The 144,179-nt window shown below is 41.8% G+C and overlaps 1 protein-coding gene and 2 non-coding genes across 3 annotated transcripts; 1 reads left to right on the plus strand and 2 right to left on the minus strand.

The window, feature by feature from the left end:
* Window positions 1-6,990: 6,990 nt before the first annotated feature.
* On the minus strand, window positions 6,991-107,833 carry FAM20C (FAM20C golgi associated secretory pathway kinase). Its single transcript, XM_038763946.1, has 10 exons — window positions 107,019-107,833; window positions 104,114-104,292; window positions 89,892-89,970; window positions 25,143-25,235; window positions 23,885-24,000; window positions 12,089-12,269; window positions 11,207-11,316; window positions 10,151-10,232; window positions 9,492-9,551; window positions 6,991-8,108 (listed from the first exon to the last, which is right to left on the minus strand). The coding sequence occupies exons 1-10, from the start codon at window positions 107,540-107,542 to the stop codon at window positions 7,856-7,858; spliced, it is 1,677 nt and encodes a 558-aa protein (XP_038619874.1). The 5' UTR covers window positions 107,543-107,833; the 3' UTR covers window positions 6,991-7,855.
* Window positions 58,995-59,133, minus strand: LOC119943182. The gene has a single exon (XR_005455651.1). It is a non-coding gene; the product is annotated as a small nucleolar RNA SNORA7 (small nucleolar RNA).
* Window positions 85,383-85,520, plus strand: LOC119943119. The gene has a single exon (XR_005455598.1). It is a non-coding gene; the product is annotated as a small nucleolar RNA SNORA7 (small nucleolar RNA).
* Window positions 107,834-144,179: the final 36,346 nt, after the last annotated feature.

Here is a 144,179-nt window from a genome sequence, read left to right on the forward strand (position 1 = left end):
CTCTGTTCCTCATTTACTTCATCTGTAAAACGGGGATTAAGACTGTGAGCCCATCTGGCCAGGGATAAAAGCTGCTCCAGCACATTCTCAGACTCCCCCATCCCCACCAAGTTTTGAGCATATTTTATGTATTTGTTTGTGTTGTATTCTAAAGTTTCATCACTCCTGATGTGCCCATCTCCAATCCCTTCTTACCATATAAACTCTTAGCTTTTGAGTCCCCCAAAGGCCAAGGACCGTGTCTAATTCCCACCTGAACGTTCTCTCCCAGCGCTCAGTATAATGGTCTGTACGCAGTAAATGTTAATAAATACTATTACTACTACTACTACTATTACTACAGTTCATGTTTATGCAGGGTGCTTTATCATCATTACAGCGTGGCCTAGTTGATAGAACATGGGTCTGGGAAATAATAAATAATAATAATAATGGCATTTATTAAGTGCTTACTATGTGCAAAGCACTGTTCTAAGCGCTGGGGAGGTTACAAGTTGATCAGGTTGTCCCACATGGGGCTCACAGCCTTAATCCCCATTTTACAGATGAGGTAACTGAGGCTCAGAGAAGTGAAGTGACTTGCCCAAAGTCACACAGCTGATAACTGGCAGAGCCGGGATTTGAACCCCTGACCTCTGACTCCAAAGCCCGGGCTCTTTCCACTGAGCCACGCTGCTTCTCCTTCTGGGAGTCAGAAGGACTTGAGTTTTAATCCCGGCTCCGTCACTTGTCTGCTGAGTGACCTTCGGCAAATCACTTCACTTCTCTGTGCCTCAGTTACCCCATCTGCAAAATGGGGATTAAGACTGTGAGCCCCATGTGGGACTGGGCCTGTGTCCAACCTGATTTGCTTGTTTCCACTCTAGCACTTAGTACAGTGCCTGGCACATAGTTAACAAATACCACAATTAGTATTATTATTATTGTGCTTGCTACAGAGGTTTTGAGCTTTAGGTCAGTCTTGCTGATGATGACCTTGTTGCACAGAGAGGTCAAGTGGCTTGCTCAAGGTTACCCAGCACCTAAGGAGCAATGGTGGTTCAGAACTATTTTTTTTCAGAATTGTTAAGCACTTACAATGTTCCAGGCACTGTAGTAAGTGCTGCGGTAGATACAAGCGAATCAGGTTGGATACAGTCCCTGTCCCACTGGAGGCGCACAGTCTTAATCCCCATTTTACAGATGAGATAACTAAGGAATAGAGAAGTTAAATGACTTACCCAAGGTCTCACAGCAGATGAGTGGTGGAGCCAGTTTGAGAACTCAGGTCCTTCTGATTCTCAGGCCCACGTTGTATCCACTGGCTCCCACTGCTTCTCATTTTAGGATTTCAATGACACAACTAGTTAGGCAATGTGCCCACAAAGAAGGCATTAACCTGAATTTGGATGAAGTGTATTCAAGCCTGGCCCAGGACCCTGTACATGTGAGCGCTTAGTAAATATTATTTGGCTGAAAGAAAACACGAGGCAAATGGGTCAAAGGAACTTGACCATGAGGCGGGGAGCCTCAAACCCTGGTACAATCCTGTGCTCTGGCAAGGAGTGTGAACTAATGGAAAGAGCACAGGCCTGTGCATCAGAGGACCTGGATTCTAATACCGGCTCTGCCTCGGGTCTGCTGTGTGACCTTGGGCAAGTCACATAACTTCTCTGTGCATCAGTTAGCTCATCTGTAAAATGAGGGTTCAGTACCTACTCTCCCTCCTACTTAGACTGTGAGCTCTATGGGGGATAAGAACTGTGTCTGACCCGATTGTCTTGCATCTTTCCTAGAGCTTTAGAACAGTCCTTGACACAGAGTAAGCACTTAACAAATACCATGAGTATTATTAACCCTAACCCTTGTCTCTCCTCACCCCAACTTGTTTGAGCTGCTTTCAACATTTTTTTTTTTTTGGTCTCTGGATTTCCTAGGTGAAACTAAGGGGAAAAAAAAAAAACTCCACAGAGAGCAGCTTCCCACAGGAGACTGGAACAGCTCAATCGGAACCTTTCTCTTCTCGTGTGTTAATAAGTAATTAGGCATTTTCAAAGTCAAATTGCTCATCCTATTAAGAGCTGTGCTTTCTTTGCTTACTATATGCAATAAATATCCAGTGAAGCCTAGCAGAGGCTCAGTTATATACAGATTTTAATTCTGATACTAATTTTACAGTCTGTTGGCTAAAAAGGTGTATGTAGGCAGTGTTTAAAAAGTGGAAAGTTGATCCAATCAAACCTCTAGTGCTTCTAAGCAGATGTTACAATCTATCACATTAATCTTCCTTTCTGTGGAGATTGTTTCTTAGGTCAGTGTCAGCAACACCAATGTCACTGACTCTGATTATCAGCCTACACACAAATACACACACTTACGTACTTCATTTTCTAGCAGATTAACTCTTCATTTTGAGAGGTACTTTTTTGCTTCTAATGACCTCCTGCAAAAGTCACCAAACCTCATTACATTTGAGGTCAATAAAGAAAATAGGAAACTCAGCAGAGCAAATTATTCCCAAAGAGGAATTTTGTTTTTCCCCACCTCAATCTTAAGGGATTTTCTCTCATGCACTTTCGTGTATATGCATTTTTGACTGGCCAATTTCTTTTTAAGTCCAATTCTGCCAGGGTCCAATCTAATGTTGGCTTCCCAGCTAACATTAGCAAGAAGAGAAACATTTCCCTAGGCTTTCTGATCAGCTGGGGCGGGGTCTATAGATTCTTCCTGGATTTTGCTAAATAGTGGACATATTCGTTAGCAATTACACGGTCTAGTGGTGTGGGAGTTTGATTCTAGCACTCACCTACTGTAGCATCTTGAATAAGTCACAATCTCCTGGCCTCAGTTTCCTTATTTGTAAAATCAATCAGTCAGTGATATTTACTACATGCAGAACACTGTACTAAGGCCTTGGGAGAGTACAATACAGTAGAGTTGATAGATACGATCCTTGCACACAAAGAACTTGCAGTCTAGAGGGGAAGACAGATAAATTGTACTGAGGGGAAATTATAGCTAAACATTATATAAGGATAAGTACATAAATGCTGTGGGAAGGGGAGTGGGTAACTATTAAGGTGCTTAAAGATGAGGGAGGTAAGTGACTTGACACAGCATACAAGTAGCAGAGCCAAGACTAGAACCCAGGTCCTCTGAATCCCAGACATGAGCTCTATCCAGTAGGCCTGAGGGCTAATGAGGAGGTAAATAAGTTTACAAGTGATCTAGTTGGCTGAGGGGATTATGTAACTCTGAGTTTTGGGTGACTCATTGATTTCAGTACTGCCATAATATGGATTTTCATGCCACATTTTGGCTAGAATGTTGTTAGAGCATTAGAAAATGTTCATTTGGCAATGTGAACTTGTAGGATGTGGCATGCCACTCAGTCGAAAGGAACGGTTTGAGAGCAAACATTGGGGTGGGCAAATACCACAGCACATGGAGTTGTACAGGAATTGTACAGGAACACAATCCTGGTATTATGGGAGAAGTGAGTGTGCCTTATTGGGGTGAATTGTAAAACTGAAATGTAGTCCAAACACTCAATCTTCACAGTAGAAGGTATAGCTATAAATCCACTGACTGCTTGCAACTTTTAAAATGCTTTAAGAGTTTTACTCCCATATGTCTCAAAGTTAGTTTTTCTTTTACAGACTATTTGGGAATGAAGTGAATGTGAGATCTGAGCTCCAATCATAATGGATGAAAACATGCCTGACTTTTCCAATGCCTGAAAAGTTTGTGAAACCCACTCGTTTTCCCTAATGACTTGTATTCTCTGAAAATTTAGAATTTCAATACAACCATATCTGGTCCTGGACGGCCCTCACTACTGATCTGTTTGTATATTTCCAACATGGCTGTTTGTTCAATGAATTTACACATTCAAGGTAATTTCCCCAGGATTTAAATTATACTAGTTTCTACATGAGGCCAACTCAGTTTCAGATGATTTCTGGTAACATCTCTTTGTTATCGGGGCTGTCTGAGCAAATGCAGTAGATTGGTTACACAGACTGACCTCGTTGAGCAGATGACCTTTTCTGCATTGGAACCTGAGCAATTTTCTAAAAAGTGAATTGAATAAACTCCAAAGAACTCATTATATTGGGCTCTCCACTATACACACTTAGCTTAAAACCTACAATAATAAAGACTTTAGCATATATGTTTTATGGCCTACTGGCATCTTTTGTGTCGATCTTCCTCTGTGGAAACAATATAGGCTTTCAAAAAGCACCAGATCTGTATACTTAAAGTGCCAGTGCTGGAAGAATATGAAAATGGAGTTATTTTAACAATCTACACAGCCATTAGCTTTATATGACAATCATGCATTTCATCATCATCTCCCTTTTATTCACCCAATGTATGGGCCTCATTCTATGGAAGGAGCTCTGTTAGAAATTCCTGAGAGACTCAGTGCGTGTACACAGTCCTAGATTACCCAAGGAATGATTAATAATAATAACTGTGGTACTTGTTAAGTACTTACTATGTGTCAAGCACTGTTCTAAGCACTGGAGTAGATACAAGTTAATCTGGTAGGACACACAATCCCTGTCCCAAATGGAGCTCACGCTCTAAATCCCCATTTTACAGATGAGGTAACTCAGTCCCAGAGAAGTTAAGTGACTTGCCCAAGGTCACACAGCAGATACATGGCAGAGTCTGGATAAGAACCCAGGTCCTTCTGACTCTGAGGCCCATGCTCTATCAACTAAGCCACATTATTTCCCACTGCTTCTAAGTCACACTGCTTCTAAGATTAGCTTTCTTAGAGATGGCCCGTCTGCTTGTATTAATTCTGTCTTCATTTTCCTGCCTGTTACATATCTCACTGATGGTTAGTATTTCCATTAGAGGAAGGAGGAATGAGGAATAAGTGGGGTAGGATAAATTGGAGAACTCCTATAATGCCCCATCAGCTCTGGACTTGGTTTGGCCTAGAAAGGTCATCAATTCTCATGGCCAAAACGAGGGCTTCAGAAGATGTGTAGACTGCATTCATTCATCTTGGCATGAATGAGAGGTGGTGGTATTTGGAAAGGAACTCACCATTGTACTTCACTTAAGTTTCAGAACATCTTGGAAAGTGTTCAAGTCATTTAGAATTGAACTTTAGGGGACAACTCGGTGAAGGATATGAAGATCACCTCTGATGGATTTCCAGCAGGGGTGGTGGTGGGGGTGAAGCAGAATTGCCTAGTGGATAGAGGACAAGTCTGGGAATCTGAAGTGCTTAGTACAGTGCCTGGCACATAGTAAGTGCTTAACAAATACCATTTTAAAATAAAAACAAAAAAAACCAGGGGCTGGATTCTAATCCTGGCTCCTCCACCTATGTGACCTTGGGCAAGTCACTTTATTACTCTGTACCTCAGTTCCCTCATCTGTAAATGGGCATTGACTGCAAGCCCCATGTGGAACATGGATTGTGTCCAACCTAATTAATTTGCATCTACCCCAGCAATTAGAACAGTGGCTGGCATATAGTATGTGTTTAACAAATACTATTAAGCCACTGTCTTCACCCCCACACCTCTAGGGCAGAATACCTACCTTCGCACATCCCAGGCTTCCAAAAAGAACTGAAGCTTCCATGAAGGCCTGCAAAGACATCCAATCAGGTATTACTCACCCATTTAACTCTTTTAAACCTGCTTGCCACTCCCAGAACCCATCCCACACTCTCCCCCTGTAGAAACCCCATACCCCCTTTAATGATAATAATAATCATATTTGTTAAGCACTTACTACGTGCCAAGTGCTGTTCTAAGTGCTGGGGAAGTTACAAGGTTATCAGATTGGAAAAAATCCCTGCCCCACATGGGTCTCACAGTCTTAATCCCCATTTTACAGATGAGGTAACTGAGGCCCATAAAGTGACATATACAAGGTCACACAGCAGACAAGTGGTGGAGCCAGTATTAGAACCCAGGTCGTTCTGCCTCCCATGCTTTATCCTCTAGGCCACATATCACTTCAAATGAACAGTTGGCCTCCGTGATCCAAACTCATCCATGATGGAATCACTCATTCAATCATACTTACTGAGCACTTACCATGTACAGGACACTGTACTAAGCACTTGGGAGAGTGCAGTATAACAATAAACAGTCACATTCCCTGCTCACAACCAATCTTGGCAGCCCAATCATGAGGAGATGCCAGTGGTAGGGCAAGGTCTGTGAGGTGAGAAGAAAAGTATTTAGTTCTTGCCTTGTGGGTTTCTCCACTGTTCTCTTAATAGTCTGTCCAGCTTCTTCCATTCAGGATTTTTGAGATTCCCCCAAAAGATTTGTTCAGTTCAAAAGTTAAAGATCCATTTCTGTAGCAAGTCAGGAGACACTGAGCCTGTTGGAAAGCTTGGTAGAGCTACTGCTCTATCGGCAGGGCAAAACATGAACCACATTTGAACAATATCTGTTCACTTAGCTGCACCTGGACTTTACCTCTCCCCACTTAAAGGCAAGATAATCTGTACATCTTCCAATTTCTGACAGCCAAGCTTCATTTGTAAGAGATTGGTACAGTATTAAAAGCATAGTTCAGATGTGAGGAAAAGGGTTATGCCCAGAGTACAATAGCTCCAGTACAGAAAAGGGGCAGCCTCCTATGTAGATTTCCCTAAATTTATAATGCCTTGTCTTCTGCCTAAGGTAACATGGAGAGCTAGGTGTAAAGCAGGAAGTCTTCAGATATTTGGTTTCTTCTGGATCTCTAGTATTGAGAATCCCAAGCTGATCTTTTCCTATATGTTCTGACTTGGTTCCCTGAATTTTCCCTGTCCTACTTAGCCAAAAGATTTGTTACTGGTTCTGGGGTCCTTTGGGTGAAAAGGGGGATTGTGTGCTAGAAAAGTTATCATCTTATCTCTAGTTCTGTAATAAGATGCTTGTGACATTATAGCAGCATAAAAAACTCCTTCCTCTAGTCTATGCTATGGTTTTCCTTTGGCTATGTGGTGTCTGATCGAAATTAAGCCCACAAATGCAGCCAGGGTACACATTTGCTATATCTTTATTGCACTTTTACCACGTTGCAAACAATTCCACAAAAATGCTGCAAAATTAAGTCTATCACTGCTGAGTGCAGCTTTACCCAGATATGTATATATTTACACAAAACTATCAAAAGCAAATTCAGAAAAGTAGCAGTTCTACTATGCCAGTCTAGAAAGATAAGAACTGCTACTTCATGATAGATAAATAGTACAACTCGTCATTTTACATCACTTTGTAAAACCAACATTCAAGTATTCTCTGTCAATGAACAATTACTGAAATTCCATTTGGATGAACCACTGCATTTCTAAGTTTGCATCTTAACCCTTCAAATGCTGACATTCAAAAAGAGATACCATTTCTTTAAATTGGGCCTCACAAATGAAAGCACTTCAAGGGTTAACATGAAAGACCAAGTGACCTGTCACCTAGAATGAATGGTAAGACATCAAAATTCTGCTGCCCCTCCCTTACTGAATTTGGTAGGTAGGTCTGTGGTTTATATATATATATATATATATACATATATATGTCTATATATATACACACCATATATAAATACAAAATATTAAATAAAGGCCTCCTTTCTGTACAAAAAGGACAGAATGCAATTAATTGCCACCAATTCATTTCATCTGTTAATGCCAAACCTTTCGTATTCTGTTTCAGGAACTAATTAAAAACATCACATTAGACTTATTTTCTTAATTATTCAATCCTTCTCTGAGTCTACACTTTACCTACTTTGGGAACAATTATATCCTCATTTCTGAATTCACTGAATTCACAAAGTGGCATACATAGTCTCTTGCAAGACTTTTTTCTTCTTCGAACTTAGCTAGTAAAAACAGAGCAATCTAATGTCACGACCTTTTGGTTGTAAAAGTGTTGTCAGTGTCAAAGTCATTTTCAACCACACTGCTAAAGCCATCTTTTTCTATGCAGTCCCTAACCGCTTGGAGAACAATCCGCAACCGTCTGTCCATTGCTTCTAAGTGTAACTGATAGAGGATGGGAGCAACTTTGTCTTTCATTAAAGATTCTTCCATTAAGTGACTCAGTTTATACTCTTCCTTGGCTAGCAATTGTAATCGCAGATAGGTTGATTTCCGTATCCTGTGAAAAGGAGATGGAGAATGAGTTGGTCCTATGCATCTAGACATTCCCCTCATTCTAGAATGGCAGGGGGAGGTCTCCCACTTTTATATAATAATAACTGTGGTATCTGTTTAGCATTTTCTACATTCCAAGCACTCTACTAAGCGCTGGGATAGATACCAGGCAATCAGATCAGACATGGTCTTTGCCCATCATGGAGCTCAGAATCTAAGGGGAAGGGAGGACAGTTATTTCATCCCCATTTTACAGATGACGGAACCGAGGAAAAGAGAGGGTAGTGACTTCCCTAAAAGTCACACACCAAAGAACCCAGGGTTAGAAGCCAAGTCTTCTGATTCCCAGTCCTATGGTCTTTAAAAAAAAATATGCTACTTGTGAAGTGCTTGTGCCAGGCATTGTACTAAGCCTAAGGTAGATTCAAGATAATCAGGTTGGACACATCCCTGTCCCATTTGGGGCTCACAGTCTAAGAAGGAGGCAGTAGGATTAAAACCCTACTGTACAGATGAGGAAACTGAGGAACAGAGAACTTAATTGACCTGCCCAAGGTCACAGAGTACACCAGTAGCAGGGCTGGGTAAGTGCTTGCACAGTGCTCTGCACACAGTAAGTGCTCAATAAATATGATTGAATGAATGAATGAACTCAGATCCTTTGACTTATAGGCCTGCACTCTTCCCACTAGGCTATGCTGCTTCTCCAAAGATATGATATTTTTTATACATTTTTATGCCACTTGGGATCTTAATTTTTTATTTATACAAATTTTCAGGCTAAATGAGAGTTCTTCAACCAGGTTCTGCTCACTAGAATTTCAGCAGGAGTAGGGGAATGAGAATTAATGACTCTTATGGGCACACATGCTTCACCTTCCCCACTGAATGCTGCCGGTGTCGGCTTTCTCCTATTATCTCTTCTGACACCCTTGACCATTTTTCTCTAGGGACCCTCAAAAGGCCCAGACCACAGGATTAGATCTTTTGGTTTTTGACCTCCAAACCAGAGAGCACAACAATCTCCACTGCCCTTCATATAGCAAGGAATCGACTCCTCACATCAGGAAACAAAAGAAAACCTGGACCAACACATTGCCCACTTTTCTTCCCTCAAGAAATCTTGCTTTGCATTGAAGCTATCAATCCCAAGGGCCATATGTACCACGAGGGGGACTCCCCTTCCTCTTTATTCACATTCCTACTCTCTGGCTTTGCCTTTCTGTCTTTCTCTTTCTTCCTTTTCCCATCCTTGTTCTGAGAATGAAGGGTGTAATCTCATTTTCTCTTTTTCCCTAGCAGAGTGTTGTTTTTTTAAGCCATTCCTTTTGATTTCCAATGTATTAGGCTTCCACATTTAAGTGATAAAAATGGACAGAGGATGTACCTGCAGCATTGATTTAAAGGCACCAAAATGGAAAGCTCGTCATGCGAATATTTTCCAAACCTAATGAAGAAAAGAAAAATACAATCACATGGAGAACTCATTGTCAAAAGCACCATGTATTCCTTAAAGTCGAGACAAAAAAATAGACCATTGTCTGGGCTCAGTAGGCTTTCAATTCTGGGCAAATAGCACCATCTTGGCATAACTGAATGAATGTTGAGCTGTTGGTATTCTTAAAGATTAGGAAATTCAGGGATTGAATTGTCAAGTTTCATAATCAACCACCCCAGCTTCTGCATCTGCCATTGCTTCCCCCTCCTTTGTCTCTGCCCAGGGTGGGAGGTCTTCCCAAAATCGGGGGGTTGGGTCCCCAGTACTTTACCCCAAGAGAGTGGGCTAAACTGCCCCTCAACAAATGCCACACTGACTCTGGCTCATCTATCAATGGTATTTATTGAGAGCTTTCTATGTGCCAAGCACTGTTCACCAGACTGTAAGCTCCTTGTGGGCAGGGAACATGTCTAACAACTCTGTTGTATGGCTTGTATAAATCTCAGAGCTTAGTGTTGTGCCCAGCACGTAGTAAGTGCTTAACAAATACCACCATTATAATTCATGTAACTCCTTTAGGCAGGGACGGAAGATCAAAGCATGCTTACCCTCTTCCATTATCTAAGTGAATGATAAAAGTTTCATTTCCAAACTTTTCAAAGGTTTCATAATGATGTCGATCCATATTTCCTGTAAAATAAACCAAAAGTATTCCTTTATTTTGGTTTTTAAAAATAAAAATAGGTAAGACAGAAGGTGCAGATCTTTTGAAGTAAAAATTAGGATATTTCTAACTCCAGCCCATAGCAAAGGAATTGGTTCTCAGCTCGCACCAACCTAGCGTGACTTGGGGAGCTTCCAGGTGTGCTAGAAAAAGACTCACACAGCCATCTTAAACATATCGCCCATATGCATGTCCATGCTCTGGAATAGCATTATTATTATGATGATGAAGGTATGTTAAGTGCTTAATATGTGCCAGGCACTGTACTAAGCACTGGGTGGGTACAACCAAATCAAGTTGGACACAGTTCTAGTCCCATGTAGGGCTCACAATCTCAATCCCCATTTTACAGATGGGTAATTGAGGCACAGAGAAGTGAAGTGACTTTCCCAGGGTCACAGAGCAGGCACGTGGCAGGGCCGGGATTGGAACACATGACCTTCTGACTCCCATGTCTGTGCTCTATCCACTATGCCATGCTGCTTCTCTGTGAGTATGCCTGCTCCCATTTGGTTAAAAACCAAGATTGGGGTGAAAAGCAAAATGGAGCTCTGAGCCAGAACCTTACCAACAGAATTCTGTGAGCACTGTTCCCTCCCAAGGCTTCCACAGCCATCTGGTGGGGGAAGGGAGATGCGTGGCCATACATGGCTTGCTCAGGCTTGAGTTCCCCCCATTCAAGGGTTTAGGAAACTCTGCCCTAGCCCACCCTTGGGCCACATTTTACAGAAATAACAAGCAGAAGCATTAGACCATGAGCTTTTTAACAATGTGTCTGTGTAAATATTTGATGGTTTCAATCTATTCTGCTACCCCAGAAGATCTGAAGTGATTACTATTTATTGCAAATAGGTTCCTGCTGGGTATCAGAAATTGCTGTACTACCTATGGTCCTACGTATAATTCTAGTTCTTATAATTGAACAGGCTCTGAAACTTACCCATTAGAAAATCAAAAATAGTCATATCCATTATATCCAAAATCCTGTTGCTGCTGTCATACGGTGGTGTCTGTTTCACCTCTTCACAGTAATCTGGGTCCACTTCCCATCTGATGTTAACAACCAGGGTGAAGGAAAGAAAAGAGCTGACACACAAATCAATTAACCAGCTTCGCTATCTACAGATTTCAATGGATTTTCTAAGGTGAACCTAGTGTGAGAGGAAGTGGGTATGAATTACAGCCAAAGGGACTAAGGATCTGAAGATAAGAGCCATGAGGCATTAAAATGGTTTGTGAAAGAACATGATGGAATTGCCTTTCCTTTAGATCTTTTACAATTGGACAGAAATCCAACTCTCAAGGGTTTCTGGGAGTTCTAATAGGAGGCAGGAACACAATGACCTCTGTATTTCCTGTCTAAGTCTGAGGACTCACGATATGATTCAATTATAATTTAATTATAATTTATAATACAATTTAAATCACAATTCTATGATTTGGTAAAGCAAAATGCCAAAAGCACTGCTAATTCTACAAGTTTCAGGGAACATGGGCTATTGGAATCTCAAGCAGTAAACTCTTTAAGCATCTACATTACCGTAATAAGTGCTAGATGGGGGAGGACAATAGATGTCTTTAATTGTAGTGAAATAGCTAAAAAAATATGCTAAATGCAATTTGGAAGTCGAAGGAAAGCTGAACATCCAGTTCTGAAATGGTGGAGGTCAGATGATTATGGAAATAGTAATTTCCCATGATTATAACATAGGGCAAAAGACAAAACTAGATAGAGATTTAAAGATGAACATTTACTTTGGCAGCAGTTGTAATGGTGGGCAAACTGGGCATGGGGTTCTAGAACCAAGACCTCAAAACTCACTCTGCTTTCTTGCGTTTGTGGTAAGAGCGCCTCCAGGGATTTCGCCAGGTTTTCCTTTTTGCAAGTGACAGGTCTGGTAGAAAAGCAGCTAGGGAACCTTCAATCTGGTCCGGCTTCCCACACAGAGCGTGCTCTGTGGAGCAGTAGTAGGAACACTCTCCATAGAAACAGATGTTGTTTGCTGATGGGAAAGAAAGAATGAGCTGATTTTCTAAATTTCCTTATCACTCATTCAAACACCGTGTAGGATAGTTAAATTTAATGTGCTAACCAAGGAAGAGGAGTATTTTTCATCCTTTGCTGTCCTTATCTAGTTTGCTAGTCGTCACTGGGGCTTTAGCCTTCTGGGATGGACAAATCCTTTCGTGGGACTTTGAGAATAAATTTGCTGAACCCATGACTTCCTAAGAAATCACTACTTGGGAACTGTATTCAGTGCTCAGTGATTAGCAATAGACTCCTTAGATGAGAAGGCCTTTTTGATTGCAGTCATCCTGATCCAGGACAAGTTCGAAGCAAGGTGGCCTTGTGGAAAGAGCACGGGCCTGGGAATCAGAAGCCCAAGGTTCTAATTTCAGCTCTGCTCTTTTTCTGCTGTGTGACTTTGGGTGAGTAATTTAACTTCTCTGTGCTTCAATTATCTCATCCATAAAATGGGAATTAAGACTGTGAGCCTTATGTGGGACAGGAACTGTGTCGAACCTGATTATCTTGTATCTCCTCCAACCCTTAGCACAGTGGCTGGCATGGAGTAAGCACTGACCAATACCACATTGAAAAAAAAGTCATGGGCAGGAAATGTGCCCACTAATTTCTTTTGTATTGTATTCTCCAAAGCACTTAGAACACTGCTCCACACATAGTAAGCACTCATATACCATTGATTGATTGACTGATTGAAAGAAAATCCAGAAAGAAAGTCCAGATTTAATTGCTGCATATTATAACTAAATTAGTAAAATAGAATAGAGAAGCAGCATGGCTCAGTGGAAAGAGCATGGGCTTTGGAGTCAGAAGTCATGGGTTCAAATACCGGCTCTGCCAATTGTCAGCTGTGTGACTTTGGGCAAGTCACTTAACTTCTCTGTGCTTCAGTTACCTCATCTGTAAAATGGGGATTAAGACTGTGAGCCCCACATGGGACAACCTGCTCACCTTGTAACCTCCCCAGAACTTAGAACAGGGGTTTGCACATAGTAAGCGCTTAATAAATTCCATCATTATTATTAAAATAAGCTTTCACAGAGCACTAAGTGGTCCTCTGGTGGCTTAAGAGGGCAACTGTACCTAAGTGATCAAACTCAAAGCACTCAATCACCTTGCCTCCACCTAACTCACCTTGATATTCTCCTGCTTCAACCCAGCATTCATATTTTGCTCCTCTAAGGCCAACCTTGTCACTTTACCTCAATCTCGTCTATCTCCCCACCGACCTCTCACTCACATCTTTCCCCTGGCCTGGCATGTCCATCCTCTTCATATCCAACAAATACTCTCTTCACCTTCGAAACATTATTGAAGGCACATCTCCTCCAAGAGGCCCTCCCTGAATGAGCCCGCCTTTCTTCTTCTCTCAGTCCCTTCTACATCCTGACTTGCTCCCTTTATCCATCTCCCGACTCAGCCCCACAGCATCTATGTATACATCTGTAATTTTATTTATATCAATGTCCGTCTTCCCATTTAGAGTGTATGCTCATTGTGGGCAGGGAATGTGTCTGTTATATTGTACTCTCCCAAGTGCTTAGTTCACTGCTCTGTACACAGTAAGTGCTCAATAAATACGATAGAGAGACTAACTTATACTGAGGGGCCAGTATAGGCCATTGACTGGGTCAGTCCAATATAAACTGAGTCCTGAACATTACAATTGAATGAGTGTTTGTTTGCTGTATTGCAACAGCATATCTAAGTAGTTCAAAAAAGAGACCACATTGGAATTACCAGAATATATATGCTTGGATTCACTTGCTTTGTGTAGATTCAAGCTTTGATAAAAAAAAATGAATGAGTTTGATTTGTTTTTTGGTTTCATAATTCAAAAAAAATTTGGTGATGTATGACTGTCCACCCTGATGATTTATTCAACCACCAGTATGAGTTTAACAGAAAAAAGAGCAGTAATTTAGTAGGTAAATTCAGTTTAGTTTAATGCTGCCCAAGAATGTAGATAAAACATTTTATTAGACTGTAAACAAATAGTCTTAAAGCATAAATGCTGTTGAATGAAAACAGATTGCCAGTGTCTGATATTTTACTATCAGAACAATCAAAGGAAAATGAGTCAATACCACCCATTTATGGATTCAGTTAATTTATGTCTTGACAAATTGCAATAACATATCTTCCACATTTTAAACAAATGTATTTGTTCCCAACAGCAGTTATCTGATCTTCAATAATCACAGACTGTAAAGTCTGTCTGCTAGAATACTTCTTGTTGTACCTAAATTAGGTGACTTTTGGGGCCTAATTTAAAAAAAAAAACCTCAACAAAACCCAATCAATGCAGATATCCAAATCAATGCAAATAGGTTTTGAGTATTTGCATGCGAATTAAACTCCTGGAAGAGCGCATCTCATCACCTATTCATTTGACAAAAGAAAGCAATTGGGATTAATCACATAGTGGTAACTGCTGAGTGTAGCTAAACCAGAAACAAAATCAGACTTCCCTCCACCTGTAAATGATCCACTGTCTGCTTTTCGCTATCCCAACCTGGTCTAAGTCAGCACTGGGTGAATTTTTGTCTGGGATTTTAATTTTCCGTGCCAAAGTCTACTCCTCAACAACAGCTGCCAGGCCATATGGCTCAGAGGTGATACTTGTAGGTAAAGGAATCTGGGAAGACACAGAGGCTCTAGAGCAAGTGGGGAGGTTGGAGGGGTATTCAGGGGATCCCCATGGAGAAACACTGTAGGTTTGGGTAGACTCAGATATGCTTCCCAAAATGGGGCATATAACATGATTATGTTGTGCTACATTCCTGACAGCATAGCGTGGTGGCTAGAGCACAGTTCTGGAAGTCAGAAGTTCATGGGTTCTAATCCTGACTCTGCCACTTGTCTGCTGTGTGACCTTGGGCAAGTCACTTTACTTTTTTGTGTCTCAGTTCCCTCATCTGTATAACGGGGGTAGAGACTGTGAGCCCCATGTGGGATAGGAACTGTATCCAACTCAATCTGATTGTAGCCATCCCAGCACATACTACAGTGCCTGGCACATAGTAAGTACTTAAATACCACAGTTACTATTATTATTATACATGACAACATGGGCACCTGGGTGTACAGTAACTGCTAAGGCCAACAGTGACCACACTGCATGATCGCAGAGTAGTTCGGGGAAAACTCTGGAAAATGAGTTGCTTTAGCTGAATGAAGAAAGTCTTCATTCTCTCAAATGAAGACACCAAAAGCCAGAGTAAGTCCAAGATTGTATAAAGTGGCCCCCCACGGGCATGAAGTGCAGCACTTGATGACTGTGTTTCATGTAAATGAATAAACCTGATCCCTGTCCTCAAGGATCTTGCCATCCATCAGCTGTGGGGCAAGCAGCAGCATGGGCTAGTGGATGGAGCACAGGCCTGAGAATCAGAAGGATCTGGGTTCTAATCCCTGCTGCACCACCTCATTCATTCATTCATATTTATTGAGTGCTTGCAATATTCCATTCCATTCAATCATATTTATTGAGCGCTTACTGTGTGCAGAGCACTGTACTAAGCACTTGGGAAGTAGAAGTTGTTGACATATAGAGACGGTCCCTACCCAACAGCAGGCTCACAGTCTAGAAGGGGGAGACAGACAACAGAACAAAACATGTGGATGGGTGTCAAGGCATCAGAATTAATAAAAGTAAAGCTAGATGCACAACATTAACAAAATAAATAGAATGGTAAATATGTACAAGTAAAACAAATAGAGTAATAAATCTATACAAAGATATATACAGGTGCTGTGGGGAGGGGAGGGGTAGGGCAGGGGGGATGGGGAGGGGGAGAGGAAAGAGGGAGCTCAGTCTTACCTCTCCCTCCTATTTCCCTCCCTATTGTGAGTTCAGCATTTCCATGTCAACTAATCCATTGGATTCTTACCCGCTCCCCTATGGCACTTATGGATATATCTTCACACTCCTGTTTTTCTCCACCTGCCTGCAGTATACATTTAGTGTGCCTCCCTTAGCACTGTACTAAGTGCTTGGGAAGTAAAAATGGGCAACAGAGACAATCCCTACCCAACAATAGGCTCATAGTCTAGAAGGCAGAGACAGACAAAAAAACTCTCCAAATAAGTAGACAGGTGTCACTTCTGGTTGACCTTGGCCAAGTCACTTAACTTCTTTTGCCTCAGTTACCTCATCTGTAAAATGGGGATTAAGACTGTGAGCCCCAGGTGGGAAATGGGCTCTGTCCAACCGGGTTAGCTTGTAGCTATCCCCAGCGTTTAGTACAGTACCTAGCACAGAGTAAGTGCTTAACAAATAGCATTTAAAAATGGCAATTTACATAAAAATGCTTCCTCTGCTCAGATTAGAGAAACTTCCAGTGACCAGGACCCAGGACCCTCTTCCTCATTTTTCAATAACTTTTTTGGATAGAGAATAATAATAATTATGGTATTTGGAAAATGGAATAGAGAATGGAAGAAGGATATATGCCCATGACTGACCAGGAGGAAGAGGGCATCAAATGCTTAGTTTAATGCTTTGCACTCAATAAGTGCTCAATAATTACTATTGACTGATTGATTGATTCCATTTTTCTAATCACCCAAACCCTATCTGTTCTTATGAGGTTCTAATAATAATAATCATAATTCTGGCATTCATTAAGTGCTTACCATGTGCCAGACACTACTAAGTGCAGGGGTAGATACAAGCAAATTATTTGGGAAACAGTCCCTGTCACACATGGGGGTTATACTCCTAATCTTCATTTTAAAGATGAGGTAACTGAGGCACAGAGAAGTTAAGTGACTTGCTTGAGATCACACAAATGACAAATGAGGGAGTCAAGATTAGGACCCAGGTCCTTCTGACTTCCAAGCCTGTGCTGTATCCACTAGGTTACGTTGCTTCTAAAGCTGCATCATTATCCAATTGTTTATTTTTTTTTTTAATTTCTGAAGCCTTTCTGCAGGCAAAGCCTTGTTAAGACCCTGGAAGAGGCCCCATGTGAGGGATGGGGAACACTTGTTCTCTGTTCCCATTGAAGATAAAGCAAGAATAATTGTGCTTAAACTCCAATAGGAGTGATAAGGTTGGGCAGCATTTAGAACTTCCTATTTCTAAGAGTCGAGTCACCCCAATGTTCAAGCAAGGGAGGTTGTGATGACTCCTTCCTTTTCCCCTCTGTAATGCAATCACCTTATGGGTAAGGAACATGCCTGTATTATCCTCTCCCAAGCACTTTGACCAGTATTCTCCAGGCAGTAAGCACTCAATAAATACAGTTGATTGACTGTGATTTTAGAGCAAAGGGACAATGATTCACTTTCTAGATTGGTTGAATGAATCTGGCCTGAAGAGGGGGATAATGATGGTATTTGTAAAGTGTATGTGTCAAGCACTTTATTAAGTGCTAGGATAGATAGAAGATAATCAGGGCAGACACAATCCTTAACCCTTGTGGGCTCACAGAGTAAATAGGAGGGAGAAGAGTTATTGAGTCCTCATAAAACAGGTAAGAAAACTGGTACACAGAAAAGTTGAGTGATTTGTCCACAGTAACACAGCAGACAAGAGTCAGATTTGGGATTAGAACTCAGGTACTCTAACTCCCAGGCCTGGGTCATTTAGCCTCTGGGGGCCCCTTTCTGGCTCATTCCATATATAGTTGCCTTTCATAGTGGAAGATGACAACTGTGATGTTGAGGGTTACCTTGGGTTAGGTGTGGTGAAAGTCGTACCTAACGTCACACAATCTAGTAAAGCTTCAAAACATTTGCCAGGTTAAAATCTTGTAGAACTAAAGAAAACCCAAAAGCTAATTTATGCTCAAAATATTACCAAAGGAGAACTAAACCCATTAACAGAGTACAGAGCTCCCAAGTTTCCTAGCAATTATTCCCAGCTTTGCCATATATCCTCTTTACTCTGGCAGGGGTGCAATACCACTAGCATGGCCGTGTCTAATAAATCACCCTGATTGCATTCCATTCCATTCCTTGTTTCTCTGCTGTAATCCATTATTTTAATTGGTTCAGCTAAATGATATGACTCCTTTTCTAATAGTGGTGTAATGGTCTCCAACACCAAAACATAGGTGGGGACAATCTTGTCTAAGAAATGATTGGGGGAATGCTTGGGACATCAATATCACCAGTAGGTAACTATAAAAGAGAAAGTAGCCAAGGTCCACTGGATTACTTACAGGTCTGCAAATTTCCAGATAGCCGATTAGCCTCATCTACTCTGGCGAGGGAACAGAAGGTGAAAAGAGATTTGCCCAGAGAGTCATAATGAGAAGGAATATTTTCCAGGGGAACATTTGGGAAACATCAGCAACGTGCTCTCTGCAGAAATTCTTGGAATGGTATTTCCATCAAATGGCATTTTTGACCCAGAAGCAATGGGTGGAAACACTAGCAAAATGTCCTGAGATCCCAAGAACATCAAAACAATTCTGGCCTCAACTCTCCCATTAGATCCCACTTCTGCTTTTATTTGGGAACCATGTAATAATAAATTTTACTTTTCCAACTAAAGGAAATATTTGTGCTATTTGGTTTCTCTCAAATAAAACCAGTTCCTGTAGCAAATATTTTACAAAGCCCTCAGTTGCCTGTATACATGTGGCTTAACTAACAGTGATGTAAGGACCCACTGGGCTTCTATGTTGGAAATGGAGTAGCAGGCTGACTCGGTTCCCTGTTCTCCTTGCCTCTCATTTATCCTTGCCCCTTTAACCCCTTTTTGACTCATCTTATAGGCCAATGCCTAACATGCCCGAGCATAAGAGACAATAGAAATTGGATGAAATGCTCTTTAATTCTTTAGGAATGGCTCTGGTTTTGTGCCAGTGTAATTCTGGATGAGACTGGCTAAGATATTTTTTTTTCTCTATAGTCATGAATTACCTGTAGTTTATTCATTGAAAAAATGACCTGGGTTTATGCTCTGCTCTTATCCTTCTGCTTGTGGATGAAAATCCAACATTTTTCCAAAAGCTTTCATCGGAAAACTACACCTTGAAATTTTGCTGACAGAAGTACTCTAGAACTGTGAATTTTCTGAATGGAGCTAATTTGTATTAGACGTGGCCTTCCAGGATGTCAGAAATGACAGGCTAAAATGTTCCACGTTAGCTCTGCTTGTTTACAAGACAGGATTTAAGGAAGCTTCATTTCCAGAGTCATTGAAAATGGGCCATTTAGATACTTGGTGGGAAGATATACACATTTCTTAACAGTAGGGATAGCTCTATAGTTATCTTTGCAAACATAATCAGGTGATAGATGCTAAGGATTATAAAGCCAGTCTGACAAAAGAAATTGCAATTAAGCTGACACAGCTTCAGCTCTGGTGAAAAAAGAAAGCATTTCAACAACAACACAAAGCATACAGTGATTAGTAGTATTGGTAATTCTTAGAAACTTGTGATAAGCCATCTGGACTACTTGACAGTCTTTTCCCAAACAAAGTCCAGGGCATGGGGGTCAGGCTGAACACTTTCTGAATGGGAAGTGAAATGGTTTCAATCTACATGCCCAGAATAATAATGCAGCCAGGTTGCCTTTTGTTTGTAGAGAAAAATCCATAATCCTTTGGGATTGGTAAATGCGGCAAAAAGCTCCAGTGCTTATTCACTGTAACATTGATTTCTTTAAACTGCTACCTCAATTTCTCCTCAAACTATGGCTGACACCTTTAATACATCTCTTTTTGCTGGTAAATTACTCTGTATTTGTAATGGTGCCATTGCAAGTTCACTCTGTGACAAAGATAAAAATTAATTTAAATAATCACTGATTGAGTCCCACTTCCTTTGTTTCACCTAAAAGACTATCAACACAATTTTAAGACATATGCTTTTCTTTCATTGGAGTTTATTAACCGACACAATTTCAATCTGAGTTTTAGGTGCTTCTGCTATTCCTGAATAAGAATGAATGCATCTGTGAAGGTAATTGGTAGGCAGAAACTTTCCATATTTACACACAAGCTCCCTGCCTGTTATTGATATTTAAATGACAAGGAATAGATGATATTTTGCCTCTGAGCATTAAACGGTTACTCGTTTGGCCAAAAGAATTAGAGTTTATGGGGTTTAACTGTTTTTGACATCAAATGTTGAACCGGGTAATGGCCGTCTGATGGTTACTTTAGGGTCTATTTTTTATTCTGCCTCTCCTTAATGCATTTTGAAATAAATAAAACATGGAAAGCTCACCATGCTTTCTGTGATGAGAAAATGGATAATTCAATTATGGATTTATGGGGATTGAGTCTGACAAATTGCTGACCATAACTGAAGAAAAGTGCAAATTAAATTGATCTGGAAAATATATAGAAAACGCCTCAGATTTGGCAAACTGAATCTAGACACACTTGCATTACTGGAAGACATACTTTCCAAAATCTGTACTGAAAACATGTGCTGTCAGGACTGAGTGAACACTACTATATAAGCACTTCATTATCAAACTATCCATCTTGTTTCCATGTTCTTCCTCCTCTCTGTATATTATCCTGTGCCTATCATTCTCAGGGAGGCAGGGATCATTTCCTTTAGTTCTATTTCATTCTCCCTAATGATCAATACTGTACTCTGCCCACAGATGATCTATAAATATTATTGTTTGCTTAATTAATTTCCATGCTTATTGGTTTATGGTTCCTTTAATTTTCATTTTATTTTTCTAAACTACAATCACTGAAGCCCTGTCAAAGTTCAAGAAGAAAATGAATAGTTTTCTAATTACTCTATCAGATATCAGAAATCAATATCAAATATCAATCAAAAATCAGATATCAGAAAATAAGAGAAAGTTTTGGGATAACAGGCCTGTTGAAACACATTAAAATCCCATATATTCAGAATATCTTTCCTTCAGAAACTATTATACTGCAGAAAGCAGACTTTGTGTTTACCACCTTGCTTTTCTCTGCTTCTGTTTCTGGTGATGTCGTTATCTGTCTACTTGCAAAGTGGAAGAAGACCTGTCCTCAGCAACTAGGACACACGGATAAGCACAGCCAGAGTTGTGACACTACTGGTACCTCGGAAAAGAGACACCCCCCACCCCCAACCCCGCCCCTAGAAGTGAGTTATATAGAGTAACCTTTGGGAAACTTCTATCAACCCAGCAAATGTTCAACACCTTTATTGGATCAATAGGAGTTACTGATATTTCAGTTTGACACCTTAGCAGTTATTGGATTTAACCCTGCATCTTCTTAGTGATAAGAGACATAGGTGAGTACACACCGGCAAGAGGAGGAGGAAGAGCAGAATCTAGATTTAGATCCATTTGAGTGGGATTTCTAAAACGTCAGTACCATTTTATCCTGGTTACAAAGACCTGAATCTTCAGGGTATACTGACCGAGTGAGTGGATTTGACCCTAGAACCACTAAACAACACTAAAAAGTTAATTTTCAGAGAAAATACAAGTCCACTAGACATAGCACAGATTAAAAAAAAAATCCATTGACACTGGGTGGGTTAACTGTAAACCAATTTGGAGGCAGGGAGGTGGATGAGATGTCCTCTTTCCTTCCCTTTCAGCTCTAGGATTCCATGAATCCTGAGATTTTTTTGACTATGGCATGTTTTTTGGCTCTGGTTTAAAAGCTAAATGATCCATCTGCTATAATTACCATGAGAGCCACACAATAATCGTGAACATTTACCCTGCCCAAGATTCTGAGACCTAATTATGAAAAATATTCTCCTGAATCTTGCCTTTCCACAGAACCTTTATCCAGAAGCTCAAAGAACATCATAGGCATTACTGAGCCTTAACATAGAGGGATGGAATGAGGATTAGGTAAAGATAATAAAACCTCTTTTAGAGGGAAGTATCTGAACTTGTGCTTGAAGCCAGTGATACGGTTGGGTTCAGTTTATTTAGGAAGAATATGAATGACTTTAAATGAGTTCAATGTATAATGAATGAAGCGTGGTGGATTCCCATTTGGTCAACAAAACTTTGGTCTAGGGGGGCACATTCTAGGGTAGTTGTTCATTCATTCAATCGCATTTGAGTGCTTATTGTGTGCAAAGCACCATACTAAGCACTTGGGAGAGTACAATACAACAACAGACACATTCCCTGTCCACAACAAGCTCACAGTGTAGAGGTATTGGATTTGTAATTCTATGCCATGAGATTAGAGCTCTAATCACAATGGTGTTGTGTGAAAGTAGATCAATCAGAATTAATGACTGAAGAACCAGGGAAAAAATCATGTTTGCTAAGGACATCATCAAATTGCTGAAGACTCACACAAAGGTTTTAGATTTATTAAAAAAACTAAAAGGGAGAAACATTTAAATCCAGATTTTTATATTCCAGTATTTACACAGGTTTCTTTGTGTCTCAGGAAGTATTTTTGTATCTAAATATGTACACTTTAGTCATATGGAGGAGGCAAAGCAACACCTCAGACCAACTACTGAGAGATCTAAGCTTCCTCCTCTCTTGGATTTAAAAGTTCTCCCTGACTTGCTGATTGACTACATGCTTTTCTGGGTTCCGAATGGTCATCTTCACCTCTTCTTAGGTGAAGCACTGAGACCTAATGGAAAAATTAAAGGCCTGGGAGTCAAAGGACCTGGGTTCTAATCCTAGATCTCCCACTTCGTTTGTGTGTAACCTTGGACAAGTCACTTTTACCTCTGTGCCTAGGTTTTCTCACCAGTAAAATGGGAATTAAATATCTGCTTTCCTTCCTAATCAGACTGTGAGTGCTGTTTGGATCAGACTGTGTCCAATGTACATATACTGTATCTGCCCAAATGTTTAGTACCATGCTTGACCCACATTAGTGATTAACAAATACTACAATTATTATTATTAGTCCCAGCAGATTTCAATCTCCCTAAGGATTCTAGAGAGATTCAGGACTTTAGGAAATGTAGTTCCCAGAAAGGAAAGGGCTTCAGGAATCAGCTTCTACTACTCTAGGGAAGCAGCATGGCATAGTGGATAGAGCACGGGCCTGGGATTCAGAAGGTCATGGGTTCTAATCCCGGGTCCACCACTAGTCTGCTGTGTGACCTTAGGCAAGTCACTTCACTTTTCTGGGCCTCAGTTACCTCATCTGTAAAATGGGGATTAAGACTGTGAGCCCTGTGGGACAAACTAACTACCTTGTATCTACCCCAGTGCATAAAGCACTGCCTGGCACATAGTATGTGCTTAACAAATACTATTATTATTATTATTAGTCCCTCCATTAGTGACTTAAGTGTTGACACAACCAGGATATGTCAAAGGGGGAAAATTCTGTGGCCAAATCTTTTCTTCTCCTCAACCCAATCTTTCAAAATGTTCCAAGGCAAAACATTGTAATCTGACACCACAAGTATAAGATTTTCTGCCTGTAATATTTCCTCCATGGCTTATATTTGCTGCCAGAAGAGTGATATGTAGTTAGATCATGATCTTATCAAATTTTATGAAGAAACTAAGATACGGTTCCCCCATTGAAAAGAATCCCCAAATCACACAGCCATTGTATCCAGGAATTAGAAAAAAAAAAATCACTCTGTAGTCCCTTTTCCTTTCCAGTTTCCCAGAGGCACCACCATGAGATCCACTGGAAAGGATGCATGCGTGCAGGACTACCTGGTGAGATGAAGAAGGTTCTCCAGAGCTTCTTGTCTCGGGTTACATCTCTTATTTCCTTCGTCATATTGACCAATCTGCCTGCAACTGGAGGGACGCGGCGAAAATCTAGGATTCTGTAAATAAAGGAGAAAATAAACACTATTCCTTGAAAAAACCCTCATCCTACTGGGTCATGGAGACACGGTGCTTTCTCTTGGATCTCACTACTTTGTTCTTTATTTCTTTCTGGGTTGTTAAAAGGGAGCTGAGTGAAGGACAGGGAACGGTCAAAGCCACTGCAAAGCTCCTGCTCTCCCCCTTCAAAACACTTTTAAAAAAATCCACCTTCTCCAGGAAAACTTTTTAAGTGAATTTAGATGAATGCTGTCTGTTCCTTCAGGCCCATTGCTCCAGCTCAATCTGGACCTACGAACATCTACTCTTAGTCCCTTCATACTAAGGCCTTGCCTATAAAACACTAGTCTTTATCCACACGTGCCCCTATAGGTGAATTCCACCATCAGTGCCGTCTACTTCAAATGTGAAGGACAACTCTATATATGCAGCAGCCAACAAGGCCAGTGTGTGACAATGCCATGTTCGGCCTTTACCCAAGCGACTCTTTGTGTAGAGGTTCCCAGCCTACTAGGAATCAGTCAGGAGCTGGGTGAGCCTTCTGGTATTCCAGAGACTTCATTCATTCATTCATTCATTCATTCAATCGTATTGAGCACTTACTGTGTGCAAAGCACTGTACTAAGCGCTTGGGAAGTACATGTCGGCAATATATAGAGACAGTCCCTACCCAACAACGGGCTCACAGTCTAGAAGGGGGAGATAGACAAGAAAACAAAACATGTAGACAGGTGTCAAGACTACTCCAAGACCATTACGGATGATTGGAGTGGCCTCCTGGAATCTGGTCCAGGCTTTGGGGCCCTAGGAAGTAAACACCCAGGTTGGAACAGTACTGGTTTGGTGTCCTCTATGGAGTCTGAGGAGGTTTCAGGGGCTCCGAGCTTCCTTAGGACTTGGGGTAATTTGATACTCTAAGGGGTTTAAAGTCCCTGGGTAGACCCAGACAGCTTTGGGTTATGGGCCTCCTTAGTTTCTGCACACACACTTTCAGTGAAATGGCATAAAATATTGCATTGTTGTACTTCTCCATTTGGCATTTTTGCTCCCATTCATGCTCACATACCCACATAAGACCTAATTTGTGTGGAGAGATGACAAGACTTACACTTTAGGCTGAAGAACAAAAATGAGTCTTTACCTGTCCAGGTGAAATGCAGCTATTTCAGCATTATGTCTTTCATAGTCTGAGAAATAAAAAAAATCCGGTGGGGTTTCCTGCTCCCTGGTTTGCCTGCAGAGAAAGAAAATGGAAAGTAATGAATCTGAAGAGAGCTTTCACCCCAGAGGCATTCAACCAGCAACCCTTCCCCTGAAGGGGTCCATTTTTTTTTATTTTTTTGCATAATGAAGAATTTGGGGAAAAGAGGTGGCCCCATTCTCTTCATCTGTAAACTCAATCTACATCCACATTTTTGATGGAGGTCATGCTGGGCTTGCCTGTCATGAAATCACTTGTTTGGCCCTTTTTCTTCTTTGCATTAGTGATCACAGGGAAAAAAACCATTATTCATTGAAACTGTGAATGAAATATATATGCTTGTACTCAAATTTCTCTTTCATCTCTGGCAGGTGGGCTCTACACTGTGCTCTTTTGTTCCCGAAATCCAAGCTGAGCCTGTTTGCTTCACTTTGGAACCTGTCTGCTCTTCTTTCTGCGACACTTGTCATATGCTTTCAGAGAGCATTAGAGGATCTGCTTCAGAGGCACTGAAAATTGTTGCTTGCTACTTCACATTCTGAACTGGTAAAAGAGCCACAGATTTCATAACCCCCAACAAAAGGTTTTAATGTAAAGCTTGATCTCAAACAAAATCCTCCTAATAAGAAAAAACACCCACATTTGATGCCCCCAAACATATGCAAATATTTTCCCTGTAATATTTCCTGATGCAAGAAAATATTTTCCTGTTCATTCATCAGCAGGATAGGTAACCTAAGGCAATATACCTACAAAGACACTCCATTCTTGGGAGGTAGCTGTAGGCTTCTGCCACAGGCAGCAGGTTATAGCACCCTACCTCTTTGGTTTCAATGTGTGGAGCACTGAGGAGATGCCTCAAGACTTCAAAGATGCCCCTTCTTCCATCAATCTTCAGGAAGAGGAGAAACCTGAGGTGAAGCACCTCATTGCTCCCCTCAGCTGGCCTGAGACCTGCAGTGGCTTCCTGGACCTTCCATATTGCCAGGAGAACCTGATTTATTACAGATGTCAAACTGAACTACCCCATCACTTCCTTCCATGTAACCTAATGCATCATTCTGAAAAGTCACCTGGCATAACAGTATCCCAACCAGTGCGAACAGTCAATCGAGCCTCTCCTGAACATAGCATTTGAGGGGAATGGACAATAATGGGATATCCCATACTATTGTGATATGGTGACCTGAAGTGGGGAGGAACTATTCAAGGAGAGTAGAAGAAATCTCATTCATTCATCCATTCATTCAAATAATAGTGTTTGTTAAGCAGTTACCGGGGGCAGATCCCTGTACTAGGCATTTGAGAGAGTACAAGAAAAATAAAAGATACAGTTCCTATCCTCAAGGAGCTTACAATTAAATGGTGGAGGCAGGCAGATATAGTTGTTTACACAGAGCGGAAGTAGGGGAAAAACATAGATGCAACAAAGTTGATGACACAAGGAAGCAAAACTCCAGAGAATTTAACTTAACTGTGAACAGCTGGGAGGCAGCAGCAGCTGCAGACAGATGATCCTTGGCAGGCAGCAATGAGAACTGAGACGACTGTCTTTCAGCAGAGAAGGTCACAACACAAAAGGGCAGAACTAGAAATGGCATCAGGCCCTACAGGTGGCAAAGGCTACATGCCCATAACATCGATCGGATTGTTGGCCATGCTTGGATCTTATCTGCATACTCACACACCTGGGTGACATTCCATTACTAAATGAATAATGTCCCCCTTGTCTGCTCACTACCCCGGAAAGCTTTCTATAGATAAGTACTCAGTTGTCCGCTCCTAATTGCTCTTGATGCCTCTGGTTGGCAGAGATCAACCTCAGGTAACTCCTGCCCTATAAGACGGCAATTAGTTATCTCCCTACCCAAAGGAAGGATATTTCATGTCCCCCCCTTGGAAATCTTTACCAAGAGGCCAGGGTATTAACAGAAAGCACTACAAACATAGATGTGGGTTTTGGGGAAAGTGGAGCTAGACAATGAGCTAATAGGAAATTAATGAGCAACCAGAGGCTAAAGAGTCTGGAACTACAGCCATGCCTACTTGGACCAAAATAGCAAAGCACTAAGATAGCATAAAATGTCAGATAAGGAATTAATTAACTTCTCTGTGCCTCAGTTACCTCATCTGTAAAATGGGGATTAATACTGTAAGCCCCATGTGGGACAACCTGATCACCTTGTATCCTCCCCAGCACTTAGAACAGTGCTTTGAACATAGTAAGCGCTTAACAAATGCCATTATTATTATTATTATTGAAATCCCATACAATGGTCAGAACAGGTGAACAGTATGTGGCTTGGACACAGCTCAGAGATGATTTACATTCTCTGTATCTTGTCTACTTCTTGTACTTATGCTCTGCTTATGCTCTTGCTAATAGGGATGCTGCAGTTTTATGGTAAAAATTCTAGGTAAATCTCACCAATGATTGGTGAGCATACATTAAAAAAGGAATTAAGCCTGGCAAGAAAAAAAAAGCCCTACTTCAGGAGAGTAGAAAATACCAATCATTTTTTGGCTCTTCATTTCTCTGCTGGCTTTTGCTTCAATAAAATAAGTTTCTACCATCCAGTCACAGGAAGAGGAGATGCTGCTGAGCTTTAACAAATTGAACAAATTTACTCCAGTCAGTTGATATGTGTCAGAAGATCGTCTCATGTAAACAAATCACTGTCATCTGTTTTTTTATTCCCCCTAGCCTAGAAATACAACACAACCTTCCTTAACAAGGACCACAGCCCAGAAAATATATTTCAAATAAAGGACAGATCTTTATCTGGAGTATATAATGAATAGCAAAGAATAGTAATTATAACTTTCAGCTCCATCTTTGGCATATGGAACATTCGCTAAATCACTACCAGCTGAAACCTTATTTAGGGCAACAAAGAGCTTCTCCATGCATGGCAAACAAAGTGGGGGATTCAACCTTGGTTTCATTTAGGGCAAAAGTGGGCACTACCTATCAGAAACCCTTTTGCTGTGCATCCACAACTAGGATACTTTAAATATGTTTAAATAATCTGCTCTACATGCAGTGAAATCAAACACACTGTCCCAGTAGATGAGATAAAAGTGGTGGTGGCGGTGTGGGGGGAGCAGGAGGGGAGAATTGTCACACGTTTTAATATCCTTCTGACCAAAGTCTCCAGTGGTCAGGGCAGATTGAGCACGTGGCAAAGCAGGAGGCCATATGGTGCTCAGAAGTTACCATCTGACCATAAAGCAGATGGCGTCCAAAGTGGATACATGTCCGCTGTCTCCCTGAAGTATCAGTTTGGAAGAGCTAATGATAGTCTGGTGGCCCAGAAAAATTCATTCACCTCGTGTGTCCATCTACCTCATACAGAGAGGAATTGACACTGGAGAAATTGGTTAATTGGCTTCCTGTCTCCCATAGGATTAGATTTTCATGAGAGGAGCAGTATATCTTTTAAAAATTTCATGTTTCTACTGTTTCTTCGCAGCACTAAGGCATGCAAACTGGCTGTTCTAATCTCATTTATTCATTGTCTTTTACTTCTGTTACCCATGAACCAGCCTACATTTAAATCCCCCAGCTTTTACTGATGAACATAGCATTCATTGTTACTGTTTTGCTGCCTGATTTCCAAGTGCATTGTAATTTCATTCCAACATGTTAGTTGTTTCTTGAAAAAAGAGAACAAAGTAGTCTTTATTGATGGAAGCTGGGACTTTTGAAAGCTTACCCATGAGCCTCAGTGAAGAATGAACTCCAGTTTGGGAAGTTTGAACTCATTTTACCACCTGGCAGATAAAATTAGGTCATCATCATCATCATCAATAGTATTTATTGAGCGCTTACTGTGTGCAGAGCACTGTACTAAGCGCTTGGGAAGTACAAGTTAGCAACATATACAGACAGTCCCTACCCAACAGAGAGCTCACAGTCTAAAAGGGGGAGACAGAGAACAAAACCAAACATACTAACAAAATAAAATAAATAGAATAGATATGTACAAGTAAAATAAATAAATAGAGTAACAAATATGTACAAACATACATACATATATACAGGTGCTGTGGGGAAGGGAAGGAGGTAAGATGGGGGGATGGAGAGGGGGATGAGGGGGAGAGGAAGGAAGGGGCTCAGTCTGGGAAGGCCTCCTGGAGGAGGTGAGCTCTCAGTAGGCCCTTGAAGGGAGGAAGAGAGCTAGCTTGGCGGATGGGCAGAGGGAGGGCATTCCAGGCCAGGGGGATGACGCGGGACGGGGGTCGATGGCGGGACAGGCGAGAACGAGGTACGGTGAGGAGATTAGCGGCGGAGGAGCGGAGGGTGCGGGCTGGGCAGTAGAAGGAGAGAAGGGAGGCGAGGTAGGAGGGGGCGAGGTGATGGAGAGCCTTGAAGCCCAGGGTGAGGAGTTTCTGCCTGATGCGCAGATTGGTAGCCACTGGAGATTTTTGAGGAGGGGAGTAACATGCCCAGAGCGTTTCTGGACAAAGACAATCCGGGCAGCAGCATGAAGTATGGATTGAAGTGGGGAGAGACACGAGGATGGGAGATCAGAGAGAAGGCTGATGCCTTCCTTTTATTCCTTCAGGGGATCCTCTATCATAGTGATACATTTGATTTTTGAAGGCAGGACCTAAATCAATACTGGACTTTAGGGCAGTGCTGTTCCAACCTCACCTCTCCAAGGCTCTGGTTCCAGCAAAGTTACAGGGATTGTGAAGTCTTTCTCTTTGACTTTGTGTGGATGGACAGAAATCTTCACCTTCTTTTCCTTTCAATGTAAGGCAAGATACCCCATAAAGTGGTACCCTTACCACTCTCCAGACCAGGAAAAGCAGGGAAATACAGGGAAAGATGAGTGAGAAACCAGTTGGGAGGTTTAAGAGATTTTCTCTGAGACCAAGTGAGAAGATGGATTCTAAGGCTCCTCCTTGAGACTTTTTATCTGTGGTCCAGCCTAAATAGCAAGCCACCTGCTCTCCTGGCACTCTTTGACTGGACAGTGGTGAACCCCAAGTTGGAGAGAAGGGTGTTGATATGAGGGGCACTTATACCTCAACCTTGACTCAATCAATTCATGGTATTTACTGAGCACTTACTGTGAGCAGAGCACTGTACTAAGCTGGGAGAGTACAATGCAAATTAGTAGGTAGACATGATCTCTGCCCACAAGGGGCTTCCAGTCTAGAGGGGGAGGCAGACATTAAATTGCAGCTGGATACATACATAAGTGCTGCAGGGCTAGGGAAGGGGTGAATATCAAAGTGTTTAAGGGGAACAGACCCAACTGCATAGTCATCTATGCAGAAGGGAGGGCTAAAACTGTGACATGAAATCCTAGGTAGGGAAGGCCTCTTGGAGGAGATGTGATTCCAGTGGACTGTGGGCCTCTTATGAGAAGCAGTGTAGCATAATGGATAGAGCACAGGTGTGGGAGTGAGAAGATCATGGGTTCTAATGCTGGAGCCACCACTTGGGTATAATAATAATGGTGGTATTTGTTAAGCACTGACTATGTGCGAAGCACTGTTCCAAGCGCTGGGGGGGAATACAAGGTGATCAGGTTGTCCCACCTGGGGCTCATAGTATTAATCCCCATTTTACAGATGAGAGAACTGAGGCACAGAGAACTTAAGTGGCTTGCCTAAGGTCACACAGCAGACACGTTGGGGAGGTGGGATTTGAACGCATGACCTCTGACTTTGCCACTTCACTTCTCTGGGCCTGTTACCTCATTTGAAAAATGGGGATTGAGACTGTGAGCCCCACGTGGGACAAGGACTGTGTCCAATCCGATTTGTTTGTACCCACCCCAGCACTTAGTACAGTGCCTGGCACAAAGTAAGCACTTATTATATACCATAGTTATTATTATTCCCTTAGTCCAGAGGTTGTTCAAGTGTTACAGCTGGGTGGGCACATATTTAGCAGGGGAGAGGTCCTGTACCTTCTGCTGCCTTGTGTAGTTACCCCTTCCCCTCATTACCCCCTTCCCCTCCCCACCTCCAGGTGGGAGAGCCACTGATATCACTCATTTTCTTGAGTTGTGTCAACCTAACAGTCTCCCTAGGAACATATGTATTTATTTTTATCTATTCTCTGCACTTGAGGATGACTAAAACATTTTGAGAATAAAACGTTTGGTTTTTAAAAGAACTACTTATCCTCGAACCAAGAAGAAGAGGATTAAGGTTCTCAAAATAAAAAAAAAAACAAAATTAGCTGTTAATTTTAAAGCAACATTTTGCCTCAGGACTCAATATTTCATCTGGTCCTCCCAAGCAGGACTTCATTTCTTTTATATTCTCTCCAGATGATTCAAGGACCCTTTCCCCATTCCTTTCTCCCTGGAAACACCAAGTAAAAATTTAGGAACAAAAACACTGTCAGGGGATGATGTCCCTTTTGAGGTTGGTTTATATCTGGAAATGGGGCTGGGACACTGCCTTATGGGGATCATCTGGAACTGACCCTAATAGTAAGAGGGCTGGAAACCAGAAAGAAACTTCAAGAAGTTACCCATTAAATTGACTCATTGCTCTCCAGACCAACTCAGAGCCTGCAGTTATGAGTACATCCCTAAAAACTTGCAATGACTGCAGAAGAGAAAAGTGAAGTTTACAAACATCAGTCCTCCCATCCAGCTAAATGCTTATACACAGACGGATTATCCAGTGAATGGACAAATTAGGCCTCTCAGTTCTCCTCTTCTTCTCTCCCACTGCCCAATTTTGGTATTTCACTGTTCACACACCTTCAGTTGATGTGGGGGAAGGGTAAGGACAAAGAATGAAGCCCAAATCATTTCAACTGACTGCTTCTCAGCAGTTTTCATAAATTGGTTTGTGTGGGAAAGAGGATGACACAATAGGTTTCTAGATTACAAGTATATTTCGTTTATTCATGCTATTCCTGTCCTCCGCTACTGTGGATAATTGAAAGTTGATTGTATAGCCCCTGTCTCTTAGAATAAACATACCCATTATGAACACAAGGATCATAAACACATCATTTACAGGGAACTGGAGAAGGCCAGTCCTGGGTTAATAAAAGACCTAATCAAGTTGACAGTCACCAGAAGATATGGTGCCCCTAGGAATTAGAAGGCATGTGCTGGGGAAACTCATGATATGGGTTTTGCCTACACCCATGAAACTAATTAATGAAAACAGAATGAGTAAAAACATGTCTTTATCCTAAGGACACAAGGAAGAAAATGGATTTTAAACAGAAAGAGACTGGAATTTTTAAAACAGATGGAACTGCAGATGAAGCATGATCTAAATTTGAAAAAAAATTGCAATTTTGAATAATAATAATTGTAATAAACTAGCAACATTGGTGCAACTGTTAAAACGATAATGCTTTCAGGGTAGTGTAATGACACTGGTCACAGACCCACAGCTCTTATGTACATACCTACAGTTATTTATGTATGTTAATGTCTGTTTCCCCCTCTAGACTGTAAACTCATTGTGGGCAAGGAATACGTCTGTCAAATCTCTTGTATTATACTCTCCCAAATACTTACTACAGTGCTCTGAATATAGTGAGCATTCAATGAATTCCATTGATTTACTGATGAAAAGTGCAGCGTGGCTTAGTGGAAAGAGCACAGGGTTGAGAGTCAGAGGTCATGGGTTCTAATCCCAGCTTCACCACTTGTCTGCTGGGTGATCTTGGGCAAGCCACTTAACTTCTCTGTGCCTCAGTTACCTCACCTGTAAAATGGGGATTAAGACTGTGAGCCCCAAGTGGGACAACCTGATTATCCTAGCACTTAGAATAGTGCTTGGCATATAGTAAGCACTTAACAAATGCCATCATTATTATTATTAATGCAGAAATACTCCTGATTTTAACTGATTAACATAAGTGAATAAGTAAGAAAAATGCACATCAACTTCTCTAGCCCGTGTAAACTTGGAATTTGATCTGGGAAGCTTTGACCTTAGTTGCCAAAAATCACAATTGGGAGAAAACATGCTTTTTAAAAGTAGATCATGGTTCATTTCATGCTTCTATTCTCCGTTTATCGGGGAAAAACCCCTTTTTGGGATTCACATACACAACCTGTTAGCCTTAATCCCAGGCTGGGAACATATACACGACTTTTTACTGTAATCCCAGACTGGGTTCTGCATCATTATTTTTTTTAATGGTATTTGTTAAGCACTTACTATGTGCCAGGCACTGTACTAAATCCTGCAGTAGATACAACCTAATCCGGTTGGACACAGTCCCTGTCCCACATGGGGTTCACGGGTTTTAATCCCCATTTTATATAAGAGGTAACTGAGGCACAGGGAAATTAAGTGACTTGCTCAAAGTCACAGAACAGACAAGTGGTGGAGATGGGATTAGAACCAAGGTCCTTCTGACTCTCACCCAGTTCCTTCTGGTTCTTTTCTATAGGCGACCCTACTCCAATCTTGGGAGAAGCCAACTTCTCTTCTGTGAAACGTGGCCTCAGCTGGAGTGATTTGCAGATATGGTAGATATGGTGGGTAGGTTGATGTCTACAGTGCCTGCTGCTGCCTCCTGCTAGCTGGGGTTTCAGTGTCTCCTGCACGTTTCTCTTGGCCTTAGAGCAGAATTTTTGCATGCTTCTGCAGAAAGACTGCTGATGATGGGGCTGAGCTGGAGTAGCACCTGAGAATCACTTGAAAAACAGTGTGACAGTGTATAGAGCACTGGCCTGGGAGTCAGAAGGACCTGGGTTCTAATCCTGATTCTGCCACATGTCTGATGTATAACCTTAGGCAAATCATTTAACTTCTCTGGTCAGTTACAATGACCTCACCTGTAAAAATGGGGATTAAGATTGTGAGCCCCATATGGGTCGGGACCTGGGTACAACCTAGTTGATTTGTATCTACTCCAGGGCTTGGAACAGTGCTTGACACATAGTAAGTGCTTAACAAGTACCATAATAATAATGATCATTTTTATTATCAGGTGCTGTGAGGCATGGTATGTAGGAGAGAATATAATACATTACAGCTGAGAATCCACTAGCTTGTCACCCTGCTTAGACGTGACTCATCCACTGTTGTCTGAAGGGGCTTAACAACATTTGTTAAGGAGTTACAATGTGCCAGGCACTGTACTAAGTACTGGAGTCGATACAATTAATAATTGTGGTATTTGTTAAGCACTTGCTATATGACAAGCACTGGGGTAGAGGCAATACAACAGATCCATCACAGTCCCTGTCCACATGGGGTTCACAGCCTACAGGGGAGGAGAATAGGGACTGAATCCAGATCTCCCTTCCCCACAGCACCTGTATATACGTCTATATGTTTGTACATATTTATTACTTTATTTATTTATTCATTTATTTATTTCTTGTACATATCTATTCTATTTTTTTTTATTTTGTTAGTATGTTTGGTTTTGTTATCTGTCTTCCCCTTCTAGACTGTGAGCCCACTGTTGGGTAGGGACTGTCTCTATGTGTTGCCGACTTGTACTTCCCAAGCACTTAGTCCAGTGCTCTGCACACAGTAAGCGCTCAATAAATACGATTGATTGATTGATTGATATTTATTACTTTATTTATCTTACTTGTACCTATCTATTCTATTTATTTTATTTTGTTAGTATGCTTGGCTTTGTTCTCTGTCTCCCCCTTCTAGACTGTGAGCCCGCTGTTGGGTAGGGACTGTCTCTATATGTTGCCGACTTGTACTTCCCAAGCGCTTAGTACAGTGCTCTGAACACAGTAAGTGCTCAATAAATATGATTGATTGATTGATATTTATTACTTTATTTATTTATCTTACTTGTACATATCTATTCTATTTATTTTATTTTGTTAGTATGTTTGGATTGGTTCTCTGTCTCCCCCTTCTAGACTGTGAGCCTGCTGTTGGGTAGGGACTGTCTCTATATGTTGCCAACTTGTACTTCCCAAGCGCTTAGTACAGTGCTCTGCACACAGTAAGTGCTCAATAAATACGAATGATTGATTGATTGATTGACTGAATCCCCATTTACAGAGAAGGAAAGTAAGGCACAAAGAAGTTGTGACTTGATCAAGGTTACATAGCAGCCAAGTGGAGAGGCTGGGTTTAGAATCCAGATTCCTTGACTCACAGGTCCACTGCTCTTGGGAGATGTAAGCTCCCCACCCCGCAACACACACACTACACACATACAAAAAGCACACACCCAAATAAACCTAGAAAATGTTCCAGCTCCCCTTAGTCCTTGTGACTCTCCCCTGCTTCCTCCATTTCCTTCTGTCTTTGCTATCACAACTATAATATTCCAAGCATATCCAAGCCAGAATGGTTCTATCACAGGCTGATGTATTTTGGGCCACTACATGATTGTCAGACAAAAATCCTTTAAGATAACCCAATAAACGAGTACTTTATACGGGCTATTGATTGATCACTACCATAGTTTAAATGAGTAGGCCAGTTGGTTTGCTGACCAAAGGGCAGAGCTTGGAAAGGAGAAGACAGGACTAGTGGCAGAGCCAAGATTAGAATCCAGGTCCCCTGGCTTCCAGGCCTGGACTCTTTCCACTAGGCCACACTGCTTCTCTGCATGGCCTCTGACAAAAAGCTTACATTTACACCATGCCTTGCCCTGATTTCTTGTTTTTCTCTCCCCAGCCCACAGCTGTAGCCACAGAGTTACTCTCTAGGTTTTCCTGGGCCTTACCCTCTTTGATATGTTAAAGATCTGTTCTCTGTACCTACCCAGGCCTCTATTTCCAACAATCTTGGAGCACACACCCAGGAGTATCTTCTCAACTCTCCTCTCTGATGCCTATAGGCTGTTCAGCAAAAGGGACAGTTGTGTTCCCAGTTTCACCACTAATTTGTGGTGTGCCCTTGGGGTAAGGCACTGTGGCTCCTTCCTGGGCAGCTGGACTGTGAAACTCTTTGACAAGACTCAGTTGGGTTTAAATTGGATTATTGTTGCTGACTGTCCCAATCCTTAGCTCGGTAACAAGCTCCCTGGACCCCTCCTTCCTGGAACAGTCCAGGAAGTTTAGAGTACAATATTTTTGGCAAAGGACATGGTTGTGAAAGTCGACGAAAATGTTTTTCATAAATGGACCGCCGAGGTTTACATATCAGCTAGAGAAATTCTGTCAAATGGCAGCCTGCTGACTGCTTTTCAGGCTTTTTGTTTATTTGCCTTTGATATCAGGAAGCCAGCAGATAGATGAAACCTGATTACTTTAAGAGGAGAGAAGGTAGACTCTGAGGCGGCTCCTCATCTTTGATGTGGAACCATAACATCAGGCAGAGTTTTCTTTCCACCCCACCCTGGCAATAGTGGGTAAGAACTAGCAGCATGGCCTAGTAGCAGGAGCGTGGGCCTGAGAGTCAGGTGACCTGGGTTCTTATCCAAGCTCCACCAATTGCCTCCTCTGAGGCCTAGGGAAAGTCATTTAACTTATTAAATCAATTATTAAATGACTTATTAAATGACATTTAACTTATCAACGAGAAGCAGCGTGGCTTAGTGGAAAGAGCATGGGCTTTGGAGTCAGAGGTCATGGGTTCAAATCCCAGCTCTGCCAATTGTCAGCTGTGTGACTTTGGGCAAGTCACAACTTCTCTGGGCCTCAGTTACCTCATCTGTAAAATGGGGATGAAAACTGTGAGCCCCCCGGGGGACAACCTGATCACCTTGTAATGTCCCTAGCACTTAGAGCAGTGCTTTGCACATAGTAAGTGCTTAATAAATGCTATCATTATTATTTAACTTCTCTGTGCCTCAGCTGCCTCATCTGTAAAATGGGGATTCTATACCATTTCTCCCTTCTGCTTAGATGGTGAGACACATGTGGGACAGGGATTGGGAGCAGACCATCTAGTAATAATAATGATGGTATTTGTTTAGCACTTACTATGTGCCAAGCACTGTTCTAAGTGCTGCTACCCCAGTGCTTAGTATGGTGTTCAGCACATAGTGGGTGTCTAATAAATACCACTGAAAAAGAAAATTGATGGTTAGGAATAATAACAATACTTGTTCATTACTTACTAATTACTGTTCAAGTATAGTTCTAAGCACTAGGATAGATACAGTATAATACTGTTCAAGCACAGTTCTAAGCACTAGGATAGATACAATATAATCAGGTTGGACACAGTCTCTGTCCCACTTGCGACTCACAGTCTAAATTGGAGGGAGTAGGATTTAATTCCCATTTTATAGATGAGGTAACTTTTGCACAGAGAAGTTAAGATACTTGCCAAAGGTAACACAGCAGACAAGTTGCAGAATCAGGATTAGAACCCAGGCTCTCCTACTTTCCACAAGTTACACAGTTTCTGAAGAATCTAAAAAAATCCTTCAGAAGATAAAATCAACTTTCATTATACTCTTCCAAGTGCTTAGTACAGTGCTGAACCCACAGTGAGTGCTTAATCAGTAACATTGATTTACTGATAGAGAAGTGAGGCTACTAATATGTCCCAAGCCAAGGGAGTAGAGTTATCAGGTCCCTGCTACTAATGGAAACTTAGCAAAGCTGAGCTGAGCTGAAACAACACAGGGGAACAATAACAGGGAATGTTTATGAGAGTTTATTGTATTTAGGGCAAAATATGATCCAGAAACATGTAGCCCACTCAGGAACAAATATTGAGGCCATTTAATTGGACTAGAAAGGATATCTGGCCCCCAGAGTAACTAAAATCTAAATTGCAGAATTTGCTTAGGACAAGGCACACTGATTTCCTTGGTAGCTGGTCTGAATCATGAAAGTGGGACTTTATGAATCATGGTATGAGGTGCTTGCGGGTATTTATAAAAATAACATTCCCTGATGATATTAAGAGTTAGGTTGGAAGCTAGACCAACTGGACATAGAAATTAATTCCTGGGAAAGACATTAATTGATGCCTTCAGAAAAAAAACACTCATCACTTTTGGGGATGTGGCGGGCTTATTTATTAAGGATTAGATACATCCTCAAAAACCAGGTGTGACCTTGCAGACTTCACAAACAAAAGGCAAATGAAGGACCCCAAATGTCTATACATGGAATAATATGTGTACCTATGGACATATAATTACACATATGCATTGATATATATATATATATATATATATAGATAGATAGATAGATACAGATGAGTTTTATATATATAAACTAGATATAGATAACTATATCAGACTTGTTCTACTCTTAATTCAGGTTAAAATTAAAGTTTATCACAGCAATAAACAAGCCTAAGGAAAAGCTTTTGATGTATGTACTTAATTATTACACTGAAGACACAGAAAACAAGAGTGGGAGCGACACCGATATTTCTCGGGTGAATAAATCTGCAGAATGTATGTGTGTTGGGGGAAAATAACAACCTTCACATAAATGAAGGTTGTTAATCTTTGAGGAACACCTTTATCTATATATATATAAATCACTGGGAGGGTTCCCATCGGTGCCTTTATCAAGACGGCCAGTGTCCTGGCTGTGGATTGACTGCCAAGGTGGAAATGGACGCCCCGTGTTCTTTTGCAGCAGCCCTCAGCCCAACATAAAGCTAGTTTTTGAGGATCTAGGCCACTAATCGGCTGGGAATTGGAGGCAGCAGGAGTTTGGGAAGCTTCTCATCCTTCCCCAAATCACTGGGTTGACTCACAGGTACCAAATGCCCTCCCGAAAACTGCTTCTCTCTCCAGAGGCTCCCTAAACACTCCTCTCCCTTATGGGCATTAGGAAGGGATTCTTGTAAGACTGGTTAGATTCCATGCATCCCTTTCCCACTACTTGCACAGTCCTACATGCCCGCTGTGTGACTTTGGGGAAGTCACTTGACTTCTATGAGATTCAGTTTCCTCGTCTGTAAAATGGGGATTCAGTATCTCTTCTCTCACCCTTTCAGGCTGTGACCCTAATGTGGGACAAGAACTGTCTCTGATCTGATTTTATTTTATCTACTTCAGGGCTTAGCAATGCTTGACACATAGTAAGCACTTAAAAGTACCACTATTACTAGGATGATGATGATGAAGCAGCGTGGCTCAGTGGAAAGAGCCCGGGCTTTGGAGCCAGAGGTCATGGGTTCAAATCCCAGCTCTGCCACTTGTCAGCTGTGTGACTTTGGGCAAGTCACTTCACTTCTCTGGGCCTCAGTTCCCTCATCTGTAAAATGGGGATGAAGACTGTGAGCCCCTCTGTGGGACAACCTGATCACCATGTAACCTCCCCAGTGCTTAGAACAGTGCTTTGCACATGGTAAGTGCTTAATAAATACCACTATTATTATTATTATTATTATGAAAATGACAAAAATGATGATCATGATGAGAAACGGCTCAAGGAATTATCCATTAGAGGGAAATAGTATGGTTTAGTAGAAAGAGCATGGGCTGGGAGTCAGAGGGCCTGGATTCTAAACCCAGACCTGTTACTCATCTACTGTGTGACCTTGGGCAAGTCACTTAATTTCTCTTTGCCTGACTTACCTCATCTGTAAAATGGGGATTGAATTCTCCTCCTTCCAGTTTACATTGTGATCCCCATGTGGGATAGGGACTGTGTCTAACCTATCTTGTATCTATCTCAGCACTGCTTAGTATAGTACAACATACAGTGAACAATTTATAGAATAACATGATCCGCTGGATGCCTACAGGGAAGTACAAAGCATCCTGGGTGCGTGGAGTAGTACATTCAGGGAATGGCAGTTTGTACTGGATTTATTTTCAGTTGCTACCTTGTTAAGAGCTCTAATTAGCCCCACACTCAGGAAGGGGAAGAGGACCCCAGAAAAGAACTCTAATAATAATAATAATGTTAATAATAATGATATTTGTTAAGCACTTACTATATGACAAGTGCTCTACTAAGGAATGGGGTAGAGACTAGATAATCACATCCCACGTGTAGCTCACAGTCTAAATCAGAGGGATAACAGGTATTTAATCCCCATTTTGTAGATGAGGTAACTGCAGCACAGTCAAGTTAAGTGACTTGCCCAAGGTCACACAGTAGTAGGTAGAGGAGCCGAGATTAGGATCCAGATCCTCTGACTCCTAGTCCTGTGCTCTTTCTGTAAATTCCCCTCTCTGAGGGAAAATCAATTAAGCAGCTTCTAATGCCTTACTGGTATTAGCTTGTAACTATGCCAAACAGAGGGAAGGACTGGGAAGGATGAAGAGGGAGGTCAGGTATTTGCAAAGTATGAAATCCTTTCCTGGTGAGCATACTGCAAGCAGGCTCAGGATAGGAATAGTAGGCTACTCCCTGAATAGTCTCCTTGCCTTTCGGGAGATGCCCGAACTTGAAGAAATGGTCAGTGACAGACATATGAGTGCAGAAACCTGGGGTTCACTAGGCAGTGATTCCCAAACCTTTCAGTCACAGGAAGAGAAGAAGTGTAGGGCTACAGGACCCAGTGGAGGCTAACAGGGGTCAGGTGCTCCTAAAGTGACTCCAGGAGCTATTTTGAATTTAGGGCTGAGAACACCAGAAATGCCACACTAAGTACTTAGGTATTCACCCCATCCACTCCCACCCCACTATACTTATGTACATATCTTAAAACTCTGTTGCTTCTCTCTATCACTCACTTATTTTAGTGTCTATCTCCCCTGCTAGATTGTAAACTACTTCAGGGCAGGGATTGAGTCTCTTAACTCAATTTTACCCCGTCAAGGGTTTAGTACAGTGCCCTGCACAGAAGAAACACTAAGTAGATTTGATTTCTTGATTAACTGGTATGGGCAAATGTAGCTTCTTCAGCCATTTAAGAAAAAGGCTTTGAAGTTAAACTTCATCATCATCATCAATTGTATTTATTGAGCGCTTACTGTGTGCAGAGCACTGTACTAAGAGCTTGGGAAGTACAAGTTGGCAACATATAGAGACAGTCCCTACCCAACAACGGGCTCACAGTCTAGAAGGGGGAAGGAATTGGAACTTTTATTAGTGTCTCAGCTGGAAGTAACCCCATTCCCATTACAAGTCTGGAATTCATCATAAAAGCATGGCATTGGCACTGCAAAAATGGTAGTCAGTGCCATTAAAAAATGGATGCTGGGGAGATTTCATAATCGGTTTTCTGAAGGTTTGCAATGGATCCCCTGTTTCTAAGATTTGCTGCATCACTGCCGTGCTTCATCTAAAGAGGGCTTAACTGAACAAAGAAGAAGTGAAAGGATAGAAACTTCACTTTGACACGGTTCGGTGAGAAGGTTTTCTAATATTCAGTCCTAAAGAATGTGTTCTTTAGGAAAATAAAGGGGCCACCTTCAAAGGAAAAAAAAGTTATAAGCAGCACCTAGCAATATCTTATTTCTCAGATTGGAATAGTTTATCTCCAAAACACATCAATGGGGGCAAAAATCATACTTGACAATCAGGAGTAAAAGGATAAAAAGATTCTTGATACCCTACAGTAGGTTTTTTTTCCCAACTGATTAGTGAATAATCAATGTTATTGTCATAGCAAAGGGAAGTAAAACAAATTAACAAGAAAGAGTGAAGCCCAAATTTTGGGCGGAATTTTTTTCCACATTTACATTAGAAAGTACATTATAACCTAATTTTTTTGTTTCATTAAGTTTTTGTTTGTTTTTTGGTTTCTTTTAATGGTACTTGTTAAGCACTTACTATGTTCCAGGCACTGTACTAAGCATGGGAATAGATACAAGATAATCAGGTTGGACACAGTCGCTGTCTCACATGAAACTCATAGTAAGTCAGAGAGAGGAGGACTTACTGTAAGCTTATTGTGGGCACAGAGCGTGTCTATCAACTCTGCTATATTAATATCATACTACTGATTGACTGAATCCCCATTTTTCTAAAGATGAGGTAACTGAGGAACAGAGAAGTTAAAGGACTTGCCCAAGGTCACCTAGGAAACAATCAATTAATCAATGGTATTTACTGAGTACTTATGGTATACAGAGGACTGAACTAAATGCTTGGGAGAGTCCAGTATATCAGAGTTGGTAGATATGTTTCCTGTCCACAATGAGTTTACATTCTGGGGGGGCAGGGACAGACATTAAAATAAACAAATACATAAATTACAGATACATGGCAGAGCCAGAATTAGCACCCAGGTCTTCCGACTCTCAGGCCTGTGCTCTTCCACTAGGCCACGCTGCTTCCCTCCTCTAACTCACTTGATCTTGTAGAAGTTTTCTTTGAAGAAGATAGAGTGGGTGCCCTTTTGCAATGACCAGCTTAACAAATCCATCATCTTTCTCCCTGATCCCTTCCAAGTCCCAGATATTCAATGTCTCTGAACCATAAACCACTAACATGACAGATGATACTTGGGAAGAGAAAAAAGATCTTCTGAAGACATGACCAGCATGAACACCTAGTAATGAGATGCTTTTAAAGCAGGAGAGACTTGAATACTTAAAGATATTTACCTTTCTGGATAATTGAATTAAATCAGAGGGTTTAAGATGATCCAATTTTCTTTAATGTGTTTACGAATACCTGTGAAAAAGTTGAACTCCCATTCTCTTTTACCATATTACTGGGACATCGAAGTATGGGTTTTTACAGATTGTTGAAATGAAATCCTGGCTCCTCCACATGTTGGCTTTGTCAGCTTGGGCAAGTCACTTAACTTCTCTGTGCCTCAGTTACCTCAGCTGCAAAATGGAGATTAAATCTTCCTTCCACCGATTTAGACTGTGAGCCCTTTCTGGGACATGGACTTTGCCAACCTGATTATGTTGTCTCCACCTCAGCACTTAGAATAGTACTAGACATGTAGTAAGCATTTAACAAATACCATTTAAAAAGTTATGTGTTCAGAGGTTTCACTCAAGAGTGTATGTTCTCAGAAACCCTACCCCACCTTTCTACCACTGTTTAGGTGCAGATCTGTCTTAAAGGTCATCGTCAGTGGTATTTGATTTACTGAGCACTTACTATGTGCAGAATACCATACTGAGTGTTTGGGAGTATACAACAGAATCCGGAGACATGTTCCCTGGCCACAGTGAGAGGTCAGTTCCACTCCAGTTATTATTGCTTCTGGCATTTATTCCCTTGGACAACAGGGTGTCTGGTAAGTGCGGAAGAGGATGCTCATTTGCACCATGTTCCAAACTGTTTCTTAACTGTCTTAGGGAACTTTTATCCAAACACAATGAGTGTAAGGTTCTGAGGCTCTGTAGAAAAGACAGCAGAGTCACCTTTAGCCAACAGAGAATATTGCCCAGGTGCCAGGCTGCTCTTCCTTTCAGCAGACAGTGTGCTCTGGGAAGGTGAAAACATCAGGGCAACCTGATTCTCCTGGACACTGGGGCTAAGAGGACTAAATCAATCAATCATTCAGTAAATGATATTTATTATCATTAACAATAATAATAATAATAATTTTGGTATTTGTTAAGTGCTTACTATGTGCCAGGCACTGACCTAAGCTCTAGGGTGGATGCAAGAAAATCGAGTTGGACACAGGCCCTGTCCCATTTGGGGCTCACAGTTCTCAATCCCTGTTTTACGGATTAGGTAACTGAGGCTCAGAGAAGTGAAGTGACTTGCCCAAGGTCACACAGCAGAGAAGTGGTGGAGTCAGGATTAGAACCCAGACCGTCTGAGTCCTAGGCCTGCGCTCCATCCACTACAACATGCGGTTACTGAGCGTTCTCTGGGTGAAAAATTATTCTGCCTAATTATCAATGTCATTGGCTCAGGGAAGACACTTGCTCTCATCATCCATGCAGCAATGCAATCTGGGCTAGTCTAGTAGTTTCGGTGGCTGTCAGGCAATAGTACATATTGAGCACCCACTCACTGTGTGCAAAGCACTGCCCTAAGCACTTGGGAGAATACAGTAGATTTAGCAGACATGGTCCCTGTCCCTTGGCCGACTCACAATGGTGCCTCTCTCTCCCGTCCAACCCAGCCCTCAATCAATCCCATTTATTGAGAGTTCACCGTGTGCAGAGCACTGTACTAAGCCTTTGATAGAGCGGGTGCACTAAGACAGAGTCGGCAGGTATGTTCTCTGTCCTCAAGGAGCTTACATTCTAGAGGGGGAGACAGATATTAAAAGAAATTATGGATATGTACATAAATGCTATGGGGCTGAGGGTAGGATGAATATCAAGTGCTTAAGGGGTATAAATCCATGTGCATAGGTGATGCAAAAGGGGGAGGGAGTAGGGGAAATGATGGCTTAGTCCGGGAAGGCCTCTTGAAGGAGATGAAATTTTAATAAGGCTTTGGATGTGGGGTGAGTGGTGGCTGCGAGAGTGGTGGCTTGTCAAATATGAAGGGGGTTAAAGTTCCAGGCCAGAGTTTGGAAATGGGAAAGGGGCCGGAACCAAGATAGATGAGATCAGAGTACAGTGAGTAGCCTTTTTTCATGGTATTTTGTAAGTGTTTACTATGTGTCAAACATTATTCTAAGCACTGGGGTACATACAGGTCAGTTAGGTTAGACACAGTCCCTGTCCTGCATGGGGCTCACACACTAAGTAGGAGGGAGAACAGGTATCAAATCCCCATTTTACAGTTGAGGAAACTGCAACATAGAGAAGTAAAGTGACTTGCATGCGGTCACGCAGCAGACAAGTGGCAGAGTCAGGATTAGAAGCCAGCTTCTCTGACTCAAAGGCCCATGCTCTTCCCATTAGGCCATGCTGCTTTTCCTGGAAGGAATAAAGTGAGCTTGGTAGATTGTATATCAAATAAAAACCCAGGGGCTAGGCTTGGATGCCTTTGTGGCATTACCATTTCTCCCTATTTATGTTTGGGGGCATTAGGCTGATCTGGTGCTGAGTGGACCTACCCTCTGTAACCCTGGGGTTCAGTTCAGCAGGACCTAGTGAGGGTTTTTTTTTTCCTGTCACATGCAGTGCTTTTTGGCCAGGACTGTCCTTCACCCACCCCTGTTTCTGGACAGAATTCCCTCTGCAGCCTTCTGAGACTCCGTGATCTGTCTACCTCCTCTCTGTTCTTCGGCAACCCATCCCCCTCACTCAGAGGTTTGTTCAACCATAAGTTTATTGGATTGTTTTGTGCTTTTCTAGTCCATCCAATGACTTCCCTTCTTCTCTCTCTCTCCTTCCTCCTGCTTTACATTACATTTTAATCTGCGTTTTAAATTTTAATCTAATAAAAGTAGGCACAGAAGGTCAAAGCACAGACTCTGGGGGTGGAGGAGATGGGGATCAAGCTGGGAACCCTGGCATCATGCCACATGTGGCCTGGACTTGCCAGTGAGACCTCAGGGATGAGAGGCTTGTGCAGCCTTAGAGCACACCACTGCTGGCTGCACTTTGCTCTCTACTCAGGAGAATCCTTGGGCTCAATGTGGCTTAGTAGAAAGAACGTGAGCCTGGGAGTCCGAAGATCTGGATTCTAACCCCAGCTCCACCACTTGTGTGCTGTGTAATAGTGGGGAAGTCACTTCATTACTCTGTGCCTCAGTTACTTCATCTGTAAAACAGGGATTAAGACTGTGAGCTACATGTGGGACAAGGACTATATCCAATTTAACTACCCTGTACCTACCTCAGTGCTTAGTATTGTGCCTGCCTCAGTCTGTATTTAACAACAACCATTAAAAACAAAAATAAACTCATGCAGGAGTTCCTTGTAGAAGACGGTAGGAGTAGAAGCCTTATTTTCTAGATCTAGAGTGGTCTGTCGAGGCAGCAGAGATATAGAACATCATTTGGTTCCAGCGAAGTTCTCTATTAAAGCCAGCAGATTCATACAAGATCATCAGGGTGGACATATTCACTGTCTCACATGGGGCTCACAGTCTAAGTAGGATAAATTATTTATTTATATGAATGTCTGTCTCCCCCGCTAGACTGTAAGCTCGTTGTGGGCAGGGAATGTATCTGCCAACTCTAGTGTATTGCATTCACTCAACCACTTAGTGCAGAGCTCTACATGTAGTAAGCACTCAATCTATACCATTGTTGTTGAGGAGGAGGAGGAGGAGAAGGAGGAGGAGGAGGGAGAGCAACTTTTGAAGTCCCATTTTATAGATGAGGAAATTGAGGCACCCAGAAGTTGTCTCATGCCCAACGTTACATAGTAGACAAGTGGGAGAGCCAGGATTAGAACCCAGTTCTTCTGACTCCTAGGTCAGTGCTATTTCCACTAGACCAAACTGTATCATCTCCAAGCCCTCCTATTTAGACAGAATCTATCTTGCAAAACCGCTTTCTTTCTCTTCTAGAAGGTATCACTTTCTTCACTGCGGTCTGCCTGACTCAGAATTCAGACAACTGGCAGTAAACCTGCTCACTGCTCTGCCTCAGTGGGCTCAGGGCTGCCTGCCATAGAAAGGAGATCTTATCTCCAACAAGCCACAGCCATCAAGCAGCTTATCAGATCCTTTCTCTCTGGACAGACAATGACACTAGTAAAGGAATTCTCTTTCTCTCTCTCTCTGCCGAAAACTGGCAAAATCACTTTCACACACCACCTTGTCAGCCAGGAAGAAATCTGACAAGGGACAAATGCTCAAGAACATTTTGTAGTCGTGGGTAAGAAAATGGAAGGGATTGTGGTAAATGAAGGGTTAAATGTGTTCTTGGTAATTCTTCCTTTAGGTAGCACCCTTACACAACCAAATATTACATTTTTATATTGTTATTTTTCAATAAATGTTCAACGTTTTCCATTTGAGAAGTTACAAAAAATACATTTTAGCTCATGGTATAAAAATTAATTTGGTTTTCGATATACCTCCACAGGCTCTCCCCATCTTTTGATAATTGCCTTTGTAGTTTAATTAGAATTTGGCAATAGAAGAAGTGAAATTAAGCTTGCTCTTAATGTTTCAAATAGTAGATAGTGATTGGTATGAATTTAATCTTGCCCTGTTATTCACTCAGAGTATATACATAGTCCTATCCCTATTCATTAAACTAATTATAATGATAATTATGGTATATGTTAAGTGCTTACTATATGCCATATATATATACTATATGCCATATATATGGGGATATACTATATCCCCACAGCACCTGTATATATGTATATATGGTTGTACATATTTATTACTCTGTTTATTTATTTATTTATTTATTTAACTTGTACATTTCTATCCTATTTATTTTATTTTGTTGGTATGTTTGGTTCTGTTCTCTGTCTCCCCCTTTTAGACTGTGAGCCCACTGTTGGGTAGGGACTGTCTCTATGTGTTGCCAATTTGTACTTCCCAAGCGCTTAGTACAGTGCTCTGCACATAGTAAGCTCTCAATAAATACGATTGATTGATTGATTGATTGCCAAGCACTCTATAAAGCCCTGTGATAGATACTAGATAATCCCGACTCTGCCACTTATCAGCTGTGTGACTTTGGGCAAGTCACTTAACTTCTCTGTGCCTCAGTTACCTCATCTGTAAAATGGGGATTGAGACTGTGAGCCCCACATGGGACAACTTGATCACCTTGTATTTCCCCCAAGCGCTTAGAACAGTGCTTTGCACTTAGTAAGCTCTTAACAAATACCATTATTATTATCTATTCAGACACGGTCCCTGTTCACCATGAAGCTCACAGCCTAAGTACGCATAGGTATTGAATCACCACCCTACAGATGAAGAAACTAAGGCATACAGAAGTAAAGTGACTTACTAACTGTGCACAGCAGGCAAGTTAGAATGGTTCCTTGCTAGGCTAATGCATCTGCCCCATGTGGGGCCTGTCTGTTTTTGAGCCTGCTTCTTGGTATCCCACCTTTGTTCCATATCCTGTGTCAAGGAGAACAACCATTTTCCCAAATGCTAGTCCAGGCTCCTGCTGCAGTTGCTGCTGCAACCTAGCACGTGCCTGGAAGGTCAGAAAGACCTGTGTTCTAATCCCGGCTCTGCCACTTGTCTGCTGTGTGACCTTGGGCAGTCACTACACCTCTCTGTGCCTCAGTTCCATCTGTAAAATGGGGATTAAGTCTTTGAGCCCAATGTGGGACATGGACTGTGTCCAACACAACTAGCTTGTATCTAACACAGAGCTTAGAACAGTGCCTTGCACATAGTAAGTGCTTAACATATACCACTATTACTATTATCATTATTATTACCACCAACAGTCCATGTCTTTCTCACATTTGTTTGGAACTGAACTATGCAGCGACTCATCTCCTTCAGAAGGTCTTCCTTGATTAATTTCTCACCTCCACACTTTATTTGATGATGATGGTATTTGTTAAGCACTTACTATGTGCCAAGCACTGTTCTAAGTTCTGGTAGAAATACAAGGTTATCAGGTGGTCCCACATGGGGCTCACAGCCTTAATCCCCATTTTACAGATGAAGTAACTGAGGCACAGAGAAGTGAAGTGACTTCCCCAAGTCACACAGCTAAGTGGTGAAGTACGGATTAGAACCCATGACCTCTAACTCCCCAGCCTGTGCTTTTTCCACTAAGCCATGCTGCTTCTCATTTTTCCCCACTTTTTTCCCTAACTGCTACTTCCGCATTTCCACACCACCTAAGCGTGTTGATATAACATCCTTTTGAATTTAGGTACATATCTTTAGCTCATGTCTCTATAATGCTAGCTCCTTGTAGGCAGGGAATGTGTCTAACAACTCTGTTGTATTGTACTCTCCCACATGCTTAGTACAGTGCTGTAAACAGCATGGGCTTGGGAGTCAGAGGTCGTGGGTTCAAATCCAGACTCCAGCACTTATCAGCTGTGTGACTTGGGGAAGTCACTTCACTTCACTGTGCCTCAGTTACCATATCTGTAAAATGGGGATTAAGACTGTGAGCCCCACGTGGGGAAATCTGATACTTTGCTTCTACTGCTTAGAACAGTGCTTGACACATAGTAAGTGCTTAATAAATACCATCATCATCATCATCAATAAATACCACTGATTGACTATCTTTCCATTCTATTGTTTCCTCCTATCCACAAGCTATTCTTCCTGCAATTAGATTTTACCTAATATACCTGCAATTTTTCTCCCCCACTGAATTATAAGCTATTTTGAGGGCAGGGATCACGTCTAGTAACTCTATTGCATTTACCCAAGTACTTAGTATAGTGCTCTTCCCAGAGGACATGCTCAATTAATACTGTCGATTGATTTACTGATTATTTTACTCTCCTTGCTTGGTGTGCCCCCTTTCTGTTCCTCACATAACAGCTACTAGGGTATTCTACTGTCATCCATTCCACATAACAAATATCAATTATTATTATTATGACGTAAGCTCGATGTGGGCAGGGAATGTGTCAGTTATATTGTCATACTGCACTTTCTTAAGCACTTAATTCTGTACACAATAAGCACTCAATATATTATTGATTAATTAATTAAGCTACTTGTGGGCAAGGAACATGTCTACCAATTCTGTTGTTCTCTCTCAAAGGCTTGGTATAGTGCTCTGCACACAGTAAGCTCAATAAACACCACTGACTGATCTATCATAGGTCTCCCCCAGTGAAGCTGTAATACTTTAAATATTTTCTCAATCCTGGTGAGATGATTATATTCTGAGACCTTGTTGCTAATCTGACATACCATGTGACATTGAGCATGATTAGTAGTCAATCATATTTAATGAGCGCTTACTGTGTGCAGAGAACTGTACTAAATGCTTGGAAGAGTACAATATAACAATAAACAGACACATTCCCTGCCCACAATGAGCTTACAGTTTAGAGAATGAGTTTACAGTCTAGAAGATGCTACTGGGGCTGCTCAAGAAGCTGGCTATAGCTCACTTGTGGGCAGGGAATGTGTCTGTTTATTGTTACGTTGTAAAAGCCCAAGCACTTTGTACAGTTCTCTGCACACAGAAAACCCTCAATAAATACAAGTGATCGATTAATTGTCTTCCCTAGAAGGTCCAGGTCTCACAACAATGAAGAAGGTTGAACAATACAGAAGATTTATAAATCAGCCACTTTACAGACCTTTGACTTATAGACCTTCAACTAACACCGAATAGACCTACTTTGTAAGGATCTTGCCTTAGACTGTAAGCCCCATGTGGGACAGGGGTTTGTCTACCCCAGTGCTTAGTTGTGCTTGGAACAAAATAAGCACTCAACAAGGACTGTTATTATTAGTATCATCATTATGATCAAAAAAGGTAGATGTGAAAGGAATGTTAGTACCTAAAAATGGAGAGGGAGGTTAGGAAAAGCCAGGCTGGAGAATTTTGCTGCATGTTGGTCTACCATCCATTAATCTAAGCTTCACTGACTTTAAACCAGGTTCATTTCCTCTCTCAGATGCCCTTTGGGTTTGTTCTAACTTACAAAATTGCTTTATTTTTATCCAAAGCCCCTAAATCACCAGAAGAACAAACAATTAAAGCACTTTATAGTCTGGATTTCACAATGTAATTGCCTGGGCTGCACTAGCTGTTCCCATATAATCCAATTTAAGCATTGGTCACTCAGCGGTAAGGATTTTCCTCATTTGTAAATCTGAGGGTATTTAAAGGTAGAAAAGACAAAAATAGGAATTAAAATAAAAAAAAAACAGAAGACAATGTGGAGTTTGCCCGCTAGAATCTGCTCCTACCCTTCATGTAAAATTCAGAAGTGCCTCATGTCCTTTCTTTTCTCTCTTAGGTTTGGGGTCACTATGTTCCCATCTGGATTGGTCTAAAAGCTGAAGATGAATTTCTATCTGGAGGAGCTAGAGACTATTTGAAGGAATTTTAGGCTCCATGTAAAACTGCATACTATCCAAAGATGTTTTAAATATGGAAGCCCAGTTGGTTTTGGTGCATTTAGCTGTCATAATTTACATTCCAGGTAAAAATAATTCATCCAATCAATTGTATTTACTGAGTACTTACTGTGTATCTGTGGGCTTCTCAATCCCTTAAATCGTGCTTACACTGTTTGAGTTCAATTTATTTGTGTCTTTAAGCAATAACAATGGCCTATTGAAATGTGAAGAGGAAATCATACACCCTTGAGCCTCCCCTTCAGGAGAGACTGAAGTTGGGCAAATCCTTGAATTGGCAGGTCATAACAGGGCAGGTGGAAATGCAGTTTGTAAGATTACCCAGGGAACTGTGTCTCTGATGAGTGATGACAGTGGGTATTTACCCAGTGCCTTGGCCAAAGGCGTCCCTAGACGTCAAGGTCTATGGTTGGAATTCCAGGTATTTTGGAGTAACCAAATCTGGACTTTCAGTTTTGGGGCTTGTAGCACCTGCATTAAGAGCATGGGTGGTGTCCAGTGCTCCCTGATCCCAACTCCCAAGTCCTGATGTGATCCTGTGATGGGAGGTGGAGAGGATACCAAGTTAAAATTTTGCTTATCGACCCCCTAGACTCTAAGCTCATTGTGGGCTGAGAACATGTCTACCAACTCTGTTATATTGTACTTTCCCAAGCATGTAGTACAGTGCTCTGCACACAGTAAGTGCTCAATAAATATGATTGAATGAATGAATCAATGAATGCTCTGCACAGAGTAAGCACTTAATAAATACTACTGAGTACTTACTATGTGCACAGCACTGTTCTAAGTACTGGGGAGGTTACAGGTGATGAGGTTGTCCCACGGGGGGGCTCACAGTCTTAATCCTCAATTTACAGATGAGGTAACTGAGGCACAGAGAAGTTAAGTGACTTGCCCAAAGTCACACAGCTGACAGTTGGCGGAGCCAGGATTTGAAAACATGATCTCTGAGTCCAAAGCCCGGCTCTTTCCACTGAGCCATGCTGCTTCCCAAGTGACTTGCCCAAGGTCACACAGAAGACAAGTTGCAGAGCTGGGATTAGAACCCAGGTCCTTCTGACTCCTAGACCTGTACTCTATCCACTAGGTCACACTTCTTATCACCGTCCAGGTCTCATGAGAGGTCGACGGCCAATTGGACTGTTGCATCAGAGTAGCCAAATGTCTGAAGTTGGCTTTGGTCACACCCGGGAGAGAGGTTACCTTAAGGTAATCATTCCCAGGGGTAAAATTTCTGTAATTTCTCAGAATCTATTGATCAGTAAAATTTCCACATCTTTTAAATAGTTTTACTGCCTCCATGAAAATGCTTTTAGATGTGGGAAACAGTGAGATGACCTTAGATGTATGAAAAGATTTAATCAATTGTGTCTCAGTGGAAATCTTTTAAATGCTGTGCTCTGCCTTGCTCTAACCATTTCAGATATATTACAAATTTATCTCAACTAATTCAAACCATTTGAGAGGTGGCAAGTATTGAGAAGCAGCATGACCTAGCGGCTAGAACACGGGCCTGGGAGTTAGAAGGACCTGGGTTCTAATCCTGACTCTGCCACTTGTCTGCTGGGTGACCTTGGGCAAGTCACGAACAGTGCTTTGCACATAGTAAGCGTTTAACAAATGCCATCATCATCATCATCACTTAACATCTCTTTGCCTTCATTTCCTCATCTTTAAAATGAGGTTTAAACTGTGAACCCTATGTGGGACAGGGACTGTTTCCAACCCAATTATCTTGGATCTACCCCAACCCCTGGCCTGGAATGCCCTCCCTCCACACATCCGCCAAACTAGCTCTCTTCCTCCCTTCAAAGCCTTACTGAGAGCTCACCTCCTCTTGGAGGCCATCCCAGACTGAGCCCCCCTTTTCCCCTCCTCATCCCCATCACCCCCCGTCCTTCCTCCTTTCCCTTCCCACAGCACTTGTATATATTTATACAGATATATTGCTCTGTTTACTTTACTTGCACATATTTACTACTCTATTTTGTTAATGATGTGCATATAGCTATAATTCTGTTTATTTTGATGGTTTTGACAGCTGTCTACATGTTTTGTTTTGCTGTCTGTCTCCCCCTTCTAGACAGTGAGCCCGTTGTTGGGTAGGGATCATCTCTATATGTTTCCAACTTGCACTTCCCAAGTGGTTAGTACAGTGCTCTGCACACAGTAAGCGCTCAATAAATACAATTGAATAAATGAACACTTAGTACAGTACCTGGAACTTAAGAAGTGCTTAACAAATACCATTATTATTATCACTCCATTTCATGAATGAAAAGCCTATGCTCCAGAGAAAGGACTTTCAGCAGGAATAGGTGATAGATGGGACATGGGGGATTGGGTAGCCCTTGAGGGGAATCAGGGTGACCCTTGGGAATGAGGAAAGGTATTGGCAGGAGAAAAAAGCTTGAGAACCACTCGTCTTCTTTATTTTGATTTTGTAAAACCAGGAAGACCCGCTGGAACCAACTTATAAAAAGAGAAAGTCAAACTGTAGGCAAAAACCAACAAACAAAAAACTGGGTCATCAACTTTCTCAGTGAAATACTGTTGCACAACTTTTTAATAGAGCAGCTTTATGTTCTGCAGCTGCCTTTTAGTGCTCAGTATATGTCAGTGTGGCCAGGTGGAAAGAACATGGGACTGGGAGTCAGGAGAATGAGATTCTCATCCCAGCTAGGCCACAGATCGGTGTGAACTTAGGTAAATTACTTAACCCCTCTGACTCTCAGTTTCCTCATCTGTAAAATGGAGACAATCATACTGACAGTCCCACACTCACTGCCTCTTGGAATGTGAGTCCTAAATGGGATAGGGCCTGTGCCTATTCTGATTACCTAATACCTACCCCAGTGAGTAGCATGGTGCTATACAATGTTTTCCCACACCTCATTATAATAACTGTGGCATTTATTAAGTGCTTACTCTGATCTAAAAGATGGGGTTATTATTATTATTATCAAGTGCCATCTAATTTTTTCCAATTTATAGTGACTCTATGGATGTATTTTCTCCAGAACGTCCTGTCTTCTGCCATAATCTGTAACCTTTCTAACAATTCTTCTGTTATCATTGTTATAGTCTCCAGCTATCCAGCTGCTAGTCGATGCCAGATAATATGGTTGGACATAATCCCTGTCCCAGAGAAGGCTCACAGGCTTAATGCCTGTTTAACAGATGAGGGAACTGAGGCACAGTGAAGTGAGGTGACTTGCCCAAGGTCACACAGCAGTTGAGTAGTGGAGCTGGGTTTGGAACCCAGGTCCTTCTCACTCCCAGGCCCGTGCTCTGTACATTACAAACACATTTCATCCAGCATACCAGCATATGTTATCTAGGCATTCACAACTACACAGTATACACACACACGCTTTTGGGGGAAAAAAAACCCATCTTTGCCATTCATTGTCTTGCCAGATAGTTTTGAGCAAGTTGCTTGACCTCTCTGTTTCTCAACTTTTCATGGGGACAGTCCCCCCTCTAGCTTTCCTCTGAGAGCACAGTTGAAAGACTTTTAATGTGTTCATTTGTATTATAATCATGAAAACTAAAGCTTATCAGAAATGATTGGGAAGCATCACATGCGACAATCCTGCCCTTCCATGCCAGCACTTTATTTCTGTTTCTAGACTGTATCAACTGTGCTGAACTTCATTTAAATGTTCACTAAAAATTTGATCACTGCTTCAATGAACAAATAGCTATTCTCCATTCCCTGGCACATATTTGATTTCCATTTACAACATGAACTTAAACTTATCTCATGCGTAAAGAAATGCTTGAACAAGACTGATACTTAAATTTCCTTCATAAGCTACAGGATATCCCCGGCTCAGAAGTGAAAGATTAGAGGCAAAATTATGCCATCATATCTTGGATAATCTTTCTGTTGCTCAACAAATAGAATCCATCTACACTGTCATTAAAAAGATATATTAAGCTATTTAATTTCAGGTTTTCAATTGCTTAAAGGACTACATAAGGAAAATCAGTTCTTTACCCTGGTAATGAATTAAACCTAACCTTTAAATTCTTAAAGTATACAATTCACTCTTCTTGTGTATCTTTCTGGAATTTAAGGCAACTATGTTTGTTTTAGGTGTTTTTTTTATGTGCGTGTCTTATTACAAACCTCAATGCCTGCATCTTGTTTGTAATTCAAAGCCCTCCATGATGGAACCCAATTTAGATTTGAACCATCAGGTATTAACTTGAATTCCAGTTTCTTCCTGTGCTATAATTACTGCAAACAAAAAAAATGTTTGAGAGCTTCTCCTGCTTTTTAGATTAGTTGATGCTGTCTCTGAAACTGTTCATCACATGAATATTCTTTGAACCTGCTGTGTGTGAGCTGCTTAAAAAACCCTGAAAATTTTAATGGCATAATATCCCAGGAAGAATTGTAAAGGCAACACAACATGTCTTGCATTATTAATTCTTAGAGTCCTGCAATTCTGCTGGCTAGAAAATATTGCTGATTTCCTGGAAGATATATCTATTCATTACAATGGATACTTTGTTCACAATAAGCTATTGCAATCATTTCATAACCATACAGCTCTCCTTGGAAGATATCTATATTTTATACGAAGTTGCATACGATGATGGTTACGACAAGCCCTTTAAATCCAAATCCATAATAGGGAGAGGATCCCTGTATATCTAGAAATGAAACCAATTCTCTATTGATTGACCTAACATTAAAGTCTTTGATAACGCTAACCAGAGGAAAATCCATAGCACTTTCACCACATGAGGCAAACTGTGGGCTTATTCATTTGGGGATGTGGGATCCATTAAGCTCATTTAATGACACTGATTATCTAAATGTTTGTAATGCCAATTAACACCACAGGATAAAGGTCACTTTTGCTGAGCATTGATGTGACGCGTTGAAATCATGTTTAACATGAAATGGAGCTGACCTGCCCCAGAGATGGTTGGAGCTTCAACAGGGCAGCTACTTTTAGTGGTTCTACTGAGCTAATGGCAAGCTTTTAAACACCATGGGTAGGTGGGGTAGGGAGAGTTCTGATTGGGCCCGCCTATGTCAGTTATTGATTGAAGGAAGAAGACTGAAGCAAACTGGGTAATTTGGCTCTTAGGCAATCAATGAGCTAGGTCTTGAGCAAAGGGTCTATTTTTTATTTATCACTCTTGCACTTTTAAAGTGTGCTTTTAAAGCACACTTATGGAACAGCCATCTGGGGAACACACCACATAGGCTAGATGTATTAAGCAATTACCTAAAATTTCCACTGCTATGGAAACCTACTCATTCTTTAGGGCAAGATCTCCATTCCTTCAGTAAAATGTGCCAAATGATTCTGAGGCTTGATTAAAGTATTGCATTTCCCAGAGAATTCATAGTAGCCTTAAGAATACATGTCCTTCAGACACTATATCTAGGAAACATTGGGAGGACAAGAATGCTGAAATCAGGCCCCATTTACTGAACAACCACGTTGGATTTAGCATGTTTTCTGTTATCATGAAAGCAACTTCAATCAGCTTACTATAGCCATTCTGGCTATAACTCAGGAAAAAGCAACACATCAATATTTAAAATTCTAATGTTTGTGCCAAATACCACCTGGCTAATCACATTGGTTTTCAAATGGCAAATTGGATATTAAAATTGCTATTACATTTATCCTTTCAAGCAGGTATCCAGGTAACCACTTTAATACTGCTTCAAAGTGGGAAAGAGAAGGAGAAGGAAAGAGCTAATTTCTTCATCTAGATGGAAAATTAATTCAGAGGAGACTCTCAGCTTGTTATGGCCAATTTGATGGAAATCAATTTTTAAAAAAATAATTATTCAAAAAGGGACTGGGTTAGAAAAGACTGATTTCCATGTTCAAAGTATTACAGTGATTAGAGCTTGTTTTCAAAGATGAAAAGGAGTCTTTGTTGAAATGTTAAGCCTGCTGTAACTTTAAAGGTATTTGAATATTATCCCACCCACTATTCAGGGATATGAATAAGAAAGTAAAATGCAGTGAAATATGGATACACTTCCCCTAGAAATTTCTGGATTTTTGATGTAACCAAGGAAGGATGGGCTCTGTTGGCACTTGCAGATAGATACAAGTCAGCCAGTGCTAGGGAAGACAGGGTGTCTGGATGTTGTCCACTGGATGAGTGGAATGACCTATCCTAGCCCACCTAAAACAGGATTCCATATAGCCACTGGCACACTCTGTAGCAGTGACAGGGACTATGGGAGACTCGAGAAAGAAGCTATACAGGCAGTGATCATGTGGGATGACAGCTAGGTGAAGGCAATTCCCTTGCCTCAAGTGTTTTTGGGGTATACACCTCAACAAATAGAGTCTGTTTCCTGGATGGTACTGGTGGGACTTCATTTCCCAGAAATGCACAGCAATTTAATAGTGATAAGTATTTATTATGGTATTTGTTAAAAAAAAGTACTATGTGCTGAGCACTAACTGTACTAAGTGCTTGGATAGATGCAAGATAATCAGATAAGACACAGTCGCCATCTACATGGGGCTGACAGTCAATCAATCAATCAATCGTATTTATTGAGCGCTTACAGTGTGCAAAGCACTGTACTAAGCGCTTGGGAAGTACAAGTTGGCAACATATAGAGACAGTCCCTACCCAACAGTGGGCTCACAGTCTAGGTAGTAGGCTTCAATCCTCATTTTACAGGTGAGGAAATTGAAGCACAGAGAAATGGAATGACTTGTCCAAGTTCACAAAGCAGGACAAGTGGCGGAGTCAGATTTAGAACTCAGATCCTCTGACTCCCAGGCCGGTGGTCTTTCCACTGGGCCACTCTGCCAGTCACCCCCTTCCCTCTTATGCCCCAGTCCCACTCTGACTAGCCTCAATCTCCTGGTCTCCTGGCCTGGGCTCCACATCCCTTCTGTAAAATGGTTCTGGATTTATATTTTGTGTTCATCTAAATATTTAATCAGTTGTATACTATTATTGAATCTAAAACATGGCTTAAAAGATTAAATCAGTTGCTATTGCTTGTAATTATTTTCCCCCCAAAAGCTCAAGGTACCTTACCATTATCAGAAGGAAAATACCTGATTGATTTAAAATTCATTTCTATATGCTAAGGGTGCCCACAATGAGAATTCAAAGTTCTCTCTCCTTGAACTTTGTCCATTTTAGTCGTGAACAGCCTTGATGTGATCAAATTGCTTTCACATTTCAATCCCTTCATTTTTATTCCACCGCCCCCCCCCACCAAAGATCAACTGCAAAGAAATGTCTTCATTTTATTTCTTCCATTTACATTTACTTCCAAGATATGACTGGAATAGAGGAAAAAAAATCAAATAAATACCACATGTATTGAACTATTCACATAAAAATATAAATTAGGTTTGACATAGCTGTCATTGAGAATACTTTTGGTAAATGTTACTCTTTGATTTCAATTCTTAATGAAGAAAGTGATATTTTCCAAGAGTCTCTGAGGAAATATTTTTATCCACAGCTCAGTCAAAGGTAGAAAAATTGGCTAACTTGTGGGGTTTCCATACATAAAAGCAACAAAGCCATGAGATAAAATAATAATAATAATAATAATAATAATAATTATGGTATTTGTTAAGCATTTACTATGTGCCAGGAACTGTACTAAGTGCTGGGGTGGATACAAGCAAGTCAGGTTGGACACAGTCCCTGTCCCATGTGGTGCTCACAGTCTCAATCCTCATTTTACAGATGAGGTAACTGAGTCCCAGAGAAGTGAAGTGACTTGCCCAAGGCCACACAGCAGACAAGTGGCAGAGCTGGGATTAGAACCCATGACATTCTGACTCCCAAGCCTGTGCTCTATCCACTATACCATGCTGCTTCTCTAAGTGAGCTACTAAGTGATAGTACTTTAAAAAAAATGGTTTTGTTAAATGCTTAGCTGGAGTCAGTACTGTACTATGTGCTGTGGTCTTGTCTTATGCCATCGAGTCATTTTGACCCATAGCAACACCATGGACATATCTCTCCCAGAACACCCTGCTTCCATCTGAAATCTTTCTGGTAGTGTATCCATAGAGTTTTCTTGGTAAAAATACGCAAGTTGTCTACCATTGCCACCTTCTATGCAGTAAACTCAAGTCTCCATTCTCGACTCTCTCCCATGCCGCTGCTGCCCAACACGGGTGACTTTTGACTTGTAGCAGATTGCCTTCCACTCGCTAGCCACTGCCCATGCTAGGAATGGAATGGGTAGGGCCTCTGCTTGACTCTCCCTCCCATAGCCGAGACTGGTAGAGTACTGGAAACTCTCCAGGTGCCATCCTGAGAGGGATGTGTTGTGGTAGATACAAGATTATCAGGATTGACACAGTCCCTGTCCCACATAGGGCTCACTCGCTTAATCCCCATTTTACAGATGAGATAATTGAGGCACAGAGAAGGTAGGTGCCTTACCCAAGGTCACACAACAGACAAGTGGCAGAGCTGGGATTAGAACTCAGGTCTTTTGACTCTTGCTCTGTCCACTAGGCAACACTGCTTCTCAGTGTTCCAAGTCACTCAACTGGCTTTTCAGACAGCATCACATATGTTCAGATGTTACTAAAAATGTATTGCCCACCCAGAGAGAGGCACTTTGTAAAGGAATTCAGGTTCTCTATTTCTTAATAGCTAAAAAGAACCAAAACACAAATCCTGCAAACATCAGAGAACCTCCTGTGATCTAAGTATTGTGATTTATCATGTAAAACCGAGTGCTCTGCACATAGTAAGCACTCAGTAAATACCATTGATTTATTGATGTTTGATATTTTGAAATATCTCACAGCTCCCCCAGTTATCAGTGGTTAATGTCTAGATAAACAGTAACATGGCTATGAAAACGGTTCACTGATCTTCTGCTCGGTCATCTAAGTCTCTTTAAAGATAAAATTAAATCTCCCCTTCTATCCTCTAACAATGTCAAGTTTCTTCTACCATCTTTTCAAATGGAGCCAATTCCAATCTAATATCTTCTAGGTAATAATGAGAAGTATTAAACCCTAGTGAAAAGAGCCCAGGCCTGGGAGTTAGAGGACCTGGGTTCTAATCCTGGCTCCATGACTTGTTTGCTGTGTGGCCTTGGGTGAGTCACTTTAACTTCTCTGTGCCTCAGTTCCCTCATCTGCAAAATCAGGATTTAGAGTGTGAGCCTCTTGTGGGACATGCACTGTGTCCAACCTGATTAAATTGCATCTACCCCAGCACTTAATACAGTGCTTGTCCAATAGTAAGTGCTTAAAAATAACATTAAATAATAATAATAATAATAATAATAATAATAATAATAATAATAATAATGAAAATTCACAGTGTCCAGGGATATCAGACTCATGGCATCCTGGTGTTGTTAGGATTAAGGCCTTGACTCCATGAGTGGAGCTATGTGGACCACATCATTGTTCCCACCATAATTTATGACAGGAATGTTGGGTTCTGGAGGTTTTCACTGTTCAGTTCAGTCACGAGCAACCAAGTTCATGAAGACATGACGACTGTTTCAGTGTGAAACAGTCTATGTGAAAAAGAGGTCGAGGCCCTTTGTTTGGAAATCAGAGTATCTGAAGCAACAAGAAAGCTCTTGAGGAACTTGGATAGCCTCCCACTTAGCCTCTGACAGGATCACAGCTAGACCAGCAACAAGAAATGCTCTGCAAAATGGCTGTCAAAATGTATCCTGAAATTCCACAACTTCTCTCAGTGGACTTGGCTTATATTTAGTCACTCTCACAGTTAGGAAGTGTCTTATTACCAGCAGTTCCTCAGACTTGTGACCTGTCCCTGAAAACTGTGTTTTAAATCAAAATATTTTAAGAAGGAAACCATTGATAACCACCCAAGGAGGTTATGATGTTATAAATGAGGGACTAGTTTCCAAACCGAGGTTGGATACCCTATTTTAGTGTCACTGGTAGCAACAGTAGTGGTAGCAGTAGTAGTAGAAGAAAATGCAATAGTAGCAGGAGTAAAGGTTTTAATTGAGTACCTGTTAAGCTGGTAGGAAACTATAACCTAGCATAAGTGATATTTCCTGTCCATAAGGACCTTACACTCTAAACCATCATCATCATCATTATCATCAACAATCGTATTTATTGAGCGCTTACTGTGTGCAGAGCACTGTACTAAGCGCTTGGGAAGTACAAGTTGGCAACATATAGAGACAGTCCCTACCCAACAGTGGGCTCACAGTCTAAAAGGGGGAAACCAGAGAGACAGACATACAAAATTTATAGATATTTTGCCAAAATGACCTAGTATTGTGTACTCAATCAATTACAGGTGACTAATAGAGCTAGATCTATATTTTTAGAGACGGGGAAGCAGGCCTTTTTTTAATCATTGGAAGTGAAATGGATATGTCACCCCTCCCTGATGATGCTTTTCCTGGTCTTTTCTTCTCCCCTCCTTGTCCTTTTTAAACTTTTCCCTTCATTCCCCTCAGTCATGGATTTTAAAACTGTTTCCCCTTTTCTCCATGACTTCTGTGGGCCCCCTCCTCACCCCTGCCCCCACCCCCACCCCAGTCCAACTGCACGTGCTGGACCTAGTACCATTAAAGAGGTGTTATAACATCAAAATCTATGTGCTGTGAACTGAAACAAGGTGTATATTTAGAAATGTGAGAAGCAGCCTAAATTTTAACTGCTGCAGGGGGAATTGTAGAAGGGATCTCAGAAGTGATGGAGGCCAACTGGTTGCTAACCTTTTTGTGATATAGAAAAACACCTTGCTTTTATTCTCTGCTAGAAACTGGGAGAGAGGCAGTGTGACCAAGTGGAAAGAAGACGGGCCTGGAAGTCAGAGGACATGGGTTCTAATCCTGGCTCTGCCACTTGTCTATATGACCTTGGGCAAATCACATAATGATTCTGTGCCTCAGTTACCTCATCTGTAAAATGGGATGAATACCTATTCTCCCTCCTTCCCTCTTAGACTGAGAGCCCCATGTGGGACAGGGACTGTGTCCGATCTGATTATATTGTATCTACCCCAGTGCAGTGTTCAGTACAGTGCTTGGTATATAGGAAGTGTTTATCGAATACGACACTCAGAGTCTGCTGGGCTTACATGCCTGCCAAGTCATCTACTGCAACATGCACTTATAGAGAAGCAGCATGGCTCAGTGGAAAGTGTACGGGCTTTGGAGTCGGAGGTCATGGGTTCAAATCCTGACTCCGCCACTTGTCAGCTGTGTGACTTTGGGCAAGTCACTTAACTTTTCTGGGCCTCAGTTACCTCATCTGTAAAATGGGGATTGAGACTGTGAGACCCTGTGGGACAACCTGATCACCTTGTAGCCTCCCAAGTGCTTAGAACAGTGCTTTACACATAGTAAGCGCTTAATAAATGCCATTATTATTATTATTATCATTTTGAGACTCCTTGGCTATTGTGTGGAACTGATTGGAGAAGATGCAGGATTTGGGCTGGCTGCCATGCACAGAAGTGGTAGAGGTGGCATAAAGGAAGGAAGCAAAATGTGGGAGATAGAGGGCTGGAGTTAATCTACTCATTCATGGATCCTTCTCCTCTCCTTCCTATACATGGTGAGAAACATAAGGTTGATACTTTTTGAACGGAGTCTTGGCCAACAATTTAAAGCCCCCTAAAGCCCAGCCTTGAGGCAAGGGGGTGGCACTAACTTACCTGATGCTAAGTAGGCTGTTCATGCTGCTCCCTGGATATAGAACAGTGGGCAGCAGACTTCATTGTGCCCTATGATTTATTAATATTGATTTACTTTAGGAGCATTCAAGATGCTGAGCCAAATTCATAAATCCCTTATGTTAAAGGTTGACAGCAATTCCTGAGATTCTTATATTTGAATACCCAAATTGATACAGAAATAGATAAGTGGGTAATGGCAGGGTTGTTATACTTCCTTTCTGTAAAAGATTTTTTTTGTCATGCAGACATTCAAACACAGATGCATGTGGGCGCTGAGCCACCTCAAGGAGAGAATTTTGGTAAATGATTATTATTTATCATTTATGAAATAACAGATGGATCTGTGTGAGGTGAGCTTTCTTTTTAAGATCATTCTGTAGTTAAAAAAACACTACTTTTGCCCCAGAACTGCATCAGAAAGCATAACGCTTAGAACAGAAGAACAGAAGATATGCAATGTTCAATTCAAGCAAACCAGTGATCCATCTCGCCTAGTGTTCTTTCTTGGACCTTGCAACAAAGGTCACCTGCAGGAATGTTGTTCTCCTTGACACCCATCTTACTAAGTCACTTGTGTTCTCTGTGCCTCAGTTTCCTCATCTGTAAAATGGGGCTTTAATACCTATTTTTCCTTCTTTTTCAACTGTGAGCCTATGTGGAACACAAATTGTGTCTGATCAGATGGCACTGTATTTACCCCAGTGCTTGGAACACAGTAAATGCTTAACATACAACACAACTATTATTATTATTATCACCAAAGTCTTAACGTTGGTCTCTAATTACCCATTCTGGACTCACCATCCAAGAATCGGTTTCAGCCCTTCTAACGCCTTCTAACCTCTTCAAGCTTTTCCTCTAAAAACCCATTATGGGTCTCTTGCTGAAAACTACCAATCAATCCATCAATGGCATTTATTTAGCCCCTACTGTATGCAGAATTCTGTACCAAGAACTTCAGAGAGTAGAGTACAACAGAGTTGGTAGACAAGATCCCTGCCCACAGGGAGCTTACAGTTTACCAGTGTTGGAGCTCTGAATGGAGCAGGCAACATTACGGAAGCAGAACCCATCGATCCCCATTTTTCAGCCATCAACAGAAACCTGGATATTTCCCCCATCTCCTTGGCAACAGACAGCACCTCAACATTGCCAAATAAGAAGCAGCATGACTTAGTGGAAAGAGCCTGGGCTTGGGAGTCAGGGGGCGTGGGTTCTAATCCTGACTCCGCCACTTGTCCACTGTGTGACCCTGGGCAAGCCAATTAACTTCTTTGTGCCTCAGTTACCTCATCTAGAAAATGGGGATTAAGACTGTGAGCCCCACGTGGGACAACCTGATTACCTCGTTTCTTGTATCCAGTGCTTAGACCAGTGCTCGGCACATAGTAAACACTTAACAAATACCATAATTATTATTAAGAGCAGCTACCAGTTGTATGGCTCCAGGCCAATAAGGAGAAAACACACACAAAAAATCATATGGCATTCCGGCTTTTTCTGCTCAAGCCCAAGTGTTTTTTCAGCCCAATAGGCCTCCTTTGAAACAAAGTTCTAGTTGCCCAGTCTCCTATCATTAACTCACTAAATTTAGGTAACTTGAGTAGCGTGGCCTAGTGGATAAAGTACAGGCTTGGGGTCAGAAGGACCAGGATTCTAATCCCAGTTCTACCACTTGTTTGCTGGGTGACCTTGGGCAAGTCACTTAACTTCTCTATGCCTCTGTTACCTCCTCAGTAAAACAGTGATTAATATTGTTAGCCCTGTGTGGGACAGGGACTGTGCCCAATCTGATTAACTTTTATCTACCCCAGCAGTTAGTACAGTGCCTGACACATAGTAAAAAATTAAAAAATTGAGAAAGGGCATGATTTGTGAATGTCTTTAACTTGGAATTTGGTTCACCTGGAGAACAATGCTGGGAAATAACTTTAAGCCTAAAGGCTACCCAGAGATACTCCTTCCAAGGGCAAGAAGATCTTGGATTCTTACGGTTCGCCGCAATGGGGGACTAACTGGTACAGTGCATTTCCACTCTCCCCTTTGCTGAATAGCTCCTTTGTGGGGCAACAAGGCTGCCTTTGCTACCTCAGCCTTCAGCATACACACTAAAGGCATTCAGACCAATTGCCCTGTACCCTTTCACTACCCAGAACATCTGCCCCTCTAGCCAAGCAAGGCTGGAAAGCAGCCACCATTTTTGACTGCTTCCAAAAGCGTGAGGAGATGGCATTTTAGTCCTTTAAAATAAAATACCCAAAAAGGACGAAGGAGCTACAAGCAGAGCTTGGCATGTGCCTGGGGACATTCTCCACTGAGGTTAGGGTCAAGCTATTTAATTCCAGATGGCCAGAGAAAATGCAGAAGCGACGTGGCAAGCAAACTCTGTGCAGAGGGAGAGCAGCAGTACAGGCCAGGTGACAGGAATAAAAAATGAAATACTTGGATTTCTTCACACTCCAGTATCATTTGATCTTCCTGGCATGGCCCTCTGCTGGCTCACACCCTCCGCAAGATGCAAAAATAACAGGACTGTGGCAGTAGGAATGCTTATACCAAAACCAACAAAGTCCAATCCAGTAATTTGGTAATTTCTCCAGCTTCCAGTGAGCCTAAGGTTAACAGCTCAAAGGCTGGATCTGAAGTGCATGAAGCAGTGGCAAGATGAAGGTGAAAAGTACTTAGGAAGTCATCAAGGACACCTGGAGGGTCAGTGGAAACTCTGTCTGAGCCAGGCATGATTACAACCTTCTCAGCGGCTCCAAAGCTGAGAGAGCTCAGATCCCTGAAAACACTTAGAAAGCAATTCCTTTACTGTGGAGTAAACATCAGGCTGCTGTGTGTTAAAGCAAGGTCATGAGCTTACATGTACAGCCTATGGAAGGGTCCCAGACTAGAGACCCAGGGTAGAGTACTTGGATATTATTGCTTATATTTATTGAGCACTTACTGTGTGCAGAGCAATGTACTATGAGTTTGGGAGAGCACAATATGACAGAGTTGGTTGACACATTCCCTGTCCACAAGGAGCTTAAAACACTGACAGTGAGTCATTTGTGACCTTTGGATATTTGATATTCACTCACTCCCAGCCCCACAACACCTTTATACACATCTTTAAATTATGTATTATAAATTATTTGTTTATTCATATTAATGCATGTCACCCTCCACGAGACTGTAAGATCATTATGGGCAGAGAATGTGTCTGCTAATTCTGTTGTATTATACTTTCTCAAGCATTTAGTAGTGCTCTGCACTTAGTAAGAGCTCGATAAATATGATTGATTGATTGATTTTAGATACTAAGGTAGGTTTCTGAGGTCACCTGGAGCCTTCTTCCTTGGGAAGAGGCTCAATTATTTTTGATGTTTTAGATGAAAGATTTAGGGGTTCCTGAAAACTGGAACCCTAGACAAGACAACATATAGGCCAGACAAGTGGCTAAAAAACAAAGTTTGTGGGTGAACAGGGTCACCTGGTCCCATTTAGCTGGTCCCTTTTAGACTGTGAGCCCACTGTTGGGTAGGGACTGTCTCTATGTGATGCCAATTTGTACTTCCCAAGTGCTTAGTACAGTGCTCTGCACATAGTAAGCGCTCAATAAATACGATTGATTGACTGATTTAGCTGTATTCTTTTTCTCTTCATCTGTATTCCCAAACCCTTAGCCCCTCTTTTTTATGGTATTTGTTTAGCCCTCACTATGTGCCAGACACTGTATTAAGAGCTGGGGTAGATGCAAACGAATCAGGTTGGACACAGTCCATGTCCCACATGAGGCTCATACTCTTACTCCACATTTTACAGATGCGGTAACTGAGGTATAGTTACAACTGATTCCGACAAATGCCACAAACTATACAAGTATTGACCATTGGTATACATGTATTTAGGCCTTTACATGACATAAGGCATTAACACACATTTCTGAGTAGTGCCACTTTTACACCCCCTCCTGACATACTAAAATTAAAGTCCTGTATTTTGTTTAGACAGCTCAATTATTCTGCAGTGTTCTTGGGGCATCCATTGAGATGATTACTGCAATGTCTCTCTGGGCCTGCACTGAGGCAGAAATGATTGACTGGACATCTGACAAATTTAGCTGCCAAATGATCTAACAAGTCAACATCTATATTTTGAAATGGCTTGCAGTTCGGCCCCAGATTCTAAACCCAAGGCTCTTTCCACTGCCCACCACGATCAGAAGCTGGTAGCTTCTGGATTGTCAGTCAGCTGCATGTCCCTGGTGAGGCCTTCTGCCCTTTTCACCACCCCTCATTAGATGTACACACATGGTTTCTTAGCTGCCAGCACAGTCTGCTCCATCTGTCGCTGGCATGGTGCCCACTCATACGCTGCTAGCTGGTCACATCGTGGCAAAGGTGCCAAAAGAGCAATGGGGCAGGAGAGGCTGCTGACCCAGTCATGGCATGTAAATAATAATAACTGTAGCATTTGTTGGGCCCTTATTATGTGTCAGGCACTGGACTAAGCACTGGAGTCAATATAAGTTAAGCGAGTTGGACACAGTTCCTGTTCCACGGGTGGCTCAGTCTAAATGGGAGGGAGAATATTTAATCCTTATGTTATAGCTGAGGAAACTGAGGTACAGAGCAGTTAAGTGACTTGCCCAAGGTCATACAGTAAACAAGCGGTGGAGCTGCAATCAGAATCCACATTCCCTGATTCCCAGGCCTGTACTCTTTCCTTTAGCCCATACTGTTTCTCTAAGAGATGCAGGTGACCTCTCTTGGAGAAATTGGATTTTTTTTCTGTAAGAGGCCAGAGATATCAACCCAGGAATGGCCCTTTTCCCTTATCATGATGGTGACGATTAAGCACAAAAGTGTCCGATGAGCTCAAATCTTCCAGACCTGAAGGATGTATAAAGTGAGCCCAGTGTGCCTATTTGGTGCACAGCTATATTTAAGCTTGCAAGGCCTTTTACTCCACACAGGGCCACAGAGCTGGATTTAGTCACTTGTCAAAATCTGGGGGAAATGGCATCAGTATCTCGGGAGGGAAGACAATGCAGGCCTTGCCCCCCTTCATGGGGTAGATGCCAGATAAGTGGGTCGGACCAAGTCAAGAGAATACAGGTCCAAACAGAATTAATAGAACCACGTGGGACCACTTGCATACAAACCCCAGACACTAGATGAACCCCTTCTTCCTTACTGGCATGGAAAAGATTTTCAGGAAGTAATAATAATGATGGTATTTGTTAAGTGCTTACTATGTGCCAAGCACTGTTCTAAGCACTGGGGGAGATACATGGTTACCAAGTTGTCCCAGATGGGGCTCACAGTCTTAATCCCCATTATGCAGATGAGGTAACTGAGGCACAGAGAAGTTAAGTGACTTGCCCAAAGTCACTCAGTTGACAAGTGGGGTTTAGAACCCATGACATCTGAATCCCTAGCCTGTGCTCTTTCCACTAAGCCATGCTGCTCTTGTGGGAATCCCTATTTGGTTGCTAAGAAGCAGCTCAGATTAAGAAGCAGTTCAAAGAAACAGGGGCAGGAATGATCCCTTCCTGCCTTTGTTTCCTGATGCTGCCAAATATGTACTGAGCTGTGGACTCTGAAAACCCTCTGCCTCAGTGGGCAGGCATCCTTGCCCCAACTTTCCTCCGGGTATCTCTGCCACCTTATCTCAATGCCATTAGACTATAGACCTCTTGAGGGCAGAAATCAAGTCTATCAACTCCAATGCATTGTACTCCACTGAGTGCTTAGTGCAGGAATCTGCACACACCTAGTGCTCAATAAATACCAGGCAGGACCTGAATGACCACCATTGCTGTTTTTCTGGAATCTCCCTAAGCCTCTGGTAAATCAGTATTTCTAAATTGCCCAAGTCAATATAAAACAGCCCTAGTTTGAGGATGGTACATCCTTTGGGAGCATTAATTCTTTCCAGTTAGTGGTAGGACAATCTATAAGTAGCTATTTCATCTCTGCATTAGGAGTCCCGTGGACCGCATTTATCAATCCTCCCACTGGATAGCCATGTCAGACTGCCATTGATTATCTACCTTTTCACAGTCCCCTCAAAGAGAACACTTCAAGACCTGCCAGCATCCCACCCTAACAACCTGCTCTGCAGCTAGATTTAGCAGCAGTGCCCTTAGGCAGACCATGGCATATTCTGTTTGGAGGGTTGTGATGGTTCGGGCACTTACAGCGGCAACCTATCAATCAGTCCATGTATTTACAGTGAGCCTAATTCATTCATTCATTCAATCGTATTTATTGAGCACTTACTGTGTGCAGAGCACTGTACTAAGCGCTTGGGAAGTACAAGTTGGCAACATATAGAGACAGTCCCTACCCAACAGCGGGTTCACAGTCTAGAAGGGGGAGACAGATAACAAAACATAACATATTAACAAAATAAAATCAATAGAATAAATATGTACAAATAAAATAGAGTAATAAATATGTACAAACATATATACATATATACAGGTGCTGTGGGGAGGGGAAAGAGGTAAGGCGGGGGAGATGGGGAGGGGGAGGAGGGGAAGAGGAAGGAGGGGGCTCAGTCTGGGAAGGCCTCCTGGAGGAGGTGAGCTCTCAGTAGGGCTTTGAAGAGAGGAAGAGAGCTAGCTTGGCGGATGTGCGGAGGGAGGGCGTTCCAGGGCAGGGGGATGACGTGGGCCGGGGGTCGATGGTGGGACAGGTGAGAACAAGGCACAATGAGGAGATTAGCGGCAGAGGAGTGGAGGGTGAGGGCTGGGCTGTAGAAGGAGAGAAGGGAGGTGAGGTAGGACGGGGCAAGGTGATGGAGAGCCTTGAAGCCGAGGGTGAGGAGTTTTTGCCTGATAATAAGTGCTGAGCATGATACGAAGCACTTGGAAAAGTGCAATAGAGTCAGTAGGTATGATCTCTGACCTTGGGGAGCCAGCAATCTAGCGGGGGAGGTGGACACAAAAATAAATCACAGGTAGGGGAAGCATCTGTGTATAAAGTTATGTACTCAAGTGCTGCGGAGGAGGGGATGGGGTGACTGCCTAAGTGCTTTTCAGGTCAGTCAACAGTATTTATTGAGCACTTACTGTGTGCAGAGCACTGTACTAAGCACCTGAAATCAGGTGTGGACATTAGCGCTTAGATGATGCAGTGGTGGGGGAAATAGGGTGGGGAGATGAGAGCTTAGTCAGGGAAGGCTCCCTGGAGGAGATGTGATTTTAGCAGGGCTTTGAGAGTGATGGACTGCTAGATATGAAAGGGACGGGAATTCTGAGCAGGAGGGAGGGTGCAGGTAAGAGGTCATTGACGAGAAAAACGAGAGTGAGGCACCCACTCAGGCACACAGCACTTGGTCTCCCTCTCAGCTTCAAGGTGGCATGGCGAATGAAGTCATTTGCCACTCCTGGTATACGGCTGTTTTCATTTTGCCATCCTTCATCTGATTTCCATTGCACCAGCCCTTGTATTCATTCATTCATTCAATCGTATTTACTGAGAGCTTACTGTGTGCAGAGCACTGTACTAAGCGCTTGGGAAGTACAAGTCGGCAACATATGGAGACAGTCCCTACCTAGCAATGGGCTCACAATCTCGAAGGGGGAGACAGACAACAAAACAAAACATGTAGACAGGTGTCAAAATCGTCAGAGCGAATAGAATTAAAGCTATATGCATATCATTAACAAAATAAATAGAATAGTAAATATGTACAAATAAAATAGAATAATAAATCTGTACAAATATATATGCAAGTGCTGTGGGGAGGGAAAGGAGGAAGGGCCGGGGGGAACAGGGAGGAGGAGAGGAAAAAGTAGCACCATGAACCAGGTGTTAGGGTTCTGAGCTTATCCCTAGGTCCCGATTGTGATTCTGAGCAAAACACACATATGAAGGGGGCAGTCACTACAGCTCTGAGTTGGGTGGAACCACCAACCCCTGTGTGGAATACCACCAAAGCAGAAACATCTGGCTCGTGATTCAGACCTGCCGTTCACCACAACTGTGACATGGAAAGCAAATGGAAACTTTGCTGCCCAAACCTCAGAATGCTGGCTGAAAGCTAACCAGAACCTTCCAGTGTTGGATACAAAGTGGTACTGACCTAGCAAAGCCCTGGCTAGATCATGGACTGTTCAGTAAACAAGTGATTGCTCTCATACAAACTCTTGGGGAGCTTGTTTTCTTTTGGAGATGAGGAGGGGCGGGGAACCTCTGCCAGAACTTGAAAATAAAAATATGAGAAACTGAGTGGTGGACATCACCTCCTGGGACATGAGCAAAAAGGAAAATGAAATCTCCTGTACCTTCAATGATTACATGAGATTGTTCCCTTAAATCAGTCCATCTACTACGACTTCCATCACCTTTCTCTTCATTATTTCTCTTCCTGACCCCTATCCTGAACTCTGACCCCTATCACCATGCCCACCAGTTAATGGTCACACATATTTGTACTCACAAACTCACACACATGTGCACATTTTTTTGTATCAGCCAATCATTCAGTAATATTTGAGCATGTACTGGTTGCAAAGCACTGTATTAAGCAACTGGGAGAGTAATAACAATAATTGTGATATTTGTTAAGTGTCTACTCATGAGCCAAGCACTATAGCAGGAACAAGACAATTAAGTTGGATTCATTCTCTGTTCCTCATGGGGCACACAATTTAAGTGGGAAGGACATGCACTGAATTCCTATTTTATAGATGAGGATTCAGAAACGTAGTGAAAAGAGCATGGGCCTGAAAATCAGAGGATCTGGGTTGTAATCCCAGCTCTACTTGCTATGGGACCCTGGGCAAGTCATTTAACTTCTCTGGGCAAGTTACTTAATCTCTGTGTGCCTTAGTATCCGCAACTGTAAAATGGTTGTTTAATACCTGTTCTCCCTCCTAAATAGACTGTGAACCCCATGCAGGATAGGGACTCTAACTGCATCTACTCCAGGGCTTAGAACAGTGTTTGACACATGGTGCTTAACAAATACCATTTTTTAAAAAATGAGGAAATTCAGGAACAGAGGTTAAGTGACTTGCCCAAGGTCACACAGCAAGTAGGAGGGAGAATTGGGATTGCAACCAGGTCCTTTGACTCCCAGGAGCATGGCTTTCTACTTAATCACAATGCTTCTCTGAGTACAATATAAGTAGTAGACACAAACTCAGGCCTCAAAGATCTTCTAACATATGGGAAAAACAGATACTAAAGCAAATTTTCAGATAGGTGAAAGAAGGAAAAGAGGGATATGTACATGATTTAGTGCATAAGTTAGTGCTTAAATATAAATACATTCGTGTTATATATACACATCATTTCACACTCTTCTATCTAGCTTGTATAAACCATAAATATTGTTCTGACTTTTCTCTCACATTGCATATAGCTCATAGCAAAATGGATCTGTAGAGCTATGCTAAATGCAGACCTTAACTCGCTGAGGGGCTATTACAGTAAGGAGTTAGTCCACAGGTAAAGGAGGTTTACAGAATAAGTTTATGGTACAAAAAGGATCAATCTGCTCTCTCCTGAGAACACTATCGGGCTTAAAGGTGAGTTAGGTATATTTTTTACTTTACTGGATGTGATGCAGTCTTGAAGTCACATTTATTTATGGCACTTTCCCTCTCTCTCACACACACACATACACACACACTCTCTCACTCACTCATATCCCGTGGAAGGAAAAAAAACTGTCTGGCACTTTCCCTCAGGACAACTCAGTATAATTACTTTACCCACCCAACAATAAAGCAGGATGAAATATGGGCAGTTGGACTATAATTATAGAAGATTAGGAAGGCAGAAGGATGTCATCAAAGTCAGCTGCTTCTAAACATACATCCCCTTATATATCTGGAACTGCGTCTTTCAAACAAAGCATATAACCTCCCAGGCTACTTTATTGGATTGTTTATGTGGCCCAGGGCCATTAATGTCAGCAACAATTCTTGTTGCACGGAGTTGGCATTCTCTCAAACAGTATTTCCAAACATGATCTCCAAAAACCTGCTGTTTCCATTCTTATTCTCTCCTGGGTATGATTTCCCTGCTGAGTATAAACCACAGGTAGGAATGAGGATATTAAGATAAAAAAAATCCATGACTTTTGGCCTACAATAAATTCCCAGCTTTTTTGGTTCTTGGTAACTGGTTTGGATGTGTGACTGCATGTATGTGAGTGTTTAGGTGTATTTTGTGTTTCCCACTCTCTTTTATACCTCCCCACATACAGGATATCAAATGACAATAAAGAAATATGCCAAAATATGGAACAAGTTATGGAGTTTAGAAAAGAAAAGTGAGCCTAATAGAATATCTCCTCTACCACACATAATCCTCATCCTCTACAAATTGCTGCTTTCTGATTTACTGTCACCATGGGAGAGAAAGATGCTAAATGAAAGAGCAGTCAAAGGATTCAAAGCTGGGTATCAATTTTGAAAGTCCAACCTAGAGGAGGATCCTGATAGAGTAAGGAAAATGAGCTGGACTAAAAATAGAAATCTGATTCTCCAGGTTAAGGGAAGGTGTGCATGTGTTTGGTGGGATTTTGGCTTCTTCTGGGGCAGCCCAACTGCATCTCCTCCCTCTCTGATCCAGCCCCCCAGGAAGGCCGTGGTCTAGTCCACACTTATACACTTGCCTCTATAGCAGGGTCACCATTCAGAGCTCTGACTGTGCTTCCCAGAAATAGCAAGGCACCCCCTGCTCCCTTCTGGAGTGCCCCCCATAATTCTCTGGGAGACCCAAAGTACTGGTCAAGATTCAATGGATTCTGGCTTTGCTTTGTGCCCCTCTCCCCTTCCCTGCCCCCAACACTGTATCTTAAAGGTCCCACAAGATGCCCCCAATGGATTACAGGGGTGATGACAAGGAATGGACAACAATCTAGACTTGAAGCCAGGACTTCAGGGTCCCAATTCCGATAATAATGATGGTATTTGTTAAGTGCTTACTATGTGCCAAGCACTGTTCTAAGCACTGGGGTAGATAAAGGTAACTGGGTTGCTCCATTTGGGCTCACAGTCTGAGGGATGAGGGAACTGAGGCACAGAGAAGTGAAGTGACTTGCCCATGGTCACACAGCAGACAAGTGGAGGAGGTGGGAATAGAATCCACATCCTCTGGCTCCCAAGTCCGTGCTCTTTCCACTAAGTAATGCTGCTTCTCTATGTTGACTAGTTCCTTGAGTCAACTCAGACCCTAATAACGAAATAATTGTAGTATTAGCAAAGCCCTTACTATGTGCTAAGTGACATGGGTAGATTTATGTCTAAAGGTGCTATGAGAGGGTGTACTTCTCAGGGCAGAATGACTTCCCAGTCTGTTCCCTGGCCTAATGTCATCTGGAATGCCACTGAGCGTAAGAAGGGTGGGTACCACGTGTATAAATAATGATGGGCACAATTAATTGCCAAGGTTTTTCTCCCATTATTTTTGCAGAAAAGTGCTCATATCATTAGATGACAGACAGCCTTGACAGGCTGAAGCGCTTTTAGTTAGCCCTGTTTTTACCAGGGAACCCAGGAGCCCACTCTTTTTTAACAAGACATCTGTCAAAATGGTCGGTGGTGGGATCCACCCAGGTGTCAAGGAACCTGCTGGAGGGTGGCATTCCAAAATCAATTTCTGACCCTGACAACATGCCTTGGCTCTGAAATGAATTTCATAACAAAACTAGATCTCCTGGAAGACAACAGCAGCAGGAAAAGCTCATGGCTAATGAAGAAATCTGCCTTGTCTATGCACCTGAATCTATATCTTTAAGCACTTGGGATTCACCCCACAGCACCTATGGACAAATCCATAATTTGTTTTAATGTCTGTCACCCCTCTAGACTGTAAAATGCTTGAGGGCAGGTATTTTGTCTACCAACTTGGCTGAACTGCACTCTCCCAAGCGATCAGTACAACTGACCTGCGCACAGTAGGTGCTCAATAAATACCATTGATTGATGAGTTGAGGAAAAGATATAGGTGAAGTGGCTGTAACTCTGTCACATCTCAGGGAAGTGCAGGCAGGCCATTTTGGGTGCTCAGACATTAACTCTTCTCATTCCTCTCAAGGGGTTCAGGTGTGAGAGGGACTGAGGGGTAAGTAAAGGCAAAGAATTTGAGTAGGCCCCTCTCTCCTCCCTGGGTTGACAGAGAGTGCTCACCCTCAGGACAGGCAATGCTCATGGGGGTTTGCAAACTTCCAAGTTGAGAAGGAAACCAAGCTGAGAAGTAGTGTGGTCTTGTGGACAGAGCATGGGCCTGAGTCAGAAAGACCTGGGTTCTAATCCTAGCTCTGCCTCTTGTCTGCTGGGTGACCCTGGACAAGTCACTTCACTTCTCAGTGCCTCAGTTACCTCATCTGTAAAATGGAGATTAAGACTGTGAGACTTTGTGGGACAGAGACTGTGTCCAACCTGATTTGCTTTTATTGACACCAGTGCTTAGTACAGTGCCTGGCACATAGTAAGAGCTTAATAAATACCTCTGTCATCATCATCATCCAAGACTGTGAGACAGTACTGCATTTTGATTTCCCGCACTCTTGGCTCTTTTCCAAGAAAAGACCTTCAGGCAGGTATTCCTGAGAGCGAAGCCTACCTCCTTCTTGCCTTCTGAGCCCTTCCCCTACAACTACCCCCCCCACCCCCAACACAAATGTTATAAAGAGTTGCCTACCCAGCATAAGGATAGGGCTGTCCTTCAGTCAGAAAGGATGGTCATGAGAATTAAGGAGGAAAGAATACTCTGGTAGGGGCACTGTCTTCCATTTCATTGACGAAAACATAAGTGAAGTCCCTCAGAGAAATGGCTTGCTGCAGATATTGCAAGCTAATTTGGATTGGTGTCAACACACAGCAGGACACAGGCCTGGGCTGCCTCCACAGCGTGGCTCAGTGGAAAGAGCATGGGCTTTGGAGTCAGAGTTCATGGGTTCAAATCCCAGTTCTGCCACTTGTCAGCTGTGTGACTTTCGGCAAGTCACTTGACTTCTCTGTGCCTCAGTTCCCTCATCTGTAAAATGGGGATTAAGACTGTGAGCCCCCAGTAGGACAACCTCATCACCTTGTAACCTCCCCAGCACTTAGAACAGTGCTTTGCTCATAGCAAGCACTTAATAAATGCTACCATTATTATTATTATAGATTATGAGGGACAGGATCCAAATGAAATTCCCACCTGTGTATGTTTTTCTTGTGCTTAGTACAGTGCTCTGCAAACAGTAAGTGCTGAATAAATACTATTACTATTGTTAACATTACTTCTACAAGCCTCTCCTCATCTTCAAACCTTACTAAAATCATAACTCCTGCAAGAGGACTTCCCTGACAAACCTTTCATTTCCCCACCCTATTTGCCCACCCCTCTGCATAACCTATACACTCAGGTCTGTACCCTTTAAGCAGTTTGATACTTAGGGAAGCGCCATGGCCAAGTGGAAAAAACAGCTTGGCCTAGTGGATAAAGCATGGGCCTGTAAATTAGAAGGACCTGGGTTCTAATCTTGGTTCCGCCATTGTCTTCTGGGTGACCTTGGGCAAGTCATTTAACTTCTCTGTGCCTCAGTTACCTCATCTGTAAAGTGGAGATTCAGACTCTGAGCCCCATGTGGTACAGGGACTGTGATCAACATGATTTGCTTGTATTTACCCCAGTACTTAGTACAGTGCCTGGCACATAGTATGTGCTTAACAACTACCATAAAAAAACGCAGATTACAGGTCTGAGAGTCAGAGGTCTTGGGTTCTAATCCCAGCTTTGCCCCTTGTCTGCTGTGTGATCTTGGCCAAGTCTTTTAACTTCTCTGTACCTCAGTTTCCTCATTATTAAAATAGGAATTCAATCCTACTCCATCTGACTTAGGTTTTGAACCCCATATGGTCCAACCTGATTATCTTGTATCTTCCCCAGTGCTTAGCACCATGCCTGGCACATATTAACTGCTTAATGAGTACCATTAAAAACAAACAATAAAATCTTACCCCGTCCTTAGCCCCACTGCACATATATACATATTTTTATATGCTGCCACTTCCTCTATCTGCTTTAAAGTCCAGTAGGCATTAGACACCTTTATGTCCCAGATTTTTATTTTCAGCACTGACTCTACCTCCTTTAATGGCTCAGACACAGCACCATATTCACATGTTCCTAGAGGGGAGCACAAAATCTCCAAAGCAACTGCGGGGTGGAGAGGGGGATCAGGGTACCTCAAAGAAATGTTCTAGGTTCAAGGTCTATTCAGGATAAATGGGGTGAACTTCTCAAAACACTACCCATATGACACTGTCACATCACATTGTATGAAAGCAAATTGTGTATAATGCCACATGCTTCTCGGGGAATGTCTGGAATGCTGTTACAAGTCATACTACTTCTGAAACTATTCAGAAAGTTTATTTTAATTTTTGTGTTGTCTTAAATACTTGTATGACATGATTGCCAGCTGAAACTTAAATCTCTTTTTCTGGTTTTTTATCCCCAAAATATTAACATATGAAATGTAAAAAGCCAAATCAATTTGCAGAGTGGGTGTATTCCCTGACTTCATTTCTTGGGGACAAATTTCCCATATAATCTCAGAGAAGAGAAATAATTGGAGAATCGTAAAACTTACCAGCAGATTTTGAAAATGAGACTTTTAGGCACAGTATAATGCCACTATCACAAAGGACAATATTTATTTAGCACTCCCGAAAGAGTAAATCAAAGAGAAATTTAAAGAACTCTGCTAAGTCTTTCTTTCTGAAAGTATTTGGAAGCTAGTAATCCTTTCTGTAAGACAGTTCACCTCATGCCATCAAAAACAAAAATATTTTTTCTAAATTGCTTAAAAGTTCTTTCATCTTGAGAATAGATAAATGGAAATACTGAGTGATGATTTCAAAATTCTATAATGAGGCAATGAACATCATGTGTTGAACTTAACTTTTTTCTAATGGCATTTATTAAGTGCTTATGATGTGCAAAGCACTGTTCTAAGCGCTGGGGAGGTTACAAGGTGATCAGGTTGTCCCACGGGGGGCTCACAGTCTTAATCCCCATTTTACAGATGAGGGAACTGAGGCACAGAGAAGTGAAGTGACTTGCCCAGAGTCACACAGCTGACAATTGGCAGAGCCGGGATTTGAACCCATGACCTCTGACTCCAAAGCCCGTGTTCTTTCCACTGAGCAATGCTGCTTCATCTTTTTAAAACAAAAACCTTTATGTACTTAGAATTTACCAAAAAAAGATCTATTTGAAGGGACCTGTGGAAGCATTGTAATTTTGAAATGTGTTCCTAGCTTTGCAGGCTTGCTACCTTACTCATTCATTCATTCAATCGCATTTATTGAGCACTTACTGTGTGCAGAGCACTGTACTAAGTGCTTGGGAAGTACTCCAGCAGATAAAGTCAAAAAAGGACGTCAGGAAAATTCTGCCCCATTCCAGAGTTTTGAGATACTTGAGCTGCCATGATACCCACAATGAACTATATTACTGCCCTTCCCTCTGTCCCTGCCCCAAATTCATTTCAGTCATGTGCCTCTCCCCATCAGCCCTCAGAACCCCAACATGGCTAAAGCCCAGAGTAGCTGCACATCTACTTTCTGCCCACGCAGAAAGCTTCCTAATGGAATTTCTCAAACACTCAGCTTTGATCTATTGGGATTCCCATGGATTCTGAAAACTCATGCAGAGAATACCCAGAGACTGTAAATGAACGAAGAAGCAGCTTGGCCTAGTGGATAGAGCACAGACCTGGGAATCAGAAGGATCTGGGTTCTAATCCTGACTCTGCCACTTGTTTACTGTGGGATCTTGGGCAAGTCAATTAACTCCTTTGTGCCTCAGTTTCTTCATCTGTAAAATGGGGATTAAGACTGTGAGCCCCACATGGGACAGACACTATGTCCAACCTGATTAGCTTGCCTTCACCCCAGCACTTAGTAAAGTGCCCAATTTAACAAATATTATAAAAAACAAATAAAATTCGAGCACATGGGTAGCCAGCACTGTAAGCTTATCCCTCTTTCCCAGATAATATCGTTTCAATATTACCAGTTGGTGAAACCCCGGGCTAGAATCTGGGCTGGAAAGGAAAACCGTATGGGAACTTTGCTAATCTGCCTGGAGTTGCTGATGTAGGCCTCAGTAATTTCTATCATTCCCCCTAACACTCTATAAATTGGCATTTTACTGTTGTAATTTATTGTGATGATGTTTGCACAGCATGATAAAGTGGCAATATGCTAAAACACCTACCTAGCTATTGTGTCAAAATTTGTTCACTATATTGCAAATGCATTAAAACCTCCCCAGAATACTAAGCAGTACTCTCACTTTCCATGACTCCACTCATTTGGAAACAGCTATGGAATCTGCATTTGGCCATGGGAGTTATAAATTGCCCTGGCTCTCACTCCAACACCCTTTATGTATGAGAAGCTGTTTCAAAAGGGATGAGGCAGCACTTCATAAATAAAATAATTATAGACAATGAGGCTTTATTTACCACAATAGTGCTCTTTTGGTTATTAAAATCATCTTTATTGTTTTCGCTTCACTAGCTTGAATAAATGACCTGATGGTGTGCGATCTGTCAGGTACCATCAAGAACTTATAGCCAAAGCAGCACTCTGGTTTCTCCATTTTGAAGCAATGGCTCAGCCCAGAGATTCTTTTATAAGCTGGCTCTGTTTATACGTTTAATCAGCAAGGAATTTCTGTGGTTCTGGGATTGCAGAGCAATCAGAGCTTCTCTGGGATTTTGAAATTTAAGGGGGTGGAGAGAAGACCCTAACACAGCCCTGGTCTGTGAAAACATTTTGGTCACAGTAACCGTTGAGAAGTGAGCCTCACTGAACAGGAACAGGCACCAGAGATTTTTCTTTATGTACAAAAGAGCTTTTGGCCCTAAATTCACCTTAAAAGAACATTATACAAATTAGTGCTTTGAAAAGGCCTCAGAAACATGACAACGGCAGTGTTTTGCACATAGTAAGTGCTTAATAAATGCTATAAAAAGTACAGAGTGGCTGCATAGAGCTAGAATGTGGTTGGAAAGAGTATATGGAGACAATAGGAGGTGCGTTCCCAAATATGCTTTCTTTAGAAATGAATTGATCTTGAAACTTAGCTTTTGAACTTCTGACATGAATATCATCCTAGGGACTGATGAGGAGTACATATTTTCAGCTCATTTTTTATCATTAAAAACCAATCTGAAATGGTCAACAATGCAAGCAGCCATTGGCTTTCAAGGAAATCCAGTGCTGAGGGAAAGTTTTTGGTGGGCTGTGAGGAAAGAACTTTAATTGTATTTATGATACCCCTGTGCACTATAGGCAAAGAAGCTGTGTAGAGTGATGGGAATTGTAAAACAATCTGTTACCTGGTAAACTGTACTAATCTACTGGCCTTTAGGGACAGTTGCCCTGTTAGAATCAGTGCTTTAAAAGGCTAGCAGAAGTTCAGATCTGTGCTCAGCTAACAGTAAGCTTGAGGTTAATAATGATAATAATAATAATTGTGGTTATTTATTAAGCACTCACTACATGACAAGCCCCTGGATTAGGTAAAAAATAATCAGGTTGGATACAGTCTCTGTCTCACATAGCGTTCATAGTCTAAAGGGGAGAGAGAATAGGCCTTTAATTTTCATTTTACAAATGAGGAAAGCAGAGAAATCAAGTGATTTGTCCAAGGTCACACAGCAGGCAAATGGCAGAGCATGGATTAGAAACCTGGTCTCCATTCTCCCAAACCCATGCTCTTTCCACTAGGCCACACCAAACATGTGATTATTAATGAATTTTTCTTATCCTGGATTCCTTCTGTACATAAGTTGCAAGTTCCTCCAGGGAAGGAAAGCTGGGATCACTTCTTAATCTTCTTCTGTATTATCCCAATCTCCTAGGCTAGGGGTTCTTCCCACACAAGCTCTTCCCAAATTCTAATATATACATATATATTAGAATTTATATATATATATATATATATATATATAAGTGTATATATTATATATATATTTTATATATATACACACATATACATATATTTGTGCACACACACATATATATAGATATTTGTACATACACACATATATATACATATTTGTACACACACACACACACACACACACACACACACACACTAACGAGCCTCACACATCCGAAAACCAATTTTTCAAAATCCAATGTGTTCTGAGACAAATCAAATCTTGGTTTTGGGATGTGGGATTAAGTTCCAAGGGGAGTGCTTTGTAAAATGTTTATCTCACTCCCCATCCAAAGTTTCCCAGGTCCAGCATTGGGCAGTCTTGTCCTCCTTGAGTTAATGAATCACTGACCAAATATAATCCCTGCCTGCCACTGTGCAGACAAATGGAACATTACAAAAACCTGAAACATTTTATTGGAAAAAGTTCCCTGTTGGAGCTCTCAAACTTAACCTTCTCTGCTACTAAGCTGCTGGCCAAGTCCTTTGTAATTTATCATCTCTTCTCCCACACTGGGGCATCCCAGGTTCTGTATTCATTGGAGTTGCCAATGAACAAGATTCAACCACATATTTTTTTCCCCAGTATTCAGTACACTGCTTTGAACATGAAGGTACTTAATACATACCATTATTATTATTATTATTGGAGGCAAGACTGTGTCTTTCCTTTGACTGATGTCTATTTTAGGGCCTGATCCAATGCCAGACACACACAAATGAACAAACATAGCTGAGCAAAAAAGGTGGTCAGTTAATGCTCTGGATGTTGCTTACTGATAAATATAAGCCCAATTTTCCTGTCCCACTCTAGAGAACTAGGTTCTTTGACTGAGGTCTGTCTTCTAGGTCACATATTTTTATCAGGGAACTTATATTTTCTCTTGTCCTTTCTCTCTTAGCCAGTGAATGTCTCTCTTAGCCAGTGAATGTCACTGAGTTGGAGGACTTTGTTGAGATAACCAACTTGTTCACCAGGACCTTCTTGAGTGGAACCAGGTGTGATCCACATATAGTCAAGGGAGACAGAGAGTGTGAAAAGAAGTGGAGTCATTCAATAGAGAACCATGCTGGGAAGGGACCTGGCCATCACTTCCTTTTCTGTCCAGTAGTAATAACTGTGGCATTTGTTAAGCACTTACTATGTGCCAGGCACTGTTTTAAGTACAAATAAATCAGATCAGACACAGTACCTGTTCCAAGGGGGACTCACAGTCTCAATCCCCATTTTACACATGAGGTAACTGAGGCCCAGAGAACTGAAGTGACTTGGGCAACTAACAACTTCTCTGTGCCTGAGTTTTCTAGTATGTAAAAGTGGGATTAAAATAATCATTCTTCCCCCTCCCTCTTTGACTACGAGTTCTATGTGGAAAAGACACTGTATGCTCATTGTGGGCAGGGAATGTCACTGTTTATTGTTGTAGTGTACTTTCCCAAGCGCTTAGTACAGTGCCCTGCTCACAGTAAACACTCAATATGATTGAATGAATGAATGAATTAATTCAGTCAAATGTGACTGAATAACAAATAAATGTATTGAGCACTTACTGTGTGCTGAGCACTGTACTAAGTGCTTGGGAAGTACAATTCGGCAACAGAGACAATCCCTACCCAACGACAGGCTCCAGAAGCTATACTACTACATGCATTTACATAAAGATCCCAGTAATTTCAGCCCCTTTGGTGATCTGTTGTCACTGAAAAAGGACAAACATATGACAGGGAGAAAATGACCAAGCCTTCCTTTCCCATCACCATGACCATTAATAGTGAAATATTATTATTAATGACTGTGCCTGATCTAATGATCAAGTGTAGTGCTTGGCACAGAGTAAGCACTTAAATGGCATTATTTTTCATTTTGTTTTAATAATTATGGTATCTGTTAAGCACTTACTATGTGCCAGACATTGTACTATGCACTGGGTGGATACAAGCAAATCAGGCAGGACGCAGTCCCTGTTCCACATGGGGCTCACAGTCCCAATCATTACAGATGAGGTAACTGAGGCCCAGAGGAGTGAAGTGACTTGGCCAAGGTCACAGAGCAGACAAGTGGCAGATCAGGATTAGAACCCATGACCTTCTGACTCCCAGGCCCAAACTCTCTCCACTATGCCATGCTGCAAGAGTTCGGTTATGTTGTCAATGATTTTGCAAGAGAAAGGGGGCATTTCTACTTTGGGATTTTCACATAGCCATAAAAGTAACTCACATCTGGCTGTGGTGGGATTTTGACACACTGGTCAACCAGGAATTTACTAGACATGTAGAATAAACATCTTAAATTTGACTTCATATCACCAGCTCTACAAGTATTACAAAGCTACCATTTTATATAAATAGGATAAGTTGTCAGGACCCCTATCTAGAAAATAAAACTGCTCCTTAGAAATATATTTTGGTTCAATAATCCAGACTGGCTGTCTAGTTTAATCAAAGTATATCAATCACTTCTCATCTCACTATTTCAATCTCTCTGTTTAGACAGATTAGGTGTGGTGAAAATTCTCAGGTTTTTTGTTTTTTTTTTCCATGAAAATGCTCTAGGTGAACTCAGGTATCAAATTTTAAAACACTAACATTTAAAGTTTTCCTATTATTTTTTCTTGATGCTATCAAGGACCATTTTCCTTATTTACTTTGAAATTCTAAATTTTTTAATGGCATTTATTAAGCACTCAAGCACTGTTCTAAGTGGTGGGGGAGAGAAAAGATAGTTAGGTTTGTCCCAGGCCCTGCCTCACAAGGGACTCACAGTCTAAATTGGAGGGAGGGAGATTTAATGCCCATTTTACAGATGAGGTAACTGAGCACAGAGAAGTTAAGTGACTTGCCCAAAGTCACACAGCAAACAAGTGGCAGGGCTTAATTAGAGCCCAGGTCCTCCAACTCTCAGGTCCAGATTTTCTCTATTAGACTTCACTTCGCAAGTAAATTAAAACTATTAGAATGATATAGAAATTATACACAATTATTTCTTGCAATGTAACTCAAATCCTGAATTGACTCAGTGAGAAGAGGAGAGAATTATCTGGAAGACGTCCTTGGAAAGGAAGGACGAGGTGAGGGAGATACTTTGTGACTTGAGAACCTTTGTTCTATATTTCAACCAGACATCTAAAGCTGCAGCTGATATTCCAGCTGATCGCACAATTCGGTAGAGTGGCAAGAACATGTCAATGATAAAATACCCAGAAGCAGCCAATTTTACTTCTAAAATGATTTTAACAGCATTTTATTGTCTATTTCTAACCCCACAAATTAGGATCTTCAGTGTACTATAGAAAATATTTACTTTTGCTCTAGTATTACAAAAACAAAAACTTGAAATATGAGTGACAAAATTTCAGTGAAAAGGATGAGGGCTAATCTGGTGGTAACTAAGGTTAGTCCTGGTAGAAATCAGAAGAATAAATGCTTCTGAGCTCCATCTAGTCTTAGAATTCTATTCTCTCTGAATGTGAAGATAACAGTCCCCAACAAATAAAATGGAAAGGGAACATATTGAAAGATTAATTACTAAAAGTCTTTATGGACTTTTCAGGGTCTCTCAGAAGGAGAAAGAAGCTAAGCTAAGAAGGAACAAAGCACACCTATGTTTTGGGTAGGGTGTAGCCACTCATCCAGTTTTACTCTGGATGGTCTGGTTTTTGGCTCATTGTCCCCTAATCCAATATAGATTGAGCCCCAGATGCCCTTATTTCCCTCATTTTGGCCTTAAGCACACAACCTCCCTCTGCCACTTCTTCTGCTACCATGCTCCAAGGCTCTAACTTGGTGACCAGGTCCCATGGACCTGTGACTCTGAAGCAAGTGGAGATTCAGGTGTCCCGCTGAGGTAATGTTGTAGGTATGGGTCAGTTCAGTATACTTCTCAAAATCCCAGCTCTGCCACTTGTCTGCTGTGTGACCTTGGGCAAGTCACTTAACTTCTGTGTATCTCAGTTACCTCACCTGTAAAATGGGGATTAAGACTGTGAGCCCCCCATGGGACTACCTGATCACCTTGTAACCTCCCCAGCGCTTAGAAAAGTGCTTTGCACATAGTAAGCACTTAATAAATGCCATTATCATTATTGTTATAACGGTGCATGGGATGTCATCACATTATGCTAAACGACTGGTGTCATGCATGCAAAGTCATGTGCACCTCAATGTCCAGCATTTCTGAATGCCATCTTTCTGACCATGAAATCTTCACCCAACAAAGGAGCCTGCTTCCCCTTCCCATTCCACATCAACACTAGTGACTCTGAATGACTGATACTGGGGCTGAGTATAATGGCTACTTCACATATTTGCTATTACTTGTTTCCTCCACTTCTCCTAATCCTTTGTACTTTTCTCAATTCTTAATTTTCCCCTTCTTTTTAGCTTTCTCCCTATGCTTCTTCCCTGTCGATCTGTTTCAATAATTGTGCTTAAAATAGTTCAATATTCATCATATAAAAGTTTTTATCCAGCACTTTGAGATTTTCAGAGACAAGATGGTAAATAATCTAATAAATAAATCTAATAAATAAATCTAATAAATAAATAATTTCAAGGGAAGCAGCGTTCTGTAGTGGATAGAACACAGGCTGGGAGTCAGTCACTTGTCTGCTGTGTGACCCTGGGCAAGTCACTTAACTTCTCTGTTCCTCAGTCATCTCCTCTGTAAAATAGGAATTAAGACTGTGAGCCTCGTGTAAGACATGGACAGTGTCCAACCTGATTAGATTATATCTACCCTAGTGCTTAATACTATGCCTGGCACATAGTAAGCACTTAAATACAACAAAAAAGGATCAAAGACAATAATCAAATAAATGCTACAACTATGGACATTATTTTCCATTTAATAAAATTCTCAACAATAATAATTGAGGTATTTGTTAATCACTTATTGTGTGCCTAGCACTGTATTACTCTCTCAGGATTACACCTGGAGAGTTCCCAGTATTCTACCAGTCTTGGCTATGGGAGGGAGAGTCAAGAGGAGGCCTACCCATTCCATTCCTAGCTTGGGCAGTGACTAGCCAGTGGAAGGCAACCTGCTACATGTCAAAACTCAACTGTGCTGGGCAGCAGCGGCACGGGAGAGAGTCGAGGGCAGAGACTCACGTTTACTGTGTGGAAGAAGGCAATGGTAAACCACTTTCGTATTTTTACCAAGAAAACTCTATGGATACACCACAAAAACGATTGCAGATGGAGGTGGGGCATTAGGGAGAGATGTGTCCATGGAGTCGCTATGGGCTGGAGATGACTCGATAGCATAAGACAAGTACTGTATTAAACTCTGGTGTAGATACAAGATGCTCAGGTCATACACAGTCCCTGTCCCAGGGGGAAGGAGAACAAGGATTTAATCCCTTTTTTACTGATAAGGGAACTGAGGCACAGACAATTTAAGCGACTCTCCAAGGTCACAGCAGGCAAGTGGTGAATCTGGGACTAGAACTCAGGTCCTCTGACTCACTAGCCTTACTCTTCCCACTAGGGGATGATACTTCCCTTGCTGCTTTTTAAGCCATGAATATCAAATAATAATAATAATAATAATAATAATAATAATGGCATTTATTAAGTGCTTACTATGTGCAAAGCACTGTTCTAAGTGCTGGGGAGGTTACAGAGTGATCAGGTTGTCCCACGGGTCTCATAGTCATAATCCCCATTATACAGATGAGGTAACTGAGGCACAGGGAAGTTAAGTGATTTGCCCAAAGTCACACAGCTGACAATTGGCAGAGCCGAGATTTGAACCCATAACCTCTGACTCCAAAGCGCATGCTCTTTCCACTGAGCCACGCTGCTTCTCTAACATAACATAATAACATAGCTACTGCAAGTTACATTCATTCAATCATATTTATTGAGCACTTACTGTATGCAAAGCACTGTACTAAGTGCCTACATGTGAGAGAGATGAAAACTCTAAGGTTTGGTTTCCTCTTCATGTTCTTGGGACAAGTAACTCTGAGTTATTTCCTGATGATAATGAAAGAAATATGAATCCCAGGTGGAAAGCTGCTCACATAGTCCTTGCTTTTTATGTTTAAATAACCAAGCTACCCTGCTAACTTTAGACTGTCTCTACAAAGGGCATCTTACCCGAATCTCCTGAATAATTGCTACTTCTTTGCCAACATTCTTTTAAAAAGGCCTCAAACATGCTGAAAATATTTTCCCAGAGTTTCAGAAAATGTGCACTCCAAGGTGAACAAAATAAATCTGCTATGAGGAGGCTGTGGTAATGTCCTTGAAATCCAGTTCAAGGGGAGATTAAAACATTGTCATTATTTTTTCCTATTGTCCATGGATTCCTATAATTGCTTTGTGTGGGAACTGGCTGAATGTCCAAAACCATCCATCATCTTGCCATCAGTGCATAAAATGCAGTTTAGACAAATGTCAAACTCTCTATTCAACCTCCATAGCAATCCCAAAACGACAATGTCATAATTATGAGAGGGCCTTAAATAGCCACATTTATGTAACCCGAGAATCCTGAAAAGGAAGGCTATACTGCAGATGGAAAATATGTACCCACCAGCAGTAAATATCAAAATAAAAATGCTAGGTAAAAAACACTAATCTATGCTTATCCAAAATGAATCAGTGACAGCATTTTCACAGTAAGGCAAGTGTATGGATAGTTTAGTCAAAATTCTTGGTACTGAAGCAAACACATTTTCTCCTTTCTACTTGAATTTTCCAGATTAACCACTTGTATTGATCATATTATCCACATAAATACGTAGTCCTCTGTTCCATTGCTTGGGAAGACATGGTGAACATTTGTTTCCTTATTCTTTATGGACTATCTCAAATGAGGTAATGAATATAAGTCCCATATTGAAAAAACAAAGGAAGGAAATGAATGCTACTCCACTGATTCCCCTGATAAAGATAGCGAATACTTTATTAAACATCTGGTAGCCTCAAGTGACATTACTAAACCTGATTGAATATATCCTTGGCATATTTCATTATGACTCTGCACTGATAATACATAACCTGTGTCCTTCCTCCTTTGCGTCTACGTTTTCTGAGCAGTTTCTAAAAGCCCATTTTACTAGCCACATAAATATTGTTGGCACTTGATTAGTAACCGTGCCTCTCATTACAAATAGCTCTAGTTCAAAGAAAGATAAAATAGGCTTCTAGGTGCAACAAGTAGGATTAAATATCTTCCTTGGTTGTCGATCTTCTTTAGGAGTCTACCTAGAATTGGGTCATTTGTGAGATGATGTCACTATGGGAAGTAAACACAGTATATAGCCAGCTTTCCTCTGAGGCACCATAAATGAGAAGCATCTATGAAAAAGAAGCTTAGGCAGATATAAACGCTTCTGGGAGTTGTGCTGCCCCTGTGTATTTTTGCACCTGTGGTTTGGTTGTGATCATATTCCCAATCCTCCTTGATGCTTTTTCTGGTATTGTGCCTTGCAGCTGGATGTAGTATTGTTAGCACAAGGGTGGGGGTGGTGGGGGCTCTTAAACAAATGGTGTCTGGTTCCATCTCCTCCAGGATGGGGCCCCTCCCTCCCTCTGATAATTTTCTTTTCCTTATCACTTTGTCTCTTCCTGAATGGGAGGGAGGAGTGTGGAGAGGAGACTGCATTAATGGTGGCACACACCTGCATCTCCCACTTCAATCAGTGGTATTTATTGAGTGCATAACTGTGTGCAGAGCACTGTACTAGGCACTTGGGAGAATACAATATAATAGAGTTGGTAGACATGTTCCCTGCCCACATCTGTCTCTAGAGGGGGAGACAGATATTAAAATAAATTATGGACATTTGCATAAGTCTAGGACGGAGGTGGGGAGATGAATAAAGGGTGGGAATCCAAGTGCAAGGGTGTTGCAGAAGGCAGAAGGAGGGTGGAAATGAGGGCTTAGTTGGGGAAGGCCGCTTGGAGAAGAGGTGATTTTAGTAAGACTTTGAATGTGGGAAGAGTGATGATCTGTCAGATGAAGCAGGAGGGAGTTCCAAGCCAGAGGCAGGATTCATTCATTCATTCAATCATATTTATCGAGTGCTTACTGTGTGCAGAGCACTGTACTAAGCGCTTGGGAAGTACAGGATGTGGTCAAGGGCTAGATGAGATCAAGGTACAGTGAGTAGGTTGGTATTAGAGGTGCAGAGTGAGCATGCTGGGCCATAGTAGGAAATCAGTGAGATAAGATAGAAGAGGGCAAGGTGATTGAGTGTTTTAAAGCCAATGGTAAGGAGTTTATGTTTGATGCAGGGGTGGATGGGCAACCACTGGAGGTTCTTGAGAAGTGGGGAAACATGGACTTAACTTTTTTTGGAAAAATGATCTGGACAGCAGAGTAACGTATGGATTGGAGTTGGGAGAGACAGGAGGCAGGGGGGGTCAGCAAGGAAGCTGATGCAATAGTTGAGATGGGTTAGCGTAAGTGCTTGGATCAATGTGGTAGCAGTTTGGATGGAGAGGAAGGGGTGGATTTTAACAATGCTGTGAAGGTAGAACTAACAGGATTTAGTGACACGGAATATGTAGGTTGAATGAGAGAGATGAGTCAAAGATAATGCCAAGGTTATGCACTTCTGAAACAAGAAGGATGATGGTGCTGTCTACAGTGATGGGAAAGTCATGGGGAGGACAGGGTTTGGGAGGGAAGATAAGGAGTTCTGTTTTGGACATGTTAACTTTGAGGTGTCAGTGGGACATCAAAGTAAGTGTCCTGAAGGCAGTAGGAAACATGTGACTGCAGAGAAGGAGAGAGTTCAGTGTTGGAGATGTAGATTTGGGAATCATCTGTCTGGAGATGGTAGTTAAAGCCACGGGAATGAATGAGTTTTCCAGGGGAGTGAGTGTAAATGGAAAATAGGAAGGGAACCAGAACTGTGCCTTGAGAGACTCCTACAGTTAAGGGTTGGGAGGCAGAGGAGGAGAATGTGAAAGGGACTGAGAATGAGTATCCAGAGAGATACACAGGGAGAACCAGATGAGGGCAGTATCAATGAAAATAAGGTTGAAAGGGCAATTTCCATGGAGTGAAGGGGATGGAAGCCAGACTGGCACTTTTGGCAACTTCCCACCTACCGTACAGCACTCTCAAACAAACACACACACTCACACACAACTCCACCCAACAGTAGTCGAGGTTTCACTACAGGATCACAAAGGCACAGACAAGCGTGGCCTTTATAACCCATAACATACCCTTAACATAGTTGTGCCCCACAGTATTCTGAAGTGAGGGTGTTATTGGACACAAAACCCTTCCAATCTCAAATCCAGCACCACTCTTCAGATCCATTTAGAAAATCACCATCATATTCTTGCTCAACACCAATATTTTTAGACAGAGGTTCATTATTAATAAAATTTAAGATAAATCAACCACAGCAGATTCAATTCCAGATTTAGAAAAATTCAAATGTCTCCAACTTACTTCATGGGTTTGAATAAAGCTTGCCCATAATTTTGGAATGTCATGATCAGCTTTAGCTGAGTGCCTCCTGACTTCATTGCTGCAGGAGAGAAAAAAAAATTCAATCAGCAATTTTCTCCAGATTACTATGTTAATTATACAACTCTATTTACGCTCTGTAATCTGTCACTGTAGTGAAAGTGAAGTATTTTTCCCTTGCTAAATTGGGGCATCATCACCGTTTCTTTACAGTCTGGTTTTACTTCTGTTCTTTTCTCTGTAATGTTTCCAATGGACATAGTTAACACACAGTAATTAGTTTTCTGACTTGGGGGGACAGTTCATAGCTCCTCTTTCAATATACCTCCCTGAAGAGGAAATAGAGAATATTGAGATTTCACCAGGTTAGCATTTTTCCTAAGTGAATTAATCAATCATCTTTATTGAGCACTTACTGTATGCACAGCAATGTACTAAGCACTTGGGAGAGTGCAGTATAATCGAGTTGATGGACATGGTCCCTGCCCACAGAGAGCTAACTGTCTAGAGGGTGAGCTTACAGCCTAAAGGACTGTAATTAATAATAATATTATAATAATTTGAGGTACCTGTTAAGTGCTTACTATGTGCAAAACACTGTACTAAGCGCTGGGTTGGATACAAGCAAATATGGTTCATTCAATCATATTTATTGAATGCTTACTGTGTGCAAAGCACTGTATTAAGTGCTTGGGAGAGTACAGCATAACAACAGACACATTCCTGACTACAACAAGCTCATAGTCTAGAGTGGGGGAACAGACATTAGTCTAAATAATTAGATAAATGCATAAATTACAAATACATACATATGTTCTGTGGGGATGGGGGGGGAGAACGAATGAAAGAGCAAGTAAGAACGGCACAGAAGGAAGTGGAAGAAAAGGAGAGGAGGGCTTAGGCAGAGAAGGTTTCTTGGAGGAGATGTGCCTTCACTAAGGTTAAATAGTACAACATAATCAGGTTGGACACAGTTTTTGTCACAAATAGGGCTCACAGTGCAGCAGGAGAGAGAACAGGTACTGAGTCTCCATTTTACAGATGAGGAAAGTGAGGCACATAATTTAAGAGACTTGCCCAAGATCAGAGCAGGCATTACCATACATGTCCTTTGACTCCCAGACCTGTTGTATTTCCACTCGGCCACACTGCTTGGGCAAATCACTTGAATTCTCTAATCCCCATTTTCCAGATGAGGAAACTGAGGCACAAATATCTGTTCTTGCTCCCTAATAATGATAATAATAATAACAATAATAATACTGATAATAATAGTATCTGTTAAGCAGCTACTATGTACCGAGCACTGTGTCAGATACAAGATATTTGGGTTGGACAGTTCCCATCCTTCAACAGACTCAGAGTCTAAGTAAGAGAGACAATGGGTATCTTATCTGCATTTTACAGATGAGGAAATTGGGGCAAAGAGAACATAAGTGACTTGCCCAAGGACCCATAGCAGACAAGTGGTGGATCCAGGATTAGAACCCAGGTCCTCTGACTCCAAAGCCAGAACTCGTTCCCCTAGGGTACACTACTTCCTGTTAGAGTGCAAGTTATGGTGGAACAGAGACTATGCCTGATCTGACTTTATTGTACTTATCACAGTGCTTAGTACAGTGCTTGGAAAATAGTAAGTGAACAACAATAATAACAATAATAATATTATTTGTTAAGCACTTTCTATGTATATGCACTGTACCAAGCACTGAGGTAAACACAAGATAATCAGGTCTCACATGCAGATCACATTCTAAGTAGGAGGGAGCACAGGATTGAATCCCCTTTTGCAGATGAGGGAACTAAATCACAGAGAAGGTCAGCGACTTGTCCTATGTCACACAGCAGGCAAGTGGTGGAGCAGGGTTAGAATCCTGATTCTCAGGCTTCGGATCTTTCCACTAGGCTACGCTCTGTCCCAAAACAAATATCAAAATTATTAAGAAAGGAATTCCTTCCCATGCTCCTTCCTTAATAAATATTAAAATAATAATTATTATTATTACTGCAGCAACCTCTTATGGGCTATAATGCTATGACACAGCTCCACCATTTTGCTATGGTCCCTTTGGCCATAAATGGATCCTGCAGGTGAAATATACCTTTGCATGAACTTCACAATGCCCTGTACCTCTGCCTAATTTACTGCTCACTGGACTCTGTGCCTCAGGGAGAATACAACACACAGAAATGAGAGAACACTAGTGGCTCTGAGCAAATAGCAAAACTATTATCAACTACTTTCTGTGGGTTCTCAATCCTGGAGTCTCAGGATTGAGGCTCACCTGTAGTTCTTAATGGGAGACTCCATCAACATCGATCAACCTAGCAACAGGTCAAATGGTATAGATGAATCAAGCTTGGGTGCATAGTATTAATCCCTCCTCCATGCGGCCTTGGGAACCCCAGTGTCAACAGTGAGGGTGGTTCAAGTTCTGCTGATCTTTCAGCCTTGTTCCCTACCCTGTTCACCCCCAAATCAATCATATTTAGTAAGCATTTATTGTGTCCAGAGTACTTGGAAAAGTTCAATACAACGAAGTTGACAGACACAGTCCCTGCCCATAAGGAGTCTACAGGGGGAGGCAGAGAGGAAAATAGATTATGGGTCCACATATGTTGGAAGTGGGACATATTGAAAGGACAAGGACCTTGGTTATAGATCATGAAGAATATATAAGAGTTGTAGGCAGAGAAGTCGTTACTTCATTATATTGAACTTCCCAAGAGCCTGGCACAATGTACCAGACCAAATGGGTGCTTAAAAAATGCTGCCACTGCTATTTCTATCACTACTACTCCCAGCTAATCAGGAGGCAGACAAGAGGAATGGAACTTTGCCTCCGTAAGTCCAAACAAGAAATTGCTCAGTGAACTGGCTGGAACTGCATTAAAAATAAACAAGCTAGGAACCAGTCTCCCTTTCCTTGGGTCAAACGTCCAAACGAGAAACAGCTAAGCAAACTGGCAGGAACTGCATAAAAATAAACAAAGTAGGAACCAATTTCCCTTGAACTGCTAGGCTGCAGGTGGGATGTCAGATGTCCTTGGCTCCCTCTGTGGTTAGGAGAAGCAGCATGGAGTAGCGGATAGAGCATGGGCCTAAGAGCCAGAGGGACCTGCATTTTAATCCTGGCTCTACCACTTGACTGCTCTGTGATCTTGGGCAAGTCACTTCACTATACCTCAGTTACTGCATCTGTAAAATAGGGATTAAGACTGTGAGCCCATTGTGGGACAGGGACTGTGTCCAACCTGATAACCTTGTATCTACCCTAGTGCTTAGAACAGTGCTTGACATATAGTAAGCCAGACTGTGAGCCTGTTGTTGGGTAGGGACCGTCTCTATATGTTGCCAACTTGTACTTCCCAAGCGCTTAGTACAGTGCTCTGCACACAGTAAGCGCTCAATAAATACAATTGAATGAATGAATGAATTTAACACCCATTATTATTATTATTGAGTTAATCTAAGAGGGTAAAAGTTACTCTAAGAGCCTCTCCATTCAAGGACTGTGATTATTGTTATATTGTACTCTTCTAAGTGCTTAGCCTAGTGCTCTGCACACAGTAAGCGCTCAGTAAATACGATTGACTAGAATGACTCCTGGGTGAGAGGGTACACTCCTGTCTGGAAAGGGTGACTGAAGATTCCCAGGAGAGGCTCCTGCCCATGGCTCTGCCCTTCCTCTCATGTTTCATTACCAACAGAACTGACCAAGCTGGAAAGCTAAAAAGTTTTCCAAATTACTCAGAAGCCCCAGGGTGCTGGTAGTTAGGGCCATCCCATAATAATAATAATAACGATGGCATTTATTAAGCACTTACTATGTGCAAAGCACTGTTCTAAGTTCTGAGGAGGCTACAAGGTGATCAGATTGTCCCACGGGGAACTCACAGTCTTAATCCCCACTTTACAGATGAGGTAATTGAGGCACAGGGAAGTTAAGTGGCTTGCCGAAAGTCACACAGCTGACAATTGACAGAGCCGGGATTTGAACCCATGACCTCTGACTCCCAAGCCTGTTCTCTTTCCACTGATCCATGCTGCTTCTCAGGTAAACACCAGTGGACTTTTGTATCAAATCCAAGATGGAGGAAGGGAATCAGAGGGCTCAGTGGTGCCTCTATCCAATCCAGAGTAGGACTGTTTTTTACCTGGAGAAATCCTGGAAATTTCCAAACTGCAAAAATACCCTGCCACTTGTCCTAGCCTAACAAAAACAATGGAAATAAAGCCTCTATTCTAAGGTATACCACCTGTTTAAGTATTGAACCTAATATGGCGATGTTAGTATTCCTAACTGATTAAAAGGCTAAGGACTGCACGTTAGCTTGGTACACAAGAAACAAATGTTTCAAAATACCTAGTCTCCATGACTTTATTTAATGCCCTTTAATTTCCAATTATTTATTTGTTCCTTGGGAAGGGATGATAATACAGTAGAAGACAAGGGTCAGGGAAACAGCAAAGCAGATGGGATTCTGTTCCAGAAGTAAGGTAATTAAACTGACCAGATATGCATAATATTTTGCTATAAAAAATAAAGATTACAAGCACTGAGAATAAGCGGGTGACCTCTCCATATTAAGGCCCAGAATGGAATAATTAAAGGGAGAGGTAGCTAATGGTGCTGGTTATTGAAAGAAAATGTACCAGTAAGATGGAGTTTAATTAAACCATGGGTTATGAAATCAGAAACATAACAAGATACTTTGAATTGCACCCAGTTTTTTGCTTTAGGTCAGTTTTATTTTTTAATGATGGTGGATAATTTTGATAATTCTATAGGCATGATGAAATGGAATAAACTCAAATGAAATGTCTTTTTCTTCAAATTTCACGGTGCTATTTCCAGTACATTTAAATGTAGACACAAAGACAGGGTTTATTATTGTCTTTAGATGACATTCAACTGCATGTGTCTACTATTGGTTAATGCCCCCTTCACCAGTGATAAACAAGTGAAGTTTAAGTCACTAGCTTCCTGCAAATCTTCCTACCTTTAGTACTTTAGTGTGTCTTCTAATTGATGAAACTATTGCTGTAGCCACTGCTCACAGTTGAGTCTATGCTGTCTTTTGTGTGGCCTTCTGCATAGCCCCACTGCTCCAGTATTTTATCGGATTGCTTTAGTAAGTAGAGCAGCTGGATATCACTTTAGCCCTCTTTTTTTAATGGTAATTGTTACGTGCTTACTGTGTGCCAGGCACTGTTCTAAGTGCTGGGGTGGATACCAGCAAATCAGGTTGGACACAGTCCCTGTCCCATGTGGGGCTCATAAACTCTACCCCCATTTGACAGATAACTTAGACATGGAGAAGTGAAGTGACTTGCCCAAGGTCACACAGCAGACCTTTCTTTGAGAATCCAGATGTGATGCAGATGAGGAAATCTTTAAATTTAGAGCTCACGGGGAGAGGATTCATTCATTCATTCAATTGTATTTATTGAGTGCTTACTGTGTGTGGAGCACTATACTAAGTGCTTGGGAAGTACAAGTCAGTAACATAAAGAGACGGTCCCTACCCAACAACGGGCTCACAGTCTAAAAGGGGGAGACAGACAACAAAACAAAACATGTAGACAGGTGTCAAAATCATCAGAACAAATAGAATTAAAGCTATATGCACATCATTAATACAATAAATAGAATAGTATATATGTACAAGTAAAATAGAGTAATAAATCTGTACAAATATATACAAGTACTGTGGGGAGGGGAAAGAGGTAGGGCGGGGGGGGATGGGGAGGAGGAGCGGAAACAGGGGGCTTAGTCTTGGAAGGCCTCCTGGAGGAGGTGAGCTCTTAGTAGGGCTTTGAAGGGAGGAAGAGAATTAGTTTGGTGGATGTGTAGAGGGAGCACATTCCAGGCCAGGGGAAGGACGTGGGCTGGGGGTCGACGGTGGGACAGGTGAGAATGAGCCACAGTGAGGAGGTTAGCGGCAGAGGGTGTGGGCTGGGCTGTAGAAGGAGAGAAGGGAGGTGAGGTAGGAGGGGGTGAGGTGATGGACAGCCTTGAAGCCGAGAGTGAGGATTGCATATATAAAGACCGAGCATTGCCACTTATCTCCAAAGAGGCGTGACCATCTGTGGCACTGAAGAAGGGTACATTATAATTATGTCTACATTAGAGAAATGTCTGGGATTCAATCACCTTCTGAATTTCTGAACTGTATTTCATTACAATTAATTATCATTTACTGAGTACTTAGGAATACTGGACTAAGTTCACATTAGTCCAGATCAGTTCAGAGATTGGGGTTAATTTTAGGGCAAATAGATATACCCAGTTCTATTATACAAATGTTGCATTCTTAAGAAAAACATCCTCTATAATACTCAGCCGTTCTGATATTGTGGGCATAACACAGGCTACCCAGGAATGTGCCACAAGCTGTTTCTTTTGACAGCATGGCATGCTGTATCCAAACAGCCACACATTGTCAAACACAATTCCCTATTTCCCTATGTGTTCTGGCCAAAATGCATAATGAAAACATCCAAGAACCTTTGTTTTTCTCCAAGGGTGACCTTGGAAGGCACATTCTTCAGAGCGCTTATGGTCTGCAAGAAGAAATATGAATTCTCTGCAACACTAACTTTCTGCCCTCATAGCCTTCCTTCTCACCAAGCTCTCTCCACTCTGTTCATCCTTCATATGCATCATAGCTGCATCAAGAGGCAAACCCTACTGTGTAATGTCGTGGAGAAGCTCCAGAGGAGTGTCTTTTGTGGGACAGAGACAGTGTCTTAGCTATTTATTTTTAATTTAATCCAGTACTTATCACAGTGCTTAATACAGAGTAAACAATAAATACCACAGTCAAACCAAGTCCTTTCCGAAAGTCAAACTTGACTACATTGCAAAAGGCCAATTATACTCTGTAGTGTTTTCCTTGCCCTTCTCTATTTGGAATCATATAATGTCCCAAGACATCTAATGAAACTTTGATGCTAAACAGTGGATTGACTTTGACTTTGACAGAAACTTAATTTTAGGCCAAAGAGCTGCTGAGCCAGAAGTCCCTGAGGTCAACATTTTTTAGGCAGAGTTTGTTGCCAGCTGTGGAAAAGTTCCTTAAAGCTTGCTGAAATAATTAGGGTCAGCGGAGCATTGACCTGAGAGTGGAAAAGAAGGGGTTGGCCTCTGATGGAGAAGATGGGGGAATTGCAAGAGAATGGAATGAGGAAATAGAGAAAGAAATTACTTGGATGTAAGAAACACTTAGAATGGGTTGTGCTCCATTATATCTACTTCTTCCTTGGAGCAGGAGTTAAGTTTATCCCTTTCCTCTCCCCTACACCTCCCCTTCCCCCTGATTCCCCAAGCCTCCCTTCAATCCCTAACAGTGTGAAAAATCAATCGATAATATTTATTGAGAGCTTACTCTATGGAGAGCACCGTAATAAGTGCTTGGATGTAAGTAAGAGTAAGTAGAGTAAGTAAGCATGATCCCTGGCCTCAACGAACTTACAGTTTAGTCAGGGAGGCACTAAGATAAATAAAAGATATGTGGGAGCAACAGAGTATAAATACATGTACATAAGGGGTCAGAACTTCTTAAGAGCAAAACCCCCAACATATCACAGCCAAACGCCCTAAAGTCCTCTCTCAAACAACCAAGAAAGTAGGGATGTAGGGAATGACAACATGTGGGTACCTCTGTTTACAAAGTTATGAAGAGAACATACTGGGTAGGAAGACCATCTGAGAATATAGTAGGTACTCTACTTTAAATGTTGAACTTAAGGCAAAATAAGAATTTTCAGAGACCAAAGCAATATTTTGTCCTAAGATTCAGCAAGAATCTCCAATGAATGTGGCCAATGAGACACAATGTCTATGATTTTATTTAAATTAGGGTGCTGTGATTCTAATGTACAAGAAAGTGCTATGAAGTGTCATAGCTCTGGGGGTCACTATGCCCTAATCACACCAATGATAATATGGATGCTTTTGCTTACAGGGGAAGGATTTGATGCTCCACAAACACCTCTGATAAAAAAAAGAGGTAATGAGTGACACTGAGATGCAACAGGAAACTTTCTTGAGTTTAAAGTCAGCTTTTCACTGTGCATATTACTGTCTGAGATACATGCTTTGGAGCTTAGACCATAGGTCCTTCGATCTGTAATTACAAGTCTGTCACCCTTTCATTCATTCAATCATATTTATTAAGTGCTTACTGTGTGCAGAGCACTGTACTCTGTGCTTAGTCCTGTCTCTGAAAACTTAATCTCCTTTCGCTGTAGCCTGCAGCTGTTTCACAGGGCTGAAACAGGCTACCCAATAGGAGCAAGATTCAGAAACTTGCTTTGATTCTGCAAAGGCTGCTAATTTACTCAAATGAGGAGAGCAACACAGTTCTAAACCTGTGGAAACTCAGGCATTTGTTGCTTGTAAAAGAGTACTTCTTGTCCATTTGGAGCTGAGAAGTCCACTAAGTTCCTATTTCAGTCAATATAAATTGTATTTTTTGCCTATTATTTTAGACTGTGAGCCCCATGTGGGACAGGGACTGTGTTCGACCTGATTATCTTGTACTTACCCCAGGTGCTTAATACAGTGCTTGGCACACAGTAAGCCCATAGCCAAATCTACAATACTATTAGCAGTGTGGTTCAAAGGAAAGAGCATGGGCTTGGGAGTCAGAAGATGTGGGTTCTAATCCCACCTCCACCAGTTGTCTGCTGTGAGACCATGGGCAAATCACTTGACTTCTCTGTGCCTCAGTTCCCTCATCTGTAAAATGGGGATGAAGACTGTGTGCCTCATGTGGGACAACATGCTTAACCTTGTATCTACCACAGCGCTTAGAACAGTGCTTGGCACATAGTGAGTTCTTAGCAAATGCTATCATTATTATTAGGAGACAAAATGAGATTTGCTTTTGAGAAGTTTTTATTTTAATCTTAAGCACAGCCTCCTATACCTGATCTGTCTTGTTCTAGACAGTATATCAGTGTTTTCATTTGGGATGCAATGCTGGTCAAAAAATACTCTTATACCATTACCATTATTTTACCAGTAATTTAGGACCCATTTACCACGTGTTCTTGGCACCCAGAGTTCGGGATGATAGCAATTTAATTATTGCTTGATTAAATGGAAGTTCTCATGTGCTTTTTAAATGGAAGGAGTTAGATGTGGCTCCAAGAGGAAAATAGAACCTGGTTACTAAGCAGCTGGGAGCCTGTTATAAATATACCCATATTGATAACAATCAGCTCCATTATCTGCAACTCCAAATTTCATAAATACAATTACATGAATCAGAAGACAAGGATTTCAACTGGACAATTTCAAGAAAGAGATTTAGAGAAACAACAATCTTCTAACTCCAATAATATTTAAGCACTGAATACATAACACTGAACACAAGACATCTCAGGCATAGACTACTCTTCAGGGCTTCTACTGTATTTTATTAAGCCATCCTTACCCTTGATTTTTTCAAGGCCACTTCTGTATGTCATTGTAGGAGCAAGTTAAAAATTCATTCTTGCCTTTTTTTGCCAGATATACTACTACTAATAATAATGATGGTATTTGCTAAGTGCTTTACTATGTGCAAAGCACTGTTCTAAGCGCTGGGGAGGATACAAGGTAATCAAGTTGTCCCACGTGGGGTTCACAGTCAATCCCCATTTTACAGATGAGGTAGCTGAGGCACAGAGAACTTAAGTGACTTGCCCAAAGTCACACAGCTGACAAGTGGCAGAGCAGGGATTAGAACCCATGACCTCTGACTCCCAAGCCCGGGCTCTTGCCACTGAACCATGATGTTCTCTATCAACAATGTAAAGGGCAGTTTTCTTAACTTTCAACCTGAAGAACCAGAGTAATACCTATGACTTTTTTTTTTACTTTCAGGGTTTGGGTAATAATTTTCCTAGCCCCAATTTTCACGCTATGAAACTGTTTCATAAATTTCTCAAAGATTCTATGCGATTTAGTTGAAGATTTCATTACTGCTGTTCACCAAGTTTATCTGGAATGTAGGAAAGGTGTAAATGATGTACTGTTCCCTGATGCAGAAAGATTTTATGTTACTACTTTAAACTGGATATTCAAACCCATAGTTCTGTTGTAAATACAGTAGTCCCCAAAGTTGCACAAACAGTTATTGGTAAAATAATTGGAACTGCTGGAGTAACACCGGAGAATATTATAACCCAGCATGTTTGGTATTCTCTGATACAAAAGGGTTCATTCATAGATTTATATGTATATATCTCCATTCCTTTTGTTCATAAGCCCTATATTTAAGAGAATATACATGAGCAGATATAGCATCTTGAAATCCATTCAAAGTATAAATATTTTAGGTATTAAAATGAAACTAATATTTTTTATCCTATTGATCACCTGTCAATCAATGATATTTATTGAGAACTTAATAGGTGCAGAACACTGTACTAAGAATTTGGAGGAGTGAAAATAATAAGAAGAATAATTACTGTAATTGTTAAGTGCTTACTATGTTTCCCACACTTTACTAAGCACTGGGGTCAATCCAAACTATTCAGGTTGGACACAGTCCATGTCCTACATGAGGCTCATAATCTTAATCCCTTTTTACAGATGAGATAACTGAGGCACAGAGAAATTAAGTGACTTGCCTAAGGTCACACAGCAGACAAGTGGTAGAGCCAATATTAGAACCCAGATCCTGATTACTCCCAGACTCATGTGCTACACACTAGGCCTTACTGCTTCTCAACAATACAACAGAGTTGGCAGACATATTTCCTGCCTGTAATAAGCTTGATTTTGTTCTTGTCTCATTTTTTAAATAATATGTAAAAAATGAAATGAAACCATAAAAACCTTACTACTCAATTCATAATGAGGAGAAAATGATTCAAATATTTTAATTTTAATTTAGATTATTTTACTGGTCTAAATGGCCTCATGCCCTCCTAAACTTGATTCTGTAGGACCTAGCTATTTTCCAGTTTGGTTAGGCAAAACTACCAAGATTTTCTGAACAGTCAACTAAATTGCCTTTTTATTCTACACTGTAAATTATCACTCAATAATGGTAATAATTAAACTCTCACCTCATTTTTCCAGACCACTCAGTACCCGGGAACTGGTCAATCCACACATCAGCTCCAAACGTGCAATAACACTATAAAGCCTCTTTTACAGAGGGGAAAACTAAGACTCAAAGAAGTAGAATGACTTCACCTGAGCTAAGCAAGGAAGCAGTAACCATAGGAGAATCAAGCTCAGGCTTTCTCTCATCTAAATCACCTGCTCTGACTATTTAGGCTTTAGAAGGGCTATTTAATTGACGGGTAGGATGGGAGAGTTTATCTACAACAGGGTTAAATAAACTGCTCTGATCCCTTCTTATTACACCCTGAATGATATGGAGAAAAGTGAATCAACAGAGGCTCTTTATTATCACATTATTTCACTCTTGATTTTCCTCCATTCCTTTTCCCCTGGAACCACCTTCTTCTTTCCTGACTGTAGTTGCTGTATTCACTTCTAATTATATTCACTCCTTTTTTGAATATGAGAAATAATTTTCATCGTCTCTCTCTAAGGTGCCTAGTCACCTGTTAGGACATCCTAAGCATTTATGGGTATCATTACTTTTACTAAATGGATTTGATTTAATTACTCTAATTCTCTCAGTGTTCTAGCCAGGACACTGTATTATCTAAAAAGGCAATGATTTTTAAGTTTACTCTAAGCAGTGATTGTGAATTTGCTGATTTGGATCATAAATTAAAATTCTGGATTGGGCAGTGGAGAACTAACATAAAAGGCAATAAACTTGAAAAATGAAGTTATTCAGCATAGTTGCAAGCCTAATGAGATTCCAGAAATACTGTTCTGAAGCCTATTGGCATCCTTAAAGAAATCCGGTATTTGCTTCTCAGGTGTTTATAGCTACAGCTTTTTCAAGGACTGTTACTTGGATTGAAGGGGGCAGCTTGAATTGTCAGTGTGTCTGTTGAGAGGTCACTGGTGTAGTACACCACTTACCCAAGGGCAGCAGTTGAGGAATGGAAGAGAGGAGTGGTTACATTAATTTCTCTTTCACTGGAAAGAATTAACACAAGCCTTAAAGTAAGCTGTCTACCTCAACCTTCTAGTTAAAAAGTGAGTGGTTGGCCTGAAAATCTAAGTCATACAGGGAATGCAGGAAATGGTATCCTCAGATGAACTAGTAAATCCTTCCCAAATCTACTGACTCTCCTCACGTGAGACTGTAAACTGTCCTGCAACATGCCAAATAGCTTCAGATGATATCAAGAATGTAGATTTACTGTCTATAAAACCTCCCCAATGTAAGGTGGATACATATAGGCTCTACATGTACTGATATCTAGCAATGTACACTGGTGAGGTGATCTCGGAAGCAGTGTAACCTAGTGGATAAAGCACAGGCCTGGGAGTCAGAAGGACCTGTATTCTAATTCCAGCTCTCCCACTTGTCTGTTGTGTGACCTTGGACAAGTCACTTCACTTCTCTATGCCTCAGTTACTTCATTTGTAAAATGAGGATTTTTTTGGTATTTGTTCAGTGCTTACTATGTGCAAAGCACTGTTCTAAGTGCTGGGGGGGATACAGGATGATCAGGTTGTCCCATGTGGGGCTCACAATCTTAATCCCGATTTTACAGATGAGGTAACTGAGGCACAGAGAAGTTAACTTACCCAAAGTCACAAAGCCGACAAGTGGCGGAGCTGGGATTAGAATCCATGACCTCTGACTCCCAAGCCTGTGCTCTTTCCACTGAGCCACGCTGCTTCCCCTAACTGTTAGCTCTATGTGGGACAGGGACTATTTCCAACCCGATTTGCTTGTATCCACCCCAGCACTTAGTACAGTTCAGGACACACAGAAAATGCTCAACATTTACCACAATTATTATTATTGGTATTATTATTATTGTGTCACTGGGCCCATTTCTCAGATCGGTTTTGTCACTGGGTCCATCCAACTGATCACCCTCATTATAGTATGATTCACTGGAAATTAAAGCCCCAATGAAAAATGACCAACCCACCATTGCTATCATGTTTTCTTAAAATGGGAAGGCCTACTGCACCTGCCTTTCAGAATTCATATGCCTTTATCCTATTCAGCAGATAGAAAGTAGAGGGGATTGTTCTAAATTTCTAATTACCATATTTCATATGAGCCCAAATCCTGGAAAAAAGGGCTGCACTAGTAATACTCTAAAAATAAAATCACATGAGCAGACTAAAAATAATAGATTCTTTTGCAGTTGTTGTTTATGTATCGCTCTCAGAAAACTTGATGGTAAAAGTAGACAAAAGGATGTCAAATAACTCCTTCTCTTTTTCTGTCTTTCCTCAGTGTTAGGAGGTATGGGACAAGGTAGGTAATCTTCTACAGAATCAAAGAAGAATATTGGTATCAGTAGGGACCGTCCCTATATGTTGCCGACTTGTACTTCCCAAGCGCTTAGGATAGTGCTCTGCACACAGTAAGCACTCCATAAATACAATTGAATGAATGAATAAGTAATTATGAGACCAGAAGGGCCGATGAAAACACAAACATGCATTGCTCTTGTAACCTTTTACATAGGTGACCTTCCTTACTTTGTATACATCTTCCATTGGTATTGTTTCTAATGGGGAATAGCTGTGAAAAACAAACTCTCTCCATTAGTGTTTTTCCTTTGGCAGCCATGTATCTGCTGGAGGAGCAACAGGGCATAGTGGATAGAGCATGGGCCTCGGAAACAGAAGGTAATGGGGTTCTAAACCTGGCTCCACCACTTTTCTGCTGTGTGACCTTGGACAAGTCGCTTAACTTCCCTGTGACTCAGTTCCCTCATTTGTAAAATGAGGATAAAGACTGTGAGCCCTCTGTGGGGCAGGCACTGTGTTCAACCTGATTAGCTTGTATCTACCCCAGCCTTTCGAACAGTGCCTGGAACACAGTAAGCACTTAACAAATACTATCATTATTATTATCTTGCAGCAAAATGGGAAAATCAAATTTGTTGCTCAGTGCATCCCTTCAGAAAGCCTTTCCAACTCCTCACCAAAAGTGAGGGATTCTTCAGAGTACAGCCAGAGGCTAGCTTCCCTAATGAACATCTCCACACAACTCATTTCATAGAGGTACTTGCAATAGTACAGAGACCACAGTTCCAAAGAAGGGTTAAACAGCCAAAGAGAATGATACGAATGGCAACCTACCGACACTTGTTATCTTCTGGGAGGCAAGATCTTGCAGCAAAGCCCCAATTGCAGGATTATGCTTGGAATATAACTCATATCGATTAATGCCAATATGAAATTTTAACCAGTTGGGATAGGAATCAATAGATGTTTCTCCTGTGGTTAAAAATTCTTCATCTTCATTACCTTCATTTTGCCTGTCAAGGAAAAAGAAAAATATTTGCTTTACTGGCTGATTTAAAGCGTCAGTTATTGCAATTAATGAAATGCAGAGGTGTGAAAATAGTTGGAATCATGTGAGAACCTACTTTCACGTGGACCCTAATGTCAAAATTTTAGTTGTCCATTTAGAAAGCATTAAAGCTTGGGTGTCCATTGGCTCATATTCTACACATTGCTAAAAAAATAAAAAGTATCTCCAGTCAGTGGAATGTAACTGCCAAGGTCTAAAGACTCTTCCATCTGTATTTACTCTCTAGAGACTCTGCAGAAGGGGTTTAGCTTTAACAAGACTGAAACCAAAATGACAAAGACTTCCTGAGCCTTTCTCTATTTTACATAAGGAATATATCCTGAAAATTGCCAGACGATTATCATGTCAAATTAAGATGTAACACATAGTCTGTTCCCAGGGAGCAAATGAAACCAGATTTCTTTTCACTACCTGTTAAATGTAAATTATAAATAAGTCCCATATCTACAGGAAATCTTCCTTTGCTTTAAGCTATTGTTAAAGAGATGTATGAATCATATTAAGTGAAAAATTTGATTTTAATTATAGAAGCCTAGGGGGCAATAGGAGTATGTATACTTCAGTTGAAAAACCCATCACCCATCTGCTTTGCTTCAAATTCTAAACTCCTAGAGGTCAGTGGTATGCTTGGCTGCTCTGAACTGCCCTCTATTCACAATTATACTGATTGCAGCCCAGGCCTATACTTTAGTTGAACAGTCATCATTACAGGTTGACCACATCTGCTTTAATCAAAATACAAAGAGAAAAATCTCTACCAAGGATTCAATTTGCACTGACTGATGGCCTGCTGGCTCTCTTTGGCATGATACCCAGCAGCTCCTGAGCTTTTCGTTGCCATTGGATTGGGAAGAGGGTGCTATTGTCTCAAAGAAAAGGCTCTGGGATACTCTCCTCCTCCCTCTCCAGTCACTCAAATTTCGAAGCATGTATTTTAAATCAATGGGCCAGGCATTGAAGGGATGACACAGAGTGCTTGGGGAAGTTCAGAAAAGATGGGAAGGGCTCCTGAAGAAGAATATTAATATTTCAGGAAAGAAGTTCTTTGGAGATGCCAGTACCTGGAGTTTTATTCACCCATCTATTTAACATCTCCATTTGTTCAGTTCCCTGTCACAGTTATTTCACCTGGCCTTGAAGGGAGTTAATATATAACTGCATTGGGTTACAAAATATGTTGATTTACTTTGATATGGGGCAGGGGAAGCGTATCAGCAGGTACCACCTGAGTTAAGTAATGCTTTTCTTTTTACTGGCTCACTGGCTTCCAGATGCATATGAGACAACCCCTCCTAACATCCCATTCCCCCTTCTACTCCCCCTCTCTACCCCCCCACCCCTTGGAGTCTCAATCAATCAATCAATCAATCAATCAATCAGTCTCATGCTATTTGCCGGCACACCTTGTGTGTTGATTTGATTCTGAATGCCTGATTTAAAAGAATCATTAAATGCATGTGAGATTGACAAGGAAAACACTTTCTGTTCAAAACTGTGTCACCAGCCACCTTCAAAAGTAAACACCAAAATCGCGTAGCTGCTCCAAAGCAAGAGGAGGGCTTTCTAATTGATGGGTTGATATGAAAACTAGACACAAAAGAACATCTATGGGAGTAGGTGGTCCCCAGTAGCTACTTTCCGTGTACCTAAGGTCCCTTTATTTTGAGGATGACCTGTTTTCCCTGGCCCCGGGATTTCAAAATCTAAGGTCGTTGGAAGATCTGGATGTCTCTGATATGGCTAAGAGGGACAGGACCATGACACATCAATGGCATCTCATTAGTCCTGGGGGACAGTCTTCATAGCCCCCAAATATTGACCATGGAACTGGGCTAACTCATGGATGAGGGACAGGTCTGGCAAAGCTAGGAATGTGTGAGGCACTGTCAGAGCAAACTAGCTCTGCTGAGGGTGAAATGAGGACCGTCTGAAGGGTTGGGGAGGGCAGGTTAAGTTAAGCTCTAGATCTCTGGGCATAGAAATAACCACCACACTATCTGCTAAGCGCTCTCTATGTGCCAAGCACTGTGCCAAGCGCTGGGGTAGATTCAAGATAAGCCGACCGAACACAGTCCCTGTCCCACTCGGGGCTCTCAGCCCAAGGGGGAGGGGAAACGGTTTCTCTTCCATCAGCACTCAGTGAATAATAATAATGATGGCATTTATTAAGCACTTACTATGTGCAAAGCACTGTTCTAAGCACTGGGGAGGTTACAAGGTAATCAGGTTCTCCCACGGGGGGCTCACAGTTTTAATCCCCATTTTACAGATGAGGTAACTGAGGTACAGAGAAAGTTAAGTGACTTGCCCACAGTCACACAGCTGACAGTTGGCAGAGTCGGGATTGGAACCCATGACCTCTGACTCCAAAGCCCATGTTCTTTGCACTGAGCCACGCTGCTTCTCCATTCGCTCATTCCATTGTATTTATTGAGTGCTACCTGTGCACAGAGCCCTGTACTAAGCGCTTGGGAAAGTACAATGAAGAGTAATAATAATAATAATGGTATTAAGCGCTTACTATGTGCCAAGCACTCTTCTAAGCACTGAGAGAGAGACGATCCCTGTCCACAAGGAGCTCACAGTCTAGAGGGCACTGGGTTAAGCGCTGGGCTGGGTCCCATCCAGGGGAGTCGGGAGACCCGGCCCTGGAGAAGCCTTCCTACTCACCATTCCTGGATTTCGGCAGCCTTGGGATTAAATCGGATGTCGCTGTTCACGTCGAACAGGACATCTTCGTCTGTCAGGCCGGGGATGGCGATTCTGTAGAGGGGATGCTCGAACAGGGAGGCCAGCTTGGACGGTCCTTTCCCTCTTGGGACCCTCCGGCTGGGACTTCCATCCTGGATGAGCTTCCTGGCCCGGGGGTCAGCGGGGAAGGCCGGGGGCTCCGGGCCCTGGAGACCTTCGGCGACCTTCTCCAGGGAGTGGGAAGTCAGGTTGGAGCCGGGATCGCTGCTGAAGTCCTGCAGGATGCGGAGCGTGTGCTTGTTGGGCCAGGCCGGATCGGTTCTGGGCTTGCCCCAGCCCTGGGCCTCCTCGCCCGGCGTGGGCGAGCAAGAGCAGCTAGGGTCTCCCGAAGCCCGGGCCCCTCGAGCCTCCAGCTTGGGCAACAGATCGATCATGATGTGCATCGTGCAGGCCAGGAGGAACACCACCAGGATCAGCACCCGGAATTTGCGCACCAGGATCATTTTCGGGGCCGGAGGAGTCTAATACGCTCAAGAGTTTCCGATCTTTAGAAAGGCAAGTTGGGGAGAGGGCAGCGACGGGGAGGATGCTCTTCCACAGAAAAAGCTGCTGTCGAGCCCTCTCTCTATTCTGACCATGGACAAAGAACGCAGCGACAGTCAAGAAAGTTATCTTCGCAGGCAAGGAGAAAGAAATATTTAACGAGTCATCCGGCTTTCCTCCCCTGTCTCTCCCCTTCTGTTTCTCATACAATTCCAGCCAAAAAAAAAAAGACAGAAAAAAAGGCTTTTCTCCCCTTTCTCTCCCCTTCTATTTCTCCTACAATTCCAGCAAAAAGAGAGAAAAAGACTTTACACCCCTTTCTCTCCCCTTCTATTTATCCTACAATTCCAGCTAAGAAAAAGACAGAAAAAGGACTACTCCCCTTTCTCTCCCTTTCTATTTGTCCTACAATTCCAGCAAAAAAAGACAGAAAAAAAAGACTTTACTCCCCTTTCTCTCCTTCTATTTCTCCTACAATTCCAGCAAAAAAAGACAGAAAAAAGACTACTCCCCTTTCTCTCCCCTTCTATTTCTCATACAATTCCGGCCAAAACCCCCCCAAAAAAAACAGAAAAAAAGACCTTACTCCCCTTTCTCTCCCCTTCTATTTTTCATACAATCCAGGGAAAAAAAAACCCAACCAAAACCACCCAGAAAACAGGAAAAAAAAATCCTACTCATCCTCACTCAGCCACGAGTCCTGTAAAAAAATCAATGGAAAAGCATTGCCATCTACAGATGCGCCTCTGTTGTTTAATTATTAATGCCAAGCGTCAAGTAGTATTCCGATTCATACAGGGGTCACGGCTAGGTTTTTCGGAGGAAGGTGAGGAGAAGAGGGAGACCCTGAGCTGGAGGAAAGGGGAGGGGAATAAAAAAAAAATATCAGACGCACATGGGAAAAAATAAAAATAAATCAGACGCACATGCGAGCGCGCGCGCGCACATACACGCACATACAGGCACATACACACACATGTGCGCCCGAGGGAGCCTGCGAGGGACTCGGAAAAGAGGTTTAATCATCCATAATGCCGGGACGGGACTTGGTTTTCCATCCTCCGGGCTCGGACCCGCGATGCGGCGGCGGTGGAAGGGGTGCGCTTTCTCGCCCGCAGCTCTGTTCCAAGCATTGGCTCCGGGAGGCCGGGCTGATCCGCTCTTCAAAAAATCAAATCAAATAATAAAATAAAATCAAATCCTTCCACCCACCGCCTCCCTGGCCCCCGGGAAGGAAGCCGAAGGGGAGCTGGCCGGGCTCCCACCAGCAAAAGACTCTGTATCCAGCCTTGGCGAGGGCACTAAGGAGAGGCGAGCTGAAACATGGCCCAGGGAGGAGGGAGGGGGCGTGGATGGAGGAGGGAGTGTGGAGGAGGGAGGGGAGTCCAACTCCCTGGGCTCGGGAGCTTAGCAGGGAGACGCCTTTCTTGGTTCTCTCCTCCGACTTACATTTCTACCCAGGGAGGAAGGGAGGGAGGGAGGAGGAAATAAAAAAAAAAGGGGGGGTGGGGAGGGAGGAGAGAGGAGAGACACCGAAAGAGACCCAGGGAACGAGAGACGGAGAGAGAAAAATGAGAAATCTAACGGCAGGTGCAGCGCCAACATCCCCCTTCCAGCTACTCTGAACGCCGGACTCGAACCGCTGCAGCTCGGCCCTTCCGTGGGTGTGTTAAATATTACGGGCGAGTCCTGAATCCAGCCTCCCCGACGTCATAGGGAAGAGATTGGCTAAATAAACGCTACAGTGATAGTAACAGGAAAACCTCAACCGAAAGCAGAGCTTCCCGCACCCACACAGCTCTCTCCTCTCCCCTCCCCGCAGCTTTTGCAGCTCCGCAAAGAGCAAGGAGAGGGCGCCTGGTTCTCAGAGGTTTGCAGGAGAGGTCCAGGCCTACCGCGCTGCGCAGTGTGGAACCGCAAGGCTGGCTCTGCTTAGAGTCGGGGACATGAATTCTGCGATGTCATTGCCTGGGCTGGAGGCTGCGTTGGGGAAAGCGACTCTTTTATGCCTCCACTCCCTCCTTCCCCTTGAAGAAAGGTTGGCAAATGTAGCAAAACATCAAGGTCTCAATGACTGTAACGTCCCACCGAGCTGGAGACAAACGGTGGAACGATCCTGATTTCAGATCTGGGGGGCTGGGGTCAGAAACACTCTGCAGATGTGTTGCAGCGTGATCGTCCTCCCTTCATGTTACATGAGCCGCACACGCTACCCCTTGATCACCAGACTAAGCCTAATGAAAAATGAGATCAGACAGACAACGCTGTTCTCTGTCCGGTAGAGATTGTGGGAGCCCATCAGAGCTTGCTGGGGGATCAGATGCTAAGACTTTGACTTCGAAACTCTTAAACCCTGCGTGTGTCTACTGGTTTTTATATGCAGTGTAAGCCGCAAAAGCATGAAGAGGCTGAGCCTAGCTAATCCTCAATTCGGGTTGTTCAGATTCACAGAAACAGGGACGGACCTTGCTAGGCTCCTACCTGGTAATCCTAGCACAACATCAATGCGTATTAATGAATTCGCCGGGTTGATTGAGTGGTTACTGTATGTAGAACACTGTCCTAAGCTCTTGGGAGAGTTCATTATTACCGATTGGGTAGACACGTTCCCAGCCCACTAGGAGTTTACAGTCTAGGGGGGAGGACACACAGTATAATAGTAATAATAACGATAATAATAGCAATTGTTATTATCGTTATTATTACTATTAGTATTATTATCGTTATTATTACTATTATACTAATAGTAATTATTATTATTACGGTATTTGTTAAGCACTTACTCTGTGCTAAGCACTGTTCTAAGTGCTGGGATAGATACAGGGTAATCAGATTGTCCCATGTGGAGCTCACACTTTTAATCCTCATTTTACAGATGAGGTAATTGAGGCACAGAGAAGTTAAGTGACTTGCCCGAGGTCACACAGCAGACAAGTGGTGGAGTCAGGATTAGAACCCGTGTCCTCTGACTCCCAAGCCCATGCTCAAATAAATCAATTACAGCTATGTACATGAGTACAGTGGGGCTGAGGGAGGGGTGAATGAAGTGTGCATTCAAGTGCAAGGGTGACGCAGAAGGTGGTGGGAGAAGAAGAAATGCCAGATTAGGGAAGGCCTCTGGAAAGAGATGTGCTTTTAATAGGGTTTTGAAGGTGGGAAGAGTAATCGCTTGTCAGTTATGAAGAGGGAGGGTGTTTCAGGCCAGATACAAGAGTGGGGGAGAGGTCAGTGGCAAGGTAGCAGAAGCGGAAGCAGTGTGGCTCAGTGGAAAGATCACGGGCTCCACGGGCTTTGGACTCAGAGGTCATGAGTTCAAATCCCGGCTCTGCCAATTGTCAGCTTTGTGACTTTGGGCAAGTCACTTAACTTCTCTGTGCCTCAGTCCCTCATCTGTAAAATGGGGATTAAGACTGTGAGCCCCACGTGGGACAACCTGATCACCTTGTATCCCCCAGCGCTTAGAACAGTGCTTTGCACATAGTAAGCACATAACAAATACCATTATTATTATTATTATTATTATTATTATGACAGATGAGATCGAGGTACAGTGAATAGGTCGGGCACTAGAGGAGGGAAATGTGTGGGCTGGGTTTTAGTAGGTAAAGCTTCAATTTTTACCACCTGTAGTAGTAATAGTAGGGTACTAGTAGTAATAATAGCATTTATTAAATTATTATTGTCACAAAGCACTGTACTACAGGCTGGCACTGTACTGAGGATTATGAAATAAGTACCAATAAGGAGAACTGTATACATCTGGATCTATTTCTCCTTCCCCAGACATATGCTTATGAGAATTTGTGTAACAAAATCTAAAGGGGAGAGGGAATGACTTCTAGATCACATTAAAATTTCACTATCCAACATCTTGACCCTGTAACACTGAACTCTAAAAGCATAGCCAGAAACATTTTCACCATAGAAGGTTCAGATGATTTAAGTGGCTCCACTGGGCTAAACATGAAGTGCCCTCAACCTATTAGACTTGGCAGGGGAATTTGGGGAAAAGTGAATAGGACTGAGGTTGGGATTGATTTAGGAAATAGGTGCACTAGTTGTCTAACATACAACAAACTTGGCAGAAAGGATAATAGGGGTTAATCTCAGAAGATTGATGATCACTGTGAAGGGGAGGGACCTAGATTTATAACTTGTTCAAAAAACCCCCACACAAGCAGTCCAGGATTTTGAGTGGCAGCAAAATGTGGTAGCCACCTATTAGTGGTATAGTTGTGCCTGGATAGATCAATCTGTCACCTGCAGTCTCTGCCACCATGACCCCATTTATAGACTAGCTGTTCTTCCAGCTTCCTTTCTGCCTGCCTCAAAGATGGTGTATCAATTTCCCTTGAGTGGAGCCACCCCATTTTCACAACATCACTTTTGGTAATACCTTAATTTTTTTTCAGAGAGCTCTTATTCCCCAAGTGCTCTCACATTACCTATCTCCTTTTTGTCCTCACAAGAAGTCTTTGAAGTAGGAAGAAAGACAGGTACTAGTGTATGCATTTTTCACAAAAAAACTGAGGAACAGGGAGGTTAGGTGACTTGCCCAAGTCCCACAGCAGGTTGGTGGTAGATCTCAGACTCAAGCCTGAGTCTAATGGCTTCCCTAATGTCACACTGCTGCTTGCCAAGCACTGAGTCAATGCCCTCTCTTGATTGCGGGGGGGAGGGGAAGAGGGGCATATTTTGCCTATGAAGATAGCAATCTGACACTTGAAAGCACCACAGTGCATTTATTGTAGCCTTTCAGGTAGACTCACATCACCTATCAACCTCTTCAAATTTTCATGCACCCTTCAAGATTTGTGGAAGCTCACCATATTCCCAGGTTTATCAGTGGTACAGTGGTATTATTAAATATAATTGAACTCTTCACTGCCATTTCTCAGGACCCCCCTTCATTTGGCCCTTTCCATCAGTGAGGAGCTTCTTTGCAATTTTGTAAGCAACCAGGAGAAATTCTTGCCAAATTGTCTCTATATAAAATTGGTGCTCCCGGAGCCTCTTGCCTGTTTCCTGTTCAACTCATCCAGACATTCTCCCTGACCAATGGGAACTGGGTAATATTAATTTGGATAACTGCATTAAAGATTCTACAGGCTGACCCTTGACATCTGGGAAAGCTGTTTATACTTGTGGGTGAGAAAGCCATTTATTTCCTCCAAGTGTCTTACATGGTCAACCCATTTGAATTTTCAGGGAGTTGTTTTTGAATTGCATTAGGACCTAGGCATCACATTAGATGCATTGGTGCTTGACTGGATGATCTGCAAGCAAGGTGGTAAAATAAGTTTAAAACTCCGTTTCTCTTTAATTTCATCTTCTTGGGGTTCTTCCTGCCTCAACTCCTAAAAGATTGTACATACCTTTCTGCAAGACAAATCTTTAGTCAGGTCAGAAACATTCAGTGGCATCTTTACTCCTTTTCTCTTTCTGTCTCTTCCCCTACCTCTCCCTACATATATATGCATGTATAACAGTATATGTACTATAGAATATCTCTGTATGTAATACAGTATGTATTTATATGTAATACAGTATTGATGCACATAAATTGCTTACACAACTTTTGTTACCTTAAAATGGGTTGGGGCAATTATGTAGGTCCTGTAAGAATGAAGTCTAGTAGTTAGGGGAAATGGAGAAAAAGAAGAGGAAAGGAGAGGAGAGGAAGAGGAAGGTAATAGGGCGCTTGAGACTGCATCTCTTGCTTTTGTTGACTCCCTAGTGCTGCATACATCAGGAACTTGCTCATTCAATAAATCAATGGTATTTATTGTGCACTTACTGTGTTCAGAGCATTGCACTAAGCATTTGGGAGACTATAATACAATACAGTTGGTAGACAGTCCCTGCCCACAAGAAACCCACTGAACTAACACCAACTCCCTTCTGTGTTAACAGCTTCTACACTCCTCCTCCTATCCCCTGTCACTGCTTATAGTTATTTGGTACAAAAAGAATATTTTTTTTCCTTCTGAAAAACTGGAGTGGAGCAATTATGAGAGTAAATGCTGTGGATAGAGTACTCAAGGAGATATTGTTGACTGTAAGAAGTTTCTCATAAGATGTAGTTTTGTGGGTTTTTGAACTGCCCCATTAAGTCCTCCATAAAGGACAGAGCAGTATCTGTGGTATTTTTAAGTACTTAATATGTGCCAAGCACTGGAGTGGATATGAGATAACTAAATCAGTCCCTGACTCACACTGGGCTCATAGTTTAAGTAGGAAGAAGAACAAGTGTTGAATCTCCATTTTACAGATGAGGGAACTGAGGCAAATAGACGTTAAGTGACTCGCCCTAGGTCACACAAAGAAAAGTGGCAAAGCACTGTTCTGAGCACTGGATATACATAAATACAAAATTTATACAAAATATATACAAAAATATATACATAAGTGCCACTGGGTTGTGGGGATGAATACCCAAGTGCTTAGGTAAAGTGGAAATTCAGAAGGGGCAGTAAAGGGGAAAATAGGGTGGGGAGACGGGAGAGGAATTGGCGAAGGCATCCTATAGGAGTTGTGATTTCTGGAGTGCTTTGAAGATGAGGAAAGCAGTGGTCTGAAAGGGGAAAGGAATTCCAGGCAGAAGGGAGGGTATAGACAAGGGGTCAGTGCCTGGGGAGATGAGAATAAGGTAAGGTGAATAGGTTGGCTTGAGAGGAGTGAAATCTGAGAGCTGGGGTATAGTGGGAGAGGAGTGAGGATAAATAGGGGAGTGAGAAAGACAGGAAGAGAGAGAGAGAGAGAGAGAGAGAGAGAGAGAGAGGAGAGAGAGAGAGAGAGAGCTGGAAGGCAGAGACTGCACAACGATGCTGCTTGGTTTAGTCATTCCCTTCGTTCACCTTTGTTTACTTAAGCACTGTTCTGGGAGAGATTGCAGTAACGGTAAAAACTAAAGTCCCTTTCCTTAAGATTCTTCATCTTCCTAGATGCAGGAGGCTGGACCAGATGATTATGCAAGGATTCTCACAGCTTAATTACCCTATAATTCTGGGTGTCTGCTATTTGAATACTGCCCAGTTCTGACCATTTTTTTCAAGTCTCCAAGGGTACATACAAACACACCCCTGTGCCAAAATCCCCAGTAAAAAAATAAGCTGATGAGTGTCCATTACACAAATAGTTTATTCCAAGAAACTATGCATGTGTAAACATCAACTGACTTTTCATAACATCGTGACAACATGATAAGCATTCCCCTTTAACTATTCTTTCTAAAAAATCTAGCACTTTTTTTGGAGGAAGGATCTAAGGTTGGTAAAAATCCCATTTTGGAACCTTCCAGATGGCTGTAAAACCATCATGTAATTATAGATACATGTCTTTCTTTCATTTTCCTTCGTAGAAACTAGACACCAGAGTTACAGATTTTCTTCCACCATGGGCAGCTTCTGATTCCTTTTATATTTACTGCGCAACCTTGTACAAGCTCTTAAAGTTTCTGTTAGTGCTTCATCATCATCATCATCAATCGTATTTATTGAGCACTTACTGTGTGCAGAGCACTGTACTAAGCGCTTGGGAAGTACAAGTTGGCAACATATAGAGACAGTCCCTACCCAACAGTGTGCTCACAGGCTCACAGTCCAAAAGTCTTCAGTAAATTGGGTCCATTGATACCAGGTTCCTGCCATAACACAGGACTGTTGTGAGAATAAATGAGATAAATTTGAAGTGTCTTTGAGTTCTCTGAAAAAAGACACCATATTAATTAAATGTATTATGAATATAAAGTTCAATTACTAATAATGAGTGGTATATGCTACGCTATGCTAAGTACTATGCTAAGTACTACTGTACTAAGTGCTGGGTTAGATGCAACATAATGAAGGTCCCACATGGGGCTTACTGTCTAAGTAGGAGGAAGATCAGATATTGCATCCCCATTTTGCAAATGAAGGAACTGAGGCACAGAGAAGTTAAGTGACTTGCCCAAGGTCATATTGCAGGAGACCAGTGGAGCAAGCGTTAGAACCCAGGTCCTCTGTCTCCTAGGCCTTTGCTCTTTCGTCTAGGCCATGCTGCTTCCCAGTACTCAAAGTACTCACTGATTGCAAGACTAAACTGATTAACTTCCCCTCCAAATTCACTCCTCTTTTTTAAAAATGATATTTGTTAAGTGCTTACTATATGCTAGGCACTGTACCAGGGTAGAATAAGCTAATCAGATTGGATACAGTCCCTGTCACATATAGACTTCATAGTCTAACTAGGAGGAAGAACAAGTATTGAACCCCCACTTTACAAACGAGGTAACTGAAGCACAGACGACTTAAGTTACTTGCTCGAGGTCACACAACACCTAAGTGGCAAAGCTGGGATTAGAACACAGGTCCTCTGACTCCCGGGGCTATGCTCTTTCCATTAGGCCATGCTGCTTCCCTCCTCTTCCCACTCTCGCTTCTCAGTCCATCACACAACCACACTGCCTGTCCTAGGAGACCACAACCTAGATATCATGCTCCATTGCTTTTAGCTGTTACATGAATTCAACTGTTAAACCTTTCCCATGCTTATCAGTCAGTCAACCAACCAGTAGTATTTTAGAGAAGCAGTGTGGCTTAGTGGATAAAGCACGGGCCTGCGAGTCAGAAGGACCTGGGCTCTAATCCCAGTTCTGCCACTTGTCTGCTGTATGACCTTGGGCAAGTCACTTCAATTCTCTGTGCCTCAGTTACCTCATCTGTAAAATGGGGAATAGGACTGTGGGCCCCATGTGGGACAAGGACTGTGTCCAATCTGATGATCTTGTATATACCCCAGAGCTTAGTACAGTGCCTGGCACATAGTAAGCACTTAACAAATACCAAAATTATTATTAATATTATTTACCATGTCCAGAGCACTGCATTAAACATTTGGGAAAGTATAATAGAAGTGAAAGATTTGATTCTTGCCCAGAATAAGTACATCATTTGTATGAAGCAGCAATATTGAGGGCAATCGCCAGTTCTTTGAAGACTTTCAGTTGCCACTGATGGAATGGATCCCTTCCAAACCAAGTATTACACTGGCTAAGCCACTGCATTTTGGCTTCAATCATTCATATTCACTGAGTGCTTACTGTGTGCAGAGCACTGTAATAAGCGCTCGGGAGAGTACAATGCAACAGACACATCCCCTGCCTACAATGAATTTGAGGATTACTTATCTGGGAAGGCATAATCTGAGTAAAAGGCCTTGCTATTATGTGCCACTTAATTTTCTTCCTGAAAGGCATCTCTTTCTTCACACCTAAGATGTTCAGCATTAGCATTTCCTTGAGTGTTCATTTCCTTGAGTTTTATTCACTTTGATGGGAAATTATTGTGCTAGGTGAAAGGGGGGATACCTTTTTATATCTACCTCTAGCCTGAGAATAGCTAATATCTTTCATAAAGTCATTATCTCTACTTTTCCTTATTGCCATTTTTTGTGGCGGTAGCCAGTTGATATCATAACAAGAGCTAGGTATTATGGGTAGCAAGGATAGGATTTTCTTAAGAGACTGGCTGTTTCCTCTATTAAGGCAGTTTATTCATCTTATGTAGACATTCCCATAAATATATGCATTATTAGCTGCTATCATATTGGAGGAATACCCTGTTTTCAAGTAAAAGGAAAAAAGAGTAAGGAGTTTGCTTATTTAAAATCTTAATTCTACCTCACCTAATCAATCTATCAATGAATTGTATTTATTGAGCATTCACTGTATGAAAAGCACTGAACTAAACTCTTGGGAGAGTACAGTATAACAAGAATCATAGACACATTCCCTGCCCACAATGAGCAAATGGTATAATCCATCAATCATATTTTTTAATCAATTATAGATATTGAGCACTTACTGTCTGCAGAGCAGTGTATTAGGTGCTTCGGAGAGTTTGAGCTACCCCTTCATTTCTAAATTTTGAACAGCTGAAAACTGCTGCAACTTATTTGCAGATACAAATGTGGAGGGTTTTTTTGCTAGTAATGTCCACTTAAAACTCATTCGTAGTCTTTTGTCATTTCAGCCACATGGTACCTTCCCTACCTCAAGTTGCTTGGGAGCATGGACGAATTCAAGTCAAGGGCAGGAGGGGAAGGAGCATCAGGAAGATGATATTATGAAGGTGGAAAGAAATGTTAAACCACAAAACATATTTTCTTCCCAATTTAAAATAGAGTTAGAAAGACATGTTCAACTCTATTGTACTCTCTCAGTCACTTAGTAGAGTGCCTACATTGTAAGCTAGTTATGGGAAGGTAATGTGTCTGCTAATTTCCCCTGTATTGTACTCTCCCAAGCACTTAGCACAGTGCTGTGTACATAGTAAGAGCTCAGTAAATACCAGTGATTGATTGATTTCTCTGTACATAGTAAACACTCAATAAATACTTAAAAAAAATTCAAATCCAGGGTTCAAATCCCGGCTCTGCCAATTGTCAGCTGTGTGACTTTGGGCAAGTCACTTCACTTCTCTGTGCCTCAGTTACCTCATCTGTAAAATGGAGATTAAGACTGTGAGCCCCCTGTGGGACAACCTGATCACCTTGTAACCTCCCCAGCGCTTTGCACATAGTAAGTGTTTAATAAATGCCATTATTATTGTTATTATTATTATTAATGATAATAATAATAAATACAAGTGATTGATCCCTGGCCACACTGAGTTTACAATCTAGTGGGATCTATTGAAACCCTATCATGACTACAACCTGGGACCATCCAATATTTATGTACCATCAGGCGAAAGTCAGGACAACAGGAGCAAGGAAGGAACTGACAGCTAAGGGTTGAATAAAGTCAGACAGATTCTCCTTTTGTCAGTTTTCCTAGAAACTGTTCCTTTTCAGCTGGAGCGGTTCCCCAGATGTGTGCTCAGTCCTTATTAAATAGCTGTCTCTTGGACAGATTTTCTCTCCGTTCTTGTGTTTATTTAGCATATTTGGGTCAGTTACTTGGAATGTAGAAAGAAAATGCCTGAAGCAACCCATGATTCTGGAGAGAAGCTGGAGTTGCTGATGAGCGGTGGGTGACAGTGACTATTATGCAAGCAGTCAGTGGAGCAGTTCAGCCCACCTTCTGGACAGCTAAATGGAAAACATACTCCAGCTGCAGAACTAGCTTTTACAGGACCATAAAATCCTCGCTGTCTGGAAGTCATTGAATCCATCCCCCTGTTTCTGCACAGAACCAAATCAAGATCACAACAGATCGATCAGTATGTATGCTTGTCTGAGACAGTTCCCAAGAAACGGATTCCCAAACTTCCTTCCCTTAGTAATCCATTCCAGTGTCTGTCAGAGCCAAAGACTACTTCAGCCAGAATCTTAAAGGATTTAAGACCTGGTGCCTTTTTCTCAGTTCTGGTACTTGTATTTGATGGGTACTGAAGAAAGAGATCAGGGAGTGTGGAAATGTGCCCTTCACTGGCAATAGCTTAAAGGAAATTCATTTTTTTTAAGCCCAAACTATCATGATAGATAAAAATTTCAACCTTATGTCTAGTTTGAGTCTGGTATAAACCTCCTTGATCCTCGGAACACATATGTGCCTCAAAATCCAGTCCCACTCTTCCATTCTGTGGAAGGATTTAACCTTTTTTTGGCACTTGTCAAGTTCTCACAAGGTGCTTAACAGCACTTATATACATATCTTTAAAATACATCTTAAATTATTTATTTATATTAATGTCTCCCCCATACACTGTTAGCTTGTTATGTGCAGGGAGTGTGTCTGCTAACTCTGTTGGACTGTACTCTCCCAAGAACTTAGTATAATGCTCTGCACATAGTAAATTCTCAATAGACAGCATTGATTGATTGACTGATAGGAGTTAATCAATAGATCTGTTGGACTGTACTCTCCCAAGAACTTAGTATAATGCTCTGCACATAGTAAATTCTCAATAGACAGCATTGATTGATTGACTGATAGGAGTTAATCAATAGATAGGAGAAAATTTGGGATAGATCAAAGATAATCTGGTTGGACTCAGTCCCTGTCCCATATGGGGTTCACAGTCTAAGTAGGAGAAAAAACAGGTATTTAGGTCCACTTAACAGATGAAGAAACCGAGGCACAGAAAAGTTAAATCACTTGCTTAGCTTCACCTGGCAGGCAAGTGGTGTAATCGGGATTAGAAACCTGGTTCCTTTGACTCCCAGGCCATGCTTTTTCCATTAGGCCAAGTTGCTTTTCCTTTGCTTACTCTTCTCTCTCAAGTGAAACCTTTAGGTTATAGTACTGGGGAACATGGCTTTAATCGGATTGTTTTCAGACTAGCAGGAATGGTATTTACTGAGTGCCCACAAGATGAGATGCACCATACTCAGCTCTTGGGAAAGCACATCTGAAGGAAGAGATGTACTGCCTGCCCACAAGTACCTTACACTCTAACAGGACTTCGTTTTGAAATATATGGGGAGAGAGAGGAGTAAGGCAAAAGGAATATGACCTCTACCAGCAAGAGAGACAGAGGATGATGGTGATGGGACCAACCTAGTCCTGCCCTTTAAGATAGGCATTTTATTTTTGTTCTTAATTCCTTCAGTTTCAGGTTCATTTGATCATGAGCCTGACTCTAGTTGGGCGCACATTTCTGGGTGCTAGCCTGATCCCACTTGTACAGGTCTCCTTTTAAATAACAGCAGAGATCCAGGAACTGGGATCCATGTGGCTGGGATTTCTGAATTATTTCCTTTTGTTGAAAACATCCAAGATCCACAGGAGGGGTTTGGTATCGGATATTTTAATTGGGACATTTATATTCAGGAAATGTTCCTCTGACTAGGTGGGGGGCAGTCAGCCCTCATCAGAGCAGGGTTTGGAGGGGAACTCCTTCCAGGTTTGAGAAGCAGTATGGCCTAGTGGAAAGAGCATGGGCCTGAAAGTCAGAGGACCTGGGTTCTAATTCCGGCTCCATCACTTACTTGCTGTGTGACCTTGGCAAGTCACTTAACTTCTCTGTACCTCAGTTCCCTCATCTACAAAATGGGGATTCAATACCCGCTATCTCTCCTTCTTACACTGTGGGCCCCATATGTGACCTGATGATCTTGTACCTATCCCAGTCACTTAATTTCTCTTTTCCTCAGTTATTTCATCTGAGGAATGGGGATGAATGTGAAGTCCATGTGGGACAGGGACTGTGTCCAACATGATTAGCTTGTATCTACCCCAGTGCTTAGAAGAGTGCTTAACTCATAGTAAGTGCTTAACAAATACCATCATTATTATCATTATTACAAGTTCAAAGGCATGTGATCCACAACTGTACTTGAGTTACACAATCTTCAGGTGGAAGCAAGCATTGGATGGGAACAGTACACTAGGGCCTGATCTTCCAGAGCTGAGAGAGGCAGGGCAGGGAGAGGGTGCCGGGAGCCACTCTGACCTTTCCCTTCAACCTCTGAGCGATCCTTTGAAGCAGTCTAATAAGTGCAGCTGGGCAAGGCATCTCAGGAGAAACCAAATGAGACTCTGACCTCAGCGGCTTCCAAAGATATCATGGTTCCGAAGCGGAACTGCTTTCCCCTCTAATTAGGAGGTCTGAAGACTGATCAGAGGAAAAAAAATCATCCTGTGTTATGCCTCTAAAAACTACCTCCTTCGCTTTCCTGAGAAAGACTTGGTTATTCAAGCAGCAGGAAATGATGGAGTGAGAAAATGTCCTAGCCCACACAAGTAAAATAGATCTTAAAGGGCCAGGACTTTAAATTTGGATTCTTCCCTGTAAAGCCAGAAGTGATATTTGAACTCATCCTATCCCGACTGGATTACTGCATCAGCCTCCTCTCTGATCTCCCATCCTCCTGTCTCACCCCACTTCAGTCTATACTTCACCCTGCTTCCCAGATCATCTCTGTGCAGAAACGCTCTGGGCAGGTTACTCCCATCCTCAAAAATCTCCAGTGGTTACCAGTCAACCTACGCATCAGGCAAAATCTCCTCACTCTCGGCTTCAAGGCTCTCCATCACCTCACTCCCTCCTTCCTCACCTCCCTTCTTTCCTTCTACAGCCCAGCCCACACCCTCTGCTCCTCTGCCGCTAACCTCCTCACTGTGCCTCATTCTCGCCTGTCCTGCCATCGACCCCTGGCCCACGTCCTCCCCCTGGCCTGGAATGCCCTCCCTCTGCACATCCGCCAAGCTAGCTCTCTTGCTCATCTCCTCCAGGAGGCCTTTCCAGACTGAGCCCCCTCCTTCCTCTCCCCCTCCCCATCCCCCTCCCTACCTCCTTCCCCTGCCCACAGCACCTGTATATATGTTTGTACAGATTTATTACTCTATTTATTTTACTTGTACATATTTTCTATTCTATTTATTTTATTTTGTTAATATGTTTTGTTTTGTTGTCTGTCTCCCCCTTCTAGACTGTGAGCCAAATGTTGGGTAGGGACCGTCTCTATGTGTTGCCAACTTGTACTTCCCAAGCGCTTAGTACAGTGCTCAGCCCCCAGTAAGTGCTCAATAAATACAATTGAATGAATGAATGAATGAACTCACTGCCTAGTAAATTGAGAGCCTGAGTGAATGGATTAGCCCTGGACAAGGAACACTTTGTCTGAAGGCACGCTTTGATTCTGGGAGAGGACTAAATCTGGGAACTGTAAAACTGGGACATTTCAATCAATTATTACTATGGTATTATTACTGTAGTATTGTTTAAGTGCTTATTGTATGTCAAGCACTGTTCTAAGAACTGGGGTAGATTCAAGTTAATCCAGTCAGACACCGTCTCTGCCCCAGATGGGGCTCACAGTCTAAGTACTGCTGTTTATTGAGTACTTACTGTGTGCAGAGTGGTGTACTAAGCACTTGGGAGAGTACAAAACAATAGAGAATGTTCGGACAGTAATGCTATTAACAATAACTAATAATTTTTAAGCACGTACTACATAACAAGCACTGTAAGTACTAGGCTAAGTACAAGGTATTAAGGTCAGATACAGTCTCTGTCCCACATGGGGCTCACTTGTCGGGAGGAAGAGGGAAAGGGATGGAGAATTTTGAAGAGTCTTCATTTTGGATCCAAGGAGCATTTGCTGACTGCACTGTCTGCAGCAACATTTCGAGTCTTCACAATTATCCACTAGTGTAAAAGAACTAATACGAGTTCTGGGGGTGAAATCTGCTCTCCCCAAACACCCCATGTATTTTGCTGGAGAGCTCCAGCAACAATTTAATATGACACCCTCAGACTCCACTCTAGTCCCCCTGACTGGTAACTGATCCATAGGTTCTCAGGCCTCTCATATAGAATGAGAACATCCAAACTGCTACCACGTGAATATAATCACTCATCCTATCCCACCCAGAGTAATGCATCAGCCTCTTTGTTGACCTCCTCACCTCTTGTCTCTCCCCACTCCAGTCCACACTTCACTCTGCTGCCTGGATCCCTTTTCTGCAAAAAACATTCAGGACAAGTCACCCCTCACCTTAAAAATTTCCAGTGGTTTCCTATCTACCTTCGTATCAAACAAAAACTCCTCACTGTTGGCTTTAAAGCATTCCATCACCTTTCCCCCTCCTACATCACCTTGCTTCTCTCCTCCTGTAACCCAGCCCTCTTACTTTGTTCCTCTAGTGCTAACCTCCTAACTTTGCTTGCATCTCAAAGCCTTACTAAAGGCACATCTCCTCCAAGAGGCCTTCCCAGAATAAGCCCCATTTTTCCTCATCTCCCACTCCTTCTGCCTCACCATGACTTGCTCCCTTTGCTCTCCGCTCATAGCCCCACTGCACTTATGTATATATCTGAAATTGTATTCATTTGTATTAATGTCTGTCTCCCCCCTCTAGATTGTGAGCTCACTGTGGTCAGGGATCGTCACTGTTTATTGTTGTTGTACTTTCCCAAGCACTTATTACAGTGCTTTAAACACAGTAAGCACTTAATAAATATAACTGAATGAATGAATGAATGAATGAATGAATGAATGTAAAGGGTCTTAGTATGTCAGCTGGGGTCAGGGTCTTTGAAATAAGGTGAGACTAATGGTGTAAGAAGCAGTGTGAAGCAGTGGAAAGAGCACAAGACTGGGAGTCAGAAGACTCTGATTCTAATTCTGGCTCTCCTACTTGCTTGCTGTGTGACCTTGGGCAAATCACTGAACTTCTCTGAATCTCCATTTCCTCATCTGGAAAATAGGGATTCTCCCATTCTCCCTTCTATTTAGATTGTGAATGCCCTGTAAAACAAGAGCTGTGCCTGATTTAATTGTATTGTATCTACTTCAGAACTTGGCACATAGTAAATGTCAAACAATACTATTATTATTAGTAAGAACAATAATAATATTACTATTATTGTTATCATCTCTTCACGCAGTTTTGCCATCTATATGTTCCACCCACTGCTAGCGTTGCTTGCCCCAGGTGGAATTCTGACAAATATGGAGGTGGCAACTGAAAAATTAATTGAGGAAATAGTGCTTGGAGCTTGACCAAATGGATTATCTTCAGTGATTTAATATGGAATTGTAATAAACCTCTTCACCTAGGAGAGACTTTTATTTTCTTTTTTAATGGTTTACAGATTGTTGCTGCACTTATGTACTTCCATACATCCTCTATTTATGTTGTTTCATAACTTCATGGGTCCTGAGATATAAGCAGAGGTATACATGAGAATCCACTTTAAAAAAGCCATTTCCAAAGCCATTTCCAAATCACTCAACTTTGAAGCTAAACTGCAATGCCATTTTTTCCCACTTAGCTACTTAAACCAAACATTATTATCATACTTGTAGTAGAGAACCTACATTCAGAGATAACCATTTGTCTGAAGATGGACAGATAATTATTTGCTCAGTCAGATATGCAGCTAAATTTTGAGAATGAAACATTCTTCTGATAGCTAATAATGTTAGTTAATATTCCAAGAGGAGTGAAAGCCCATGATTTTTGCTTTCTGAAAGGTGAATTACTAGCTCCTGGAATTTAGGAAGCTTTGTTACTTTGTCAAGACAAAGGCACAGACTAGACAGCTTTAGCCAGCCTGACAGTCAGTTCAGATGGGGTCTACACTGCTGATCTAATTATGTTATTCAGACATCCATAGTTCTACCCCAAATAATCAGAAAGGAACTATTTGTTTCATATGGGATTCAAAAAGATCCATGGAGAGAGATGAAGCTCAATAAGTATGTTCACATATGTTTTCAGAGCTTGGGAATTTTCAGGCAAATCTCACCTTGGCTACTGACCATGTCCAAACCACACTGAAGGACAAAGGTTGAAGCAGTGCAATCCAGCCTTTGAAAATCCTAGGTAGTAGCAGGATTGTGGTTACTTCAAATCCCCTGAATTTAAGCTCTGCATCAGTTTAGATGCAAATCATCTTCCGTTGCCACATTTTGTGACACTCTCCAAACAGCTGCAAATCCATTTTGTTCCTCTCCACTTCCTTTCCAAATCAAGCGATGACATGGCCTTGGTCTCTTGATTGGTTGATTATTCAGAATATTTTTTTTTTCTGACTCATCTCTGCAGCAATCAGAAAAAATACAACTGCTATGAAACAGTGACTCACACTAAACAAGCCCCATTCTGGGGCAAGGGTGTGGTTTTCCCCTTATCTGGAATTCTCATGGGAAAATAGCCCTTCTGGAAGAATCTTTAAATGTGATCAGAACTGAATAGATCCTTTTAGGATTCTGCCTCCTTCCCAAAATAAGCTACAGCTGGAACTGTTGATATAGGCAAATGGATCAGGCCATTCTTCTGCACTGAAATATATGGCGGACAAAATCAGGTACAGCTTTTCTCATTGTTCTATCCATTCAGCTATTGGTATTTGAACCATCCCCAAGGGTGGAAATGATTGCAATTCCCTTTCCAGCCTTAATCATGGTTCACACTGGTGGACTATTGTATTTCCCTGTAGTCATGGAAAAATGTTCTATTCCAAGTTGTTTATGATCAGTCTGTTAATATTATCATCATCATCATCATCATCATCAATGGCATTTATTGAGTACTTATTCCATGTAGAACACCATACTAAATGGTTAAGTGATTATAATATATTGGCATTGGTAGGCATGCTCCCTGCCCACAGTGAGTTTACAGTCTAGAGGGGGATACAGACATTAATATAAATAAATTATTTATAGCTAGGTACACAGTGCTATAGAGCTGAAGGTGGGGCAAATTGTACTAGTTCCTTTTAACATTATAGTAGTAATAGTAGTAATTTTGTAATTGTTGTTTTTTTTTCTGTTGGTATCCACTAAGTGCATACATGTGCCAGGTCTCCCTCTCAGGATTGCACCTGGAGAGCTTCCAGTATTCTACCAGTCTTGACTATGGGAGGGAAAGTCAAGCAGAAGTAAACCCATTCCAATCCCACCTTGGGCAGTGGCTAGTGAGGGGAAGGCAATCTGCTACAAGTAAAAAATCACCTGTGCTGGTCAGCAGCGGGATGGGAGAGAGTCAAGGAGGGAGACTCATGTTTACTTCGTGGCAGAAGGCAATGGTAAACCACTGCCATATTTTTACCAAGAAACCTCTATATGAATACACTATCAGAATGATCGCAGACAGAGATGGAGCATTCTGGGAGAGATGTATCCATAATGTTGCTTTGGGTCAGAGACAACTCTACAACATAAGACAAGACAATGTGCCAGGTTCTGTACTTAGTGCTGAGGTAGCCACAATCTTATCAGGTTAGATACAGTTCAGTTCCACATGAGGCTTACAGTCTTAATCCCCATTTTACAGATGAGGTAACTGAGACACAAAGTGCAGTAACTTGCTCAGGAGTAGAGCGCAGATCCTCGGACTGCCAGGCCTGTGCTTTTAACCACTAGGCCCTGCTACTTCAGTAGTAGTAGTAGAAGTAGTAGTTGTTGTAGTACAAAAAGCAGTTCGAGAGTTCCTCCTCCGTGCAATGCTCTGTATTAACCACTTGGGAAGAACAAAACAAGACAGTGACACATTCTCTGCCCACAGGGAGCATACATTCCAACCTGGGGGAGACAGAAATTAAAAGATTTACAGCATAATCAAAATAAATAATTGAATGTAGACTTGAATAAAGAAATGTAAATAGGTACTGAGGTTGTAATTTAATGGTTAAAGAGTCTTGGATAGGTTTGTATGTGTAAATAATGCAGATTTTTCAAACCCTAATCCTTGGATTATCTAGATAATTCAAGGGTGGAGATTTGGTCCTTAAATAACCTGGAAAATTAAGTCAAAGCTTACTATGAGTTTCAATTATCCAGACAATTCATGTGGCTAGAAATATCTACAGTTAATGACAGTTCAATCAATCAATCAGTGTTATTTATTGAGAATTTAGAGGGCAGAGAACTATACTAACTGCTTGTGAAAGCACAATGTAATAGAGTTGCTAGACACAATTCCTGCCCACAAGGAATTTACAGTCTTCAGGGGGAGACACATATTAAAATTAATTACATAGAGGGGAAAAATATATTACAGATACAAGCAGCATCACAACTGCAGAGAGATTGAAGAATCTGAATAAATCAAGGTTTTGGGCTAAAATGCAAATATAAATACAAATCATTATCACACAAGAAACTGAAGTCTTTCCTCAAATTTTTTTTAGTAAATCATCGTGCTTTAAGCTTGACTTGCCCTAAGCCAACCCTGCTTCCCAGTGCCAAACCAATACTCACAGTGTTTGTGCAGATAGATACCGCAACTGGCACCTTGGGACCATGATGTCACCACATTTGACCCAAGAAACAATGATGAGCTCAGCATTTTCCACTCCCAACCCAAATTAATGACTCACAACCAAAGTCAAAAAAGCACAGATTGTATTGTTACTGACTATGAATCATGGCATTCCTCTATCAGATCAATAAAATGGCTCTAAGAGAAGACACATTTGAAATTTTTGAGTCTAAGTTCTTGTTAAAGGGAAATGAGTTTAATGTGCCTCAAGGTGTACCTATCACATATCTCTGGGTGACTCATCAGAGATGATTTCCCAGTGCAGGGAAGAAAGCAGCATGAAGTTTAGGTATTCATCATCTTTGTATTTCTCCTGAGCCTCTGTCTTCAGTATTGATGGGACTGTAATTTTTCAGTCCTGTTTGGGTCAAGATGTCCAGCGATATATGCAAAATGTGTGCATGCTTCGGTCTGGTTTCAAATACTAATGTTGGGCTGTTTTTTCATTATCTAGAGGGCAAAGCAACCAGACCACACAGGTGCTATATCACGTAGAGAGGACAGAACAGACCAATCTAATTTGGACAACAAGTGCATGTGGACCTTCTATTAAATTGTGATTTCCTTGAGGATCACAAGGAAATTGGGATCCTCTTTTTCTTCAAAAAAGCCCAGCTTCATAATGCAGGATAATGCACTAAGTGGGCATATAGTAGTTATGTCTGCTTGGGGAAGGCCCAAGTCCAGTTTTAATAAAGAAATAATTAAAACCTTGATGTTTCTTAACTACGCATCTGTGGTCTAGTCCATTTTCACACAAACTAAAAGGAGAGAGCAACATGACAAGGGTTGTTGAAGTAATTTGGGTTGAGATGATTGCGTTCTGCAAGTGCAGAAAGGTCATTTTTTTAAAATGGCATTTAAGTGCTTACTAGGTGTCAGGCACTGTACTAAGTGCTGAAGTAGATACAAGATAATCAGGTTGGTTACAGTACCTGTCCCACAAGGGGCTCACAGTCTTCCTCCCCATTTTCAGATGAGGGAACTGAGGCCACAGAGAAGTTAAGTGATTTGCCCAAGGTAACACAGAAGACAAGTGGCAGAGCTGGGATTAGAACTCAGGTCCAAGATACATATTGCCTGGATGCTTCCTCATTAAACTTGCTAGGGGAAGGTGCTCTCTGAAAGATAGTTTATGCCTTCCAAGCTGAGGTGCTTCGAGGTAAACCTGAGGCATTCTCACTTAGCTCTTCAGATTTGGGATCTAGCCAAATGGTGACCATGAATGAGTGATCAACACCTAAATCTGCCAGGCAACACTATCCTCTAATAGGTCCTTACCAACCTGGGAAATCATTCAACTAGATCCCAGGATAGTAGGGGAGGTCCTTTATGTTCTTATTTTTATTAAATTCTATTTTTAATGGTATTTTTTAAGTACTTCCTTTATGCCAGGCACTGTTGTAAGTGCTGAGGTAGATACAAGGTAATTAGGTTGGACACAGTCCATGTCCTTCATGGAGCTGACAGTCTGATGCTCCATTTTACAGATGGAGTAATTGAGACACAATTACCTGAAGTGACCTGCCCAAAGTCACACAGCAGCACACAGTAAGTGCTTAATAAATATGATTGAATGAATGAATGAATGAATGAATTTATTTATTCATTTTTAGTGGTATTTGATACAATGTGCTAGACACTGTCCTAAGAGCTAGGGTAGATACAAGCTAATCAAGTTGGACACAGTCCATGCCCCACTTGAGGCTCACAGTCCTAATCCCTATTTTACAGATGAGGTAACTGTCAGAGAAGTGAAGTGACTTGCCCAAGATCACACGCAGAGAAGTGGAGGAGGCAGGATTAGAACCTAGGTCCTTCCGACTCCCAGGCCTGTGCTCAATCCACTAGAACATACTGCTTTTCATTTATTAAGAACTCACTGTGTGCAGAGCACTGTAATAAGCATTTAGGAGAGTACAGTATAATAGAGTTAGTAGACATTTCCCCTGTACACAAAGGGTTTAAAGTCTAGAAGGGGAGGCAGACATTTAAATAAATTATGGATATGAACATAAATATTGTGGGGCTGAGGGTGTGGTTTTTAAGGGATAAAAATCCAAATATGTGGGTGACACAGAACGGGGAGTGAGTAAGGGAAATGTAGGTTTAGCCAGGAAAGGCCTCTCGGAAGAGATAAGATTTCAATAAGACTCTGAAGGTGGGGAGAGAGACTGTCAGATATGAAGAGAGAGAGAGTTCCAGGCCAGAGACAGAACTTGGGTGAGAGATTCGTGGTGAGAAAGATGAGATCAAGCTACAGTAAGTTGGCATTAGATAAGTGAAGTGTGTAGGATGGACTGTAGTAAGAAACCAAGGAGGTAAAGAAGCAGAGAGCAAGGTGACTGAGTGCTTTAAAGCCATGTTAAATAGTTTCTGTTTGATGTGGAGTTGGATGGGCAACCTCTGGAGGTTCTTGAGAAGTGGAATACATGGAATGAATATTTTCTTAGAAAAATGTTCAGGGCAGCAGAGTAAAATATGCACTGGAGTGGGGAGAGGCAGAATGAATACGAATCCTTATTCATTCCACTGCATTCCTCTGACATATTCAACCTTTCCAGTCTCTCCTTTCTTCCTCCCCCCTTGACTTTTTTCACTATTTCTATGCCAGAGTCACAGGAGAGAGGAAGAGAAAATCAACTTCCCATCTTTAAACTAATTTTGCTCTTTCACATAGAGTGGTGTTTCTGGGCCACAAGGCCATTATGTCTTTTCAAACAAGGGTATGGATTTTGCTGGGTTTTGAACCAGGAAGTGGTTATCAAATGGGAAGGTACCTGGGAATGGAGAGTAGCTGGGAAAGGAATATCTCAATATACCAATAAATCTATGGTATTTATTGAGCCTTTACTCTGTGTAGAGCAGTGTACTAAATGCTTGAGAGAGTACACTACAATAGAGTTGAGACACATTCCCTATCCACAATGATCTTACAGCCAAGAGGACTGAAGTATGTGAGGATTTCCTGTCTTTAATAATAATAATAATATTGGTATTTGTTAATCACTTACTATGTGCCAAGTATTGTTTTAAGCACCTGGGTAGATACAAGGTAATCAGGTTGTCCTAAGTGGGGCTCACAATCTTAATCCCCCTTTTACAAATGAGGTAACTGAGGCACAGAAAAGTTAAGTGGCTTGCCCAAGGTCACACATCAGACAAGTGGCAGAGCTGGGATTAAAACCCACGTGCTCTGACTCCAAGCCCATGCTCTTTCAATTTAGCCACGCTACTTCTCTGAACTAGTGCATTAGCTGTTCCTAAAATGGCAGAGACTCTAGGGACACATATTTCCCTGTTTATCCCCTGCAGTGATAGACCAAGGAAGGATTTAGTATTTTTTATTTCTCTTCCAACATTTATTCAATTGTCATTCCTAAATCATTCTACCACCAGAGTTATAATTTGCTCCTTTCCAATTTCAAGTTTCCCCTTAAACCCAGTCATCTTCTCTTCCCCTCTTAAAGAACAGGAGCTCAAATCATTTTCAATCCTGGGATGAAATCCTTTTTCCTAGTTCTTTGTCTTGCCTAAACATCTTTTTTCCAAGACTAATTTGGAATCATATTGAGAGTTGGGTAGTGGTGTGTTTTCTGAGCTTTTTACCCCATAACACCTCCAGGTTAGATGTGAGAGAAAAGTTAATTCCCTTAATGGTGAGACTCCATGATCATAAACAGAAGAGGATAGCTTTGACAAAACCCTTCCTTTCCATCAACGTCCATTTTCCTGTGGTCAATCTTTACAATGATAAATCATGTCTACAGGACAGATGGTGTTTTAAAATAATTTTCCAGGGAGAACGGTTCAGCCAGGCAGGTCTAATGATTTCAGAGTCTTGAATAACTAGTCCCCAAAGCCAAGTCACGTCACTCCCTCAGACACTTACATACTTACAAACTCCGGCTCCGCCAATTGTCAGCTGTGTGACTTTGGGCAAGTCACTTCACTTCTCTGGGCCTCAGTACCTCATCTGTAAAATAGGGATGAAGACTGTGAGCCCCCTGTGGGACAACCTGATCACCTTGTAACCTCCCCAGCGCTTAGAACAGTACTTTGCACATAGTAAGCACTTAATAAATGCCATTATTATTATCATTATTGTTATTATTATTATTGTCTATTCAAACCCTCCATCAGCCCCTATGTAGCTATGGATGATCCATCACACTGTCAATTCATTTATTTTGGATTAGCCCATTTGAAAAAATATTTTTGCCTGTCTTCCCAGGAAAGTAGGGAACATATTTTATGTTGTATTATCCTTTCCTAAGCTCTTAGTACAGTGCATTGCACCCACTGGGCACTCAATAAATATCTCCCTAGGGACTGTCTCTATATGTTGCCAACTTGTACTTCCCAAGCGCTTAGTACAGTGCTCTGCATACAGTAAGCGCTCAATAAATACGATTGATGATGATGATCTCCCTCAGAGACTGCTACAGGGTTTCCAATAGCAACCTACTTGCCTGACTGACAGAGAACATTGTGGGATTTTCCATCTCCATACTTTAATCCAAACCCTTTCTAAGGAAAGTACCAGGCCCGGGCAAGAAACTTTGCAGTGGGGAGGTTTGCCGGGCTGTTGGCAAACGTAACTGGTGTTTCAGAGTTCCATTTTGAAGATACAAAGAACAATATCAATGTCTTTCAAGCTTTGCAATGTTCCCTTTTCTTAGGAAGGAAGAGGGGTCTGGACAAGACAGGGCATGGCACCAGCACCCTGGACAGCTTCTCTAAATTGAGCCAATCTGGGTAAAAACTCCCAAGAAAAACAGCAAAAAAACATAAAACGTCCCTGGTGGCAGGGTCTCAACCTAATACTTCTCAGTTCTTCCAGGCTAAACGGTCAGAGAAAATAATGGGTTAAATTCACCTAATGTTGTCTGGCTCACCCCTACAGGGTTGCAAAGGAAGCAAGGGAATTATGAAAAGCATGTTCAGCCTTCCAATAGATTTGCCCTAGGCAGTATGGCCATTAAATTATAGTCATCTACAATCCTGGTTTAATCAAGTTCCATAAATCCAGCCTCTTTCCCACTGTCACTTTAATGTCCTCTGACAAAAGTGGTCTCTTCAACTAACTACAGTGGGATTCCTATTAATGGTGAATTCTGAATTCTCCTTGAGAAGCCCTCCTCTCCTCTTCTCCCACTCCATTTTGTATTGCTCTTAAATGCTCCTTCTTGCATTCTCCCTCCCATCCACACAGCATATATATGTAAATCTGCATATGTCTGTAATTTATTTATTTATTTATATTAACATCTGCCTCCCCCTCTAGACTGTGAGCTCATTGTGGGCAGGAATGTGTCTGTTTGTTGTTATATCGAATGAATGAATGAATGAATGAATGAATGAATGAATTCTGCTCCAAATGCATGGAAATATGGGTTTAGGCCCCATCTCTACTCCTCTTTCCCTTCTCTAAAGATCACCCCTCCTCATTTCCCACCCACAAAGTTCTCAGCCAGGAAAGCCCTATATTGGGGGCTGAGTAGGGCAGGAAAAATGGGTGTGGACACACCCCTGCTCATCCAAACTACCCCACCGATTTTCTAAACAGTGAAAATACTTCCAATCATCATCTGTGTAGTCACTGACTACTGAGTCCAGATTTGTAGCCAGGTTCAGCTTGAGGGAGTCAAGGACTAGTAATGATGTAGGCCCATTCAGCTGGGATTCTTGTTTTGCTGAATACTGCCTCAAAATCTGCACTCAGACACTGGACAGCCTCCTCCACAATGCCGTTTGTTGTCAACAATTTGGGAGTACTTAAATAGAGCATCTCTAGGGCAGGGACCATGACTTCCATTTTATGTGGCATGCTCTAAAGTGCCTAGTGAGGTGCTCTGTACACAGAAGACACTCAATAAATATTAATGATTATAATTGTAGACTCATTAAAGAATTTTAGGGTTTGATTGCTAGGTAGTTCATTCCAACCAGTCCAGAGAAATCACCCGAGTCCTCCATAACATTATTTCTTTGAACATTTTCTTTTTTTTGTCCTGTTTATATTAAAAAGAGATAATCTTTTCCATTTAAGATCTTTTCCCAGTTAAAGGATTTTCTTTTGCTAATATCACTGGAAAATGGCCGAGGAAGATTTTGCTGCAGGCTTTGTTGGTGTGATACCCTGGATTTCATAAATGGGAATTGTACATGGGAGTCTTTTCCAGGTCATTATGTGTCTTTCTAGGCTTTGCAGGAATAAGGCATTTTGAAGGCAGCAAACCATTTGTTTCAGGCACTTTAGAGTTTATAAAACTATATAGTGCTTCTTATTTTCCCATTCTTTGATGTTGATAACCCCAGACTTTATTAGATTGTCATTTGTTCTTTCATTGTTTCAAGTTCAAAACATTATGGGAAAATTAGCTTTAGTTATTTGTGGGTTGTTTTTTTTAACCTTAAATATTTTTGTTGCTTTTCCTGTGTGTGCATTTTCCATCTTATTGTCTCTTGCTTTTGATTGCTCAAAAATGAAGGATGTTTATGTTATAAGGACAAGTTTACAAAATTTTCCCTCTAATATCTCATGGACGTATTTTCCCAATGCCTACCTCTCCCCTGCCACACATACACACAAAACACACACCCTATCCATTTCCTCCTTTTCTTTGGCAGACCAATCCTATAGCCCTCCTTACTGTGTCACCAGTAATAATTTGTTAAGCACTTACTATGTGCCAGGTACTGTACTAAGTGCTGGGGTGTATACAAGAAAATAGGGTTGGACGCAGTCCCTGTCCCAGTTGGGGCTCACAGTCTCTCAATCTCCGTTTTCCAGATGAGGTAACTGAGGGACAGAGAAGTGAAGTGATTTGCCCAAGATCACATAGCAGGCAAGTGGTGGGGCTGGGATGAGAGTCCATGAACTCCTGACTCTAGACTGCAAATAGAATTGAATGAAAGAGTGAAAGGAAACAGCTGCTTGGAGAGAAGCAGTGTGCTCTAGTGAAAAGAGCACTGGCCTGGGAGTTGGAGGATCTGGGTTCTAATCCCAGCCCTGAAATGTGTCTACTGTGCGACCTTGGGCAAGTCACTTAACTTGTTGGGGCCTCAGTTACCTCATCTGTAAAATAGGGATTAAATCCTACTCCCTCCTACTTAAACTGTGAGCCCCATGTGGGTCAGGGACTATGTCCAATTTGTTAATCTTGTCTCTACCCAGTGCTTAAAACCGTGCTTGGCACATAGTAAGCACTTAACAAGTACCAAAAAAAAAAAAAAAAGGAAGCAGCATGGACTAGTGAAAATAGCCTGGGCCTAGTAGTCAGAGGACATGGTTTTAATTCAAGCTCCACCACTTGTCTGCTGTGTGAACTAGGGCAAATGACAACTCTGTGCCTCAATTCTCTCATCTTTAAAATGGGGACTTTAAAGATCTTTAAAATCTTTAGAATATAAGCCCTATGTGGGAGAGGGACTATGTCCTCCTTGATTATCGTATATCTAACCCAGTGCTTGGCACATAGTAAACTCTTAACAGTAAATACCATTAAAAAAAAGAAGGGAGGTCCAGAGTGCAGAGTTAAGGGAGGGCAGGGAAGAGTGAAAGCAGGGGTGACACACTCAATGGCTCCAGAGGACATGAGTTCTAATCCCGGCTCTGCCTCGTTGCTGTGTGACCCTGGGCAAATCACTTTAACTTTTCTCTAGGCCTACATTACCTCATCTGTAAAAGGGGGAATAAGATTGTGAGCCCCATGTGGGACAGGGACTGTGTCCAACCTGATTACCTTGTATCTACCCCAAAGCTTAGAACAGTGCTTGTTACATAGTAAGCAGTTAGCAAATACCATAAATATTATTTTATTGCTCCTTGAGCAAAGGCAGACACAAATACCTAATGAACAAGTGTGTAGCACACTCCTCCCTCAAGCTCTGTTACTGTTGCTCTGTAGGCAACAGCATGGCTCAGTGGAAAGAGCCCGGGCTTTGGAGTCAGAGATCATGGGTTCAAATCCTTGCTCTGCCACTTGTCAGCTGTGTGACTTTGGGCAAGTCACTTAACTTTTCTGTGCCTCAGTTCCCTCATCTGTAAAATGGGGATTAATCTGTGAGTCCCATGTGGGACAATCTGATCACCTTGAGCCTCCCCTGTGCTTAGAACAGTGCTTTGCACATAGTAAGCACTTAATAAATGCCATCATTATTATTATTATTATTATTGTAGGCAGAGCAAGGGAGAAAGGGTCAGTCAGTCAATCAATTATATTTATTAAGCACTTACCGTGTGTAGAGAACAGTACTAAGCACTTGGGAGAATACTACGTAGTAATATAATAGACACATTCCCTGATCACAATGAGTTTACAGTCTAGAGAGGGAAAATAAATAAATTACAGATATGCACATAAGTGTTGTGGGGCTGGGAGTGGGGATGAATAAAGGGAGCAAGTCAGGGTGACACAGAAAGGATCGAGAGGAGAGGAAATGAGGGCTTAGTCAAGGATGGCCCCTTGGGGGCATGCCTACAATAAGGATTTGAAGGTGGGGAGAGTAAGTGTTTATCTCTTATAAAGAGGGAGGGTGTTCCAGGCCAGAGGCAGATGTGGGTGGGAGGTTGGTAGCGAGATAATAAAAATAATAATAATGATGGCATTTGTTAAGCACTTACTATAAGCAAAGCACTGTTCTAAGCGCTGTAGGGGGATACAAGGTGATCAGGTTGTCCCATGTGGGGCTCAAGTCTTAATCCCCATTTTACGGATGAGGTTACTGAGGCACAGAGAAGTTAAGTGACTTGCCCAAGGTCACACAGCTGACAATTGGTGGAGCCTGTATTTGAGCCCATGACCTCTGACTCCCAAGCCTGTGCTCTTTCCATTGAGCCATGCACCCTCTTCTCCCACCCTCTGCTCCTCTGCCACTAAACTCCTCACTGTACCTCGTTCTCGCCTGTCCCGCCATCAACCACCGGCCCATGTCCTCCCCTTGGCCTGGAATGCCCTCCCTCTGCACATCCGCCAAGTTAGCTCTCTTCCTCCCTTCAAAGCCCTACTGAGAGCTCACCTCCTCCAGGAGGCCTTCCCAGACTGAGCCTCCCTTTTCCTCTCCTCCTCCCCATCCCCTCTACCTTTCCTCTTTCCCCGCCCCACAGCACTTGTATATATTTGTACAGATTTATTACTCTATTTTACTTATACATATTTACTATTCTATTTATTTTGTTAATGATGTGCATATAGCTTTAATTCTATTTGTTCTGATGATTTTGCCACCTGTTTACATTTTGTCTTGTTGTCTGTCTCCCCCTTCTTGACTGTGAGCCCGTTGTTGGGTAGGGACCGTCTCTATATGTTGCCGACTTGTACTTCCCAAGCACTTAGTACAGTGCTCTGCACAAAGTAAGCACTCAATAAGTACAATTGAATGAATTGGTGGAGCGAGAGAACCAGGGCAGGGGGCACCCACCCCTCTGCAACAAGTCGAGGGCCCATAGCTTTCAGCTGCAGTGGGGAGGTCACACCCACCTCCCCCAGTAGCGGTAGAGGAGATAGAGGAGATAGAGGTACAAAGAGAAGGTTAGTACTACAGGAGTAAAGTGTGTGGGTTGGGTTGTAGTAGAAGAGTGTCAGGGTGAAGTAGGAGGGGGCAAAGTGATTGAGTGCTTTAAAGCCAATGATAAGGAGTTTCTGTTTGTTGAATAGGTGGATAGACAACCACTGCACATTCATGAGCAGTGGGGAAACAGGGCCCGAATGTTTTCATAGAAAAATGATTAGAGCCTCCTCCTTTTCAGTTTGGCATTAGGTGTGGGAGGACTGGGGATTACTGGGAAAAGGACAGGGATGACAGAGGCTTTTCCTTCTGTTTCACCCAAGAGGATATGTTTCTTGTCTCTTTCTTTGTTGAAAAGGACATTCAAATCCCAAAATGAGCTGTAAAAGGTTCATAACATCCCCATCTGTTAGAATGCACTTACTCCCAGGCTTCTCTAAATAGTCTTAGATGGTGGTGCTATTTATTTTTTATAGGAAAGGGAAATAATGGCATCTCCTGACTGAACAGAAAGACAAGGGTTTGGAGCTTTTTGCTTTTTGACATCCTACTACGAACTGAAAGAAAAAAAAACTTTTCCAGGAGCAGAAGAAATGCAAGCATGCTGGAAAGCACAATAATTAAAGATGTTATCAATAAAATTGTCTTCTTTCAACAAGTAAAAACAGTATTCTGATGTCCATCAAGGAACGTTGACTTGAATGTAAGAAGCCGTGTGATAAGAATTTCAAAACACTTTTATTACTAAGCGATACATGACACTATTCAATCTTTCCCTAGCCCTGTGGAACTAGTAGGAGAAAATGATTTAATGGAACTTAAAAAAGGTGAATGTTAAATGGATTCATCTAGTATTGTTAAATAGTTGTATAATGTATTGGTTTCATGATTTTGGTTGAATGACACTAAGATGGTAATTCACACCCAAAAATGAAATCCAGCTTTACAGAATACAGCATTAAGGAAGAGTAGAAGCCTCCCTTATGCATCTCTGAATCCCCAAGGAATTCTTGCATCATCTTTCCTGATTATAGACAAATATGCTTGGATATGAAAGGAAAAAAGACTTTTAAGGAGAGTCCATCCATATTTCCCTAAACTCTACCATAAAAGATGGATCTAGGGATATCTTTTACTGTTATCCCCTCTGCTCCTTTTTATACTCATGTTGTCCACAAAACACCAGTGCCCTGTTCTCGAAAGCATGGTAGCTAAGATATGAACTTTCTGCTTTCCATCTCGTAGTAGGATGGGATTCAATTGACACAGATAGATCAGTATGCTACCGCAAGCAAGCAACGGTTGGCTTTCTTTAAGGAGTTTTGCGAAGATCTTGAGGCAAGGAGGACAAAGTGTAAAAAGCATCAGCCTCAGCAGATAACAAATGCCTTCACGTGTGCACGATATAGTTTGGGATTTTTCATCCCTGCATTGGCGTTTTCAGTGACTTCTATGCCATGGATCCTTGGGCTCTTCTTTGTGTACTAAGGGCTATATATATTTAGAGCTCCCTGGATATAAGTCTTGAGTATGTTGTTACATGTTTCTCATGCGTCTTGAAACCTACAGATCCTGATATGGAGTTGCATCTCTGTATGGAGAAATGAATGCTCTTTCGTATTTAGGGAGACCAAGAGCTGCCGCACTGGCTTTTTGTTCATCTTTTATAGAATTTTTCTCTCTACCTGCATTTGGGAACTATCTGACTGTAACAGTTCTGCCCATCTGTTTTCTGGTCCCAGTCTGGTTTGCTATCTGACCTTAGTAACTTCCAGCTACACTCTGCTGAGTGTTGTTACTGCTTCCATTACTTCTAAAAATAACTATGGTATTTATTAAATGCCCTTTTATGGTACTTGTTAAGTGCACACTATATGCCAAGCACTGTTTTAAGCATTTGGGGTGAGGTTAATCAGTTTGGACACAGTCCCTGTTCATATGTGGCTCACAGTCCAAGTAGAAGGGAATAAAATTCAATCTCCATTTTACAGATGACATAACCGAGGCACAGAGAATGTACGTGACTTGTCCAAGGTCACACAGCAGAGACAATGGTGGAGTTGGGATTAGAACCCGGGTCCCCTTCTACACCATGCTCTTTTCACTAGGCCACATTGCTTCTCAAGCATTTTGTGAGCAGGGAACATGTCTACCAACTCTGTTATACTGTACTCCCTAAGCAATTAGTTCAGTACTCTGCATGCAAGTGAGTGCTCAATAAATACAGTTGATTGATTAATTGAATACTATAGGTCAAGTACTCTGCTGAACACTGGGGTAGATCAAAGATAATCACGCACAGCCTATATGGGGCTCACAGTGTAGGAGGGAAGGAGAACAGTCAAGTAAACATAGTAAGCACTTAACTCCCTATGAGTTAAGTGACTTGCTAAAGGTCACACAGCAGGATAGTACATTGCCTTGCTCTTGGCTCACTGCTTCAGCTTGTAATTTTGTTGGCCTGCAGTGTTACATTCTTAGTACTGAATACTTAGCACAATGCTCTGCACACAGGAAGCACTCAATAAATACTACTGATGACGATGATGACATTCAGTCAAATGCTGACTTTATTGGATGCCTAATGCCAATTCCATTCCCATTAGCTTCACCTTTGTGCCATATTCAATATTAAAAGGCAAGTAAGAATCTCGAGCAATGGGGTTGGGGAATGAATATAGTAAGCCTCTCCAATTAAATTGTATAGTTCTTGAAGGCAGAGGCCAGATCGTCTATTGCATTTATATGTTCCCAGAGCCCTAGTATGGTTCTCTGTTCTACAGTGAGACAACTCAATTTCAGGAACTTGAGATTTCAAGGTCCTTGGGGAGTACAGAACAATTTGTCTTAAATTATTCTACTTATTCATCTGAGTCATTATCATCATCATCAGTATTACTGAGCATCTTCTGCATGGAAGCTTCTGGAGGACAGGGAACACATCTTGTGCTTTCCCTTGTACTTCACAAATGCTTGAAACAGTCCACTGCCTTCAGTAGGGACTCAATAAATCCCACTACTACGACTGCTGCTATTACTACTACTGCTTCCATTATTATTTCTATTACTACTAGGCTTCTGGTTTACTTCCAGGTCCTTGATGCCCACATCACATTGATCCCAGTAGAGCAGAACTACAAGAGGTGATAGGTAAACCCTTTGTTTCTCCAGGTACCCTCGTTGAATCCCAGCTAGTTACAGATTCAGTATACTGTGGGGAAATGGGATAAGAGATCACAAAGGCACACACTCGAATAAAGATGCAAACACTCACAGGCACATGAATAGAGACCCACTTATACTTAGATGGACCAGTTCAGTATGAATACAGGGAAAAAATTCCCACTTCAGATGGCCAGTAACTAGAATTTCCACCATGGCTGGAGCCCATAAGCAGCTTATTTGGGGAGCAGCGTAGCTCAGTGGAAAGAGTACAGGCTTTGGAGTCAGAGGTCATGGGTTCAAATCCCACTCTGCCAATAGTCAGCTGTGTGACTTTGAACAAGTCACTTAACTTCTCTGTGCCTCAGTTACCTCATCTGTAAAATGGGGATTAAAGACTGTGAGCCCCCCATGGGACAACCTGATCAACCATCAACTTGTAACTTCGCCAGCACTTAGAACAGTGCTTCGCACACAGTAAGCACTTATAAATGCCATTATTATTATTATTATCTCTGGAGTCAGTGGAAGTCAGAGACAAGGAGACAAGCAGCCTGGCCTAGCGGAAAAAGCATGGGCCTGGGACTTAGAGGGCCTGGGCTCTTATTCCTGTTCTGCCACTTGATGTTGTGTGACCTTCGGCTGGTCACTTAACTTCTCTGTGCCTCAGTTTCCTCTTCTGCAAAACGGGGATAAAATATTTGATCTCCCTCTCAGACTGTGAGCCCCATGTGGGCAGGAGCTGTGTTTGACCTGATTATCTTATGTCTATCCTAGTGCTTAGTACAGGGTTTGACATATAATAAATGCTTACCACATTTGCAGAATGGGGATTAAGATTATGAGCCCCACAAGGTACAACCTGATTACCTTGTATCTACCCCAGTGCTTAGAACAGTGCTTGATACATAGTAAGCCCTTGACAAATACCATCATTATTATTATTATCAATAAACAGCCGTGCATCCAGGGTTGGGACCAGCTGCACTTGACTATTTCAATCAATCAATCAATCATATTTATTGAGTGCTTACTGTGTGCAGAGCACTGTACTAAGTGCTTGGGAAGTGCAAGTTGGCAACATATGGAGATGGTCCCTACCCAACAGTGGGCTCACAGTCTAGAAGGGGGAGACAGAGAACAAAACAAAACATATTAACAAAATAAAATAAATAGGATATGTACAAGTAAAATAAACAGAGTAATAAATACGTACAAATATATACATATATACAGGTGGTGTGAAATGTGACTATTTCCACATAATTCCTCTGCCACTAGAGCTTTGATCCGTGTTAGACCCTTCAGGTCCAGTCTATAGCCCAAAGTGAGACTTGTTTAGGTCACCATGGCTATTTCTCTGATGGTGGGTTCAGGGAACTAAATTTGGGGACGTTCCACCAGATGCAGAACAGGTGGCTAAGTTGCCCATAAAAGGCCCTAGGGTGACTTGATGAGTTCTTCAGGCTCCCGCCAGGTCTATATTTAAGGTTTCATCATTACGAGACTGTGCCAGAACAAGTCGCTTCCCGTTCAGTGAAAGGAGAGTGATAAGTTTCAACAGAAACTGAACAGATATGTTTCATGGTAAGAGATCTGTGGCTGAGCCTTCTAAACCCTGACAAAAGACACTTTGTCTCTCAAAGGAGGAGACATGACGTAGTGAGAATCCTGCAGCACCATAGTTTTGCACATTCCCAGAATGAGGTATTCCTATAACCGATACATTCATTTGAGAGGTTGTTAAGGTGAAAGAACAGAGAGAAGACAATCTAAAAGGCCCAATGGGACTTAGTTCCAATACAGCTCCAGAATGAAGAAGCACTAAAAAACAGAATGGCCTGTCAAAAAGATCACATATGAAACATAATAGCCAGGTAGGGCAGGAATTTCCTTTACAAACACTTGTGAGAAAATATCTTCCGTCCTCTCAAAGTACCTTTCTCTTGATTTCTGAAGAAGGCCTTTAACACAAATTTAGAGGGACTGGGCTCTTATTCATGTTCTGCCACTTGATGTTGTGTGACCTTGGGCAGGTCACTTAACTTCTCTGTGCCTCGGTTTCCTCTTCTGCAAAATGGGGATAAAATACCTGATCTCCCATTTAGACAGGAGGAACTGTGGGCAGGAACTGTGTCTGATCTGATTATCTTGTGTCTACCCCAGTGTTTAGTACAGGGCTTGGCACATAGTAAATGCTTACCTCATCTGTAAAATGGGGATTAAGACTGTGAGCCCCACGTGGGACAACCTGATTAACTTGTATCTACCCCAGTGCTTAGAACAGTGCTTGGCATATGGTAAGCTATTCTACTTGAGTTTTGAAGAAAGCCTTTAACACAAATCACAGATCATGGAAACAATCTCTATAACCAGGAAAAAAGCAAAAGTCACATCCCAGTTTCCCTAGCTTTGGATTTAGAAAGATTCTGGACAATGACCTCATTTCAATCCCCTGAATTGTGTTTCAATTAGAAATGTAGTTCCCTTTTGTTATGCCATCTTGGTTCTTGTGAAACAGTAACATTCCAGTCTTGTATTGACTATAACAGACCAATTATAAAGTTTTCCATTTTTTGAGTTTTAGATTAGAATTTGGAACTTTACAGGAAAAAAAAATAACTTTAGACACATGAACTAAGTTAGTTATTCACGCTGAGTGGGATGTGAGCCCATTGTTGGGTAGGGACCATCTCTATATGTTGCCGATTTGTACTTCCTGAGCACTTAGTAAGTGCTCTGCACACAGTGATCGCTCAAAAAATACGATTGAATGAATGAATGAATAATGGTGAAGTTAAGAGATTCTGGGGCTAAAAGTAATTTAAATCTGATTTACCAAATTATTGGCATTCTCTTTGATAAACACACACTATGCATCAAGTACTGTTCTATACACTTGGATATTTCATATTAATGTTTCATCATTCCTGATGTGTCTCCAATCCCATCTCCCCATTTAAACTCATACTGGGAGACACAGAGGGACAGTGACCATGTGCAATTTCCACCTTTGTATTCTCTCCAAGAGCTTAGAAAAGAGCCCTGAACACAGTAAGCACTTAATAAATACTATTAGTACTTCTACTTGGGAAGCAACATGGCCCAGTGGGGAAAGCATGGGCCTGGGAGTTAGAAAACTTGGATTGTAATCCTGGCTCCTTCACACATTTGTTGTGTGACCTTGGGTAAGTCACTTAGCTTCTCTGTGCCTCAGTTCCCTCATCTGCAAAATGGGGATTCAATATCTGTTCTCCCTCTTACTTAGACTGTGAGCTTCCCTGTGGGACCTGATCATCTTTTATCTTCACCTTGGGCAAGTCACTTAACTTCTCTGTGCCTTGGTTATCTCATTTGTAAAATGGAGATTAAGACTGAGAACCCCAAGTGGGAAAGGGACTGTGTCCAAGCTGATTACCTTGCATCTACCCCATCGATTAGAACAGTGCTTAGCATATAATAAGCACTTAACAAGTACCATAATTATTATTAAATATTACTGTTACTACTATTACTGTTTTCCTTTGACACAATTCTCTTTGTCAGGAAGCGGGTGGTGAGGGTCCTGCTGTTTGCCTTGGAACCCTTCATTTTCTTCTACCATTTACCTTCTTGAGGTTGGATGGAAGGTCTGTGCCCTACAGTTGCCAAAAAGGTTGGATGCTTTGGTCGAGTTTGTAGGCAGCGAATATATTTAGGTACTCAAATGGGGTCACGACTCCCCAATTGTCCTTGGAAAAACACCTATGATTTTATTAGCAATACTCTCTTGTCTCCTCAGAAGGCCTGGGATGACCTTCAGATAGAAAAACTGATTGAATGATTTTTTTTCTCCTGTAAAATAGTCAGTGGCACTTTTGGGGCTAGAACCTCAATCTCTGATTTCCAAGTCTACATTTATGGAACAATGATCTGTCCTCCTTCATTGAGCTCTTAATTTTACTTCATCCCCTCAGCCCTGAATGTAGGAATTCCTAAGCTGCTCCTATGCACTCATGCACCCAAAGATGGATTTTCTATATCTTGAGTGGAAACCTTATCTTCAAAAGTATTTCTCAAAGAAAAAGAAACATGAAAGGCTAGCTCAGGTGAACTAAGCTCAGCCTGGTTCAGTCAGGATTTCTGAATGGGATAAATTCATTCATTCATTCAATCATATTTATTGAGTGCTTCCTGTGTGCAGAGCACTGTACTAAGCCATCACTTCACGTTCTGGATTGTTT

Source organism: Tachyglossus aculeatus, chromosome 21 (genome assembly GCF_015852505.1).
Source record: "Tachyglossus aculeatus isolate mTacAcu1 chromosome 21, mTacAcu1.pri, whole genome shotgun sequence".
Lineage (NCBI taxonomy): Eukaryota > Metazoa > Chordata > Mammalia > Monotremata > Tachyglossidae > Tachyglossus > Tachyglossus aculeatus.

Coding starts and splice junctions, on each gene's coding strand:
- FAM20C (XM_038763946.1), bottom strand. CDS start 107,542: ATGATCCTGGTGCGCAAATTCCGGGTGCTGATCCTGGTGGTGTTCCTC. Junction 89,971..104,113: donor CCAGAAGATAACAAGTGTCG/GTAGGTTGCCAT, acceptor TCTCTCCTGCAG/CAATGAAGTCAGGAGGCACT. Junction 11,317..12,088: donor CACAAACGCAAGAAAGCAGA/GTGAGTTTTGAG, acceptor TGTTAACATCAG/ATGGGAAGTGGACCCAGATT.